At 40.9% G+C, this 130,479-nt stretch overlaps 1 protein-coding gene across 3 annotated transcripts; it reads right to left on the bottom strand.

The window, feature by feature from the left end:
* Positions 1-7,485: 7,485 nt before the first annotated feature.
* sema6a (sema domain, transmembrane domain (TM), and cytoplasmic domain, (semaphorin) 6A) lies at positions 7,486-115,817 on the bottom strand. Of its 3 annotated transcripts, XM_075467652.1 has the most exons (20): positions 115,439-115,817; positions 70,377-70,527; positions 69,479-69,596; positions 57,377-57,437; positions 56,159-56,221; positions 55,460-55,561; positions 47,373-47,463; positions 45,933-46,052; positions 45,334-45,422; positions 41,618-41,835; positions 40,022-40,153; positions 38,201-38,356; positions 35,788-35,961; positions 34,105-34,245; positions 33,918-33,995; positions 29,812-29,870; positions 28,979-28,999; positions 28,748-28,768; positions 22,701-22,880; positions 7,486-11,890 (listed from the first exon to the last, which is right to left on the bottom strand). In XM_075467652.1, exons 2-20 carry the CDS (start codon positions 70,474-70,476, stop codon positions 10,740-10,742), a joined length of 3,075 nt encoding a protein of 1,024 aa, XP_075323767.1. In that variant the 5' UTR covers positions 70,477-70,527; positions 115,439-115,817; the 3' UTR covers positions 7,486-10,739. The 3 variants fall into 3 exon arrangements, with proteins under 3 accessions (XP_075323767.1, XP_075323768.1, XP_075323769.1); XM_075467653.1 differs by lacking the exon at positions 28,748-28,768; XM_075467654.1 differs by lacking the exons at positions 22,701-22,880; positions 28,748-28,768.
* Between the last annotated feature and the right edge of the window lie 14,662 nt (positions 115,818-130,479).

The raw sequence follows: 130,479 nt of genomic DNA on the forward strand, positions 1-130,479 counted from the left end.
CTGTTGATCATTTCCTTCCAACTCCACATCACTTCCATCGCTGTCACAGTATGTCTCGTTAATCGCAGCCATTGTAGCCGAGCTGTCAAATTAGCTACAAACGCACTATTGCAGAACAGGCTAATCGAAAACACCCACCTCATGTGTATTTGAACCAATTATTGTGCATTACATGCTGCATGCGTCTTGAAAATATTGATAAATGAACAATGTTGCGCAACGCAACAACCGGCGTTAGGGGCAATGTTGCGCTACGCAACATCCGGCGTCAATGGGTTAACACAGACTGACACCTACCTAACACAATTGGCCAAATAGTTAATTTTCTTCTCAAAAACACATACTTTTAAATAAACACCAAGTATTCAATTCAAAATAGAGTACACCTTTCTCTGCACATACTAATGTTACCAAAACACTGGAAATATGACTCAAAATGAAACACTTCTGTCAGAGAATAACACTTGTTTTCACTTCACAAGGTATATGAAGTCAGTCAAAGTACACCAGGGCTCAAAATATTGAGTACTTTTCACATTTAATAACTACATAGACTTATGTTTCAATTTCACATTTATTTGCATGCAAAACATGCAATCCACTGGTTTACCCCAAATATCTTGGTTGTATTTTGACATGTAAAATTCACATTGAAAAGTAAAAAAATAAAAAGCAAAGAGTTTTACAAACAGTTTATTTTACTGTTGTAGGTATATTTGAAATACACAGAACACAAAGGTTTTACAGTTTGAAAAAAAAAAAACACAAAAGAGTAATGCTTCCCAATAAACAAAATACTGCAAAATACAGCAACAAAATACCCAGATAAAGAGGGGAAACCAACAACAACAACAAAAAAGTATATCTAATCTCTACGGGCATCTGGGTTTGGCCACATGTTTTCATCCACATCGCACCTTATGGCCTCCAAGGCAATGCACCTGGGGTAGAAGCGCTTTGAGTGGCGGATCCAGCCTTGACAATCTTCGACTGAAATGTCCCTACAGCCTGCTTCCATGGCATCTAGAAGGGTCATTTGATCGCGTGGCCGATGGTCAAACACCTTCCACCTCCATGCCGAAAAGAATTCCTCGATTGGATTCAGGAAGGGGCAATATGGTGGAAGGAAGAGGGGTAACAGTCTTGGGTGGTCCCTGAACCAGGCTGTCACCACCTGTGAGTGATGGAAAGCAACGTTGTCCCAAGTGATGACGAAGGTCCTCATGTTGCCATCCTCATCATCTTCTGGAACCAGGCGCTGGTGCAGGTCATTTAGGAATGCCAGGGGGCGCTCTGAGTTATAAGGCCCCACCTGACACCTCTGCAGGAGTACACCTGTATGTGCAATGGCTGCGCACATAGTGATGTTGGCCCCCCTCTGCCCTGGGACATCAACTGTAGCCCGTTTTCCAATGATGTTTCTACCACGGCGACGCTTTTTGGCCAAATTGAAGCCGACCTCGTCAACGAAAATGAATTCATGAGGAACCTGGTTGGTCTCCAATTCCATTACTCTCTGAAACAAAGTTCATGCAAATCAAATCATTACTGTATACCATACTGTATAGCAATCTACTGTATTGTTCACAAAGTGCTCAGCAAACAGAACTGGACATAGAAAAGAATATACTTCATACCTGCACATACTGCCTTCGCAGCTCCTTTACTCTATCAGTGTTCCTGTCAAATGGGACAGTATAGAGCTGCTTCATGCTCACTCTGTGTTTTGTCATTGTCCTGGTAATGGTGGTCAGGCTGATGCTGTTGATGTTCTGGAAAACGTCCTGGTCATCAACAATTCTGGCCTGAATTTCACGCAACCTAATTTCATTGTTGGCCACAACCATTGCCACAATGGCCAGCTCTTGCTCGTTGTTGAGGAGTTTTCCTCTTCCCCCAGAGCGAGGAAGGCGTTGCACCCTTTAGAGGGATAATAAAAAACACCAAATTACTATATGACATTACTGTATTTACCATTGAGAATAGAAGCAATCCATGTAAAATCACATGTAAATTCCTACCTGTTGGTTTGCTGGAATACACGAACAATGCTGGCGACTGTTGATTGTGGCAAATTGGGCTGCACCCTGTCACCTGCCTGCCTCAATGATAAACCATGGTTTATGACATGGTCAATTACAGTGGCACGGATTTCATCAGTCGCCACTGTTCTTGCAGCTCTTTGAATGCCTCCACGCATCCGTACGCCTCTACCATGCCCTCTCCTCTGACCTGCTCTTCTTCCTGGGCCTGCAACTCTTCCTGGGCCTGCACCTCTCCCTGGGCCCCTCACTCTCAGTCTTCCTCGTCCAGACATTCTCTTTCTACTTCCAAAAACTTCACTCCACAAAGGCCTCCTGTTGTAAGTGTCTAAATTTAAGCCATATGATCAGCTGTGGTTGGTCCCATTTACCCAATAGAAATCAGCTGTCAATTATTCAATTATTTGTCAATCAGCAGAGATGTATTGTTTTTGAAATTATACCATTGCTGAAGGAGGTGCATATATGCTGTATCTGTGGTTTGGCACATGGTTTTTGCTATTGTGGGATGTTGTGTGTTAACAATTGTAAATAATACAAAAATAATCTATAATTTTGTTAAAAGGCACATATTGTCTGTTATGAAAATGTAAGCATTGTGGAAATGTGTTTACTGACTGCAAATTGTGTGAAAATGTCATGAAATGTTTGAAGGGTATGGCCACAAAAGTGTGATGCATTGGCAATTGTGTGAAGAGTTTTGAAAATGTGTCAAATGGCCGGACGCACGCTTGTTAGCAACTGAAAAAAACTGTAATCATTATTGAGGAGCTTTTCTCTTCTCCCAGAGGGAGGAAGACGTTGTATTCTTTAGAGGGACAAAAAAATCAACATATGCATTACTGTATGCCCTTATTGACATGTCAAGTGGGAATAGAAACAATCCATGTAAAATGCAATACTTACCTGTTGGTTTGGATGCGTATAATGGACTGATATCACTGCAGAAGCAGAGGTTTTTATACTGTATCTAAGGTTTGGAATATTGTTTTTGTTATTGTGGGATGTTGTGTGTTAACATTCGTAAATAATACAAAAACAATCCATAATTTTGTTGGGGGGTATAGCTTGTCTGTTAAGGAAATATGTTTGACTGCATATTGTGTGGAAACGACATGAAATGTGTGAATGGTATGGCCACAAAATATCGATGCTGTGCTAATTGTGTTAAGAGTTTTGAAAATGTGACAACTGTTTGGACAGACGTTTGTTAGCGAATGAAAAAAAACTGTAACTTGTTCCATTTGTAACTGTTAATGTCTTCCTTTGTCAAATTCCTCATTCTGTTTCCCAATTTCCCTTCATCAGCAAACCAAATAGTAAATGTCCATGTCTGTATTTATCATGTACTGTATATGATACACCTGATACTTGCTGAGTATAGCCAGCTAAAAATATAGCCACAATGCAGTACATAATGTGTTTATATGAGACATCCATACTTGATTCTTTCTCATGGTTTTAGAATGTAAGAATGCATTGAGTTATTCCAATGCATTATTTTAGCCCCCGTGTTTATATTGCGTTAGCAGATATTGCATAGTAACATTATCATCTTGAGTCATGTTTCTACCCACTTAACTTATTTTATTGATTTCCTTAAATGTTTTATTATCTGAAAACAGAGCTCGTAAGAATATACTTGATAGTGTTTTCTGGTGATGTTATCGCCTGTTTTTTTAAATCCAGACACTTCCGCATACCTAAAAACCTGAAACAGTCAAGAGCAAATAACTCCCTAAACATACAGTGCACAGTGAAAATGAGTACACCCCTGTTGAAAAGTAACATTTTGAACAATATTTTAATACACACACAAGTTATTCCCAAAACGTGCATAGAGTAAGTTTAATACAACATCTGTTCAGCTTACAACAGAAAAGAAAGGTCAATAATATAACTTAAATGACATATTTGTCCGTTTTTTTTAAATTATGCTGGTGCAAAAGTGAGTACACCCCTATGTTAAACTCCCTGAGAATGGGCCGTGTTGGCCCGAAATGTCATGAAATGAAAAGGCATTAAAAGGGAGGTCATCGTTGTGCGTTTCATCCTTGCCTTACATTGAAATTTTACATTTTGAATCTGCACCAGGCTAAAAGAGACGTGTGTGAGATTTGACTGAAATCCTATGGAGAGTATCATGATCTGCTTCAGTAGTCACAGTACATGTTGACAAGCATGTTTCTTTTGGTGAAATTCAGCTTCCTACTGTTGATGGCATCCATACAGCCCCAAACCATGTCACTCCCACTACTATGCTTGACTTTAAGCATGGGGCACTTTTCTTTGTACAAATCACTTTTTACCACCACACAGGCTTGACACCATCTAAAGCAAATTTGTTCATCTTGGTGTCATCAGATCACAGGACATGGTTCCAGCAATCCATATCCTTAGTTTGTTTGTCTCTGATGAGACAATGATAAACAAATTTGCTTTCGATGGTGTCAAGCATGTGTGGTGGTAAAAAGTGATTTGTACAAAGAAAAGTGCCCCATGCTTAAAGTCAAGCATAGTAGTGGGAGTGACATGGTTTGGGGCTGTATGGATGCCATCAACAGTAGGAAGCTGAATTTCACCAAAAGAAACATGCTTGTCAACATGTACTGTGACTACTGAAGCAGATCATGATACTCTCCATAGGATTTCAGTCAAATCTCACACACGTCTCTTTTAGCCTGGTGCAGACTCAAAATGTAAAATTTCAATGTAAGGCAAGGATGAAACGCACAACGATGACCTCCCTTTTAATGCCTTTTCATTTCATGACATTTCGGGCCAACACGGCCCATTCTCAGGGAGTTTAACATAGGGGTGTACTCACTTTTGCACCAGCATAATTTCACAAAAATGGACAAATATGTCATTTAAGTTATATTATTGACCTTTCTTTTCTGTTGTAAGCTGAACAGATGTTGTATTAAACTTACTCTATGCACGTTTTGGGAATAACTTGTGTGTGTATTAAAATATTGTTCAAAATGTTACTTTTCAACAGGGGTGTACTCATTTTCACTGTGCACTGTATCAAGCGTTTTGTCTACGTATTTTATAACGTATTTGATGGTTTGCATATTTGAGGTTGTTTAAAACTACAGCAAAGATGGGAAATGGCAATGGTACTGGCCAGGCATTTTTTTAATAGAAAACTTCCAGGAAAGATCATGGTTTGATTCCAATCTACCTTTCCACAACCTTTAACCACCGTTGGACTGGTAAGGATAAGATATTTGCATTGATAACCACTCAGAAGTACTCTGTAAGAACAGACTGACTTAGAGTTTGGGGAGAACTCCAGTTTCTTATATCTTTTGTTTGTGAACTTTGACTGGTGATGTTGTGGTTACGGCCATTGCCTCCCACTATGATAAGGGCAACTGGACTTCTTCTTTTTGCAGTTATTGCAATGCTGGGTTCTCTCTGGGTACTTCCTCCCACATTTCAAAAACATGCATGCTAAGTTGACTGATTCCAAACTGACCTCAGGAGTGAGTGTGAGCGTGTTTGTCTCAGTATTGGTCCTGTGATGGACGGGTGACCTATTCAGGGTGTACCCTGCTTCTCATTTGATGGCGACTCAGAGTAACTCTGACCCCCCACAACCCTAAATAGGACAAAACGCGTATGGAGAATGAATGTTTTTACATGTTTTCTTCATATCTACAGTGATTTCTCCTCTCTAACGTTTTTATTAAGCTCTCTTTCTCATTTCCGCTGCTTTCATTTTTCTGTGACATTTACCTGAAGCAGCAACATTATGCAGCTGTTTCACTGCAGATGTCCATCTCTCTCCCGCCTGGATTCAGCTCTCACAAAAGAACTGATAAAACAAATTCCAATTTTTTTTCCACACCACACAAAAAAGGGTTGGGTGCCCTCTGTGAGTAAAAGGTAAACAATGTAAGTTAGATGATTGAGTGAAATGAAAATGGTACATCAGCTCATTTATATATGCTGTCTGCTTAAGGTATGATAAAGATATACAATCAAACTATTGCATTATGTTCAACTGTTGGATGATATTGTATTCCTATAGGGGTAGTTCATATGATATCATCATATGTCATATACCATAGGTGCTACAAAATGTACACATCATGAATATCTATTAGAACCTGATTCTGCATGGGTACTAGAGTCCTCATGGCTAGAGGGCCGCCGAGGTCTGAATGGGCTTATGTATCAAATTGTTCTCAGTAATGGAGATGTGCATTTCATGTCAGAAGGCAAACTTCCCACACCTTTACAACCTTCTCCTCCATTTCCTAAGTAACCAGAGAGGCGCGTCCCACCAACGGTGATGATACGCCTCATATCTGAAATAAAATGTAAACATTGGCCTTTTGCGACCCCCTTAAACATTTGAGCAGTACCGTCATCTTTCTCACGAGATCAGACTGAATGGGCCTCTTTTGATCTGCTCCGAAGAAAGATTTGGTTACTTGTAATCGATAACAATCCCTACACGTTATTATATTCTGCAGATGATTAAAAAAAGCACCTGCAAGGCTTTTGATAAACTTAAAGTTAAAAAAAATCATCACAGTTTTAATGAAACATTCCACTGCCTTGCAACTGCCCCAGAAAACTGTTGAGTTTATTTTATGGTCTATGTGACAACAGAAGTCCCACAGCAATTTGTGAAACTGTCAGTCTATTGATCTTTTTTTCATGTGTAAGATTGGTTAGTTGTAAACATTTAGTTCAGGTAAGGAAAATATCATGGTTTGCCTTACATTGGGCTCTCTCTCAGCCCTTTGTTCCGCCACATTTTAGAAATCTCAACTTTTTTAGGTTACCAAGGTGACAACTCTCCCCAATTCGAAAACCATGAATCAGGCAGGCACTAAAGAACCCCCAACTGACCTGTTCTACTTTAAAAATCAAACTGTGTCGTCAAAACAATGCTCAAATTATATCCATCTCTATGAATAAAATGACTCTCTTTTTGTGCTTTCACACAGGATTTACATTAAGACAAGAAAACTAATGACAACAGGTACCCGATGTGCAATATCTACTGTGGTGGAAGAGTCTCAAAGATGATTTTGAGGGTCTCCCGCACAAGATTTACAGAGATCTCCCAGGATGTCGTGTCTTTTTTGAGTGACACAAACAAGGGTAATAGCTTAATAGACTTCCATCCACACAAAACCTTTATTTTTTCGACTTGGGAAGAATTAATTTGGGTTTAAAATACTTTCATCCATATAGATGTGCTTTGTATTTGAGGTGCAATTTTAGTCCAGGAAACGTTAGTCAAATCTCAAGGACGGGGTGATAGTTTTGCAATTTATTTTCCTTTAAAGCTATTCTCAGTCAAAAGAGGCTTCAAATCCTTGGTTAAGACAGTGCTTAAACAACAAAAGTAGTTCATAGTGTAAAAATAACAGCCTTAGGTAAAGACAGTCGTCAAGAAGTCAAGGACATATCAAAAGGCTTCATGACAAGAATTTTATTTTCTTTTTTTTATTACATTTTGCATTAAATTAAAGAGTTTTTTTTCTTTACAACATACATTAAGCTGTGAATCAGATGTTAAGGAAGTGGAGAGAGAAGGGCAAAAAACTTTGTGACGTCACAATATCTTACAAGCTTACAAAGTTCAAAAGTTTGAGAAGTTGATAAGAGAGTTGAATTGCATCTAATAGCAGTGTATTATAACAAGGGTGAATAGACAAAAGGCACACACTAAAGAACCTCACTGTCCACAGCATTCTTCACAGTCAACCCTAATCCAGCGTTTAAAAAATCTTCAAACCTCACTCTGATATCAGGCCGCTTGATGCTGCTGAATCTTTAATGCACCCACAGCTTAATTTGCTCGTCTACACAGGATGTGAACATTTACTCATCTGACCGAGACAGGTTTTCATGTCCACATCCTGTGTGGATTTTCCCAGGCAAGACCCACCTGAACTAAATATTTCTGTCAAAGAAACATTTTGCTGGGGGTCAGCATTATTCCAGGCCTGGGGGGAGTTGAAGGCTCAACCACTAATTACACTGACGGTTGAAAACAGGGTGTTCTTGTGCTCAGTCACTATCTAGAGTGAACACACACCATCAAGCTAATCTTGGGCCACTTTGATTTTGAAGGTCAAACCTTTACATAATTACAGGGATAACTGTCTCAACTGCCCCCAGATCATGTTTTAAAACGAGCATCTTTGTCTTAGTCGGGCTTTGACCTGTTTTCCCCCTGACCCATCACTTGCACCGCACCTTGCAAATGTCTATGGACACATTTAAACAAGGTCACCGATCCTACATGTCACTCTTGCTTTAGCTGTGGATTGAGACATTGTTGGCTTTCCTCCATTGAGAAACACAAAATTGCTTGATATCAAGAGAAAACTTTGTCCTATCTACACGTAAAACACACAGGGAGTGCTCCACTCATTTAAGTGTTTAGGTGAGGGGTGGGGTGTTCAATAAAAATCCCCACGTAAGAAGGAAGTGAAAGCAAAAAGGTCAGATTAGTCAAACTCTCAGCCATTCCTAAGGCCTTGATAATGAGAGTTAGTGAAGCAAAGTAAAAAAAAAAGAAAAAAAAAGTCTCTAAACTTTCTCAAACTGTGTTTTTTCTTAGAAAAAGGGGGTTAAATAGAGCACAAATTTTAATCTGGTTTTAAAATGTCAACTTTCGTCACAGGAACCAGCCTGTTTATGCAACTGCCTAACAAATAAACATCAAGATGCACACAAGTAGCCTTGAACTGCACTGGTGCACAGGGGGCTTATGTGTATCTCATACTGTACATTTGCTATGATGCTGCCGTTGCATTATTATTGCAGTGCACCAAAAAGATGCACAAACATTGGCCTTCTCAACAAGACACAAATGTTAACTGTTCGGTTAATCAGTCAGTTGACCATCACTCCAAACAAACAGACAGCAAAAACAAGTAAAAACAAATACCAGGACTTTTAGCTTGTATAAAATAGAAAATCAAGAACACTCACAACGTCTTCATGGACACTGCCAGCACAACATAAAGGGTTGCTTTAAGCTCATTAATGGCACAATCAGAAATGAACCACAAAGATGAGTGTGTATGTGTGTGTGTGTGCATGTGTTTATCCATTAGAGGGAAAGAGTGAAAGAAGAAAGGGAATGCTCCTTCCCCTCTCCCTCCGGACAGTAAGTGTGTTATGTCTAGGGACCAGAATTACAACAATAACACCTACATTCTTTAATTGCATTTTTATCAAACCAGGGAAACATGACGTAAAAAAGAAAGAAAAAAAGAAAATACAACAAGGAGACAAACTTAACAGCTATTAAAGAAAACATTGTCACTACTTTAGGGTGTAAGGCACAAATTTACATGTGGAAAAAGAAGCAGGCAACACAGATGTTTTTTTCTTTTTTCGCCTGCGTGACACCGCTGGACGAGAAGATACGTTCCCAGTTGGGGTCATGGCTCCGTTTGCTTGGAGCCTCACCTACAGCTTCTTTTTGAATATGTGTGTATGTCTGCACTGCTGCTGCAGCTGCTTTTCTAATATTTGCAACATGCAACAGTGAGCTTTGATGGCACCAGTAATTCAGCAACCAATCAGGACAAATGTTTCTGACTCACAAAACCACAGTGCTGATTGGGGTGGGATGCTCATTGGAGGAGTGACAGAATGTGATTGAAGAAGTCTTTTTAATGATTGGTCTAAAACAATGGAAACTCTGGTCCGTAAAGGTGAAAGTCCTGGTCTGGCACAGTTTAAATAAATATCCCCTCCTTGTTGCAGAGGTCAGGTATACTGTATGTCGAGCTGTAGGTCCTACTGAGCACACAGTAAGACCTTGTGGACCTTTAGTCAACAAAAAAGTTCTACTGGCTCCAGTTTAATGACTTTAAATATTTTTTTTCTCACTTGATTAATTCATATTAAAACATTTCTTCTTTTTCCTCTCTCTGTCCAAGCCTAGAAAGTCAGTCCGTTTTTTGTTTTTTTTTCCAAAGCACTTGATAAAAATAAATACAACAGGCTATTAGTATTAACAGTCATGTGTTATTCAGTAACCAGTACAGTAGAAGATTGCTCTGGCCAGGCTTCGAGCAAAACCCTGGCAGGTCTTGATTGCTGTAACACTGAGAGGCTTTTCACAGTTTCCGACAGAACTCAGGCAGCTGTCTGTCCTTTCAGTCCGAACTCAATCTCTCTGAGTGCTTGTTCACTTAGATTCTCCAGTCCTCAAGGTACTGTACAAAGACTATTTTCCAACCCCTGCCTTCTGCGTGCTGTCTTCTTATGTGCTTTTATCAGCATGATAAAGTATCAAGTCAAGTCCCAGCGACCAAAGACATTACAAACAAGAGAGCCACTGTCTCGGATGCTACAGGGTGCCGATGAATGAAATATTCAGGACAGGTTTCATCTTCTTTTTCAGTAGCACATGTTGCCATTTGTGTTTACAGAGGAACTGAGAGCTGGCCAGAGCATGAGCTCAATGACGGCAACAACAGACAACAACCAGTATATTTACATATTTATATAAAAAGAAAGTGTTTTCTTAGAAAAAAAAAAGGATGTGTTGAATTTTCCACTGTACTGTACACCAAAAACAAACAAACAAACAAAGCACTAAAAGAAGATGCAAGTTGTTGCAGTTTTCCCTGTTTTTTTCTTCCTTTCAGAAAACACCTTTTCACTACTGTCTGTTCACATTAGACTGCTGAGTTAACAAGCTAACTATGTGCCAGAGTCACTGGACTTGACTTTTGTTGAGAGTGAGACTACGGAGGGTTTTGGAGGGACATCAGGTTTGAGGTGTTTGATGCCTGTTCGAGGCAGTGAACCATACGAGCTCATTCCAGGCTGCCGTGACAGCGATATCCCCTGTGCTGTCATTTGTATGGAGTCCACCCTCTGGGGTGCAGGTGGTGGGGTCTCCACACGGAAGCTGTGATGTCTTGCCAAATGGGAGGAGTTAGATGAGTTGGTGTTATGCTTCTTGAGGGCAGAAGATCCAGAAGCAGCAGATGCTGATCCTTTCCTGAGGCCGTAGACTGATGAGTGGACCTCCAAGCGTTTGCCCATCTGTGGGACAGCAGGAGGGATGGTAAGAGAGGCCTCTCGTTGGGGCACGCGAGGTGGCAGCATCCCATCTGGTTCCACAATGTTGAGGTTATGACATGGGCTCCTTATTGTCTTGTACTCTAGGGTGGCCCCTTGATCATCCATGACACTGTGGCTCATGGTCAGATCGCTATGATGGGGCTGCTCCACATACTCATGTTGGTAAGACTGCTGCAGATGAGGCTGAAGCTGGTGCTGATGCTGTGGCAAAGGCAACACTACCACACTGGGAATGTGGCCTGGTGAGGCCCTCAGGGGCAGGTCTGTGGAGATAACAGGTGAGCCAATAGGTGGCATGTCCTTGGTGCAAGCATTGATGAGGTTCTGATTTCTTTCCCATTCACGGCTTCCCCGGCTAGGCTTCCGACGCGGCTGCATGGGTGTGGATTCAGGTGTTGGCAGAGCAGTAAGGTCCAGGTGATGCTGCTCAGCTTTTATCAACATCTTTCCATTTGGTGTCAGTCGCCCATTGTGCATCAAAGGGGTGAGGATTGCCTCTGGGCGGCCATCTTTGGCCTGTGTTTCAAACAGGCCAGTCAGCTTGGTCACACTGTTCATTGATCCCCGGCGGGAGTGAAGGTGTAGGCTGTCCTTTTGCTTGCGGCCTGTCAGGTCCATATCTCGTCGACGGTGGTCACAGACACAGTAGACAATGAGGCCGGAGAAGATGGCACCCATGGCAAATGCCAAGATGACAGCTATGGCCAACAGGGTCACAGGTACCAGCTGGTCACGACCCTTCTGGTAGCTCTCACGTATCACACCTGGCAAAAGACATTCACAAAGAGACTTACTTACAATGAATAAAAGATATGTTCTGCGTAAAAAGATGAGCAAAAATAAATATTTCCCATCATAAGAAACTTCTATTCAAAATGGATACAACTGGTAACTTGAGGTAGAGGCATTCAATATTTCCCGAAAAATCCAATCTTGGACTGAAAATGTTTTGGAGGGGTGATTAGGATTCACATTTTAAATCCCAGATAAAACCCTCTGCTGAAATTAAAAAGATGAGTCGAGATAAAGGAGCTTGAAATACCCAAGCGCTTTCTTCTCTTAGATGCAAATGTGAGACTTTTCATAAAGCGTGGATCCAATCTCATGAATTCCAGAGAATACATTAAAAAGCCTCTGATTAGGCGCTAAATCCAATGAGCGAATTCATCACTGTCTTATGAAAGGGCCTTTTTCAAAGATGGGGAAAGACACACTGCGATATGGCAAAATAGAAGATAATTCAATAATAAGCAGCTGTACAGTATTTAAGTAGGGGGAGAGAGGGAGCAGCAGGTTGTGTGTAATGAAACAGGGTCAACAGTCTGCGTACGGTACACACAAATGAAGACAAATACTCACACACCCACGCTCAAAGACAATAACTTAAAGCCTGAAGATAATTGTAGTGGTCTAACATAGCAATCTCTTCTTTGGATTAAACACACCAGTCCACAGCAGAGATTTTTATTATGCATTCACACATGACCTGCGGCCAGCACAGATCATTTACCACAGACAGGGGATTAGGCAGGTGAACTAAACACTGGGCTTGACACGTGTGTCGAGCACTTCGCTTCTCATATTGTGGCATATGTTACTCACTAGAGAGTACAAGCACATGACAGATTTCTGAAATTCCAAAGTGCATGCGGTTTGTCTCCTAAAGAGATCATAAGTACCTGAAAAGCGTCAGGAAAGATGAAAGCTTTTGTTCAGTGTAGAGAGAATATCTAAGGAAGTTCAGAGCATTTCTGTATGCATGAATGGAATTTCACATATTACTTAATTACCCTGTGTGTTCCGAGAGGAGTTGCGTTTAAAGGGAATCTTTAGTTATGTAAGTGATAGATATTTTAATTTACCGAGTTTACCTAGAACTGGAAAAATGTACTTAAAATGATTCTAACATTTCATTTCTTTCTTTCACTTCTTTGGGATTATTTGCACTCGGTCGCATTAATGAATATTTTGGTTATTGTCACTTTAAAAAGTCAAATCAATCTTGAAATGTGACATAATGTACAAAAAGGTTTGTCATCCTGCAGATTCATTAACATAGTTTTTGTATTCATTCATTATTCCTTAAAATGCCCCATCTTAGCATGAGCCACAGACAGCTACATTGTGGTGCACTGTAAAAATAAGCTGTGTGGGTTGACTAAAATCTCAGTGGATTTTAATGGTAGCACAGAGGAACTGTAAGACGAGAAGAAAGCTTAATAAAAGCCAGAATTGCGTTCATTATTATGAAAAGAAGTAACCAACTTACATCTTGGGCCATGATGTAAGCATGCCATTAAAAAAAGAAGTGTCTGTGAGAAGTTTCCACTTTGATAAAGCCTTTTGAGAAGTGCTTGTATGCTGGTTGTTTTGCTATGTATTCATTTAACTCCTCAATTTATGTCTCAACTGCTCAAGCTGGGAGAACTCATATTCTAAAGTGACATTTGAATTTGATTTAACCAGAATGAACAAAAGAGATGTATCTGCATTGATCAAACTAGCGAGGATAAGTTGGTTCTTCTACATTCCTCTTTGATGTTTTTCACTGAATGTTTCCACAAATTGCTGCCTTTCTCTTTCCTGCATATGATCTGTGTTTTAATTGGCTATTTCAGTTTTTCATTAAAAGATGCTACAAAGTGAAATAATTGAGTAATCATGTTTGGCTTTTCAAGCTCGACTGTGTCACCGAGGATGCACTCGGAGAATATCTTCTTTCTCCATCCTCTCAGCGAGACATAACACAGACACAGAGACAAGCACGATGATCTGCTCTCATGGAACAGAAATTCAGTCTCTCTTAAACCAACATCTATAATCCTCACTCTCTGCAGTCACACTTCATTAATTCAACACATGACTTTAAAACCAATTTTCCAAGCTGAAATAAAGCACTGAGCAATACTTCAGTGTCTGTGTCGACTTTAAAGCTCAACCTAGAAAAAAAACCGAAGAGCTGTTACATTTTCTCTGATCTTTCCTTTTTTCATTGTAAAAACAAAACTGCTGACATCATGCAGCTTAGCTATACTTCATTTAGAGTTATACAAAGGGTTTAAAAACTTAATTTCTGTCCAGAATAGATTTTTACCATGGATCTGGCCAGCTGTGTGCATAGTGTGAGAAGAGATGAGTGTTATCTGCAGTGAGGCACTGGGGTTTGACAAGTGTTCTGCTGTGAACTTGTGTGACCAAAAAGTCTGCCTGTCTGACGAAGCATCTGCTTCCTTTCTCCAACATTAACATCTGACAGCGAGAAAGCTGCTTTTCTTTGCTGCTGTCTTTTTCTTCTTTGTTGACTTTACTCTCTTAGATCTATCTTTTCCCATTTCCTGCTACATCTGACTTTCCTCTCGTTTCAGAGTGTTTTCTCTCACACAGCTCAGCTTCCATATGGTAAGTGTTCTATTTGGTGGCAACTGGGAAGGCTGTAATTACAACCTTGTGCTCTTTGTAATGTGCGATTTACCATCCTTCAACAGAAGCGGCAGAAGTGACTTGTGTAGTTTAAGTGTTTGGTTAAGAGTTTCTGTGCACAAAATATAGGTGCAGGGAGGAACCTAAAGGGGAATATATAGTGTAAAAATCACTTTTTTTCTGAGCTTGAGAGCATAAGTTTGGGAGGTCACTACCAAACTACTCTTGAGGCATTTTGTTTTGGGCCCCTCGCATCTGAAAATGTGATATTCAGCGAGCCGTTTAGGATTGAGGGTAAACTTACGCCACTTTACAAGATTACCCAGCTCATTTTCTCATTATCTGTGCCTGGATTCAACTACAGATTATGCTGCATTTGCTGTACCTTCCAGTTCACTTACTTTAAACTTAAGCTTAAAATAATTGATCTAATAATGCTCCACCGGTATTTTGTTTAAATTTCTATCTCCCGATAAGGAAATCTGATTTGTAAAAAGAAAGCTTTTACTCTTTTTCACACTTTTTCTCCTCCTCCATCCATCACTCAAGTCTCTCACACACTGACACTTCCAGTGGATACTTAGCCCAAGTCCTTGGGTCAAACACTAAAAGAAGAAAAGAGGAACACTTTGAAGATTTCTATTTTTCTTGAGAGAAATTGCTTCTCTACCACCAAAGAAAATACAACTTTCTGTCTCTGTTGAATCACTGGACCTCAGGCTTTTGAATCTAAGTGGCAATACTCATTTTTCAATGCTAGTTTGTGATCTTGGCTAAAGTTTTCAAAACTTCCACAACTTGACCTTGAAGTATCAAAGTTTAGCTAAAACCCACAGATTTTCTGCTTTAGTTTCATCCTGTCGGGGTTCTGATTATACAGTGACTTATAATCTTCTAGTCTCTCTTGCCTCGCCCTTAGAAGACATCTCAAACATCCTGCAGATCGACGCCTCTCACAGCGGCAGAACTGGTTTTAATTCCGCTCTGCCGCAGGCCTCAACATTCAGATAAACACATATCTCAGATAGTCAGATATTTCTTGCTATCAAAACAGACTGCGTCGGCAGCACTTACTTAAAAATCAGAAATACTGTAATCTACTGTGACTGGAACGTGTGAATGCTCTTCCTCTATCTGTCCAACTCACACAGACACTCTTACACTCTTTTAATCTCTTCACAGGCACCATCTGACTTAAGCCCACAGAGTTCTTCTTTGTGGTGGTGTTAGGGAAACTTCAAAGGCAGTTAAACATCACAGAGGGGTTACAGAGAGGGCCCTAACCTTTGACTACCGGCCGTTACACAAAGACATAGTCTGAGAAATAGCAAATATCTTCATCATCAGACTTAACTGCGCTCACTGATGTATCTCTTGTTGAAAGATATAGCAGTCAACCTTAAATGGAGGAGGTGAAAGATGCAGAGGAAAATCCGGCTTATGCTGGTGTTGCCTTCTCTGCAGTGGGAGCGGAAGATAGAGTTTTCTGTTTAGGACAAACTTGTTGTTTACCAGAAAAGGACCTTGGTACTTAAACAATGGAAGTGATTCATTAAGTTCTATTTAATCCCCTGTTTGGATATCATCCCATTAAGTCTTGTGTATGTTTATGTCTAAGAGGCACTAATGGTATTATCACATAGTAAAGGCATCATCGGACAGTCCAGAGTCCCAGCACAGCATACTGATGAGCTAGTTAAGATTTAATTAAAGTCCTAATTATATCATTCTGCACCTTACGTGTTAACGTTGATGTTCTAATCTTGTAGCCAATTCCCTCCATGCAATCTGTAGTATTTAAAAGTGACACGGCATTACAGGGCAGTTAATTTAAACAGCCATGGGAACATTTTTAAGTGGTTGTTTGATGCCATAAACTTAAAATGACCACAACTGTAGGTGAATCATAGGCCTGATAGATCTTCTGCTTCACATGAGTGACGTCACTAAAAAAGCTAAACCTATTCTCTCTTAACTTCAACGTCACTTAACTTAACTTCACGTGTCGGCACATTTCTGAAAATCTGCATTCTGAAATCAAGTTGGGCTTTTTTTCAACAATCAGGAAGTTTTTTTTAATTAGTATTCAATCTCAATGAGTCACTTTACACAGATGGTGACCTACTCAAGTGTATTTTATCGTGCCATGTCTGCTGGAAATGTATGGCAAGTTTCTATCATCTGTGGATGTCTGAAGGGCTTTGTGTGTACTCACATCCACTGTTACTCACTGCCCCACAGAGTGCCCCCAAAGAACAATGACTTGGCTTGTATTTTCCTAATGAGTGGCTCAATCATGATCACCATTGACATGACACTTTGATTTCAGTTCAAAACAGAATAACGACGGCTGAATGTGGGTTGTCTTGAGATGAAATTCAGTCTCACAATGCCGAAAGACAAATCACAGCTTTTGTATGGACCAGCATTGGCAAGGGGCCTTACTTAAATGTTTAACCAAAACATGAAGAGAGTGAATGTGTGTTGGAAACAAAGGCGGTCTTAGAGAACAATAAGCTAATCAGTGGAGGAAATTATGGCTTGTGGCTTGACGTCAGTCAAAGAGGAGCGTAATACTGGGAAAACATCCAGTCCACTGTTTCTTTAATGACTCACAATGAGCTGGGAATAATTCAGCTGTTTCACAAAGGCCTATCACAATTTTTGGCCAGTAAGAAACATGAACGCAAAATCTGAACGCTGAAGGTGTTATATATTATATATTTTTTTCTCTCTACTACACTGTATTCTCCTTGCCTTAAAGGGATATTACCCCAACCTTTAACCTAAATCCTATCATCCCTTTTTACAGGATTAGCCTAAATCCAATCATTCAACTGCAAAGACATATAAAACTACTAACATTGAATTTCCCAATGCGCTCAGCCTCTTAGGCTCTTTAAAAACGTCACTTGTCAAATGCTAAGTCTGACATCAAGGCGAGTTCGTGGTAAACTAAAGCCTTCATTACTTCAAATCTTGTTGTCTCACCTCCAAAAGAGAGAACTTTGTGCTTCTTGGCACTGATTGGTTGTTTGAGTTCTATTTGCAGACCCTAATGTGTGGATTAATCAGTGGGTAAACTCACCCTTCCAAACTACAGCAGCTGATTTGTTTGTTTTTCTTTATCAAGTGCATGTTTTATTAGTTTATTTTCAAATACAAGCGTTTATGTATTTGATAACTCTTAATTTAGCTAATCGGAGCATGTTACTGGACATAATCAAGATGATACTAATTAAATTTATTACAGAATACTGAAATGTAAGATTGAAATCAGACTCCAACCCTGAAGTTTCTTTGCCAGACTCTTACTGAACCTATTTGACATATACCCCATAACTACATGTAACATTTAAGACATGCATTGCATTCGCAATAACACTGATTAAATGTTCCTTCAGCTGCTTACCAGAGAGCGAGATTAACTGCAATGCAAGGCATCTTGACATGAAAAAAAAATAAAATAGAGCTGAGTCCCTGTCTGAGCAAAGTCATTCTCTCTTTCTATCATACCAGCCTCACCTTGGCAAACAGGTGTCAGACAGCCAAAAATAACCCTTGCACAGCAGTTGTCATTTGATTGTGAAATCTTGCCATGAAGGGAAATCGTGTCTTTAAATGAATTTCAGTAGCAATTGTGTAATAGTAAAGTGTCATCAAAGTATCTTAAACTAATTATTGAGGGTTTCCACATTTAATTTGGTTGGTGCTTTTTCTATGAATCATAATTTTTTGGTATCATAGTCACAGCATGACAGGAACTTTAAAAGACGCCTGAATTATGTTCATAATATAAAGTACAACCGATTTATATTGTAAAAATAGCTTTATATACGACCAAACTATTCTCAAAGAAAAATGGGAAACAGTCAGATAATCATAATCTATTCATTTGTGTCCACTCATGCCCTTCACAAAATGTGCCGGACACTCAAACCAGATGGCCAGTTGAAGTACATTACTCTAACCTGTTCAGCCCGGAGAGTCTTTCTGGGATTCCTGCTTGAAAAGGACACGCCCAAAATCAATTGAGCATTTCTCTGCAATTACAAAATCTGTGTAAACCATCTTGGTATCCAAATAACGCTAACACTCATGAGATTTCATCAGAGCCGAATCAAACCGGATGTTCCCCTCCCACCCCCGGTACCGAGAATTGAAAAGGTTAAAAGCTGTTTTGGGTGTGGTGAAGTACAGCTTTGTTTTTATCAGCACGGGTACAGTTTCCCATTTCTTGACTATTTGACTTTTTGCCATGAGACTGGACTTACATGGCATAGTGTACACTCAGGCTGCTGTTAGCTTATCAGGTATCTAAAGCTAAAAGACCTGATTCAGATCTACCCATTTCACAGAAGTTATCAGTTGTTTTCTTCTATATATACAGCCAGGAGGTGTCTTTTCCAACTCTCAAGAGGCTCACCAAGCAGTTATTATAATTACATTAAAATATGACATATTTGTCATTACTTAAGGGCATTTTAAAAAGTGCATGTGTAAAAGTAAACAGAGCACACAAGAGATTCTGCAACAAGAAAATTTTCCGTTGACCTAGTGCTGGTGGGTGTGGAGGACCTGTTAGATAGTCCTCCTATTGAGGTTAAATTCCTTTTGCCCAAATTAACCTGACATTTGAAAATTTAGGGGAAAAAACACTGCTTTTAACACAATCACACACACATACACACACACACATATATACAGATTAGAATCACATCCTGAGCTGCAACACTGTTTCAGGAGCAAGAACAACAGCACCTTAAAAAAGTAAATGAATGTCAGTGTTAATCATAGAATGTCTAATATTCATAAAATGGAGTTTTCATTGTTAAATTTGCTGCTTATTTGTACCTACACCTTGTTCATAAGATAGATAGATAGATAGATAGATAGATAGATAGATAGATCCTTTTGCTCAAAATAAGTTTTCTGTGGAGAGTTGTGGTACATAAAAAATGCCACACCAGTTTTATTTTTTACCTTACAATTTCAAAGACTAATCAATATAAAGTATAGAGCATAAACAGTTCATGGATAAAATTGTGGCTCACTCCGTTCAGCTACAGTATCTCTTAACATCTTACATCCACTCGGACTCCCCTCTCCTCCATCTTGTTTTTTTCATATATCTCAGCCACTTTGTCTACCTTCCATCTCTTATCCTCCATATAACCTTCGCTGCTACATTATTGTTCTGTTTAATAAATCTTTATCATGTGGCCCTGTTTCTCCTCATCCCCAATGTGTCTTTCCCAGTAGTCTCTCTCCATTTCTCCTTTCCACCTCTCACTTCATTTTTCCTTGGATAGCTGCTGTAATGAACCCATAAATTGGAGCAACACAGCAGTGGCTACAGGTCGGGGTTGGGGGAGGGTGGATGTACTGAAGAAGGGGGTAGAGTTGAGCCGGACAGAGAAAGGGAGACAGGTAGAAACGAGGAAAACGGGGCAAAGGTACAGCAGGACAAGGATTCCTTCCTGTAGACAGGAGAAGAGATATGACTCCAGTTTGAGGAGAGACAGAATACAGGGGATAAACAGAGAAGGAGGTGCAGGGATGGTGGAGGAAAAGATGGTGGAGGCCAATAGGGGCAGGAGGCTCCATAAATTGCTTTAGGAATTAATTTGCACCAGGTAAGGTATAGCCTTGGAACATGACATCCTAGTCAGATGAGAGGTCCTGTGGAAGGGAGACTGATCACAATGGCAGCAGATGGTGGAAAGAGGCAGGACTGCTGGTGGCTTTGGGGGCAGGGTGAGCTATGGGAGGAATGGAGAAAGGTGTACTATAGAAGTAGTTGAAAATATAGCAAAGATAGATGAGGCCAGATAGACAAACACCAAGCTCAAATGTACTGTGAAACATAAGCAACCACCTGGTTACCCCACTGGAATGTCAAACAATGCTGTTGGGTACTGAATATCATCAGTGTGAGTGAAAACTCATCACTGTGCAGCAATTCTAATTACTCTGGTGATGTTGGCCTAATACACATTGGCAGCACTGTGACAGTCATTAGCAGATAATATTCTACTATATTTCAACTGCAAATGAAAAAGTTGGAGGGTGATTTTAATTTAATTTTTAAATCATGAACAAGCCTGCAAAGCCTGGATATGAGATAAAGTGTTTTTGCCCAAGCATAAGCTTGAGATTGATGGTTTGGTTAAAACGTTTGTCCCTGATTACTTCTGTTAAATCAGCTGCATGAATTAATCTATGCTACCAATCACTTAATCACTTTGTTACTCCATAATTGTTATCTTATATATACTTGTATTTTCCATTTTTCCTCCCACACACACAGTTTGCAAAGTTTTCACAGTACAGTTGACACCTGAAGCCAATAATAATGAGGGGTGACGGGAAGGAAGAGGAGGCAGGATGGGTGGAGCGGGAAATGAGTACTGTTGGCTGCGGTGCTCAATTTGCCATGCTAAAAAGCATTAAGCTGTATGGAGGCAAAACCGTGCTTAATACCATCAAAGCAATCAACACGGGAAAAGGACAAATATATAAATAGCAAAAAAAGTCTCAAAACCAAGCCATGCAAAATATCAGGAACTGCTCATAATAAAAGGAAAAAAGACATCTCATCAGAGCTGAATTTCACAGAAAAGGAAAAAGAAAACTGTAGAGCTGAAATTTAACTGATAGAAGCAGTGAAACAAGCTAAAAGGGTGTCCCATTAAAAAAAAAAAAAAAACATTAACAATAATGATCACACAGAAAAAAAACAGCAGGAAGCTTTATTTTGAAATGTGAAGCCTTGTTGCAGTTACCTGAGCATAAAAGACCCACAAAACCCCCTGAAAGGAGATAAATATTTGATGGAATGTTGTTTGAAGACAGGTTTTAGCTTCTGTTATAGTAGAGAATTCCTCACCATTTCTTGTGAGGCTCAAGAAATGGTACACCTGCTCAGGTAAAGGCAACTTGGGGGGGCGACAGCATGTTGTGATGCTGACTGTAGGCATGCTGTCTGAAGTCTCTGCCATCATTGTGCTTGGATCTACCCACTGTTGCCTTACTGCTTCCAGCTGACAATGCTGCAGTCACCGCTGTGCCTCTGTTTATTCCAGACAGGAAATGCGGAAATATGTATCGTGGAAGACTGAACCAACATAATGCTTTATTTTGACGTTTATAATTATATCGAGCCCGAGTTTATGTGAAAAACCTACAACTGATATGCATCACAAAGTGTTTATGAACTTGTTTGAATGCATTTTTTCAGCACAGGTAGAATCAACCTATCAGTCTTTTTTGTCAACACTTTTCTTCTTCAAAGACTCTTTGAGCCATGAGAGTAAAGAAATATTCTGTCTGTTCTTTTTCGAGTTGAACTCACTTCCCAGAAACAAGATAAATCCTTTTTTTTGTGAAACAGAGGCTTCAGTAACAAGTTTCTTTTAACTCTATATTGTAGCAAGGACATGCTGCACGTTGTTTTAATATGATGTTATAGGTCTGTCTGTTTTATTCTAATGAATTGGCAGCATTACAGAAGCGTTCATCCTCCCCCCTGCTCGATAAGTGTTGTGCCTCTCGTCTCCTCCCATTCTATCCTTTTCAGTCTGACTCATTTATCCAGTGAGCCGTCCTTGAGGCGGCACAGCATTAGGCAGGTTGTTAACACATGAGAAAAGGGCACTCAATGTCATGTCACTGTGTCGCAAAGCATGACAGAGCTGGGTACTCGGCTATCTTCTAGAGGAAATAAATACATCGCCATCTTCCTTTTCAGAGTGTAATGGTCTGAATATTATATCTCCTGTGGGACATTACAGTCCACGGATAATAAATCCATCCTCCAACATGTGTGTGTGTGTGTGTGTGTGTGTAAGTATTTGTGTGTGGTTACTGGCATCCTAATGAGCACTGAACGTGTATGTGCATGTGCCTACATGTGTATGTACCACGTAGTTGTATTTGCATATGTTTCTATGGAGGGCTTACTTGCACAGTGTGAAGCCATTTGTCCCCTAGAGAGAAAGTCATCCACCATTTCTACACCTTGTCAGCTGGAAGCAGCAAGGCAGCCGTAAATCTCAATTACCTAAACCCCTCCCTTCCACTTCACCCCCCTGCTCTCCTGCCACAGGTGACAATGGACCAAGCTGACTGTTGCCGTTGTGTTCCAAGGCTTACCATTGGCTCCGGGCTGAGTCTGAGATGGCACGGCCACGTAGGGGTCCTCCCCTTTGTCTGAACTCATTGGGGGGTCCTTCCGCTCCACCATGCGGCCCCGCCCTAGGGGGCCCTCCGCGGCCTCGGGCAGGGCTGAGGTGGGAAGTGAGAGGCTATGGTGATGGTGGTGGTGATGGTGGCCTGCCGGACACAACACAGGTTAACTTACGCTCACAGCAGACGGGGCAGGCTTCGGTGGATGCAAACAAGGGCCATCTGGGGTGCTCTTACTCATGAACATATATACTTATATTCCTCTATGGAAGGGAACACACAGACATAAACGCACACAAGGACAGCTGCTGGGCTGTGTGAGTCAACAGGGTGTTTCCTCGTGACTCTCTGCAACTCATTAGCAAATACGTGAGTGTGGCTGTTTCTCAGGATCGATGTGTCTTTTTTCTGTCATTCTCCGCATCACGATCTTTCTCACTCTACCTCCTCTTGTTCTGACTGACGTGTCAGATCTCTGCTGGGTCTGCCAGCATACAGTTGTATTTTTCTACAGTCACTACGGGGTGCCTTTCTTTCATATGTAGGACAAATGACAAACTTTCTCCCCATCGATCACGTTGAGAACTCTGCCTGTAATTTTTTTCAAACTACAAAATGCCTCTAACTCTGCTCATGTATTTCCTGCTATCTTTTGAGAGCTTTATTCAAATCAAATCTTTTTGTGAATTTTGTAGCAATGTTCTATTCACTGTGATGTACAGCAATAACTTCTTGCATTTTAAATCGTAAAGTTTGTTTTAAAGCGCAAGCAAAGTCATTAGAGTGAAAACGAATGATTCCATCTATTTTAATAAACAGTCAATAATTTAAGACATTTTCAAGCTGACATTCCAAATAATCTGTGGTTATAGCTTCTCTACAGTAAAAAAAAAATGCCGCTTTTTGGTCCGTCATGTGTTGTCTTTGCATCCGATCATTTGCTTCACAAAACATGCAAGTTTTTAATGATATTTTGTGCTCTGGGAAATTGTGTCACGCCCAGAGACTCATGTTTTTAGTTTTCATGTTTAGGTTATGTTTCTTTTCAGTCCATGTTTAGTTTTCCCTTCACTTCCCTCACTCAGGCCATTAGTTCATTCCCCTCACCTGTTCATTCCCCACCAGCTGCACCCACTCACTTAATCACTCACTCCCTATTTAGTTTCCTGCCTCCCCTTTCAGTTTGCCGGATCTTTGTTGATATTGATGTCACTGTTACTGTTGGTGTTAGTATCCACGCCACGTTTCCACGCCTCATTTTCGTCCAAGCTAAGTATTTATTCCATGCCATGTCCTTGTTCTTTTGTTTTGTTTATAGCTTCGTTTTTCTCCGGCTCTGCCGCGCTTTATGTTGTACTTTGTTTTTTGCTAATAAATCACCCTTTTCTTTATAAGTCCGCATCCGTGTCCTCCCCTTCTACACCACACGTGACAGAAAGACCCGGCCAAAAAATGGACGCGGCGGACGAAGACACCTTTTGGAAGCTGGTCGGGAGGTTCTGGGGCTGCTTGGCACGGGACGACACCGCCTGGCAGCAGCTGAACGTGGCTGATGACCTGGTGGACTTCTTTTTGAGGAAGCAGGTCCTCCAGCACTTGCCGGCTGTGGCAGACATCTGGGCGGAGGTCATGAGCGTGCAGCGCTCAGCTACCCAGGACATTTTTGGCTTGGAGCCATACGAGGTAACCATGCTGTACAGCTTCTCCTCAGCCACAGTCACCAGAGACTCAGCCGTCCCAGAGCTGGCCCCGGCCCCAGCCGTCCCAGAGCTGGCCCCGGCCCCAGCCGTCCCAGAGCTGGCCCCGGCCCCAGCCGTCCCAGAGCTGGCCCCGGCCCCAGCCGTCCCAGAGCTGGCCCCGGCCCCAGCCGTCCCAGAGCTGGCCCCGGCCCCAGCCGTCCCAGAGCTGGCCCCAGCCGTCCCAGAGCTGGCCCCAGCCGTCCCAGAGCTGGCCCCAGCCGTTCCAGAGCTGGCCCCAGCCGTTCCAGAGCTGGCCCCAGCCGTTCCAGAGCTGGCCCCAGCCGTTCCAGAGCTGGCCCCAGCTATAGAGGCCATAGGGCCTGACCACGAGGCCACAGGGCCTGACCACGAGGCCTTAGAGCCTGACCACGAGGCTTTAGGGCCTGACCAAGGGGCTTTAGGGCCTGACCACGAGGCTTTAGGGCCTGACCATGACCAAGAGGCCACAGGGCCTGACCATGACCAAGAGGCCACAGGGCCTGACCACGAGGCTTTAGGGCCTGACCACGAGGCTTTAGGGCCTGACCATGACCAAGAGGCCACAGGGCCTGACCACGAGGCTTCAGGGCCTGACCACGAGGCCTTAGAGCCTGACCACGAGGCTTTAGGGCCTGACCACGAGGCTTTAGGGCCTGACCACGAGGCTTTAGGGCCTGACCACGAGGTTTCAGGGCCTGACCACGAGGCCTTAGAGCCTGACCACGAGGCTTTAGAGCCTGACCACGAGGCTTTAGGGCCTGACCACGAGGCTTTAGGGCCTGACCATGACCAAGAGGCCACAGGGCCTGACCACGAGGCCACAGGGCCTGACCACGACCAAGAGGCCACAGGGCCTGACCAAGAGGCCACAGGGCCTGACCACGAGGTTTCAGGGCCTGACCACGAGGCCTTAGAGCCTGACCACGAGGCCTTAGAGCCTGACCACGAGGCTTTAGAGCCTGACCACGAGGCTTTAGAGCCTGACCACGAGGCTTTAGGGCCTGACCACGAGGCTTTAGGGCCTGACCATGACCAAGAGGCCACAGGGCCTGACCAAGAGGCCACAGGGCCTGACCAAGAGGCCACAGGGCCTGACCAAGAGGCCACAGGGTCTGACCACGACCAAGAGGCCTCCGGGCCTGACCATAAGGCGGCAGAGCCCGACATGGACTCACCGCTTCGAGCCCCTCCCTCCCACCCCCAGACTTTGGGGATGTCTGGGATCCATCCCTTAAAGGGGGGGCTCCCCCCCCGTCGGAGGTCCGTCCGACCGGGGGACGGTCTTCGTCTCCTGCTGCCACGCCACGGGATGTCTGGCCGCCCGCCAGACCACCGCTTCCTGCTGCCACGCCACGGGATGTCTGGCCGCCCACCAGACCACCGCTTCCTGCTGCCACGCCACGGGATGTCTGGCCGCCCGCCAGACCACCGCTTCCTGCTGCCACGCCACGGGATGTCTGGCCGCCCGCCAGACCACCGCTTCCTGCCGCCACGCCGACGGAAGTCTGGGCGTCCGCCAGACCACCGCCGTCTCCTGCCGCCACGCCGACGGAAGTCTGGGCGTCCGCCAGACCACCGCCGTCTCCTGCCGCCACGCCGACGGCGGTCTGGGCGTCCGCCAGACCACCGCCTGCTCCGGCTACGCCGTCTGCGGTCTGGGCGTCCGCCAGACCACCGCCTGCTCCGGCTACGCCGTCTGCGGTCTGGGCGTCCGCCAGACCACCGCCTGCTCCGGCTACGCCGTCGGCGGTCTGGGCGTCCGCCAGACCACCGCCTGCTCCGGCTACGCCGTCGGCGGTCTGGGCGTCCGCCAGACCACCGCCTGCTCCGGCTACGCCGTCGGCGGTCTGGGCGTCCGCCAGACCACTGCCTCCTGCTGCCCGAAGCCGGTACCACGCCCGTTTCTGGTTCCCCGACCGGCTTCGAGCCCCTCCCTCCCACCCTGGGACTTTTTTGGGATGTCTGGGATCCACCCCTTGAGGGGGGGGCTCTGTCACGCCCAGAGACTCATGTTTTTAGTTTTCATGTTTAGGTTATGTTTCTTTTCAGTCCATGTTTAGTTTTCCCTTCACTTCCCTCACTCAGGCCATTAGTTCATTCCCCTCACCTGTTCATTCCCCACCAGCTGCACCCACTCACTTAATCACTCACTCCCTATTTAGTTTCCTGCCTCCCCTTTCAGTTTGCCGGATCTTTGTTGATATTGATGTCACTGTTACTGTTGGTGTTAGTATCCACGCCACGTTTCCACGCCTCATTTTCGTCCAAGCTAAGTATTTATTCCATGCCATGTCCTTGTTCTTTTGTTTTGTTTATAGCTTCGTTTTTCTCCGGCTCTGCCGCGCTTTATGTTGTACTTTGTTTTTTGCTAATAAATCACCCTTTTCTTTATAAGTCCGCATCCGTGTCCTCCCCTTCTACACCACATCCTGACAAATTGTGCTTTTTTATATAATTTGCTAAGTAAATAATAATATAGATTTCTCAGTTCAATTAATGCATAACAGTTCTTTAATAGGTGGGTAATGGATCATACACATCCCTGTGTCTACCCCACTAAGTTTCCCATTTTCTTGCACAATTTGTGTTTGCATTTGTTTGGATGTTTATTTTCTTACCATGACAATCACATTATAGCCTCACATGCTTACTGTTAAGCCACCCTACACACTTTTGCTCTTGCTATGTATTGTATTTAATATAGTGTATTTAAGATACGTTTTCTTTTTTTTTTTTAAAAGAAGCATTCCCGAGATAGAGAGCGACATCACTTTTATCAAGAGCCTCTTGTGGAGCTCAGCACTCAGTTACCATTTTGACAAGCTGTCTCTATGGAGGAGGTGACAGCATGTAAGTGTGTGTTTGTTTGGGGATGGGCACGTTCCCATTCGATATGTGTTTATGCTTGTGTTTGAAGATGGGGATGCAACCCTGATAGACCACGCTCAATAGACACCCACGCACAACACCACCCAAAGCCTCCTCCTCTTCTGTGTGGCGTGGCAATCATTAAAATGATTTATTTAACTATTGGCCCAAGGCTGAGAGATTAGTGTGACAGGCCTATTTTATAATTCATTCCCCCACTGCCAGGGGAAGTGCAATTCAGGCAGATGACACATATACAGAGAGCTCTGAGCTTCAGTGCTCCTCCATGGATCAGAAGGGAAAAAAAGCCCTAAACTGCCAAAGGATGCACATCCCTCTCTTTCTACAGATTAAAAGAGAGGAGTGGATATCTAGTCTGGAGTGGAAGAGAAGGAAAATGGAGAGGAGGCAAATATTTATCACCAAATCCATATCAACCGCCAACAGATAGATAGACAGTCTGTGGCAATGGCTGAGACTTTGTGGGGTTGTGTTGAAAACTGGGTGTTGCCTGTGTGAGTCTGAATGTATGCCTGAAAACACACAGCCAAGCCTGTGGGAGCATATTCAGCACTACGGGGGGGCACACCAACACAGATGCTTTTTCGATGACCCTGGATATCCAAAAGGAGGAAAAATCACAGTGGGGGTACAGCCAAGGGGGGTGAGCGAGAGGGCTTTCTGGAGAGGCTTCAAAATATCTATTCTTGCCATTCTGTATGGATCTGACCGTTTTGATCTGGCAGCTGTGAGGCACTGCATGTGTGTGTGTGAGAGAAAAGAGATTCACTAAAAATAAAGCTAATGCACCCTCCGATTAGATAAAGGGGTGGATGCGAGTGTAGGTGTGTGCGCCATGGATACGAGTGACTTTGCTGCAGGCCAATCACATCTGTTTATCAATCTTTAAAGATATGCCATGAGAAAAACTCTTCCAACCACCCAGGGTGATTGTGATATCGTGTGAGATTAGGAGAGTAAATACATATCAGTGAGAAAAGCTGTGTGTGCATATATGTCTATGCATGTTTACAGTGGCCCTTCTGAGTGAGACATGTTTGAGTTTACATGGTTGGCAGAGACAGGCTCTAAACAGGCCAGTTTGTTATCTCACCCTCTCTATCGACACATGTCCTATTTAATGCGCACAGTGAGGAGATGCCTCACCATTAAGACTTTAAACCACCAACAACCAGATCCATCCAATTAACAAACCAAAGGTCATGACTAATTAATGATATTGCACAGAGGGTAAAGAGGAATGGAGGGTGAGAACAAGGAAAGAGAAAAGATCTAATAAGACTAACAGAATCAGTATCAAAGATTTTCAGTTCTGACTGGCTATCACTACGAGTCTACGACCTTTCTCTAAATCAGGAGAAACACTACGAAGCGATGAAAGTGACGGACTTTCATTATTTTCATTACCTTCGTAACCGGAAGGGATGTCTATCAAAAAGAAAGAATGAAATAAATTCAGTCAAAACCTTGTCTCATTGATAACTGGTCTTTACAGATGTGGGAGGAGTTTTAATTTCCTTGAGAGGGGATGATTGATTGAGCAGATGAAGAGGTGTGGCTGAAGTGAAAGATTAATGTAAAATGTGATGCAGCTTCTGTTTTTAATTAGAATGCATGTTGTAGATGTGGGATACTTACCATTCAGCGCCACAAATGTATCTGAAAGAAAGAGCAAAAGAACAAAGGGAACTTTGTTATTGCATGTATTAAAGGGATTTTATATGCTTTCACCTGATGAAAAGCCATGATGTTTAAACTAAGTAAAAATTGACTGGCTGCTTAATATTCTCCTCACTTTTAATCAGAGGGAATTTATATGGCCTCTAAAGCTGGAGAAGGTCCAACAGTCTGGGTTCACTTGACTAAACATACAGATGGAATTAAAGGAACATTACAGTCTTTATTTACTCTGATTAAGGGATTTAATGCCAAATAGTTTTGTTTCTTTGGAAAGTGAGAAAGTCAATCGAATATCAAGAGTGTATCGCATTTGCTATTCCAAACATTATTCCTAATACAAAAAGATAAATTAAATGGTCCCCAAAGAGTCCCCTTTAGACTTGAGGCAGACTTGGTTTGGTTTGTGTCCTGTTTTATGTTTCATAATGAGCCTTCTCACATAAAAAATCTCTCCCCTCTGTGCAGCTGTATGATTGTGTTTTTGAGGAGATTTGCAAGAAGGAACCCAGTCTTCGTCTTATCTGGACACAACACTCTATTGAATGATGGACCAGAGAAACGAGGGAAGAGGACAGAAGAGGACAAGAACTGAATGGGGCAGATGGAAGGAAGGAGCTGAAAGGGTGGATTGTAAGGGGGAACAGACGGAAGAGAAAAAGGTGATGGCAGTGACGAAAGAAACGAAAGGCTGAGAGGAGAAGGAGACAGAGTTAATAGAGAACAGAGGAGTGGTGGTGGTGGGGGGGTATGGAATAGAGGAGGAAAGATAAGAGTGAAGAGTGCCTGCTTACTTTGGCAGTCTCCCAAGCCATCTGTGTTACCATGCTCCACGTCCTGCTCAAAGGCTGATCTGTGGGGAACAGAGACATCATGGTCAGCAGTGGAAAACAGGCCAGGCCATGCAGGCTTGCCACACCTTGCAAACTAACAAAGCTATGGGAAAACTACTACAAAAACATCATGAAACACAGCTTATCTTAGCGCACAGTGTAAGCTGCAGAGAGTCCTATACTGGACGGAAATCAAGGAACACCTAGCAGGTGCCCTGGAGACCTAAGATCAGTGGTTATGCGAAATACAGGCAGTCAAGTAGATCCATTGATGCCGCAGGACTTGTTGCCAGAAGTGTTGATGAAAATAAATTTGTCTTTATTTCTTGCTTGAAAAATAGTTTGACAATCTGTTTTTATGATTATTTTTTCTTCACAGGAGTAAGCTGAAATGTATGCACTTGCAGTGAATGTAAAGCTACCCAGTTTGCTTTGCTTAGCAAAAGTAGCTACCCATAGCTCAGATTGTTGCTTCAAGCCAAATCAACAGTCAAGCACAAACTTTCTGTAAAACTACTTTCTACAATTTGTTTGTAAACCAAATTAAACATGATCTGTTTATTAGAGAGTAAGTAGGAAAATTGTTATTTTTCAAACATTTCAGGCCAAGCCTATCTGTCATCAAGATAGGTTAAGCTAGCCCTATAACTGTTGCTAATTCTTCTAGTTTCAAATTTATTCTACAAACATGGCAGGATCTTTTCATCTAACTCTTGGCTAGAACTTTTTTTTTTTTTGAAAAGCCTGATTCCAAATTTCTTTTCATTTGAACTTCACTGTGTGTATAATTTTCTCTTTGTACACACTATTTGACTTTATCAGGCATCAGTACAGATTTGAGAGTGAAGTTGTAATCACATGGGCCAAGGGCAGAGCAGTGGGGGTAACCATGCTTGAGGGCCATCATATGACACAGAGGGAGAGAGTTTTGGAGATGTTATTTTGTGATGCCGTCTGCACCGAGACCTGTTTTCTCCCTGAAAGACCACCAAGCAGGCTGTAAGGGGATCGGTGAAACAGAGCGGACCAACTGTCAACCAGGATCACAGTCACGCATGACAGCTTTTCACAGTCCTCCTCAGCTCACTCCTCAGTACACCTCCTTCTCTGCTTTTCCACTCGCCTCTCATCTTCCTCACCCTCCACTGGTCACAATTATAGCATGAAGAAGAATGATTTTCTAAAACTCTATCACCCAGCCTTTGTGCTCTGATCAGAGGGAAAATATGGACCTCACAAGCCCTTTTTTTTAATCAAGATAGGCTACATCTAGAATTCTGTTCTTTTCCATTTGTATCAGAAACAAAGTAAAAGTCACTTCTTCATGTATAGCATTCAATCACAAAATTCAAATTGTCATAATGATAGAGGATAATGACGATGGTCTTGACAACCAATTCTCCTTCAAAATCAAGTACAATAGCTACTTAACAAGAAGAACAGTATCCTTTTTCATATGTGGGGGTTCAGTTAATCAGCTTATCTGATTTGCTAATCACACACAGTCATAATCACAAAGCATACGCAAAGTTGCACAACTGAACCTTACAAAGCACAAATATAGTCAAAGCACACCTGGTATCTACCGAGTATTCCTTACAGATATAATCAACTCATCAAACCCAGAAATGTTTCTATGGTTTTCTGAAAAGACCAAGGCCACCTAGTCATCTTGGTTTCCATTGTAGGTTGATCATAACATTGCAGACCGTGGTGAGTTAAATATTACAAGGTTTAAATTCCCACTGGTCTTGAAATGAATTAACAATGAGTATTCACAGTACAGATGTAATGTCTGGGCTTTACTTGGCACATATGAAGAGTGAATGAACCGCAGTGTGAACCGTCAGATGAGGAGGTCAGTTCCATAGTGACTGCATTATAGAAACAGAAGCACAGTGTGTTTGAATGTGACACTACAAGCGGTCAAGCTCGAGGTTAAGATCCCACTGCAACCACAAAATGTATTTTTAAATCAGATTCAAGTTTCATCGTACATAACTGGAGGAAGCTAAGACCCCTATTTTATTTAATCTTGCATCAGATGTGATCATTATGTGAGATGTGAGGTTGCACTTCGGGGACTTTGTTGCTGAAATGCAGGTCAGGCATAATAGCATTAATTATTCATATTTGGAGTTAACTAGAAGGCAGTAGATGTACTGTACATACAGTATGAACCAAGTATGCAAATTTGCCTTCAAATTATTTTGATTCCTGGCTTTCATTTAAAAAGAAATGGGGGCTTTTCGGGTCATAAACAGCATATGGGCACATTTTAGCTGGGTATGCTCATCTGATATGCTGATTCCAGGCAACACAACTCTTTATCTATTTTGCAAAATAACAACCATTCAGAATCATGTGCAATTACATGGATGAACAGGGGGGTGACTGGAGACCATATTGCAGGAGACCAGAGTGCAAGCTGTTTATAGGCAGTAGGTATGAGAGGCATAACTCCACATGGGAAAGCTGGCACGCTAGCATCAAGGCCAGATGGAAGAAGAAAGGCGGGGAGGCTTGCAAGAGCGAAAGAGTATGTCAGAGGAAAGATGGAGGAAAAAGATGGATAAAAATAGATGTACAGGCAAGCTTGGACAAACACAGGTAAGAAGACGAGGAGAGAGGGTGAGAGGGGCCTGCTTAAATGAATAAACCTCTCTCCATCCTCATTTCACCTCTACTGTTCAGCCTTGCAAAAGTTTTGAACAGCGTACTACTGACCAACAGATCCTACCAGACCAAATCCCCAGTCTCTTCCACTTAAAAATATTGTACATTAAAGAGGCAAGGTCATCTGCCCTCATAATGCCTCTGCTGGCTCTTGCTCCAAAGTGGAAACTCAATCAGATCTGTCCATCGCATCAGCTTTGCAGAATAATAATAGGATGGGTAGCATCTGTGTTTTCGCTATGCAAGTTTTATGTGGTACATTGCCATGCCAGACCAATCACTTTGCAGCTGGGGAATCACACTCATTCATCGTCAAATAGCCAGTGGAGCAGTGGTCCTTTTGTTATGACTTCATCTATAAAATGTTTTTCCCACCACAAAACTCCATATGATGTTTGTTCAGAAAGAATATTCTGGTTCTCTGTCATAACTAAAGCCACAAAATTATAGTTACTGTGGCTATCAAACCCCAGCACCGCGTATCCAAGCCCAAGCCCGGGGCAAACAACGCTTTCCTTCCATTCATCCTTCCAACAGCCCCTTCAGCAGTAGGTAACTGCAATCATACACCATGAAAAATAGGAAGATTGAGTGGTGAATAGCACAGGTATTACAAAAAGAAAAAAGAAAAAAAGATTCAGAACTTTTTTCCACTGAAAATTTCAATTAATTGAACAAACCAAAAGATCAACACCACACATTTGGAAACAGCTTTCCTATGCATATTGCTGCTTGGTCTCTAGTATTACTGCTTGCACAGGACAGAATCATAGGTTTATTATGTGAGGAAGCAATACCATACTTTCTTGATGCTGTACTTCCTATTGTTTGTCCCAAATGTCAAGATTTGCTGTAAGGTATTTAAAAAAAAAACAAAAAAAACAAAGCAAAAATAAAAGAGTTATTAAATCCATAGACAAAGTTGCTATTAAGTGCGACTGACTGAAGTTTACAGCAGTGAGTCAGAGTGGATATCAGCCATGCAAGCTCAGAAAGAAACTGAACACCTAACCCTGTCCTACCTAACAAATATCTGAATAGTTGAATATTTGACTGTAATAGCTCTAGCACTGAAATGCCTTCTGTTACTTTCCAACACTAAGTTATGGTGAGAACCGGAATTATAGGTGAATAAGTCCAAAAGTAAGCCGGTCCAAATTGGATTCTATAAAGCAAATCATATTGCTTTCCAGCATCAGCAACAGTACTGTAGAAAAAGTGATAGAATGTCTTCCTCAAAAATACTACTTGGTAGTTCAGCCATCTTTGACTACTGTCAATTTTCTTTTTTTCCCTTTTGTTTTCACTTTTTTTTATTTTTTTTTATTTGCTTCCCACAAGACTTCCTCCCACTTTGCAGCCCTTGTGTGATTGCACCTGTCTTTACTTACTTGGTGTTGCCAACCACTTGTCTGCAGGCTCCTTCTGACACCCAACCACAATATGGGTCCCTGGAAGCTATACAGGACCTGAAAGATAATGACACACATCATCAAATATTGTACACTGAAATATGGCTTGAAATTAATAAAAAATCTGAGTAGGAATAATGATTTTATTGGCGAGCATCAGACTTACTTCTTGCATCGTCCATGCCTTTCACAGCGAGACAGCGGTACTTTCACCACACAGGAGGTGAAAGCCACCCACAGAGCTTGACTCTTGCTGTCTATCTGCATACCAATGATGCGCTTGTCCACCACTCCATCTATACTGCACCTAGAGGTGGTGGAGAAGAGGGTCAAACTTGAATAATGATATATTTTCATCAAGGATATTGTTGTTAAAAGGAAAAGCCAGTGCCACAAAATAAGGATCGAGACAGGAGTTAATTTTTCTTTCAAAAAAAGGTGGAGATTAAGATGGGCCAAACAGACATACTGAGGTCAGCAAGAACACAGATAAAGCTGGACGAGAGTACATGAGGTCAGGAACAGAGTGGGAGATAAAGAGAGATAAAGAAAGGGGTGATACAGATAAACAGACAGATGGGCACTGTGAGCAGTCAGCAGCACTTAACTGTAAAATCCACTAACTCAACCTCAGCCCCCCCCCCCACTCGACCACTCCCCCATCCCTGTTTGTTGTCTTTGTCTCCGGATCTCCACAGGAGCACGCTCTAATCCCTCTTGGGTGCGTCAAGCATCTTTCTATCCCTTCTCTCCCTACACTCCTCTCTCCACCCTGCCATCCAGCTCCTGGGATTTAATCTTCCCTTTACAGAGCTCTGGTTCTGCATTAACTCTCTCAATTAGGGCTTAACGTTCATCTACACTGGGTAATGCACAACAATCGGGCCTACGCTGATCCAGCCAGCCAGGCAGGGAAGCAAAGTCACTTACTGTACATGACCAAAGCCAGATGGCCGACAGCCGACAAATGCTCAGCCCCAGTCAACAGGAGAGAAGGGGAAACAGAGGGAGATGCAGGGAAGAGGCGGGAAGGAGGCACAGCAAGGGGAGAGGAGAGAAGAGAGGGCCCTGCCCTTCATCCCCTATAGACAGCTCAAAACATAGTCACGTCATGTTGGGTAGCAAACCTTGAAAGCCCTCCTGTCAAGTCCTCCCTTCGCTTCATTTGTCCCTCCCAGCTCCCCATCTCTCCTCTGTGGTCTTCACAACTGTTTCTCTCCCTCTTGTGTTTGTGCTGCCATTTGTTCCTCTTCATCTATTACCTCCCAACCAAGTATTTACTTTGGCAAGACTATACTCGGGCAGATTTTTCCTTATTCCTTATACTTCAAAGACATGACAGTGCTTATCTCAACACTCTGCACCAAGTCCATGGACACAAACTCATATATTATGGTACCAACAAACATGTAATGTGTTAGTAAAAAGTCCCAGGCTGGCTCTGAAGAATAAGACAGGACTTCGCGTTAGTGTGTGTTTTCTTTAATCACCCACATTTTGGAGGAGCTTAGCTTGGCTGTGGTTGGGAACCACACTGCTATGTTATACACAGCCTTAGTGTCTATGTCTTTAATTTAGTAGTTGGGCAAAGTGTAACCTGATAAAACTCTTTTAAATGATAGAGTAGCCATCTGGTATGCTGGCTTCACTACAGTGCTTGGGTCGGGGGAACTGGCTGGTAGTGATTGAGTTGGTGGGTTGGCTGAATTGATATATGGTTGAAACACAAAATTAAACACATTCTCTCCCAGTAACACACATATGTAGGCAAAATCTGGCCTTAGTTTGTTTGTAGCAACTGTATCCATGTGATTCTCTATCATGCACACATGTACCCAGAGCTACATACTTGTCAGGGTTGTAGACGTTGAGCTCCTCTAGAAACAGGCTGTCATTGAGCAAGCCATTGCTCATCTTGGCTAAGAATTTGAGGATGATGCCCTTTTCTGATCCCAGGAACACAACTGTGTGGTTCTTATGGGGACCTGCCTCATTGTCCACCACAATGCGAGTCAGACGATACCTGGAAGAAAGTATACCAAGTAAAACAAGTCAACCGATTGGTTAATTATTAGACAATTTGTCAACAGAGAAACATGTTAGTTCTTTAAAAAAGTAGTGTTTGGTGATCAGTCAATCAGTTAACATGCTTTACATCTTGGACAAATGTCAAATGTCAAAAGACGACTACAGAGCTGTTTTTCAATCCCCTGCACCCCATAAGCTCCTATTCTGGGACTGTCAGTATTTTTTACAAAAACCCACACAATTCTCAAAGTTTTGCAAACATGGCATATTCTATTATGACTAAAATGCATGTGGTGTTTGTTTGCTTCGTTTTTGGTAGAATTGTGGTTGAGAATTTTCAGAACCAGTTCTACAGCATCAATATTACTGACTAGGCTGGCATAAACTCTTAATAAATAAGTTAAGTTTGGTGATTTTTTTTTTCTTTTTAAAAAAAATAGAATTAATTAATTGTTTTTTTTCTCTGGCTGTTTGATAAGGATAAAGGCAACTACTGTATCTGAGAAATGTTCTAAATGCCTCTTATCCATAGAGCCTGAGGTTGTTCAGCCCTTAAAGTTGTGGAGCTGATACTGATTGGATTTGAGGATGTTTTCAGATGGAAGTTTCAAAATACAGCTTATGGCTTTAGGGGTTAATAGAACAAGATGGGATTTAAAGATTAGAGATGGGGGTTTATCCGGAGAGCTAGGAAGTCCGATATTACCCTCATTAATGTTAATTGTTGTGGGGGAAATTAGTTACAAGGTACTCACTAGTAAAATTGTTATTACTTTAAAGAGAGAATTTCTTTGGATGTGATGATAAATTCCACAGGTACCAGACTACAGAAAACTACACTTACAGCAACAGACTTAAAATTCAAAGGCCACACTTTTGCTCTTTGCTGCCTCTGTTGTCTTCAAATATATCCCTAAATTCTCTGTGACACTGGCTATATCCAGTTAACCCTGACAACAATGTCAAGGTCTAATAAGGTTTGATACGTTCACTCACAACAGGAGTTCCAAGGACTGCATCAGTGGGATTTGATCTCATCAGAATAATACAAACTCAACCAGTAAGACATCCACTATCTTTCGCAATGACATAAAATTCACAAGAGGGAGATTCTTCAATGTGTGTTCTCATCTTCAAGTGATTGATTGTGCCCAGCCAGCTGAGGTCCCTACTACAACACAGAAGTCTTGAGACCGAAAAGCTTTCTCATTTTGAGGAAAAAAGCTTGTGCTGTATGTTGGGGTGTCCTCTCAGGGGTGCAACAAGAATCAAACCCTATTACTGATTTCATTTCCAGTTGACTTTGGATAAAGAATAGTAATCCACATTGAAACCACAACAATATCCTCCTCCACCCCGCGTTGTGATGCTTTTTGAGGGGGAAGATTACTTTTAAAGACTGATTACTGACTGAGGTGAAATTTCACATAAAAACATAGTCGGATAGCTGACTAAGACAGAAACACGCACAATATAGTCTTAGCACACCAATGAACAATTGATGAGAAGCTGCACATATTCGGACTGGGATATCACTAAATGTAAGTCAGGCTTCAGGAAAGTAGCACTAAGATGTGATATGATCCAAATAAAATGAAGCTACTACCACTGAGGCTTGTCAAGGATATGGAAAGCCATTTCAACCCTGAGCCTGGTCCAAACCGAGAGGTACATTTTCAAAGTTTAATCATATGCACTCTCAGCTAGTTTGCTCCTGATAGAGATTGTGATATTTTGTCTCTTTCTCCGTAAAGGCTGGTTTAAATGTCTGGCCGTAGTGTAACTAAAAGCTAGATAGACTTTCACAATCAAATGACATCTGGCACAGTGCAGTGGTTTTTGGGATATGGGCTCAGTTGCAGAAACTGGGGAGAAGAGCTAACCACTCAACTAAAACGAAGAACATTTTGCTCCAGTATCCTCTTTTTGAAATATTCTAACAGTTTGAGATCAAGAGTTGTTTTCCATAAGCTTTATCTGTGTTTTGGGGGTTTTTTTGAGCATAATTGTTCACTCAGTCTTCATCACATCACCACATAATCAGTCAGTGAGAAAGATAGTATGGTGTGAATTTATGTTTCCTCCACTAAGACAAAAATAGGTCAGTTACTAGTTAGTAATATGGTACTACTGTCTTTTAATGAGTCTGACTCTCTGGGCAACACTTCAAATAACTACCATCCTGGGCCCACAGACCTCTGACGAGGACAGTTTTTGGAGTGTGAAATACTTACCGCACCATGGTTTTAAGAAACCACGGCCTGTTAGCAATGGATGGCACAGCCTCGTCCATCAGAGGATGCATCTTAATGAAGTTTAGAGTGTCGTCAGGGAACTCGTTGGATACCTTGTATCTCTCCATGGAGGGAGTGCCAGCACAGCTGCCAGGTCTGCAAATGGAGGGGAGGAAGAGGAAGGCAACGAGGAGGAGGAATTATGGGCAAGGGGAAAAAAAATGGGAGCAGATGGAGGAAAAAGTACAAATGAAAAAAAACACTTCATGACAAGAGGCCAATGGAGGACAGAAAGTCTAACTTTCTTAAAATCAATTAAAGTGAAGCTGTAAATGACTGAACTCTCATTCCAAGAGGCTTTGGTCAAATAGAGGAACACACAATGTCTTCTTTTCTCTAAATTCAGGGTTAGGCAATGAGACATTCTATCTATCTGATCCTTTTACAGGGAGCTGGAGTGCTCCTTGTAAAAGAGAAGCTGCTTTTGATAGCAAATCCCCTTTGCAGGCATGTCACCTCCAAGAGCTTGTAAAACCTTTTTAACAGCATGGTCTTTGATACCCTTTCACAGCCCATAATAGACACCAAGCCCCAGAAATATTAGCCATTTGACCACTTTGTGCCTGATGCTGTCAATATGTAAGGAGCAAACCCCTAAATTAAATATATGTACACGCTCTAGAAAAATGTATATTCCTTTTCTAGTGAAAACCCTTTATATAATTTTTTGACATAGTCATACATATTGGAAATTTAGTAGTGAACAGAAGCATATGCACATATCTTTACTGTAGTGATCCCATTGCGGAACTGGGAAATTGTGCGAGACAGTGTGAAGTTCTACTGGTAAACCTCTCGGTTTAAAAAAAACAAAAAACAAAACAGTTTATTCAACTATTTAGGTCACTTTTTTGCCATGAAATAAAGTATAGATGAGTATGAGTCAGCTCTTGCTAATGTAAAGTTAACCATCAAATTGTTACTGTTAATATACGGTTAATGTGTGCGCACATATGGTCAGCAGAACAGAAACAGACTTCTGTTAAGTAGGAAAATCTGCAAATGATTCTGTATGAGAGTCTAGCACATGCAGGACCAGACCTTGGTGGCATTGTTACAAGTCTCTGACTGCTTGCCTGTAGATAGGAAGGTCTGAGCATACCAGAGGAGGAAAATTAAACTGATCACATCAATTACTGCAGAAACAACAACGGTTAAACCTGCTCCTTAAAGCATCTGACCTTGTTGGACATAAACAAGTAATTACCTGCCAACTTTGGAAAGAAGGTAAACGTGATCTTACAGACTGATTCACACAATGCATGGAGATCAGTACTATGCAGGCTTTCTAATGGTAAAGAATACCATCCTTTGGCCATATGAGATAATGAACATACACACTACTAACAATTATCCTGGCCCAGATCTACAGTATGTAGTAAATGGTCTTTTTTTCCTTGAGGATAGAATAGCAGCTCTTAGCTCACTAATTAGTGAGCACTGCGTGGGAGATTGATCAGGTTGTGGAATGAGCCAGCCTTCTGTAAAATGATCTCATGCTTCATTTGTCGATCCTTAGGCAGCTGCATGTGGGGAACAGATGAGGTAATGGGAGTAACTTTGAAAAGAGGTGGCATTTAGATTAGCGTGATGGTGCAAACAGTATTTAGGTGAGACACAATGGGATATAGGATGTGTAATCACTGTCTAAAAAAAGTGGGGATGTGTTTATATAAGAGAGCTGTGAGTTAGAATAAAGACAGGAAGGGTTAAACTTCTGGTTTTAATGTGTTAGTGTGGGTCAGTGTGCTGCAGTTGTACCTAGGCTTGGGGACCCTGTCCTCAGGGAAAGGCGTCCAGGTGGAGTCTGGGGATTTCTGCTCTTTGAAACGCCCTGTGAATGTTTTGGCCACATCCGCCATGTCGTAGGCACACACTGCCGAACCTGGAATACTGACACGGCACAAACACACATAAAAAAAAACACTACATAAGCAATCCTGCTGACTTAACAATTCAAAGAAACACCTTGCCAATTCTGGACTATCACCAAGAGACAGACACATGTATTCACAATCCCCTTTCAAAGGGTTAAATCCCCCTAGGATGGCTTATTTTAGAAGTAACGCATTTTAAATTTAAATTTACTCCCCAATTTTTTTAACATAGTGTGAAATGGCAATTATTCTTAGACTTAATTCATTGCCATTTTATTGATTATACTGCAGTGTTATTGTACATAGTAATAGTGTATTTGTTACAGTGTTTGTGCCTGCTGAGCATCATGAGGACACACATTCCCTCCTTCACTTGGTTTCCCCAAAAGCCTCGTGGCATCAAAGTTCATCAAAAGTCCACTGTTGGGCTTCAAATATGGACAACAGATGATCTTGTTATTGACATTCATTTCAGTGGGAAAACACCCGTCTTGTGATTGCAGCAAGACCACTAACATCTTTCTCTGTGGGGAATCAATGCATAGCTGATTAATGAGTCACTCCTCCTTTTCTTAAGTATTTGCTTTCAAATGTAAAAAACTAAGAACTATTTTTTCTCTTTACTGGCAGGATTTTCTTGCTGTTCCATCATGGATTAAACTCCTCATGTCATTTGGGAGATAGAATACACAAGGGCAGTATTATGGAGAGCAAGGTCAGATCTGTTAATTCTTGACCCAGCTGCTAAAATTTCAGCAATTGTTGTCTGTTTCAAATATCTGCAGACAGTTAGACAGTCATATTTCTGTTTTGTACCAGGCTGCTAACAAGGCGGATAGATGGTGAGCAATCTGGCCAGTTAGGAAGTGGCTGGTTCATGCAGCAACCCTGCCATGTTTCCAGAAAGAAAATGAAACACCACAAACTCTGAGTGCTGCATGTGTTCCCTCTAATTTCCTCCCTTGACAATGAAATGGAAAATTAATGCTAGGATCGAAACGGGTGCTTATAGAATTTTTCAGAGGCACTGCCTCATTGGGTTTTGATGTCCATTAACCACGCTCAATTGAGTTGTCACAAGCAATTGTCTTATCTGCTAAAAAGAAGCTATAAAACAGTGGCAATTTTCAATTTAGATTTAAAAAAACTCCCGCGACCTGTGGGAACAGCTCTTGATATAAACAGCAAAAGGGGAAATTAAGATTAAACAGATTAAAAACCTACTTGTCAAAAGAGCAGCAAACTGTTTTGACAGATGATGTAAAAGTTGACCCTGTAATGCTCATAAATTACAGGTCGCTAAGAGGCCCAGCAGGAGAATACAGTGCCAACATTAACAAGGGTCAGACTGTCATAATGTTGATGAGCATTTCATAAAGTACTTCAAACTGAGAGAGATAATCAGGATAATATATGCAAAGTTTTATGTGATGAAAACAAATCATCAGATATAGTTTTAGCTTTCTGTCACTCAGGGTACCTGTTGTAAGGTGTTGAGAAAGTAGCCATCACTACATCCCTCCCGTTGATGTGAATAACATCTGTTACAGCCTGCAGGATGTTGAAGTAGAAGTGGGAGTCTCCGGGGATGGAGCAGTTCAGACGAGACTTCAGAAATGAGGTCCACTGTTTCTCCAGGACACGGGGCGATCCTCCTCGGTCATTCTTGCAAACCCTTGCCACGCGTGGGAACACCACCTAAGTGAGTCACAAAATTTAAAAGTCACATTTGAATGGCCCAATGTCTTAAATGAACGGTCACTTGTATCACATGTCACATTCTCAGTTTCTTGCTGTAAGGTATCTGTCAAAAAAGTACTCCACAGATTTAGCACTGAACCCCTGCAGTGCTGTCAGACTAATGATGGACAGTTTTACAAAGGAGGTCATAATTGATGCTGCAGAACATGAAATACATCTAACACCTCAAGAGGCTTTTTATTCAAATTCACATGGCCTCTTGAGTCAATCTACACAGACACTTCCAGACATGGAACACATGCACCGGTGATTAATTAACCGGTGATTCTAAAATGTTTGTAAGTATGAGTGCTATTGATGGACAATGTGCACCCCCCAATTACTTGCTGTGGGCCTAGTTCATATTTGCTCTGTATTCCAGCCAGCTTTATTTCCTGTTTCATTCCTTTAGCGCTTGTCTTTTTTAGTTACTTTAGTTAGTCTGCCATCCGGCTGCATTTCTGCATTTGGGTATGATTCTTCCCCTCATGACACAGTAATGCACTATAATTTGCATGGTATTCAAATCTGAATCTTTGTTTTGTGCTTTCACCACATTATGAATATTAGAAATGTAAAAAAAAAAATAGAGTGCATTAATTTGATGAGCTTTCGACCATGGTATGTTATTGTGTGATATGTTAGATTGTCCATAAAGCATCCATATATAGAAAATCTGCATTCTATAACAACAGAGATCGGAAGTAACAAAGTAAAAATACTTTGTCATTGTACTTAAGTAGAACTTTCATGTACTTGTACCTAACTTTTGGCTTATTTTGCAGACAACTTTTAACTTTTACCTGCTACATTTTAATGCGTTTCAGCTACAATAATAGCCTGTTACTGTTGTTTCCATGTATTTAATGGGAACTTATTGAAATATTTCTTATTTTACATCACTTTTGTTTTTTCCCAACAACAGGACCAAGTTCAATAGTAACATTCAGAGATTATGATCCTTTGGTGTACCCATAGGCACACGACTGATGTAACAAGACATAATCAGATAACCAGATAGAAGATGGAAAAATATTAACTGGGAAATTTGTAATTCCAACTTCTAAGAAATATGAGAAAACGGCACCAGAAGTTGAATTTTTCTGTCGAGAGCTTGAGCAAGGTTTGTCATCCTTTGAGATTTACATTTATCCCTGCAGGGATAAATGTAATCCCAGCTGGGAAGTGAACTTACCAAGTAAATGTAAAATCTTCATTTGTTATTCTTGACCCAATAAAACATTGGCCAAAGTACTTGAGCAGGATCATTAGCTAATTTCTTCCTTAAGTTAAGTGAACTATGCAACTGCTGATGAGAATTTATTGTCCATAGCAAGAGAGCAAACCATGTTTTATTTCCCATTTTGTACAATGATATGATTCTGAGATCCAATTTCTCACTCCCAAGGTACATCTAATGCGGCATAATTTTAACTAGCAACACAGATGAATGGGAAGCAGATGACACAGCAGATTCAGAGCAGCAAGTTTCTCCTCATCCATGGACTTAAGTCAAGTCTTTGAGGGTTTCAGCTCTAACAATGATTCCTTAGTGAATGAAGTCAGAGAGGTATTCATTAATTCATGTAAGGAGCATTTGGCTTTGTATTGACACAACTGGTAGATCTATACTTTAAATAATTACTTTTTAATCTTATACTTAAAATACATTTCATAGAATTCATTCATTTCATAGTAGTATTTTTTCATAGTAATCATAAAGTTTTGGAACCTCTGCGTAACAACTTAGCATAAGAACTGGGAAAACTCATGGGGAGACTGTTTTCTCATCTGTCCTATAAAAACATTGGTGGAACATATATGTTTAAGAATTTCTTGCTCTGCACAACTCCCCAAAGACCATTTCACTCACAAAAAAATTCTGGATGACACCACAAAGTCTTAATCCAGTATTTTATCACTTTATGGCAAATTAAAGACAGAGGAGTAAATTGATGTGTTGGTGTGCTGTTTTAGAGTCATCACCTGGCAACAGAGAGTTCAAACTATACAGCTTCAAGTAGGAGCCAGCGCTGTAATTACAACTCTGCTGTCAGATCTTGTAGCCAGTGTTGTAATTAGTTGTTGTCACACTATACTTAACAGCTATAACTCTAACCATGACCTAAAATTGACAGTGTGAATGGGAGCAAACGTGCATTTAAGACAGATCCCTATACACACACGCCCCACAGACAACTGAACACACACCCTCCTCCATGCAGAAACACCACACTCCTCCACTTCCCTGCTGACCCACTCACATTTATGAATCAGAAATTCAGAATCTAAGAAAAGCAGAATAAAACCTTCACAGGCCTGTTCAGTGTGGCATTATAGAAAAAGCACTGAGACTGACAATTTGAAGGTGGAATTATGCCAATTTTACATGCTACAGGTCAACGTGTTGCATCTTTCACACTGGAATATTTGTATGTTATTTGTGTACAAACAATAATATACAAACATATAAAGTAAATGGTACAAAATACAGAGATGATTTGCAACTAAAAAATAGCTTATCATAACTTTGGTAATATGCTCGTGTAAAGAGACATTTATCATTTTTTGTTTTTTACAGATAACTCAACATTCAAATTAAAACCAATCTGCCACAATGGATTTATCAGTTTGGCATAAAACACAGACAACTGTTTACATTGTCAGGGACGGCCATTCTGCTGTGCCGTAATGAAGAGATATCATTCACGAAATGTTAAATTGCTCTCTGCTCCATCAGTTCTCCTACCACATGCATAATTACACTGACACTGCTTTCAAAACATCCAGCAGATTGAGAAGCCTGATCTGTATTCATGCTTTGTATAACACATGGCTGTCACTTCTGGCAGTGAATCCCTTATTTCTGTGTTTCATGTTACCTCAGCTCTGTTCTTTTCTCTGTGTGTTTACCCTAATTCATTCTGCAAAGTACATATTCATTTCCATAGCGTTTATTCTTCTACCTGTTGCCTAATCAAACTTTCTCATTGCAGGATATAAAACTCAATCAAAGAGATTACTAGAAAAATTCCTGTCACACTGATGTAATACCTGAGGAAAGCTGGTTTCTACTTCAGCCTTTCTTTTCCCCCTCATTTCATTTCTCAGAGACACTTGGGTGGAGTTTCTCTTGGGAAACATTGAGACGATAGGTCAAACAGGAGCCCTGTGGGACGGATGCGGATGTGCAATTCTAGATGTATTTTTGGACTCCAAAATGGGATCTCCAGACATTCATAGATTTTGTTTTTGAATCTATTTTTGGTCATGTATCCTGCTCAGTGTTGCTCAAAATTGTTTTGGCCACCTAACAGCTCCTGAAAGCCTCCTTCCCATTATGTGATACGCCCATATCCTGTTAGCTTCCCCAGGCACTTCCTGATTCTCCCAGTAAAAGAAAGTCACCTCTGATTAGAGTTCAAACAATAGCAGAAGATTAGGACTTGTGCTTACCTTCCCCATTGTGTTGTACTCCATAGCAATTTCCCGAAAGAAGAAATAGATGAAGTCCCCGTAGTTAACTGCTTGGACAAAGTAGGGCTCTGAAGGAGAAAATTATATAAATATTTATACATGAGTCAAAGTGATGTTTTGCTGTGACAAAACAGGTTCTGACATTGTATTTCACAGTAAACTGCCAGAATATCTGTCATAATATGCAGATAAGCACATACTTTGAGGTCTGAGAGCCCCAATTTATCATCCACTACATCAGCAAAACGGTTTGCATGTGAGAAAAAGACAAATCTCTTTAGTGAGTTTTGAAAGACTAGACTTTTGTTTGTTTCACTCCAGGGCAGAGCAATTTCAGCTGGGGCAGGGTGGCAAAATGAATCTGCATCAAGCAGAATATGTGGCATTAGCATAAGTGGTTCTGCACTTACCTACCCTACCGTCATTCATACACAAAGGTGCAGACACACTTGCACATTCATCATAAATCACAAAACGCATGGTCAAGCATGTATGTCCAAATCCTGGTTTGTTTTCTGTTTTGTCTGTCAGCTTGGTGCTCTCCAACTATGGGGACTGTTTGCGTGCCCCCAACTCACCTTTGAGCCATTTGGAGTCATGTTTGACAGTACGCAGAGTCGGGCTGTCGCCAAGGCTACGATAGATGACCGCATCGATCGCGAGAAAGTCTGTTACTGTGGCCGAATACAGCTTGCCATCTGGAAAGGAAACACAAGAGACAGAAAGCGCAATGAGGAGGAGAGAAGAATGAGGAGAAAAAGACAGAGGGGTCCACAAAGAAAAGAAAAAAAGATGAAGAGAGTTAAAGAAACATTAGGGAAGAAGCACATAAAGCTACAAAGAGATTCCTGTTCTTTGTGGCTAGATACACAAATATGTTTCAGATGACTTAGACCTGGAAAATGAATAAATCACACAACCGAAAGGAAATCTCTGCTGGACAACAAACAGACTGTACACACACTCAAACATGTTGCACATTTGTAATTACCCAATTTCACAAACACTCTTCAAAAGCACAAACACTGAAGCTTGCGCTCACATCCAGTCTTAAAGCACCAAAGACAGCCACAGTCACATACTGCCATGCATATACATACACACGCACACACACACACACATGCTTCACAAACACAATGCACCACCAGAATGACCTCAGACTGCCTTGGCTATAACCACAGTGGAAACTCAAACAACATAATTGAAAGGATAGCAGTCAGAGGAACCCTCCTGATTACTCAGTGCTTCCAGCTCCTTCCAAGCATCTCTGCTGCACGCTAACTGCTCCAGCTTGGCATCTACTTTTTTTCATGTGCTTTAAACCAGCAGGGACAGCTCATCAATACTGCCATAAATCAGTTCACAGTGAATATGAACGGGGACTGGATGTCTTTAGCAGCCTGTGGATCGCACCCCGCCAACAGAGCACTGACTCACTCTGGTCCAATCCATTTGTGACTTGTCTTTAATCACATGCATATTGAAAGAAACGGAATAAGATATAAAGCTGAAAGAAAAGTGCAATAAAAGCTCAGGGGAAAATTATTTTTTTCTGTTACGACAGTTGTATTGATGCATTTTCAAGAGCTCTAATAAGGAGCCGCTTTCTGACACAAAGCAAATGTGGCCCAAAGTCTGATGATCTGTTTTTGTCTATGTAACACAGATTACTTTTTCTTTCTGACATGTTGTTGGAATAGAGTCATTAAAATAAACCACAGAGTATAAAGAAAAATATTGAATATGACCACAACTAATCCCTCACTCAAATACACTCAACTTTCCCATCTAGCTCTAAACTGTTCCCTTGTTTAATAAATGCAGAAGCAGAAAATTGGGTTTTAATGCTTTGCCTCATGGCTGTCAGTGAACAGGAACGAATATCAAACAAACTTAATCTACTTTCACCTCATGAAACTTGAATTGAATGGCAATGCAACAAAAAAATAAAGAAAATCTAAATAAAAGAAAGATAATAGTTTCTTTAAGTGTGACTTATACAGAAATGTTTAGCTTACCAGCAAAGAGGGCTACATTGGCGTGCTTAGCATCATAAGGACAGCGCGCCATCCCACTGATCTCTTCTCCCAAAGCCTCCATGGTGTCCATCTAGGGTCAAGAACGAGATGAGCGGTCAAGAGAAGGGCAAAACTACACCATGTGGAGTGTCAAACAAAGCAATGCACTTGAAATAAAGCTTGAAAAGTGTTGGCTCCCAGTTGTATGTAAAGATTAAAACAATGACTTTCTGTGAACAATAGATTAGAAATGTGTCTGAGTGGTGAAATATTGCAGGAAAGTGATAAAGAAGCCGGAAAAGCTGTTTTCTAGCCCAGGAGCCCCGTCTAAAATAATAACCCTTGGACTTTGGTGTCCTGTTGAGATCTGTCAAAGTTGCACATCTGGGTGTATCAGGGAGACTGTCGTGAAAAAAAGATAAAAACCAGCAACATTTTCCACAGCAACGCGTTTCACAGTATGGGTGGATGTGGTTTGTTTTCTCCTGCTATCTTTTATCCTTCAACTGCGCTGCTGGTAGAGAAGACTTTTAACAACCCTCCAGACAGATTTTCAACCCATTTACTGCACAGCTTTCCCTGCCCTGATTTCTTAAGTCTGAGCTTTAGCTGGAAAAATGAAAAAAATTACGTGCAAAGGGGAAATGGGTGAGCGCACAGCCCTGAGCGGGATATATGAGAAATTTTTTACCAAACCACAGAAGTTTTTAAATAGCAGATTATATGGTTGAGATTATTTTAGTCAAAATTTTCAGCCTTCACTCTGACTTGTGCTGAGAGTCCTTCCTGAGGGAAGAATTGTTCCCTCATTTAGTGTATTTCAGGAGAAATCTTCATTTTTCTTCTCTACCTAGCGAATTTAAAGGTTATCTTTTCTTAACATTTGGAATGTGGCTGATCCAATTTTGTTATCAAGTCACAAATTCAATATCTCTTACATAATCTTAGTGGGATGATCTCTATGGATTGGAATTCAGGCAAGTTTTTTTGTTCAGTTTAGTTGCAGTGCAATTGGCAGAGCACAGCAGATGATCAGAAGTGGGTGAAAGGTCACTATCATCCCACCGTGGGTAGGCTTGTTTCACCCAGCATGTCTCAGGACGCTCTCTCACCCTGGCTAAAGACCAGAGGCACTCACACACACACACACAAAGGCACATGAGATGAGGGGAAAAAAAAGCCATACAGCACTGACCAGACGTTGAGGTTAGAAAAGATTACCGCACACTTTGTCTCCAGAGTTCACAATACATGCTCATTTTTCCTTCACTATCTCAGTCTCTATCTGTCACACTCTCTATGTCCTCACTTTCTCACTTTCTCCCTTTCTTTTGACAGAGGGGAGCGTTGCTGGCCAAGGCTACAAACTGCTTACGCTTTCCTTTCTGGTCTCTAAACAGGTCATTTTGTTTTCTATTCCTGTCTCGGCGGAAACAGTTATCATCTGCCCACTAAAAAGGTCACAAACACACACATACACTCCGGCGCAATGCTGGAAAAGCTTGCCAGAGAAAATTGTTGAGGCTGATCTGGCAGAGAAAATTACAAGTGACCTTTACAACAAACACGGAACAACCAGCGGCAGTGCATCGCTCAATTTCTCATTCCTTCTGTTTCTCCAGAAATTATGCCGGGGTGATGTATACAGAGGCATGTCAGACATATAATGTTATTAAACAGGAGAGACTGTAATTATAGATTAGACAGAGTTAATCATAACAAACATGAGAAGCTTAAGGTCAGGTGCGCCCACTGAATCAAGAGGTATAGGTGTGCAGAATGACACGGGCACTTGGTTACGTTTTAAAACGTCAGCAGCTTCTGTGTCATCCACCTAAATCAAGAACTCCATCCTTCTCTGACACAATGCAAACATACGCTTACACATCTCACATAGTTAACCCCACCAATTCCATCTCCTCAGTTGGCTTCACTAAGATAGTGACCTCTGTTTGGTGGGCTTTGACGACTGTCATTAATCTGTTCCTGCAGTTTGAACAAAGGAAGACACTCCCAGCCTGCCACAGATATGCGCATGGCTCCAGACTCCTGTCGAGTCGGCATGTGCGGTGAAAAAACACCACGGGGCTCCTTTCTAAGCTATTAGCCTCATCAGATGCAATATTCAATATTCTGAAGGAGGACGGCAGAAATCTATAAATCTGCCACACTGTACCACAACACTTCTAAACATTAAGAGATGTGTTTTTAATTTACTGTTTGCAAGACAAACACTATTATGCTGCCAGCTCCATGAGCTGCAACAAATAAAGAAGTGCCCTCAACTTTGTAGAATCACATTTCAAAAATAATAGGATGGAAATGAGGCGTCGTCACTTGCTCTGTGGGGATCTACTGTATCTAAGCAGATTGAATATACAGTAACCTTGGCTTGGGGTAAAGTCTATCTAGATTAATTAATTACAACAAGGGCTCATTTGTGCTTTCCATAGGCTATATGCTAATTAATTAGACAAACACAATGTAGAGCCAAAACATGCCCATCAGGAGTGTTATAATTGGTTCAGAATTCAGGGTGAGGTTCTGCTTCCACGTCTCTGCTGTTTTCTGAGGATGCTGTTTTTATGCTTTATTCATCTGTGCTGAGGGATTTGTGAAATCTGACTGTGGACAAACATGGGAAAAAAATGAGCCAGCATCCCACTCACAAACTGTTTACTTGAAAATACTTCCTGTAAGTAAAGCAGAGCTTATTTATTGAGGTCTGTGCTTGTGCAAAACAGTTTGAGGACTTCACAATTTTATCCCAGTTGTTGGAGTCCAAAAGGGCAGAGGCTGACAAACACTGCTGTGCCAGGCATACAGATATTTTCTTAGTTTGGTGACCCACTGTTTGCAGCTGGGTTGAGTCCAAGCACATGTGTTTGTATGCAACCCATATTTCCATCTGAAACAATCCTTTCCATCCATAAAGGTCAAGTACACAAGTTCACACCTGGTCCAGTGGAGGTTGTGTAAATCCAAAAAAGGGAGATTAATAGTCTTGGCCCATTTCTCTGCAACTTGTTTCTGAGGACTGGAAAGATGAAAGCTTTCCTTGACCACCTTTTACACAAGAGCTGGAAACCGGAGTCCTTTCAGCTGTTGAAAGAAATCTGGTGTGTCGACCAACAAACATACCTTTCTTAATCTTTGAATATTGGATATAACAGAAATACTATGTATAGTCATGTAACTTTTGCCCTACATTGTCTAGTTATTCAAATTGTCTTAATCAAAATGCTTCTCAACAAGCTGCAGCAAAGACAGGAAAGTGCGGATCTATCCTGTACCTCATAAATTATAATAAATACCTCTGTGTGCGCAAATAATTTAGAATTCAAAGACTGCAAAGACTTCCAAGTCCACCATCATTAAGCCCCGCATCACCTGGGAGTTAGAGCCTCCAAGACTCTCCACTGATGCCTGCTGCTTCACCCGGCAACAGGCGATGAAACTGACTCCATTCATATATCAGCCCAGCTGGATGGGGTGTTTATTATTACAACACAGCAAGGGAGTGACAGAGGGAGAAAGCAACAGAGGGCAAGATGGCAGAGTGTGGGAGCAATGGAGGGGGAGAGGAATTAAGGCTGGCAGAAGAAGAAGGGAGAGGATAAGAGAGGTAGGAGGCATGAATATGAAAAAAGGAGTTGGGTGCTGTTTGGTGCTAAGGGAAAGGACTGCGTCACGCTGCAAAGGTGTCTGTCAGTGCTTTTTCTACATGCATTTGTGTGGCACGGTGTGTTGACACGAACAACACAACAACAACAGATAAAGAGAATATCGTAATGAAGAGACAGACTTGATAGGCTTGTAAAGAGAAGGAAAGACAGAAAATAAGAAATCCAAAGGGAAAAAATAAAGAGGCAGGGAATATCTCAGTGAAGAAAAAAACATGGGATATGGCTAGTTTTGACCGGTGTCCTTTCTTCCCCTTATGTCTCCCTCTGTGTCTCCTTCCACCTCTGCTACCCTTCCATGCCTCCCGTTCCCTCCCGCTTGCCCTCGCAGCCTTGTTGATTAATGTGGGATGAGGCTGGCCCTGAAACAGAAGCTCTTTTCAGTGCTGTCACACTGGGGAGATGGAGAGGCAAACTGTGGCCAAGGTGGATTTAACCACAAGCACACACACACAACACACACTTTTAACCAAGCAGCCTGGATGAGCCCAGCAGGCCATCAAAGGCCTGGTATCTGCCCAGAGAGTGTGCAAGCTTGCCAGCAGAGAAGTGTGTGTGTGTGTGCGGCTTTTGTGTTTAGTAACTTGCATGTTTGCAAAGTTGTATTTTTGGAGAGAAAACACTTTTTTTTTCCTGTGCATGTGTTTAGGCAATTCAGTGAATGTTTACATGTTGGTGTGCATTTGAACATTTTATTTTTACTCAAATGGATATTCCGTTCAAGTAAATTTTTATCTTTATAGAATAGCCCAGAAAATACTAACTGAAAAACATTGATGAGATTGATTATATTTTATCTTATTTTTACAGGCAGTTGTGCATCTTTTCTGAAAATTAAATGCACTGATTGTTGTATCACAGGTAAGCGTGCTTTTGTTTGCAGCCAAGGCCATTTCACCAAACGTCACAATGCTTTACAGCACTTTCTCTCATTTCCCCCTTAACACCGGCAGACTAGCTGCAATATCAGCGCAGTAACCGCTAAAACAAACGTTGAAACCATAACCAGAGGCGCTATAAAAGCTAACCACCCCTGATAAATGCGGAAACATAAATTCCACCTTCCCTGCAGGAGGAGTCGGTGAAATGAAAGACATCCACTCTGTGCGCTTAGCATGCTGAGCCACAAAAGCAACGGAGCGGAATATGTCTTGCTTTTCTGATAAACAGATCTAGTGGACCAAGGCAGGAGAGTGTTCCCCGTAGGCTACATAGATAACATCTCCGTGTGCTGTGGCTGGCGCATCACATCCAAACAAAGCAGACAATGACATTCGTCAGGACGGAACCGCTCCCTGTCTGCCTGTGCTTCTGCTGTTCTTACTACCTGTGCCTGTTCCTCTGTCCTTCTTACTCTTGTTTGCAAGATGTTTATATTTGATTTCTCTGGATCACAATGCCTACTTACAATCTATGTTTTTTTTATACATCATTTTGAAGTTAATCTTTGGTAATATGTATCTAGGCTAGGCCCAATATGACCATATTAGCTGACCACCATTTGAATGGCTACTTTTTTTCAAGGTAGAAAGCTTTGCTGTTCTAACAGTGAGTGAGCCAAGCTACTACTAAGGCAAAAAAGTTGTCTTGTGAATAAGCTATCCACACCACATCACTACATCCACCCTGTACTACTGTATTTTCAAGTAGAAAACAGAGCAAGGTTGGCTCTGTTGTTTCTCCTTTCTTTATGGGAGTTTTCATAGAGAAAAAAAAATCAAGTTTGTTTACTGAGCAGGAACCGAACATGCATGTGAGTCCAGATCAGCTGCCACAACACTGAACAGTGGAGATCAAATGAAAGCACGCACAGAGGGAGACTGACTGCCATCCCTGGGAAGAACACAAGTACAACGCTACATCTTGAAATAACTGATAGTTGTTCTGTTCTAAAAATAAAGTTTTAATACCTTGTATTAACTTTAAAGGATTACTAAAGAAGATACTTTTACAAGTGCTTCTAAGACATTTAATCCTAAAATCTCCAGCATTGCATTTTAGTCTGTAGATATAATGACTTCTGGTAACTATGGCATACTTCTTTCCCTTGGCCGTGGTTTCCTATGGTGATACATAATGGCCCTCATTTATCAAACTTGCGTAAGACGAAAAACGTGCGTAGGTCGTGTGTACGTTCTTTTCTGTGCAAAGGTTGGCATTTATCAAATCCATCGTGAGCGCAGGAAAGATGAAATCGCCACGACAGATCTGAGGGCGTGTACGCACTTTTCCATTTTGACTTGCGGTGACTGCAATAGCATACACAAACAGCAGCGTCACTAGTGCGTGCCTCATGAGTCGCAACAAATCCCTTGGTTAAAATTACAGACTTATCACTTCAAAGAAGGCCCATGTTTTATTTGACTTCAACATAAATGTAAACATAAACGCAAATTAAATAAATTAAACAAGTACAACTCCGTAATTGGAAGAGTGATGGCTCATTATTCAACCGCGCACCCTCACACCAAACAGGAGAGGCGCTTTAACACTGCGCACTGTGGAGAGGTTAGGGCACCTAAAGGGCAGGTGGATCTGTCTCTCGGCTGCGGGGGGAACCCTTCTATACGCCCGAAAAGGTATGCAATATTATTATTGCAAGCGGGGTTCTCCATAACATTGCCCAAAAAAATGGAGTGCCATTTCCAGATGTACATCCAGAGGACCCCATACCCAGAGATCCCTACCACCAGCCTGCACAGCCAAGAGCGCTCAGGAGGACAGAGGAACTTATTCAGCGATTCTGACTTTTGGTAAGCATTCTGTTATTCAAGGAAAAAAGACGTAGCTCAGGCCAGCCACCCTCTCCTCCAAGGCACTCAAATCCGAACCTGGATCGGAGCCCCCCCCCCATTTGTGACATGCTGCGTCGGAGAGCAGCGACCTTTTTTGTGGCCAATTTCATATCGGACCACTTCTTCCTGATCTTATTGGAGAAAAAGTAAAACATCGTTCAATTTTAGATTTCATTTAATCTGGAGTTTATCACATTTTATTGACCATCACAGTAGGGGAAAATACATAACTCGTCCGGTCTGCGATTTACATCGCCAACGCTGTTGACAGCCGTCCCAGCTGTCAACACTGTTGACAGCGTTTCTTTGCCGCCTTTCGTCTATCCATGTCGCAAATTCTAGAGGTGCGGCCTCTCAACCCCCTTTTGTAGAAGGCGTGATTAGGATAATTACGATGGATTTCAGCCGCCGGATTTATCAACAGCCGCTCGGTCTTACGATGGGATTGGTGTGGTACGCATGTTCTGTAAATCTCACTTGAGCCTCTGCGTACGACGAGTTCTCCGCTCATATCAACGATGCTTTCTACGACGGCTTGATAAATGAGGGCCATTGTCTCTGGTATACCCTAATGTGTTACCACATCTGCTTTGCCACAATTTAAAATATATGTTGTTTGCTGCCATGTCCACCTTTTATACTATGTGTTACTTTCAGAAATCGTTTCACGATATTATCATTTCAAACAGAGAAAGCTCTGATCTTGTGTCTCACCTTAGCTGTTTTTTGTTTATTTTGTACAACTATGCAGTCAAAACTCTACCACCTGTTTCCACAAGCATAATCGTGCCTGAAATATTGAAATTATTGACTTATTATTTGTTTTCAGGTGCATTTGCATGGACTGAGGATATTGCTCATCTGGATGGAGATCACTTTCAGTGACTAATTGAAATAGCAACTAATTTTTCACACAGTAGCATGAAAAAACTTCAGATGTATGTCACCAGGGAAGGCAAAAAAAAGTTACATTTTCAGCCCATCTGGTTTTTATGTTTGTCCATCTGCTTCCCTGTATGCTAAGTTTTCTCCTTCCTTCCTCGTCTCTTTTTATCGACATCTCTCTTTATCTTCACCAAATCAATCTACCTGCTCTCTTTTTTGACCCAAGGTCAATAAAATGCATCAGTCACTTTCATGTTTTTACTATTCTTGAAAGAATGCTGAAACTATTCCAGACATTCCCGTGTGAAAATGACCTGCAAGATGTTTGAAGGAAATGGTTGAATCAAATTTCAGGACTGTGCTCTCGCCTGCATATCACATTGTGTGTGAATGAAAGAATGCAGGTTGATGGGTTTCTGTGTTTCTAAATCGAGCGTGTCAACTTGGAGATAAGGATTTAGGAGGAGGCCTGCTGGGTTGTGAAAGTCATCCATCTACATCCAGAGCTCACCTTTTTCTAAACTCTCACATAGCTGGGGTAAAAAAAAAAAAGTTTAAAAAAAAAAGTTTAAAAAAAAAAACTCAAAGTGTTTGTGTTCCACAGAGGAAGAGAGACAGAGGAAAGAAGATTTTTGAAGGCAGAGAATGTGAGCAGTATCCATGTCAAATGCCAGTTATGTAGGAAAAAAATTAAACAAACGTGGAGATTTCTGTGATTTCCTACCTTGTAGGTTCGACAAGAGGGGTTGAAAGCATTTGTTCCGCAAACAAACAGGGTGTCATCATTTTGCTGCAGGAGCACTTTGATGAAATTATGACACTCATCCTTCACGGAGTGCAGGACAGGAAAGGGAAGAAGACACAAAGAGAAGAGACAAAGACCATCGTGACATTTGTGTCAATATACTTTGACACTAATAGCCCCATATGGCTTGTAGAACCAGATGCTTTTTCTCATATTTCTTTTGAAGCAAAGCATGTAGTGCAAGTAAGAGAGATGTGTAACAAACACTGAGCATAACATCTCGAAATGCAGCATTTCCTAAAGGCACAAACAATATGAGCCGAAGATTTGAATGTTTAATATAGTGGCTTTCTTAAGCAAAAAAGGTTAATTGTAAAATCCAGAGAAAATAAATTATATTGCTAATACATTTTACATGCACTGTAAATCAAGAGAGCAAAAGCTTATATAAACTACAAGCAGTGTATTATTGCACCATCAGGGTTATATGTCTGTTGTGTACGTGTGTATGAAAGAGACAGAATAACAAAGAAGCAATGATGCAGACTGTCAGTGATTAAATCTGTTGTCTGCATTGTAAAATGTGTGACTATTTTGGAAAGCTTAAGGTGATATTTGTTCCACAAATTAATGGAGTGTGTAATCTCAGAGTACAGCTGTTGGGTAAGTTATCTCTACCTTGTGCTTCCCTTTCATTCTGCATGTGTCCACATCTGCCTGTCTGGACTTCCATGTCATTTTCTGCGGGAAAAAAAGATGACGGTAAGAGAATAAGAGACTGAGTAAACAAGTTAAATGTTAAGGCAAAAGGAAAAAGCAGACTGTTCTATGCAGCTCAATAACTCATGTATTTAGTGATCAATAATCATCATCTTAGATTCCCCATCACTGATTCCCCTCCTAAGCCACCTGCTCTGAGGTGAACTTTACACTAAAGGCTGAGTGAAGCTAAGTTTTCCTCCTTGAAAATCTAATTCTCTGCCAGCAAGGAGGAAATACGATACTGACCCCGGAGCAGAGCAGAGCAGACTCTGTCCAAGGACAGATCCCAACCCATCTCCCACACACTTATCAATCACTGCCAAGCCACAAACATGCACACAGATTAACACACACACACACACAAATAACACAAACATGGTCCCTTCCCTATGAGGCCTGAGGGTCAGCACTGAGCCACAGGTTCAGACCACCGTGTACCCGTTGCTGTTGTACAACTTGTTTGGAGCTCAGCTACTGATTAAAGACCCTCAGTCATCAATCAATCAGTGAGTCTCCCACCAGCCTTTCATCTGCAGCCTGCCCTCATTAGGAACCACTCACCAGGCTTTGACATTGAAGTGGATGAGGTGGAGGGAGGGCGGGTGGTTGTATACACGAGAAAGGCCTTGTTTGAATGCTGTTTTCATGCATTATGTTAAGGGCAAGTGATGCCAGAGAGGAGTGGTTGGAATGAAGTGCGATTATTACAGCCTAGGGCTTCTGAAAATGTTAGATTTGTTTTCATACACAAATCATTTTCCTCTTCACATACATCTTACCTTTATCTATTTTGTCCCTTTTCCTTAGTCTTTTCCCTCCTTATTCCTATCTTTCCATTTCCTTTCTACTCCCTTCCTCTGTCTCTAAGCTTCTTTAAGACACCCTTTAGACCTTTCACTGTCCCACTGATGAGCGTGGATGACGCAGACACTATGATCACTGATTGATTGGATAATCTTCTTAACGGGGTCACCATGGCAAGCACAGCAGGCTTGCATCATTGAGCAGGTAGTTGACTAAGGGTGCTGACAGGCACATGCACACACAAACACTGAGCAAAATTATTAGGGCTTCCCTGTCAATCACAGCAAGATGAGAACAAAATTTCCTCAAAGAACCCGACATCTTACTCACCTTACTGAAAAAGATCTCGTCACTGTTGGCAGTGTCTGTATCCACCGTGTATATGTGATCCCTGCCGGTGATGGAGGGAGCGAGGAAGAGAATGACAGAAAACAGAGAGATGAGAAGAAAGGAGGTCAGACAGCAACAGACAGTCAAAAATTCAACAAACAAGAAACCAGTTTCTTTTGGTCCTTCTCTGTTTTCCGCCTGCAGCCAGCAAACAACATCAGAAAATGGGGCTTTGTATAAACTTTGTTCAAACTTTAAAAAATGACAATAAACAAAAGGAGGCCAGAGCTATTTGCACTGTCAGACAGAAACAGTCAACAAAGGTTTAAAACGCCGTGGCGCAGGCCAAGGGACAAAAGCCTCTTTGTCCCAGAGAATGGTCTTGATGGGGGTGCGGGAGGAGGGAAGGTTGAGAGTGCCAAGTCACTCAGAGCTGTTCAGGTCAATTAAGTCTAATGTTTGAGCCACAGGAAATCTATACTAACACTCATTATTGCTCAGACAAGAATACTTATGTGTGCTGGCCTGTAAAATATACAGGCTACCCCTGTATTACACAGTCCAGGCATAAAAGGCAGAAGGAAGCCATATGGAAGACATAAAACTCAAAAGGGTTAACTATGTCTCAGACAGACGGACCGGCTGGTTGACCAGACACCTACTCACCATGGAGAGTTATGGTGCATATGTGGAGATGTAGGGTGGAAGGTGTTGAAGGTGGTGTCAATAGAAATAGTTAAATTAAAGAGGGAGAGAAGCAAAGGTGACCATGCCAAACGATGTAACGGTTTTAATTTGGTGGAGATTAGCTGCTGAGTGTGTTTTTAATCAAAGTGTGCAACAGTGGCATCGTCAGACTTGCAGCTTAATTACGTTCCAGCTCCCAAACCTGCGCTCAGGCAGTCAGCATGCCTTGCTCTCTCATTAACTAAATCTAATAAAGTCTTTGGAGAAACAGGCACCTTGAAATGAATCCACTTATATCGCTTTCCTGGGGGCCACCGCTGTCTCCTCAAGGATAAAACCCAGTCTACTGTACATTATCAGCCACAGCATTCAAATTGAATAATTAATCTCGTGGAGAAGTTTAAATTAAGAAAACAGTTCTGCTTTCTTGGTGGGAGAGGACAGATTTCCAGTGAGGTTTGGAAGACATGTCACCACTCCCCTTTCTACATAATGTCTGTGCTGATATGATGCAACTATTGAGCAAAATATGGTTTTATGGTTGTTTTCAGGTAATGTTAAGGCAGCCAAAACATATATTTTATGTGATCCATTTTTTTTTATTTTTTTTTTACTTCGTGCCTCAATAACAAAACGATAAACATTGGGAATGTGTCAATTTGGTGGCCATCAAAAATAAAAACAAAGCAACATAACATCACATGTAAATCATATATGGAATAAAATACAGAGAGGAATCCTCAAAATGAAGATTAGAAAACGATGGATAATACAACTATAATGTGCTGAGAGGAAGTTACTCATGGAGAGTCGTTAATATATTCATTTAAAGAATTTAAACTTTATACTTAAAAAGACATAAATAAATCAAAAGCTATTAAATCAAGGGATTACTAGGCAGGTTTAGTGTAATCCCTTCGGTTATTTCACTGCCTGCCATTTTAAAACAGCTCATGAGTAATCTGTAATTGACTGCTCCATAATTTTCAACAGTAACCTTCCAAGCTGGTCGCCCTGTCCTGTGCCTCTCTCATACCGGTGCTGACAGCGTCCTCGAGGGCCACGGCCTTCCAGCCTTAGGGTTTTTGGTTCCAGCAGAGATTAGAGGGAGCCAAGCGATGAGGCGTCCCTCAAACATCCTGACTGGAGATGGAGGAGGACAATGGAGGGGCTGTCTCTGTGTCAACACCAGCTCTCAAAGCACACACATGTGCAAGGACTGCACCCCTGTTGTTTTACCCCAGCGAGATTACACAGACTCACACATGCACCCTTTCACCTCCTGAATACTGCACCTGAACTCATATTATGACATGTTCCCTTCCCCCTGCCCTCTATGAGTTACATCTGTATAACTTCACAGTGAAATAGAGAGACAAAAAAAAAGAGTTTTCAGGGACTACATTCATATCAGTGTGTGCTTTAGACCTCAGACTACTGTTTAAAATGAGTTCATCTGCAAAGCTTTTGAGTCAGAGTTATTAAAATTGAAGTTATTGGAAAATGACAACAAATAGTACTTCCATCACCGATTAAGCGAGACAGTATTTTCTCTGTTCACTTGATTTATCCCGCTAATAGACAGCAGCAAAGATCATCATCGCAGTTTCTCACGCCATCGTCACCTCTTGAGAAGTCTTTTTTGTCCAACACACCATTTTTAAAAGAGAAGCAGTGGATTCTCACATATTAGAAGCATCAACCAACAAATGTTATTATTGCCTAAAAAGAAATGTTTCAAACTGGAAATGGGCCATGAAAACTATCACTTGGAAACAAGAGAATTAGCTCACAAAGGTGTTAGAGAAACTGCCTATTCGGAAAAAACCTCAAGGATGAAACATAAAAAGAGAGTTTATTTTCAAACTGTGGCAAACTATATAGAAAGTTGTAGCTACTTAACGGTAAGATATCAATCTAAGACCCTTCGGTTTGTTTAAGAAAATGTCAAACAAGACGTTAAGCACAGTATACAATGAGATTTATAATCATTTCTCTGGTGTCTGCATGGTTCTTATAAGAGCACACATTTAACTTAGCTTTTTCTTTGATTTGATCTGAATTTTGTTTACACCTACGTAAATATTTTCACTGAATGAGTTGTTGCTATTTAAAAAGAACAGCATTTTACTGACCCAGTGTCTTCAAAATGAGTATGATTTCAAGACCGTTCCTGCCTGCAGTGCACAGTTTAGACTTAAATTTTGTCAGCAAACGCTGCAGTCCTGTTCAGGCAAAATAATTTGGGCAAACACTAGGCGTAATTATTTATTTTGTCACAGTTGTTTTCATTTGTTCAGTTCACTGAGATGACAAAGAATATGTGGTTCAGCAAGTGGATCTTTTCCTGGAGATAAATCTATTTACACTGAATTTGAGCTGTAGTGTTGAATTATTTTTTTCTTGCGAATGTGATCTTGCAAATCATGAGAATCAAGTTGCCCATGAAGGTCATAGCTGACTGTCACAACCTGGTTCGTTGGGCCAAAACATAAAAAGAGGAAGTAAAACCATACGTAGCTTTAGAGGTGGTTTCTTCAAAAACAGCTCATCAAAGTTAAAGGTTTAGGCAAAGCCACAACATGTATTCCTTATCCACACTTTCACAAATGAAGCCAGTGCATCACACAAAGTCTCTTGTGCTGCCACCACTAGGCCATTAAGGATGCAGAGGGGCGTAACATTGATTGATGTCAGAAAGAAATCTTCAACTCATTACACTCTTCAGCTTCAGTCTCCTCTTTGGAGTGATTAGATTCAGAGGTCTGGACTGAGCAAGATTTACAGACAACTACCATTACTTTGAAGAGGAAAATTAAGAAAGCCTAATGAATCCCATCTAAGTTCTGGAGTTGGTAGGGAGTATAATTTTTTTTTATAGGATTTCTCAAGGGGAATAGTGGCTGTTAAGCCATAATAGGTTTGAGGGATAATCACTTCCTCAGAAAAAGTAAGTCACATAATTTAGGTAGGCCATACCACAATAAGTCTTCCCTATTTCATACAGAAAACAGACATCCACCTGTTCAGCCTCACCTCTCTCCCTCTTCAACCCCCTGTGTAGATGATGCAGCTTGCATTTTTAAATCAATGCCACACACATTGCACAAGATGACTATTCAAAATTACCCTCAACTTCTTTAAGGTAATAGTGTAACACCATCTGATATCTGGCTGTCAAATCAGAAATGGAAACCATCTCAAATGCTGTTCGGCCTCTATCTAGCAACAAACGGCATGTTTACAAGGTGTAACTCTCAAGTCTTTTGTTCTTCATCAGCAGCTGCCATCTAGGAAAAGCCACACCGGTGTCGATTCTTGTTTTACGCCTTTATCCATCCCAAATTAGTTTAGCCTCTTTGTGGTTTGGTGCTTTTTGGTGCCTCCATTTCTCAAATGTGTAACCCCAAACTTCTCAAGACACTGCATGCACAACAACTGATTCCTTCATTTTTCTTCTTTGGTACCCTCTCAACGGTCCTCTACTTCAATGTGTCTTTTATGATGGAGGCGCACAAATCAATATAAATGGTTAATTCTAAGACATTCAAAATATAGCAACTTTTAGTCCAAACGCATTTTCAACACTAGCTTTAAGTCATGAGAGGAAGATAATCACATTTTCAGATAATGTAAGTCATATCATATAAGTAGGTCAAACTACTATACATCATCTTCTTTCAGCTAAGCCTCACTTCTCTGCCTTTGCTTCCTCCTTGGTAGGTACAACCTGCATTTTGAAATCTGTGTCTAATACCTCACCCAAAATCGACTGTGTTCAAATCAGTCTGAATTCATCCAACGTGTTCAGGCCTTTTCATGGACACAGTTTCATCAAATCAAAACCAGCTGCTAACCGCTGACATGGTGCCGTTACATAAAACATGAGATTATAGAGTGCTGATGATGAAATACGACACACAGTGCGATTCTGAAGAAAAGGAAGTAACAGTAAGCCTTTGACACTGGGTGAGTGCAGAACATCGGGTGTCAATGTGAATAACTTGGCGTGGGCTTCGCAGTTCCCAAAATTCTGTGACAAATATGAATGAGTAGGATGGAAGGTATGCAAATATTCTGTCAGGCACAAATATGGAGGCATTGTAAGAGGATGGGTACTCACAGGGAGAAAGGAGCTGAATGATCAAGTCAAGACAGTAGAACAACTGAGTGCGGGCAAGAGGGCAAGATTGAGTACAGCAGAGTGACATAGAGGGTCTCCATCAAACATGTAGCCATGAGTGACCATGAGAACACAGGGTCTTTGTGTGGAAGAATGTCGTTTTCATAACAGTGGATTTCTTCTAGGGTGTCTGCCGGCTAGCTTAGTCCATCTGTTGGGTCTTTGTGAAACTATCTCGCACTCCAGCACGAGAAAGGAGGAGAATGTGATTAGCATGCATCTCGCACCTTGGGCCACCACCCTGCTTTCTACAAACTAAATGCTTGCACATCCACCCTCCTCTCGCCTCCCACCCTTTCTCTCTCATCACCCTCTTCACCCATATTCCCCTCTCTTCATAACTGGATCATGGGTGGTGGAGGAAGGCCCATTGTACATTGTTTTTGGCTTTCACTAGTTCAAATCCTCTTCACCAAAGTGGATGGGGGGGACTGGGGAAGCCAGCAGGCACCTTTGGGCTGTGAAGGGAGTTGTTGAAGTTCTGAAAGAGCTGAGGGCATCGAGGGGCCCTCGGTGATGTGGTGGCATGAAATGCGACAAGCCAGGGTTCACCCACCCCCAAGCTGAGGCAGGTTGTTCTTTTTGAAGGTTGAAGTTCTCATTATGGGTCTTCACATTCTCCACACATTTCTCTTTTGTGTGCGTGTGTGTGCGTGTGTTTTAGTAGGGTGAGGGGTATTTTTTTGAGCATGCAATTAGGCAGGCAGGGAAAAAAATGACCGCATGAAAGATGTGTCTCTTTACATGTCGTCTCAGAGTACATGCCATTTTTCCACAAGAGACAACTGAGTCATAGTTTTCTTTATGTATCTTTGTACCAATTCACTTGTTTACTCATGAATTATCTGTGCACACCAACAATATGGGCATCAGCCACAGATGATAACATACTGCGTTAAATACTCGGGATCTATATTTGGAAAATATTTCTGTTCAAAGTCAAATCCAAATTGTATCAAACCTAATGTGATATGACGAGAATTAAAAGGCACGAATATCACACTTTGTGAGCCATGACCATTTAGATTTTTGCTGTTTAAACCATGTATCTTGTAACACACACACCTAACAATTTTAATTCATTCTAACCATTGCTGTTTACTTTTAGTGGCTAACTAACAATTCGTGGGTTAGAGTTCTATAGAAATGGAAGGAATTGTGAGAAAATAGAAACCAGAAAAGTTGTATGAATAACTTCAAATTATGGTACAAATTTGATAACATGACAGCTCTAGTTAGGGGTCACACCTCTTCTCCAATTTTTACGTTACCATGATTACGAATCCCGCAGTGGCGACGACACCAACAGAGAACATTCGATTATAGCCTTATTGTATCTTTATTGTATCTTTATTGTATCTTATTGTACTTTGATGGACTTTCAGTGAAGTTTGTCAAGACTACTGTCAGACAAACTGTTTAAATATGATTCCAGGAAGACCTGATCAAGCATTAATGTGTCACTAGCCAGGAGTAAAAACAGGATGAACTGAAAACAGATGATAGTGGCTAGTAATGTAGAAGTATTTTAACATCACAGCTTCTCTAGAAGTGTACACATATGCAGTAAATTAATCAAACTAGACCATCTAAAAAATTTGTATGAAGAGAAAAAGTGAGCAAAGCCTCTAACACCCTGGATGCTCTTCAATAACTGACAACAGTGGCCGCAACCACATGTACTGTAAGTTAATTGCCTGCTCTAATAACATTGTGACACAAACCACCGCAACCAGAGTCTGTATAGGTTTTGTTCAGTGAGCTGTTAGAAACTGTTTTTAATGAATTTCTGTTACAACTTTTTACATCAGGTGATGATGAAAATGATAACTGGAGCGGCAAGCTTTGTTTCAGTCTGGACATTGCTGGATGTCGTTGATGTTGCGAGAAGAGGGAGAGGACGCAACCGTGTAATCCCAGTCATTAGCGGGCTTTAACAGGATTTGGTGGAGTGACAATAATGGAAACTCTTGTGGCCTCCACTGCGAGACCCAAAGAGACCCAACAGGGAAGAACAGCATCCACAGAGGCACGACGATTCCAGTGGACTCAGCTGAGAGAAGGTAATCTGGATTTTTGAGTGTAAGTGTCTGTCTCTGTGTGACTGCAAATGGCAACCACAAATTTTGGTCCTTCAGCTCTCACTCTCACACTGATCACTCCATCTCGGTTTCTTTCCCACACACACACTCACATTCTCTCTCTGATTCCCATGCTTCCCAGCTTCATAGAGGGGTGTAAACAGAGTGTGGTTGGTGTTACCATGGTAAAGGCTGACTGCAGCCCAAGAATGGCGACTATGCCCTGCATGTGGAGAGACAGAGGACATGCATGCCAGGCAGCATTTACTGTAACACAGTCACACGTACTCACATGCACAAGCATGTATGCACTATCTGTCCTGTCTTGTCCTAAAAATATGTGCAGACCCTAAAAGAAAATTCCACTGTGTCACTTTCCCAAAGTTTTAGCCTTCATTCATTTTGGTAACTGTCATCATTATTGATTAATGAGCCCAATGAAACTAGCTAGGTTGCTGAAACAAACACCCTAATGAACTAAACGGAAAACAAAAGCAAAAGGTAAGATTATTGTTACCCAAACCGCCCACCAAAACACCTACTGCAATTTACAGACAATTTTTCAACTTGAGTTATTGCAATACTCTTGTTGTGTATACACCAAATTTTTGCTGAGCAGTGAGAGATAATAACAAATGTTGTGGGAGTGCTCACCTACGCAATAATGTCCAAATTACTTTTAGTAGTTTAGATAATGTGGCTACTTCGTTAGCTCAACAACAGCCTAATTGTCTTGTCTTGAAATGAAACTCTCCTCACATCGTATCAGTTTTAAAACTGATTAAACTAAATAAAAAAAATATATCATTCAAGCTTTAGAAACAGCTTAATCTAAACAAATATAATAGCTGTTTCAGTAAGGAATGTGTGATAGAAACCTGAGCTCATTTCATATCCACTCTCTTAAGGGTTTCAAAGATAAAATGAAAAAAGCAATTCTAACAAAGGTTCAAGAATACATTTAACAGAATTTAACATTCCGGGGTAAACAAAGTATTTAATATTGAGATTCAGGTTTGAAAATGTGTCTGACTTAAACGTAGCAACTGGCTTCAGTCAATTTATTGAAAAGAGCGCACACACTTTGGAGCCGTATCTTTGTGATGTTTTTCTTGCTGTGGTCACAGCTGTACACACACTACACCATATTCATGCCTACACCCTGACCCCCACACACTCTATTTTTCAGCAGAAAATGAAAAAGATAAATCTCCTTTTGCTCTGTGATATATTCCCTCTGAATGCTGTATACAGTGTTCCCTGTCCATAAAATATGGACCTTTGGGATAGGAATCCTACCACTTCCATCTATCACCAAACAGTTTATTGCTTTTATTAAATGTGCCTCTGCAGCTAAACAACTAATACACATGACAGCAGACACACATAAAACACTGAAGTTACACATGATGTATCTTTTATGTTTATTACCTCAACTTAATATACATCAAGTCTCAGTTTATCTTAGATAATGTATGACTGATGGCTGCAATCAAAACAGTATCAAACAACAGCTCAGTGCCAAGCTGGATCTCATGTTTATCACTCATTCCCCTTTCAGCACACACTGCTTTCCAATCAAATTCATGTTTCAGCTTCATGTCAGAATATCCCAACAAAGTGCACTCTCTCCAGGACCTGGTAACATTTGTGTATTATTGTTAATACAGCAAAAGTCTGAAACACATGCAGTTACATCAGTGACAGACACAAGTAGAGGTGGGTCCAAAGTCAGCAAGTGATCTGTGTTTTAGTGGAATGCTACAGATTGTGTCATTAGGTAAATGGTAAATGGTTTTCCCCGTCATTAAAAGGTGTAATAACTCAGAACGTTTCCACAGCAACTGAACCAAAAAAAAAAGAGCTAAGTTTAATGTTCTCCACCCAAGACCCTGAACTCAGGTGAAGTGAAAACTAATGTTTTTCTAGAGTCGATAATAACAGCAATAAATTCTTTGCAAGCTGCCAACACGAGTCCATTTTCAAATCCACTGTTCATTGAATTTCAACGTGTAGAAACGTGTATCTAACTTGGAGAACTATCCAATTTCACATGAATGGCACCCACTGGTGTAAAGTATGTCTAAATGAAGATTTGAGAAACATTAACGTAGAACCGAGCTTGTCTAAATGACAATCGATAAGGTCAATAAGCCATTAATGTTGCCTATATATCTGAAAACTACTTGTGACTTTACTAACACCTCTTGCTATAATTTGCTATACTCTATAACTATAACTGTATTGTTCTCCATTTAGACAATCTTTTTTGGCAGAAATTCTGCTTAGCATCTCTCCAGCTGAGGCCAAATATTTGAGGAAAAGTGAGAACTGCATTATACTTAGCCCAGTGTCAGTCGTATTAAAACTGAAAAAACAAGAGTGTTTTTTGAAAGCCTGCATATGAAAAGCATGTGGTCTGATATCTTATCAAGCCGTGGTGTCCCTCTGGATAAAACACTTGATGGAAGTTAAGCCATGGAATATGATTCAGAATATTAAAGAACTAAACTAGCCATGAACTGAATTCATAATCAACATTCAATATATACGAGTTTAAGAAGGCTAATGACATTTTGCAAATATTTCAAAAACCATTTGACCTCATCGGCAGAGGCCATTGTATTCATTACTTGTCCACATACACTGGCTGAAATAGGACTGTCTGACTTAACTGAAAAAATACATTTCATTCAAGGCTGAAATCTCAGGATAAATTATCAATCAGTGCATCTGTTGCTGCATTTCTCTCCTGCCAAAGACTCAACTCACTCCCTCTATGGAATAAGACACTTTTGTCTATTTACCATTTTATCAGTTGCTATGTTTGCATGTATTGCACAGCTTACAGCCTTAAAATCTGTTTTTTTTCTCTTTTTAAAATTTTTTTTTTTGCCAAAGCTTAAACAAGAGCCAAAGGGATTTTAATACAGTGAGCAGTCATTGAAAAAGCAGGCTGAAACAGTGCTGGGTTTTGGACTGTGTTCACAGAGGCCATCTGCAAGCTGCTGCGCACCAAGAACTGAGGCAAACCAGTCTAGAGGCATGATGGCAAAGCTGTGTGATGCTGGCCCCAGAATAAACAAGCCATTTAACTGGACAACCTTCATAAAAGCAACTATTGATGTTGCTCAGTTTCTTTCTGCCGCATTGTGTGTTGTTTCGTAGCTTGATTCCTGCTGCCCGTTGGCTCACTTTCACATTGATTTCTGAAGTAGTAATTGTCTCTGCTGTTTTCCTTACACTGTCATTTAACTTTTCCATGTCTTTATCGATATCCTGTTAGAGCCAATGGATGTTTGTGCCACAACTGTCATTTGTATGTCCATGTTATCGACTCTAACTTTCCTCTCTGTGTCAGGATCAATTCCAGTCACCCGACTCTGTCTAATCTGAGGCAGCCATTCTACTAATTCAGAGGTCACATACCACGACCATGTGTCAGAATTCCTGTCTGCCACAAACAAGTACGGAAGTTGGGGAACAGCACACTTTCACACACTAACAAATGCAAGAGTCAATGCAGACGAGACTCCCGGCTGCAGCTCCTCCACCCATATTCACCATCCCAAACATATAGCCATATGCACACATGTGGCTACAGACGTCACTTTTAAATCCACATGACAACTGGTCAGCACACTAAACTGGGCAACACACACCCTCGTGCTCTTATTCACATACACACACCTCCTATAAACCCTCTGTGTCTCATTTCCTTCCTCGACCCCTCAGGCCCCAACGACCCCATGTTGAGCAGGTGGGCAACAGGCAGACCAAAGCCTCTGACATCCCAACACACACACATATATACAAGCTCTCTCTTTTGCTCTGTTTCTTCTCTCTTTCCACACACCTTCTCTTAATGACCACCGATATGTTAAAAAGCTCTGCCACTTAAACCAGCAGCCCCCCCTTCTCCACTTAATTTGACATGCTTGAGAGGAAAACAAAGAAAGACCCCTATTGTGGCTTTCAACAGTCTCCAATCAAGCCTGTCACTCAATTAGCCATAAACGGGAAAGAATGAGCACATAAGGATCCATTTTCTTGAGACCTTTTCAGTGCTACTGTATTTTTACGTTATGCTGCACTTTCAGACGTTAGTTAAAGGTAAACCCGCTGGCTGATGCTTTAAGTATGACTGTTTTACAGCTTACTAGCCATGAGGTGGCAAAGTGAGCAATCTGTAGTGCTTCTAAAATGCTTTTGTCAAGAAAAAAGGCTAAATCAATATTATTTTTTTTTACATGGGTCATGATGGTGTAATTAAGCTCTATTCTCTCAAATGATTAGTCACATAAAGGTGAAAACACACAGACACAGAGACAGAAAGTAAGAAAGACAGGTGACAGATGGGAAAAAATACAACTCAAGAAAAAAGTATATCAGTTCTGTGTTACTGTTTATTGACACAGATTGTGCATTAAGACTGTTTGGATGGTGAAATGAGAACCTAAATGTGGAATATAGTCTTTTTTTTATTTGTACAAAAAACATAACAAGGAAACTATTTAATGTGAGAGTGTTTATATCAGCTTAGATGTCCAAAAAAAAGGAGGACAGAAATCTTGAGGGACATCTCACAGAGTAAATGGGGTTTCGGCAGACAGCGAGCTCAAAATAGAAAACAAGGAGGTAATGAAAGAAATAGTCCACACAGCAAGGCTTCAACATTTTTCTCTGATTGGTCCCAACTGATTCCCAAAATTTAAAAGAAGATCACCTCAGGGCTCAAAAGTTCAGTCTGAGGGCCCCACACACCAAAAAATGAAGGGGTAGGAATGATCCGTAAAAAGGTACAAAAGCAGCTTTGTTGCTTCAGCTGTACCCTAGAGGATACTAGCGCTGTACTTTAAAAAAAACAAAATCAAACAAAAACAAAGCATATTTACATGAAGACCATTTCTGTATCTTACAGGGAACTGAGCTTTCCCTATGGGTGCAGAAATCAAACCTCCATCTCACTGTGGTCTGGTTCACAGTTCTCAGCCATAACTAAGTTAAGTTCACAAAGTAACTGCTATATTAGAAGTGATGATGAAGAAATTCACTTTTTCAGTTGATTTTACTCTGCAATAAAAAGCAATAAAGGTTTTTTGTTTTGTTTAATGGCAGCAGTACTCAGATTAAACAGGGATTCTCACTCACCTGGCAGCGATGTATAATGTCCTGTTCATGATCATGACGAGCTGGATGTCCAGTTTGTGCCGCTGCGTGTTGTTCCTTCCAGGTTTGTGGCCCACAAAAGCTGGATATTGTTTTGTGTCTGTAAGAAGGGAGCAAAAATGGATCCCTGCAGTAATAGTAGCGATGACTTCAGGATATCAGGAATTTCACAGCTTTTCTCAAGTTTCTCATGGGTTAAATGCCAACACATGTGTCCTAGCTAGATGAGGAGACGCACCCAATGGTTTGAGATCGTCCTGCAACAATAAATATGCTGCACTGTACCATGCAATCTTTCTATTGTTAGTGGCTCTAGATGAAGCACTTGGTTTAAATAAACAGTGTGATAGAGGAACAAAGGTCCACGCGAGCCGGGCTGGCTTGTATTTCAGCTCTCCTGGCCAGAACATACAGCGTCAAAGACAGAAGTACAGGACAACAGAGGGTGAAACACAGAGATAAAACACAAGAAACAATGACCATTTCTTCGTAGCTTTCCACAGTCACTATCACAGACAGCATTAGGAGCCCGAAAGAAAAATAGAAGATTATCCTTTGATGTGGGGTGGGCTCTGTTTCAAGTGCTTTCTTAAGTCCTTAATTTTAGTGTGTGCAGAAGGGCTGTCTTTGGATGTCAATTTGCACGCCATAGCTTAAAAATGCATTCAGATTGGGGAAGGTGGGGGCTGAAGAGGAGGCAAGGGTTGAGAAGGAGGTAGAGGACTCGGCAAGTGAGACAGATACTGAGAAGGAAGATACGAAGAGAAGATGGAAAGGAGTGAAAGGAAAGTGACCACTTATACAAAGAGAAGAGTCACACAGGAGTAGTAATAAGGACCTGAAGAAAGGAAAGAAAAGCAAGGAAAAAATATTTACTTACAGTTGCCGTGTGAGATGCTAATAGGCTCACTGTCCTCGGGGAAACCTGCCCCGGCTATTTGCAGTAGCGTGAAGTAGAGTAACAAGGCCTCTGACCTCATGGTCGCACCAACACTGCTGCTGCTGGTCCTCTACAACAGATTTGGCTCAGTCTGTACAAAAAGAGACAGAAGTGGTAGATGAGGAGGAGATAGACAGGGAAAGAAAAAAGAAAAGTTTGTCAAATAGTGCTCACACCTGGCGATGTAATCAGTTGCTTTCCTTCTTTGGTTTCGGCATTCTTTGTGTTAGACAAAGAAATGCAGAACCCAGGGGTCAGGAACGCCAAACATTTTCAAGTCCACTTGAATTAGTGGTTTGTGCATTTTGCTCGGCCCTTTCAGTCTGTCAGAGATATATTTGCGTGCATTTTCGATGACTCAAGTAACCCACAGGACAAGTGAACCAGAATTAATTGGATTAGGGTGGTAATATGCGTCATAGATCGATGTCAGGCAGGGAATGATGCTTCTCTGTCCCTCTACCTCCCTGTGTGTGGCAGGACATACAGGAGTGCTCTCAGAGAAAATAGGATAGCATAGCAGGTACCTTATTTCCCAACTGCCAGACTTTAACAAGGGCAGCAATCTTATGTTCTAACTGAGATGACAGCCATCAGTTAAAACTGCTCATGGAACAAGAGGATAATATAATTTTACTGCAGAATGGTTATTGAATCTGTAACACTCAATTTTATCACCTGAAATCCTGTTTTTCTTTTTCCCATCTCTATTACATCTCTCATTGTGTCTGGTCTTTGTTTTGAATGACAGAATACCATGTTTGTTTTGTGATGATTTCTTCTTTTATATAGATTATTAGGAGCAATGCCACAAGTTCGGCATGTGTGAACCTACAACAAAAATCCAAACACTGGTGACAGCTAGATTAAAAATTATTTTGTTGCTCGTTGACACAAAGAATCAGAGGTTCCTATCAAAAATTATTGATGGTAAGATCAGAGAAAGGAAGAAAAAATTCTCCTTGCAAATCCAAAAATCTCAAAATTGCAGTACCTGTAATATTCTGCCAGCCTGCAAAATCCATAGACTCTGCCATCTAATTTTCTAATGGTACCGTACATGTTGAAGCAAGCTTTATAGAAAATGACCTACATTCCGCTGATGTAATGTTTTCATAGCACAAACCAAGGCAACTAAGCTTTTCTTACTGCAGTTTGTGGCAACCGATTACACCCATAAATCACCCAAGACAATTATTGCGTCTGTAATCTAATCAAGAGTAAAGCATTTAATTTGCATGAAGCTCCTTCTATTTTTTCAGATGAAGCTGTAGGAATGAGATGCAGCAGGGTAGACAGAGCAGGAGAAGGAGATGCTTCAGGGATGAAGAATTGAATAAAATAGCCGATTTCATTTGCTCCAGTCTGATAAAAGTTGTTTATCCCACGCTGTATTTTTTCACTCGCTATTGTATATCCAAGGGGAGAAGAAACAGAAGAGAGGAAGGAGGAGGAGGAGGGGTTACTTTCTCTTTTCTATGTTCATGTCCCTCTTGTCCCCCCTCTCTCTTTCTCTCTCCATGCTCCTGTGAATCTCATTCAGGAGAGGAATGAAAACACTATTCACTGGTAGATTCATTTTAACACTGAGGAGAATACCAATACTAAAGCCTGGATACGACCTTGATCTCAAAAGCTTCTCCGTTCCCCTCCCTCCTTTCTCACTCTTTGGCCCACTCCTTTTTTCCATACACAGTTTTTTTTTATCGACCACATTCTACTGTATGTTTTATGATGAGAAAATACAAAAAATTGATCCTTTCCCCCTCCCCTTAATCACACAGCAACAGTTCACTCAGCTGCACTCAGGACGCACATCTTAATGTTGTCCATTTTTTAAATGGAATTTGGATTTTTCCTATACAGTAGAGTAAATCTCTATGGAGGGCTAAAATGTGTGTCTTTTCTGAACCTTGACCTAGAAATCCTCCAGTAATTGACTGATTGATGAGCAGGAAGCAGCATGAGACAGAGAGGTTAGCCCTTAGGGAGAGAAAACAGTGAATGATGGATGGAGGCTGCACTGACCAACAAAACAAGATCTGGCTCATTCTGATAAGAGGGGATAAGTCGGTAATTGTGTTCTTAGACAGGACTTGATTATGCCAGAATCATACGAAATAACAATACGGTAATTGTGTCTTCCATATAGATATAGATGCCTCTTTTTGGAATTATTTTTGTGAAATTAATCACACTGCAAACTATTTTTCTTGTTATCAAAAGTGACTGAAGGCGAGGCAGATCCTTCATTTATATCAGTGGGTTTTAATTGGATGCTGACAACCCTCCAAGTTAAACCTTCGAAGCCCACCAGTGGCACTTTCATTACCAGCTGCAACATATGCATAAGAGAACGGAGCAAGACATAGTCTGTCTTTACCGAATTACACTCATTGCGTGGAAGAGCAAATTGCCTACTTGTGTGTAAGTGTGTTAAACTCTGATCTTAAATGCTACTTTTTTACAACACTGTTTAGACACTCACGCATACTCTGAACATCAAGCTGCAGAAATCAAGGCTTTAATTTGTGCCCACACTTCGGTAATGCCACATAGCACAGGTAGAAGTGTGTGGATTTTCCCTCCTGTAAGAGCAGTCTTTAACCAAAAAGAAGACAAAGTGGAACTGTGGATCCGTGTGCCCTCTTACTCAGACTTTTGATTGATAATAACATTTTGAGCAACTATTTACTTGCTATTTTTTTTATACATCCTGCACATTCTCAGTGATTAAGCAGCAGAGAAGTTGAAAAAGAAAAGATGGGACTTAATCAAGCTTAATACTGGCAGGGGGCACCAGCATGTAATAAAAACACAAGGACCCCCTAGAATCCCTCTACATACCACACCCTCTTATGAATGCATGCACGCACTCATTCACCTTCTACACACAACGCTCGGAGCAGAAAACTTGAAAAAACATGATTTCAAACTATAAACAACATTCAGACAACCTAAAGTAGACAAATAATCACAAACACATAGGACAGGCACACATGGAGCCACCCATGGGGGCAGCTGAGCCAAGCTGCATTTACTTTAACAATAAACACATTAGCCACCCTAATGATGTTATTACTGCTCTTGCATCAGCACGTTAGCTATGGGTGCTTAGAGCTTAAACATGCACACAAAATCTCACATTTATTATCACAAAAAGGTCAGTTGCATAGGGCTTCAGGTGAGTAAGAGGACGGAGATATTAGCCACCATTCAGTTTAACTTACGTTACGTCAAATGCACAAAAACACAGATGAAGTTTGGTTCTCATAAATACAAACACATGTCTACACACACGTAAAAACCCACATTCACACGATTAGTTATTCCTGTGAAGGTCCCAGCTGTTCATCTTTTGAGGCCCACTCTGTGCCAGACTAAGTGTGCAATGGAGTGAAACACTGCTGTTTGATTACATCTGAGTAGACCTGTTGATGATTGACTGCTGCTTCTGAATGAGGTTAGAAGCTGGTTTCCCATGAAAAATGACAACACTTTTATCTTAGATAAAAGCATCATATGTTTACAATCTAATGATGGTGGCCTTCTGGTGGCCCTCTGAAGGGAATGGTGTGATGCTGCATGAAGGGAGAGGTTTCTTTCAGGATAGATTGGTCAACAAAAACTACTATTAATGTAACCAAGAGAACAAAGGTTCTCGAAAAAACAAAATGAGAGGCTCGATTATTCTGGAGACCAAACCGAACTATTTTCGTACCAACGATTTAACAAAAAGTTTAAATATGGAAATTGTGCTTTACAATATGCTGACAGCTGATGTTGCCCTATGGCACTTGAGACCGTGTTAAGCATTCTGAATGAATGTATCCGTGGCTCTAATAACACAGCTATAGTTGCCCTATTTATATCATGTTCTGTCTGTATAACATCTCATGTGATGGAATTGAGAAAATGTCAGTTGTTTCAAGTATGCCATTGCCATTATTGAGAATCCCAGATTTGCTGTTGGGCTTGTGGTCATTATCAATCTGGCAGAAGCGCTCCATATGAAGATTTTAAAGCAGCAGCTTCTTGTAAATGCTGTCTGACAGTTTTGATACGAGTGCAGTCTGCTTGTGTTTATATCTGCCAGTCTGGGTAATGTCCGCAGATTTGTGCTGAAGGTTTTACAGATGACAGAATTGCAAGAGAGAAGAGGGGTAGCCTACTGAACATGTGCTCTCATGGCCAGTCACTAGATTTGGAGGACGCACTGCTATTTGAACTTTGGAATTTTGTAACATAAAGGCTTTAAAAAATTGCAATTAGTATTAAAATAGCTAGTTTAACCAAATAATGGGTATATTTTTATTCTATTTATCCATTAATAGGGACCATTTCTTTAGATGTAGTTCCACAGAATGCCATGCAGTCCCTTGAGATCTGAGTCACCTGCAATGTGTTCAGACGGAGGCAGAGAATTGAAAACTCAGCGAAGCATAGCTGAAAACCTAGACAAAATAGAGTTGCCTGTGTATGTACTACAAGGTAAACTGATCCTTCAGACATCAGTAAGTAGAAGAATTGATGTCTGAGGGAGAAGTTTGTGAGCTGCTTTTCATGGTTGCAGGAACTAAATAAAAGGTGGTTTAACATCTGAATGAATAGTGGAGTGATTCGAGCAACTTTAGAAAGTTGTGCTGTGTGACAATCTTGTATGTTATAGAGCGGAAACGCACAGGTGTGAACACAACCCCCCCCCCCCCCCCCCTCCAAAAAAAAAACAGACCACACCAAAAGAAGACACATATACAGCACAGCCACATAAATACCATATTGCTAAGAGTTTGCGACCACCTTAAGTTGTGACACCTGTTGACAGGCAAGCTGGAGAAAATTGTGTTTGGGTTTATATGTGAAAGTGGAACAGAATTCCACCAAGCAGGGAAGGTTGAAAAGACAGCAAGGTGAAAATAATGAACTGGATCCACCAAAAGGGGATAAAAAATGGGCTACAGCCAACCACCCAGAGCTCTCAAATGGGGAGGATGGCCTGGCAGGTGTTTACACTTGTCAGTCCTGGCCTGATAAATCAGAGAGAAAAAACAGGAGGTGCTGTCCGCCTAAGCCCAAGAGGCCATGATAAGAAGAGGGAATGGATAAGGTGCAAAGAGGAGGAACCTGCCTGTCTATTTGAGAGCAAAAACCAAACTAGCATCCAATATAAACAGACTCCTACAAAAACTCCATGAGCTATCAAAAAGCAAGCTAGTGTTTTCCCTTTCCTCTCCTGTTTTTCAGCCCTTACAAGCTGCTTTGAAATGAATATCTATATGCAGGCAATCCATCATGGTTTGATTATTAAAGGACAAGGAAGTGGACATGAATGAGGAACCCTGCTGCTGTAGACCAGTTATTGAAACAGAAGCCCAAATGCAAGAGGTGATGGATTGATTGTGGAAGTGAGCCAAAGACGACTCAAAAAAGAAGACAGGAAAAGAACTTGGAAAAGAAAGACAAAAAAGGAATAGAGGCAACGTGCCAACTTGGAACAATGGCAACCTAACAAAGACATTCAAAGACTGGCGATAAGCTGCTATCTTTATAATACTGCTTCTGTGATCTAAAAGCTATTAGGCCTGGACATGCCTCTTTGATTCTTAATCATTAAAAACAATTAAGTGCTGCAAAGCAATGGATATCCTTTTTCACAATGTAATGAGGAGATTCTTTGAAACAAATTACCATAGATATCGTAATTAGGAGAATAAAAAGTAAGACAGTGGAAAAGTACAATGTGGAAAGGAAAGGAATGGAAATCAGAGCAGGGAAGAGGAAAGGAAGACAAGGGGAGGGTAATGGGCGTTCGCTGAGAATGATCCAAAGTAAACTGACATCACACCAACCTCACTACCAGCAGAAATTTAACAGAGAAGAAGGTTGACAGGAGATAACTACCACTCACTGCATTGTTTCTAAAAGTAGGTCAAGACGAGTGATGAAGCAGGAATGAGCGCCCAAAGTTACTCTGAAAAAGCTCTAACATCTACAGGTTCAAGAAGGTGGCCTCAAACAATACAAAAACAAGAAAAATATGGTTGCTTGGCATAGAAAACAATAGGGGATATAGTCTGTATTTACTTAAACCTGCAAAATATTTCTGAGCTACAACCTAAAAATCTCTTATAAAACTAAACGGGCTGCAGTTCTAGGTATGATGACACCACTCACTTAGATACACTACTCTTGTCAAGATTGAGAAATATCAACATCATCCTAGTTCATGCTGCAATGGATATGTTCTAAAATGTAATCAAGCTGATTTGAATGCATCTGATTTGCTCATCATGACAACACAATAACCAATATTCTCCATTGTGCCTTTTTCTCTTTTTCAAGGCTCTACCAATCTGCGTATAAACTCAAATGTCCTCAGTTGGTTCACATCCATCTCCTATGATGTCTTTCCTCTTTCTGATTGCAGTAATTGCGGGAAGAGTACTGTGTTCCAGCGTGGGCTACCCATGCACTCATACACAGAGTTAAATTTAGTCAACTCCGTTTTTCAGGCTCCATTGTTTAACGCAGACCAAGACACGCAACCTGGTGGGCTTGAAACCTTGGCATCAAACAGCATGGTGGTTGTCTGATTGCAGAACGACATGCTGACAGCAGCACAGGTTTAATTCTATATGCAAAGCAAAATCAAACTTGAATGAGGTACACACATTATGTCTAAATTTGTACAGTTTTATTCTGTGTGTGTTCTTTTGTGTAGCTATTTCAGCTTAAACTGAAGCCAGTCTTGGCATTGAACATTTTACAGATCAAAGAGTCCAAGTCTTAGACCTGATTAGATTAAGATTGAATAAATGAAAGTACTTCATAGAGATAATTTGTAGTTACTTTAATGGTTAAGTGTGTGGGATTTAGTGACATATAGTGGCAAAATTGCAGACTGCAACCAAATGACTATGCCTCACCTCAACTCCTCCTAAAGTTTCGAGTATTTTTTGAGTACTTTTTTGGTTTGTCTGGGCTACTGTAGAAACATGGCAAACTCTGCAGAAGTGAGTCTCGGGACCTAGTTGTGTGGTTTTTTTTATTTTTATTTTTCCCAGTTGCTGTGTTGTTCCCCATGATCAACTGGCATAAGGTTTGAAACTGGAGTAAAAGATATAAGCTTGCCAGCCTCCATGCTGCTTTTCTAACTTTGTTTTCCAGCTTGTTTATAACATAACAAGTGACAATGAGATAAACTTGTCAACTAACAATGGGACAGGAGTCAAATTTTTTTACCTTCAAAAAAAGCTTCCACTTATACACTTTTTTTTTTAAAGGTAGTTAAAGTCTTTCTGTCTTTGTTTATGCCAATATCTGGCCTCCGTGTTCCCTCATTTGGTCTCACAGACCAAACAAAAACACTATTCCTCTTTATCTCCTCTCTTATTCATCTTCCTAATTATCTTTTGACATCTCTTCATCTCCTTAAGAATGGCTGCTTCAAGAAAAAAAAAGTGAGTGTGGTGGAAGCTGCTCCATTTGCTTTGTCTAAGAAAAGCATTCATGAACCATAAAAAGCCCCCAATATGTGACACACATTCAACCACATACACAAAAAGCAAAGCTCAACTAGCATCACGCGCTCACAACTGGTACTAAAGAGATTGACCCCAAAAAAAGGCTACACATTTGAATATAGAAACCTTTTTCAGGCCTGTCCATCTCCGCTTATGGCGATGCTAGCGAGCAACTTAATAAATCTGGATGCAGCTGATACAGAGCTGTATGGGCAAGGCAGAGAAAATTGTTACTGATAAGACCATGCTTGGTGGCACATGCATTTCTCAAACTCTCTTTTCATCCAATTATCTCTCTAGTCTGACACAATTCTGTCTGCCTTTTGATTCTTGTACAGCCCAATGTTTGTCCCTTTACTGCATATATACCTTGCATTATCAGGGCATACTTTATGTACTAGTTAGTCATTTAAAGTCAACCTGTCTGTAGTGTTGAACTTGACCCTTAAAAGTCCCAGAAGCACTTAAGAGATGCAAACTAAAAGTCTGTTTCTCCCAAGAAGAAGAAATAACATAAAAAAAAAAACTGTCAGTGTCACTGAGATAAACGCCACATTAACTCCACAGAGACAGATGCTGGCATGACTGAGGCAGTGCCCTGCAGAGCAGCAACGGGAGTGTTGAAACTGTCACACAGCATAATGCCCATTTTATTTGGAAACTCACTTTATGAAGTTCGACTGCAGGGTGCCTTCAGGCAGCACTGCGCAATTTCATGCTATGCTTAGTCATGATACAGACCTGGGAGCTCCAGTCTGTAAGGTTGGTGAGTCAAGTAATGCTTTAATTTAAGCTGCTGAGGTTGAAAAGATGCCAATATGTTTATGTGTAAGAGGAACGTGAATGCAACTTCAGCCCCTCATCTACAGCAAACATCAGCTAAACCATCAGCAGGGAGAGGTATATCAGACAAATCTATTTATGTGGCTTTCTACTTAAGAATTTTGAAAATGCATGAGCCCTATAATGGCTTTTTGTGTAAATCCTTGAAGAGAAAAAAAATTGTTCATTGGTTTGAAGAGGGAATGACTTAATAGAGATGCAGCAATCCATGCATAAGTTTTCTGAGTCAAGCCAGAAATAAGTGAAGAGCATGGGAGAAGTAGCTGAGGTATGCTGTGATCCTGAGGTAGTTTTTCCCACAAATAAAAGAGGATGGGCAATCAATAAAACATTAGCTGTAATTCTGAACCAAGAGCTGGTTGGTTACAAACCCTATTCCTCGGCAGGCCCTGGCTGTAAATGAGAAAAGTCTCAAAGTCAATACTCAACGGCGGCTCGCTAAGTGGTCTTTATGGATATAAACAGCTCAGGCAGATTTGAAAGAAAGAGATCGAGGGCTTTGGGGTTGTTGTTTTTGTTTTTTTTCTTGATGGACCTCAATAAAACAGAATAAGTTGTAATTACTGTGCCATGCATGTAAAAAGAAATCATAAGACTCGCATGCTTCAGTATCTAATAACCACTGGGCAGAAAAAGCCTGTGGAGTGTGCTCAATCTTGTGATACAACTACAGTGAAAATCTGACGGTAAAAAATGTTTCCAAGAATTTAGTTTGCACCAGCAAAACTAATTATACTTTTTTTCATGAGTGCTTTAACACTCAACTGCAGCTGTTCTTGTTGAGTTCTCTTCCTCTCCTTACAACTAAACTGGAAAAGCAGACACGGGATATAAACAGGTGGCCTACAGGGATGGAATAAGAGGTGTGATGGTTTTCTGTTGTTGCATCCATCTGGTGCAGTTTTCACATATCACAGCCTCCTGCTTCCTCATAATAGGTGTGCTTCTGAGTTTCACAAGGTGTGATAGAGTCTCTGTCTGTGTCTCATTGTGCATCTAATACAGCAATCGGTATGTTTCTGTTGAGCGTCCTTTGCAGCATTTTTTAAAATAAAAAATTCATAGACGTTTTCCGTCTGTGCTAAATTTGGTGAGTAAATGCTGCAAACAGAGAAAAGCATATACTTGAGTCAGTTATGTGTCCTTGTCAGCAATGACAGAAAAAAGCCATGTAAATGCCATGCTTCTTTGTAAATAATGCTGCTGTATATCACATCAGGAGCATCTGTTTCAATCATAAACTCTGCAAATGTACTACGATTTAATTTGCTGTTTTGCCGTCACAGAAAATCATTTAGGCTCTGTTAATGGAATCTTTCTTGTTGAGCTCCCAGCTCATTTGATGTAGCGTCCATTATAGTAAGTGACTGAGTCTGTGTTCTCGCTGATAACTGGCTAACTGGCCTTCTGTTCCTCAGCAACGGGCCTATCAGATCTGACTTAGCATGATGCTAATCTCCATTAAGGCAGCCATGGGTCGGGGAGAGAAGAGCACACACCACTAGCACACACTCTCTTAGCCTTCGCTCTGCTTCTTATTCACTTACAACAGACATTTTCAGTCCATACAGTACATTTTTCCTTCCGTCTCTCAGCTCCACTGCTCTCTCTGCATCTAAAAAAAACAAATAAATCTTTAAAAAAAGAATAAAACCTCATGCCGCAGACTCTCTTCATTTTCATCCATGACAGGAAACATATATTTATAATGGAGAATGGAATAAACTGAACGCAATTACACTCTTGTGTTAGCTCGTGATATTGTGATATTGATAACAGAGTATCTTGTTTTCTGTTGCATCAAATGTGCATCAAATCCAATTGCATTATGAATCATCTGTGATAAGCCAGGACATTCAATCCTGCTCCTGCTGCTGCATGAGGCCTCAGTCACTAACTGACAATGCATTGTACAATAGCATTTGCTATATTGTACAGAATGAATCTGTCTCAATGCTGTTATCTCTACGGAACATATTGGAGGCGTGATGCAGCTCACATACAGCTCTAAATGAATGAGTGAGATGACAGTGCTAAAACAAGCAGATCACTGAGATGTTCCATCAGTATGCGGGGCTAAATGCATTGAGAGAAAATGTATTACAAATGCAGGACAACAGCTTACAAATTACATGTTGTCAGTTTTTAGCAGAATGGTCATTGCCATTATATTATCATGTCGTAAGATGAGGTCACAAAGTGCAGTAATTTACACTGACATGGGAGACACTTTGGAAAGCTTTTTCTTCTTTGTGCTTTGGTTTAACCACAAATTAATCCCACAATGTGGAGAAATAATTGAGAGATAGCATTTTGAAAACAGTACCTTAAAAGGTACACAAGGGAAGTGATGAAAGGATCTAAGCCCTCAGGAAACCAGTGTCTCTGTCGCTAAACCTGATTAGAGGCAAGCCGATCAGTGCAATTGGTGTGTCACTATACAGTACCTGCTGTGATATGGAGTTGTATGTGCAGGCATTCTATCTGTAAGACATGTTTCATGACAACAAGAACACAAATAGTCCACAGTCAGGAACTATATACTATATCAAAACATCATATGTGTCTTTTCTTTGCTTATGAGGTAAAACATCTTAAATTCCCCTAAATATATCCCAATAACAAATATGGTACAAAAATGCTATCTTTAAGCATTGGGTTTAAGGTTTAAGGATAAAGTCATGTGGAAAGGATAATAAAATGATGCAAACTGCTAAACGTGTTAAGAATAACTACTTGGGCTGATTATTAATTCAATTAGCAATGACTCTGCAAACACAATTAGTACAAACCTTTTGGTTTGTAAATACAGTAAACAGGGGGCTGGATTATTGGTTAACCTCAGTTAAGGGGGTTAACTCAGTATGTGCTTTTGGCTGCTGTGCAATGCAACATTTGAGGTCTCATATTATGGGGGCTACAAAACAGAGTATTTGCGTGACAGGCCATGAAGTCAAAGTTAATAAACACTGAATGCCAGTGTTATATAATGAGCTGCGTAAATACTGGTGCCACAAGAGAGGTGCATTTTTTGCAAAGAAACCACATAATCAATACAGAGAATTTGAAGTTAATCTATGCAGCAGTATAAAGGAAAAGCCATGGGATTGAAAAGGGAATCATATCAAAAATGTCTTTTCATTAATACAGGTAAAAAAAATTACTTTTTGTCATGTTGCTATTGCCGGAGTTCTACTTTATTTAAGTCATGCAATGTTAATGCTTCTATAAATACATGCTGTAGCATATTTGGCAGTAATTTTGAGACAAATGAATCGACCCAGCATTGTCACCTTCTGGTCCCATGCTTGACAAGAAAAGAGGATTTACATAAAATGATACAATTCAGAGAGACAGAGATAAGACAACACCACAATATGGTATAAAAATAAGGATAATACAGCCTTGTGTTTGTTCTACAGCTGTTTGAATCAAGCCTCACTGTTTCTTTTATGCACTGTAATCATGCTGTAATTACAGTGTACTGCTGCAATGAACAAAGGCATATCTTTACTGACTTTAAAGTCATGTACTAACTGGTGGAAAACAGTATGAAATTACATCTGAATCCCAGCCTTTCAATTGACATTTGCCCAGGAAAATGTTTTACCTGCCACATAAGAGTTTACAAGGTACAACATCCCTCTCAGCATCTTATATATATGTGTGTTTATGTGTATACACATATATACACACAGATATATATATGTATGTACATAAATACATATATATCTGTGTGTGTGTGTGTAGTCTCCATCTTCACCTCCATCACAAATTTCAGCAAAGTGCAGATGACGGGTCTCTAATAAGCAATTTTCCATGCTATGTCACAGCGTCTTTGTGATCACTAACTTCTTATATCAGCTGTGTCAAGCAATTTTCTAATGGAAATGTTGCATTAATTCAGGGGCTGGGGTCATACATCATGGCTGTAAATTTTGCTAGCGGGTGGGGAGCTGAGCTGCACCAGGCCTGGCCAGGTTATCTGGTTTGTTTTTTTCTTTCAGGGAACACAAAAAAAGAAAAAAAAAGTTTAGGGTGTAAAAGGCTTTTCTTCTTTCCATGCCTATATCCAGAAATAACAAAAAGATACAAGGACAAAAAATAAAAACAATAATATTTTTTATTTTTTCCTCTCATTGCTATATGTTCTGGGAGCAGGAGTAATTCAAATTCATCCATCCATTTTCTATACCCGCTTAATCCATCTCAGGGTCGCGGGGGGGCTGGAGCCTATCCCAGCTGCCATTGGGCGAGAGGCAGGGTACACCCTGGACAGGTCACCAGACTATCACAGGGCCAAGGTAAAGAACAGATGCAACATAATCAGTTGAATATAATCTGACGAAGAAAACATTAGCAGCTTCATTTCTAGCAGTTTCCACACAATTGCTCTTTCTTCCTATTTGGTCTATTTTCTCTTTTTCACACCATAATAGTGTTGTTCCTCTCAAGTGCTAAAAACTGTTACCATTTCACACCCCCAGTTTTCTTTTTTATTCAAACTTAATTTAATTTGAGCCATTTGCTTGCACACAAAGAGTTTGAAATATAAGCCACACGTAAGGCTTCTTCTTAAAAAAAACTCAAACAATTACTTTGCCTTTATCTGTAACCTTTCAACTTCTTACATTACGATAGATGGACAGCATCTAAAGACCTGCATTTTAAGACCTCCTGACACTATCCCAGCAGAGGAGGGTGAAGTAAAAGCAATTGAGCTAGATTGACAGTGGCTAGCGCCTCAGCCTTGAACTATTGTTCTCACTTTGAGTGATAATTAAGGTTGGAGTGTAAAGAGACTGAGGAGCGAGACTGCAGCTATGGGCTGTTGTGAGCGTTTGTGCGATGTGGTTGTGCGCTTGCACTTGCTGGTGTTGCGTTTCAGTCTTTCGGTCAGATGGTGGGCATGTTCCTACCTGCAGCTCCCAGGCTTTTTCACCGTGGAAACACAGAGGGAAACCTGAGCTAGTCAAGCCCACTCACTGTGATGTTAAGCTAACGCCAAGATTACTTCCTCCTTTCAATCAAAACCTTGCCTGTATGATCACTTTGTCTGCTGTTCAGTCTGCTTGACTGACCTCCAGACAACAAAGTTATAAAGTGTCAAGTAGCTTTTCTTACTCACACATATGACATGAACAAATGTTTTAGCAAAAGTTCGGAGATGGTTGCTGAAGTGTTCTAGAGAAAGAGCGGATTTAAGTAGGGAGAAGAGAAGGAAAAGCAGACATGAACACTGACAATGTCAACGCACTTTACAGGGAAGTTTAATAAATCAAGTTTAGGAAGGCCTGGTTTTGTTTCAAACACTTTAGTATTTTAAAGTAGCAAAAGAGCAACTGTACTTTGTCAAGCCTGAATGATTGAGAGCCAGAAGAAATTGATTCATGCCTGCGTTTTGTTGCACTTTTTCTTCTAAATAATGACTGATGGCATGGTTTGTTTCAGCAAACAAAACAAAGTCGAAAGCCATTCTTGAAGCACATTCTGGCTGTTGTTACACACAGAGGTGCTTTAGTATGAATGCTATATTTGCATGACAATGCTAATGCCCTAACCTTCTAATATTCAACAGATTGCATGCAGGTGATTCAGCTGCAAATCTAAACACTGCTGTGTCATCACACTAAGTCAAATGAAGGTAATCATAGACTAAAATGTCATGATTTGACAGCCGATATGAGCTGATTAGCCCTGAACCAAGTGGAAAGCTTACCAATGCAAAGCTTACCATTTTAGCATCACCGAAAGATTCTGCTGCCAAATTCAATATTAATCCGAAAATGAAGCAGTGTTAAGCAACATGGTAAAATATGACACCAAATGTTTCTCACTGTGGGCGACTGCACATTTACCATCATTAAAAAGCAATATGTAAGAAAATAGAGTGAATCTAAAATGTTAGAATCTAAATCTTTACAGTTATTTGTGACAGACCATCCTGGCTTTAAAAATGTGATCCATGCTGTATTCTGTTTTCTGCATGAATGTGTAATCTAATAAGCAGCAGAAGCAAACACTATCCATACATAACACACCACAATGTGTACAAATGTCAGATGAGCAGTGTCATTTTATACATACGATTCATCCCTCAGAGAGGTAATATACAGTACACATAAAACAACAACCAGCAAATAAAACTTTAACATCCTTAGGGATTAGTTGCGTGGCTGTATATCTAAGCAAACATGAGCATTTTAGTGTCTGCCGGTTTGTGTGTGTTTCTGAGCTTTAACTAACCATTTCATTTCCAAATAGGAGGACTTGGTCTGGCTGCATCCATGTATCCGCTGGCACACTCACATTACCATTTCATCCTGATTGTCTCTGTCAAAGTAATTCATCATCATCAACTGAAAGACTGTGACTGAAACCTCCCCTGTCACCGCATCTCCCTCTTTCTATTTCTAGTTTGTCCATTCCCAATTTTCTGGCTGTCCTTCCTGGTCTTTACCTCTTTTTTTCCTCTCTCTGCAATTCTCACCCGTGTCCATCTGGCTCTTGAGATAAACACAGGTCTGGCACTCCTCACACAGACAATACAAGATGTGTGGAATTACAGTTAACTGCACCAGTTTGGCTGTTTAGTCCAATTGAATATAATCCATCTGTCTACCTCATTCCTCTTAACTTCAATTGTTTTTTTTTTCTTTTTTTGGCTGCCCCCCATTTACCCTCGCCTGGGTTCGAATTGACAAGCAGATTAAATCCAGGGGAAAATGTTATTAATGAGTTTGTCTGAGGAAAATTGACTAAATAGAATTGGAGGCCCAAATTAAAGAGTGAGGAGACAGATTAAGAGAGGAACGGGGTCGCTCAAGGATCAAATATTCACTCAGCTGAAAGGTAACAACAGCAAGCAGACCTCAGCTGCTGTCACACTGGACTTGAGGAGTAAAAAGGATGATAGGATGATTCAATTTCTTCAAGTTTCCCTCATTTTGTCTTCTTGTGATGACTCCCTGCCCCTCTCTCCCATCCACCCCTCCATCACATCCTCCTTTCATCCACCCAGATATGATCCTATCCAAACCATTACTACCAGCACCACCAGCATTTCTAATCCAAGGACAAGGCCTGTGGGATCTTACAACAAGCACACGCTTGCACGCTCACCTTCACGTGCATGCAATCACAAAGAGAGCCTGCAAGAAAGCACTTTACAGTCTCCTGGCTGCAACAATGAAATCTTTGCTTTACTGACAGAGTTAGGACCCCTAACGACATAAGAGGATCAAGTTGCTCATCCGGCAACTTAAACCATTTAACTGTTTGTGCATTTAATTCCAACTGAGTGTAATTTTTAAAGAGAAAAGAATGCATAGGAACTATCTTGTCAAGACAGTGCTCAGGTTTATCTTTGTGAAAGACGTTAACAATCTTAGCAATCATAAGGCTGCAGATTTGGTTTTTCATCATTATTAGTTTTTTTGTAAGATTTCAAAAGCTCCTTCTTTTCTCTGAAAGCAAAGCCCAGAGTGAGCCCAAGCAAATCTGTCTTTATGTTTGCATTGACAGATGTCTTAAATGGTTCATCGGTACGTATCTTCCGTTCAAGGAGGATTATCATTGTTGTCTTAAAACTCAGTGGTAGCTTAATCTCTAAACTAAGGATAATGCAGCCGTGGGATAATTGGCAATATTACTGATAGGTTTTTCTTTGACTTAACCCTACAAACCCCATGATTTCTTCATACATGTGTGCAAACTGACTTGGACTGCAGATGCAGTCAGGTTCATATTACCTTTTGGGTCAACAGCACCAAAACTTCCCAAGCATTGGCATGCAATCAGCATGCAATGCACTGTTGGGGTGTGGATAAAAGTGGCTATTCTACAAAGTTTCATCTCAAAGGGAGCCTGCTTGATCTCCTTGTCTTCTGTGTGTGGTATATATTTTTTTTCTTAACAGACTGATGCATGCAGTAGGCCACAGAGGGTTCCAATGGACCCTCGTGGACAGGTGCAGATGACAACATGTTCTTGTGGGTTCTTGTGGACGGAAACCATTATTTGCGTTTAAGGTGGAAATGAAAATCAACCTCAAAGTAAGTCACTTACAATGCAGTTGTCAGCGGGGAAGCCTTGTGTAATCGTGTTTTCTTGGATCATTCTTTAACATGTGTAAGCCACCCTCATGTTGTTGCAGACCAAGAACAATCCTTTCATTGGCAATGCAAAGCAATATTTCACACCATAAAATCTGCTGAAAAAACCCAACCAAGACTCTAATGTTGAATCGGCCAAATCTCAATCCATTTGTGTACATTTACGTACTGTGTCTAGTAATGCGCCACCTTTGTTTCTTTCTCAGCTCTGGTTGTTAATTGGTAGTCTCTTCAGTCCAGCAATTAGTAAAAGGAATCAATTCATGGCAGGAAACAAATAATTGATTGTAATTTCTCTTCTGAAAAGATAAGTCATCTGTGAAATTACTAAGTAGAGGTTCAAAACCACAGCTTAGAAGACACTTACTAGCTGATTTCGAGAATGTATTCAGATACAATGTATTCTGCACATGTAGATATTGTTTATCGACAGGTTTATTACTACATTTCAACGTAAACAGAAAAGCTAAATTCCATCTAATGCAGAAGAAAGTGAGAATGCTGAGGGGCCTGGAGTTCTTCTGGTTTTTTAAACAACATTCATAAAATAACAACTTCATGTTGAATCTAAGCCATTTTTTGTAGAATCAGTCAAGGCTACACAGGTATGCCAGCATCTGACATGTTTGCAGATGGACTCTGTCATCAGCTTTACCCTTTGACTCCTTTTCTACATCTGACAAAAGACTGATGCTGGCAACTGAACTGTTGTCAAAACTGCCACAGAGAAGTAAAATGGCCCTTCAGGATTGCTCAACAAGCCCACTGTTGCTTCGTCTGTGTCTGTTTGCTAGTTGGAAAAGTGGCTGGTGAACAAGACAATGGCCACAGAAACAGGAACAACTAATCCCCTCATGATGCAGCAGTGGAGCATGCAACGGGAATAAACAGCAGGCTAACTGAAGGAAGGCCGGATGAGGGGAAAGGTTATAGGTGACAGGTGTAAACTAAGTGAAGGTAGCAGAGATATTCACATAGCATTAAACAGTCATAATTCAGGAGCAATTATGTTACTCAGCCTGCCAGCTGTAAGCAAAGAATCCTGATCAATTCTCTGTGACTTCTGGGTAGTAAAGGCAGGTAATGCTTCCTAGGAAGAAACATGCCTTGGAACATAATCCAGTCTGCGATTACTTTGCTGGAGGAGACATACTGTACTTGGAAAACAAATTAGTGGTTCATAAACGTAATTTGTAAGTGAATAGGTCCTATGAGGGCCAATTAAGGACAGGACTATTTGGATGGTTCATGCATCATATGATGAGATCATTGAAATGTTTAAAGTGCATCATATTAATCCAAATGGATGGGATAGTCTGAAGGTTGGACAGATATCATTGCCAGATATCTCAATATTTAATTGAATTATTTTGAGTAACATCATAGTCTCTCTAAGAAGAAGTAAGCACAGTATACTGCAAAATGTTATATGACATGCATCATAATTCAAATAACCCCATTTGTTTTTCAATTTGCAGATGTGTTAGAGTGAAATAAGAACCCAGACTAGAACAAATACGGTCGTTAACAAAAATGTATTTAAAAAAAGTGTGGTTACTCTGAAACACTAGTTGTAGAAAAGTAATAAGACAGCATATGTTTGGCCAGTAGCCCATTTATTCTGTGTATCAGCACAATATGCGACATCAGATTACAAAATTATCACCCCCCTCTGTCCAAAGATAAGCATCTTACCCGTTACTGTACAACTGCTGTATTTGCATATAGCACCAATGCTATAGACCTGTAGAGATGCAACAACAACATAAGCTAATCCGAGCAATGTGCCTCAGAGGGGTTTAGCTGAGGGGGAGGGACTTAATAGAGAGCGGGGGAGAGGGACTTAAAGCAGTCATTGTCCCTCCAGGAGCAGATTAACTATTTTAAAAGTGGAGGTGACGTCTATCCTCGGCTCTCTGTAAAGGCCAGCCAACGCTCTGAAACTGTGTAAGATCACATTTCTCCGTCTAAGTGTTTATCTGTCCTTCTCTTGCCCTGTAATGCTCACTTCCTGGAGCAAATACATCTTTTGCTCAGTTTCTCTCTTAATCTTTCTCCCTCCTTATATGCCTTTAGTCTTTCTTTTCTTTGAATCAAATAGGAGACCAACACAGGTTCACGCAGGGCCGCTGCAGTAACAAACAGAATTGCCTATTAGGGTAGCAGAGCTAAGACCATGATAAAAAACACTGGACGCACTGGGAGGACTGCCGAGTGCTATTATGGTCCTGAAGCAATGAGTGAATGGGAGGTATAGGGTCGTAGAGTCTCTGTCCACAGGGAGCAGCACAAACAGGTGATGAAAGGAAAGCAAGTATGTGCAGGGATATACAGGTGATAATCGTATGTCAAAGAAGAGGGTGCAAAAGTGGAGCATACAGGATGTGAGAGTTGGGTGTAAATCTAAGGGGGTTCTTGTGAGTTTGTTGAGGAGAGCAAGTAGTCACATGAAAGTACACATGGAAGTAAAGCAGTCACAAATGTAAAAAATTGCCACGTTACATTTCTAGAATGATGAAGCCGTAGTTTTTGTGTCACCATTACCCATCTCTAATGCATCCCATGTGAGACCATTGATTTGTTTATTTCGTTTTCTTTCTCCATTGCTTTGTGGTTAGGCTTCGGTTCGTGTAAAGGTACTCAATCTGATGAGTTTATTTTTTATAGACAATCGTTATTTGGCACATGATCTGCCTTTCAGAGAAATCATAAAGATTGTATCATTATATATCCACTGTGATCTTTCAAAACGTAATGCAGCAAGTATCAGTCAAAAAAAATTTGATCCCAAATGAAAAATGTGACCTAACTTGAAGCCCTTAAACCAGCTCATACTGTGACGTGGGTCTTATCCCTCTCTTTGTAGGATGCTTTTTAGCAAATGAATGTAGTTTATTTTGTGGAGGAAAATCTGCAGAACTGCACAGCAGGGATTCACAGGAGGAGGGTGACTGTGCTCTCTGGTAAGAACATTGTTACATAGCTATGTCTTTAAAAAGGTTATCAAACAAAGAAGCTTTAAATAAATCATTAACAGCTCTGTTAAAACTGTGATTGGTTGTGATGCAAATAGGACACTCACTGAATGCACTATGCATCTGGGAGGCAACTAACAACAGAGAACAGCATAAGCATGGTGACAAACAATAACAGCATCCTGAAAAAGAAGATACCACCATTTCCAGTAAGAACTTCACAAATAAAATTAGAAGTGAAAACAGGATATAGAAATGGGTGGAAGCTGACTTGAGTTGAAGAGACAGGTTTTGCATCAAGGCGACAATGTGCACAACAAATCATGTTATCACACGTTCAACAAAATTGGGGAGAGTTATAATTCATGTGGTGGATTGTAGTTCTATCACAAAATATCTACAAATGATCTTTTGGCCTGATAATCCTCGCCTAAGTTTCTGCACCAAAAGTTTGTAAGGTTTAGGAAAAGACCATGGTATGATGTGTAATACAGCCTTTTAAAAACCTTGCTCAGTCCTCAGAAAGCAAGTACCAATAAAGGAGGGACACCGGCCTCTTTTGACTTAGAAACTTTAAGGTGACACTCATTGGTGTTCTCTAGAAACGCAAAATGGCTGTGTTTTAATGTGCTGTATAAAGAGATAAGCACAAGACTGGAAGGCTTTTGAAAGATGGGGTAAGAAAGGAGAAGCCAAAAAACGTGGGATGCACTTGTGTTTACCTAAAGGCAAAGAAAGACTGGCACAGAAATGCATGGCATGGAAATGCAAATAAATCCCTCTTTGTTTTTATTAACTCTAAGAAACAGCAAGAAAGATGGAAAGAGGCAAAAGAGAGGTTAAAAAAAGAAAAAACACTGTCTAATCATTACATTTCTCTTGCCTTTTCCTTATGACAGTGTAAGAATGTGTTGTGTGTATCATGATAATACAAAGTCATACTTTCATACTTTCCTTTCATAATTTCCTCTATCCCCTCACAGTGCAAACTAGTCATCTTGTGCAATCTGCATAATGCATGAGTTCTCAATGTATACTGTGAAGGGGAAAACGAGGCTTTGTTGCAACAATAGAAAGCAAGCACACTTTATGTATATGTGTGTAATATTAACTTCTAATGAATTATTACATAAGCCCCGCGGCACCTTTATAGAAACTACAGTTGAGTTGTGTTTCTTTGCAATATAAAGTATTGACAGAGAGGAAGCATGTTGATGAACACAGCAGTCAAGTAAACAGGAGCAACCCCTGAAAATGGCCACACACACACACACACACACACACACACACATACACAATGAATGAACATGCCACACATGGACACACATGAAGGCTTTCATGTCACTCAGCCTGCCACTCTTTCTCTCCTTCCTTTCCAGTTATTCAAATACACACACACACACACACACACACACACATATCCATACCGACACAATTCAGCTCCGTCATAATAAGGCCATCATGATGAGGAACACACAGAGTTGATAGACAGCCATTCATTCCACAGAGTCACGGAGTCTCCTCAACTCTGTCTGGCAGTGGTCCCAATGTGTGTCTGTGTTTGTATGTGCGTTTGTGTAGCTGCCAGGCAGGGTGGGCCCCAGAGGAGAGGCCTCCATGGCATGACCTCAGCCAGAGACGTTCCTCCTCCAGGCCCTGGCACTCACACACACAAAGACACACGTACACACACAACGTTCCCTGCGTTCCTGGCAGCACCAGTCAAACCAGATAGCTCCTCCGCATCTTACAGTTACTTTTTATTTTTTGCAGGTCTTGCCTTATCTCTTTTCTTTTTTTTCACGGATTTTTTGGAAGTCTGTGAGATATACATTGTCCAGCTATCTGATGAAGACACAGTGCCGTTAGAGCATGTTTGAGACATAACAACAAAAATCACAAAGCATTGTGATTGTTGCTTTTATTCAACAACAAAAAAGAAAAATGTGAATGGATTCAACAGCAGGCTACATCAGTTTCTCTTCGTGTCCTTATCATTCACATCTCGAATAGCCTTTTAGATTGTTCCTTTCCACAACAACTTTCATTTCAGCTGGTTCTCTCAGGTAAACCCCAATCTGTTCTGCTGCCATGTTTAAACCACACGGTGCAGCAACAAGCAAATCTGCAGTGCAAAATGTCAAGTTTTAGATGAGTGTTACATTGACTTTACTCAGATAATTTAAACTTTGTTTTTGAACAAGCTAAAATGTTGCTAAACTGAAATAAATTTTTTCCTCTGCTGTCGCTAAAACACCAGCAAAGCCGGCAGCTGTTTAACACAAAATAGTAACAACAAAGAAAGGAAGCCATGTCACCTAAGATGTATGAAATTGGCTTCCTCTATGCGGGGTCAAGAGTGGGATAGACCACCACGCTGTATCGGGTTTGTAAAAAGTTTACTGAAACTAAAAGTAGCAGCATGACAAACCTGTTGCAGAAATAAAAGCATGTAGTCAAATGGAGAATGTGTCTCCGCAGCTTCGTTTTCCCTGGTGTCACACCATATGAGAGGACAATCATTCCCAAGTGTAAGCCTTAAATTTGTCTGATGTATTTCAAGGTGTGCAGAATTGACTACTTTTTCTCAATGAAACAAATACACAAGAGTATTGGGGTGCACCTGTAGAGGGCTCTGATACACTCAACAACATTTCATTGTAATGTTTCTCCTGTCTAACAGTGGTGCTATATTTGATTGAAAATACTTTTTAATATCGAAAAGTAATGCCAGCCCAGTCTCACAAGAAAAATGTGTAATAAATATGTGTGTACACATGTCATAGCGTGTAGCAGTGTCAAAACTATGAGTTGAAAATCCTGAGATGGCAACTTATGTGTAGGCTGTTGTTTCGTGACGGGGAGTGTTCATGTGACATTCCTGTCATGGCGATGCATGAATTTTAAAAAGCATTAGCACTAACCATGTTTATCAATTCTAACCCTAACCGTGCACATCTGACTGCTACCTTTAATCAGTCACAGGTGAAAGCAGAGTAGAAAACACAACTCCAAAGCAAGCAAACAGGACTGAACCTACAGTATGTAAGCTGCATCCCCATACAGTCAAAACATACATTTTTAAAAAACTGCAAAACTGCGACATCTTGCACTGTGGACCAGTAAGCGATACGTTCTGTCTTGGGATTGGTATAGCAATGCACTTTTGTTAAAATATATTTTACAGTTATTTTACAAAAACTATTTTCAATTACTTTCTATGTTGTTCTCACATAGATAAAAAATATCCATTGAAATTGTTAAAAAACATATTTAGATTTACATTTTTGGCCATATTGCCCATGGCTGATGTCCAGATAATATATCTCTTTGCCATGGCAAGCTTTCCAAAACAAAAATCTAACACAGGGAAACTTTAACATTAATCACGAACAGAAATGGGACATATGCCACTTTATATCATGGTTGTGTAATAAAGTGCTGAGCTTTTTGAGGATACTGCTGCGGGTCGAGGAGCTGTTTTGCCATCCAAAAAAAATATGTTTTTCTTTCGTCTGTGCACAGTTTGTCATGAATAAATGCATTCTCCTCAACATCTTCTTTTACAAATACTATAAATAATTTCTTCTGTGCTTTTGCTGAAGGCAGAATCTCAGATTTGCATAACTATAGAAAGACGTAGAGTACCATTCTGTACATTGCTGCTGCATTATTCATCTGCACCACCAGATAACATCCAAGAAACTCAAATATTAGAACTTTGAAAACAAACATTCAGGTTAAATTTGAATGAGGTGATTTCATATGCAGTGGAAATGCTTAAAGATTTAAGGGATAAAAATAGATCTTTGTCTGAGGACAAAAAAACGTTCTTGTGCATGCTTGATGAAAAAGCTATCTCCTGTTCCAAGAGAAGTCATGTGCTATGATTTATGATTTCAAACTCGGTGCAAGATGCCAGCAAAATGACACCTGAATGTTGACTGAAAGTGGTAATTTTGCATGCATAGAAATGAAAACCTGCTGCCAAGGCTGTACAAGAAAAGAGAAGTTTTAGCTCAGATGAGATGTTAGGTTGTCATGCTAACAAACAGAATGAATTATAGATTGCCTGCATCGTCCTACCTAACCTCTATCTCTCCCTCTCTCTTTGTCAAAGAGTGATGAGCAAAGAAACTTAAGAAGCAGCTTCGGGTGTGAAACTGTATCCTTCTCTGGGGGTTTCAGCCATTTTGTTGAATTTGCATCTTAACAACCTTTCTGAGTAATTGAAAAAGTGGTGTCAGAACCCTGAGTCTTGATCTCTGATATGGTAATTACCTTCCATTTATGCCAGAGATTTTCAGGGACTCCTGAGATTCAGACGCTGCAGCTGTCTTTGAGGAAAAGCGTAATGACCTGCATATGTCTCCCTCTTTTTGGAAGCTATCAAAATGCATTTGGTCGGGCATTTTCATTTGTGGTTCACATCTGATTACATGATCCAGTAAAGTCGTCTAATCTTCTAACAGAAGCAAAGGGATGAAAAAATGGAGTGAAGGGTGTATGGATTGAAGAAAAGGGGTAAACCTTTTATGTGGTTTTACTCCACTCTAAAATGGGTTCCAGAAGCGAGCGTAGCGCATACACACAGCACTTAAGACCGATGACATGCTACTGGTTTTGTGTGTGTGTGTCTGTGTGTGAGTGTGGGTGTGTGTGGGGGGAGGAGGGGTAAGTTTGCTTGGAAATTCAGAGTTAGTTAGCACCAAGAAACCCTTTGTTTTGTTTTATTTTTAAATAAAATTTGGTGATAATCTGCGAGAAGGTAGAAAATACAAGTGGAGACTAAAATAAGAACTTTAATGAAACAACATGAGAGTGTCTCCCCCAGACTAAACAGCACACAAAAAGCTTTTAAATCAGTGTTCCATGGATGCAGTTTAGCATTGCCATAGCCTTAATAGTCTAACAAGAACAAGTGATTAATCTTCGCAGAAATAGAAAAAAGATGACAGATGACATATATCAACTGGACTGCTGTTGGAACTGGCAGCTTTTATAGTTTGATTAAACAACATCTTTCCACTGTACATGCGGAAGTCAGTGCTGTGAAATGTCAGATGAATTGCTCAGCACACCTAATTTATGAGAGCGACACATTCATTTGTTTTGTCTCAGGGATTATTATTAAGTAGACTTGGATGTATGTGTCTGAGTTGGCAAGCATATATGTATATTTCATGTTCATAAAGTTATATGAAGTTTCACAAAAGAACGTCTTTTCAAATTAAAATGTGTACGATCAGGCCAGAATAAATAAAAATGAACTATTCCTTCCAACACATGCATTAGAAAAAATACATTTGTAATTTTTAATTGCATGTGCTTGGCCTGCTCCACTGCATGTGAGGCAACACGTTTTCTCAGTCATCATCACCACAATCACTTGATTGGCTTCAAAGTAATTTGTCAATTAAATTGCTCTCTTTGAGAGCCAGTCCATCTAGCCTGGGAATTCCCATGCTGCTTTGCGCTCGATTTCATTCTCACTGCAAAGTCAGCCTGGAAACCACCGCCCTTATTTTTGCCAGAGTTTGGGAACCAATCACAGAACGGGGGGGGGGGGGGGGGGGCGGCGGCAGCAAGACGATGACGACGTCTATGCGCTACACCGAAGCTTGTAGAGTGTTAATTCAACATGACAGCGGACACAACGTTACCGTTCAATGCAGCCTTAGAAAGTGTTTCGGAGTAGATTCACCCTAGGGTCATTTGAACCGTGACATCCAGCCAAGTAGCCCACCCGAAGTTTTTCCGATCTTGGCTGAACATCAGCTGAGTTACTGAGTTATCCCGAATAGCTTAGTACAAGCGCTAACGGACCCTGGCAGTATCTCCAAAATTACCACACTAAAATCACATGTCATGAAACCAAACTTCTACAGTAGTACAAATATGGTCTGTACTCACAAAACGATGCATTTGGAAGTTTGTACATAGTCCAGGAGTTTATTATTATCATCAACACAAGCCTGATAGCTTTTCTGCTGCTAAAGCTACGTCGACGTCACTTCTGGGAGCTGGGAGCTTCAAAGTAAGATGAGGGTTGAGCTACTACTGTAGACAACAAAGCAAGGCTGCTCAATTTCTCCATTATTAAAATAAATTCACAACTCTACAACATAAAAATTCATGTAGAATATAGCATGTAGGCCTACTTTGTTGTCAATTTAAGTAGCTTAGAGCGCAAGTTTACTTTTATTTTCCATTTTTTTCTTCTTCCTCGTCGAATTTCTGTCGTCATCTGGTATAAGTGATACAATTGGCTATGAATCGCGCGCAAAGCAGCATGGGAAATACCTGACGTCATTTGATAGACGTTCGTAGTGCCCAATAAACGGCTCTAGGCATTCGTAAACCACGCCTCAAATACGAGAAAATGCACACCTAGTTCCCAGACCACCATCTCATCGAGATTGTGGACGCGTCAGCCAGGCTACAGTCCATCCACTAATCATGGTAAAATAGAAAGAGAGAGAGAAACAGTGTGAGCCAGAGGAGAATTGGAAAAAATTAAATGATCCATGACACATTTGTAGCTCCCATACTCTGATTTATGCTCTTTTTGCCTTTATGATAAACTATTACTTTTAGCTTATTCAGCTGTTCTTAGTTGCTTGAAATGCCTGAATCTGGACTGAATATTGGCTAGGTCAAATAGGCTAAAAGGCTCATAAAACTGCTGGGAGAGAAATTACCACATTGAGCTTTTACTTTAGAAAAAGAAGAGCATGATTCTTATCGGAGCTGATAGTTTCCCCTAGTTAGTCCAGCTCTTGTGCCCTGTGCAATGTCACTGTCGGAGCCATGGTGCTAATTACATTCAGGACATTATCCCTTGGTATACATGTAAGTTGTCCTCTGAGTCCAAATCAATACAGAGTTTGTTAAAGAGCCACTAATGTCCATGGCTCCACGTTTTGCAGACATTAATGACTTCGCTCTGGATCCAGCAACGACAGCTGAAGACACCCAGCACACACTGCAATCAATACTTTCTTATACTGGCTCAGTCTTTTGCCTGCTGTCTGTCTTACTGCCTCTATCCTTTTATCGCTAAGGCCAATCTTCTCCTTCCCTTTCACTTCCATCATCTCAACTTCTTATCTCTTCCACTTCTGTTACCAACAATGCAATCTCTCTGTGTTTTTTACCTTGAACACTTTCCTTACCCTGTATCTCTCCATCTGTACCTCTCATACTGTGCCTTCCCCTCTCAATCATTCATTCTGTCAATCTCAATCTATGTCTCTCTGTCTCTTCTTCTTTTTCTCTTCTACCCATCTCCCTCTCCTCCCTCTCTCTCTCCAAGCCCAGCCAACAGCTTCATTGTCCTCGGGTCGGGGTGAACAATGTCGTCCCACATGGGGCCCCAGTGCAGTCCCAGCCGAGAAGGCAGGGAGCACCAGAGAACACCCATAACTCAACGATTCAACTGGGCTGCAGGATAAAGGGAAGCCTCACACATGGCTGACTATATGGGTCAGCCTTGGATCATTTGTAGAGGAGGCCAACAACTGGCACCAGAATCCCCTACTGAGTGTGTATATGTGGGATTGCATGAATGCGTGAGTGGGTGAGTGAATGAGTGTGTCGTGTTCCGCTGCATCCTAGTGGCAAGGCCCCCCTCAAGTTCATCGTGACCAAATATTCTATGGGAAACCTGCTCGTCCCGACTGCTGCGTCCCTCCTCCCCCAACCTCTACAAGACCGCACCCTGATGCCTTTGTGCACGGTGGGGACAAAACAGGGGGCTCTGTGGGGCCACCAATTAGTCCTCCCCCATGGGGTGACATGGTCGATGAATAGAGGGACCCCCAAACCGTCCACGCATATAATCTCAGCCTTCCCTTTTGGAGTCATACCCACACAGATTCAACCTTGTTTTCAGAAAGGCCTTCTTGATTTAAAGGCACGGCCCACTGGTCCAAAAAACGAGCATCCGGATACCAGTGAGTCACTTTGTCCGAAGAATAGGATGGGACTTGTTCCTCGCAATGTGTGTTCAAGGATGGCTTCGGGAGGGGAAATGAGGCGGGTTAAGAGAAGGTGAGTTTTTTCCATCAATCACCAAGTGACATAAGCAACAATAGCAACTTGGAATCCATTACCAAAATAAACAAAGACATAGCAGGAGAGTCTGCTGCAGGACCTTAAGACGGAGGGGCAGACAATGTAAACTAAAGTGGCGATTGAGTAGACGCAGGGGGAACTACTGAACGAACAGTCTGATTGCTGGTGAACCGAAACACATGTCACAGTGACGAGATGTCTCAATAGTTGCATTAACGCTTCAACGAGCCCCTCCCCTACACTGTTGATTGGTACTGGATTAGGAATGAGCTTTTCAAAGCAATGTGAAGATATTCATTTCAATACCTGAAATAAAGGCTAATTTGTCTCTGCATGTAGTTTGCTTTCATGAGTGAAAATTATTCATCGTCATTACAACTTGACTCAGACTCAAGAGGATTTTATATGAATTTCTTAGCCTTGACCTTTTAACAATTCAAACATCTTTTTAAATCTCCTTGCCTCATGGAAAAACCGTTAGATTCTATTGACTTTTACATGAGGGATTTGGCGCCCAACCTGCTCACAGACAGTCTGGCACTAACTCTCACTAAGCACTCTAATTAACACTCACACAGAGATGTGTAGCCATGACTTCAGAGGACATTACATTAACTTCCACTAATTTAGCCGGAACCGTTACATCTTCTTGCTAAACCCTAAACTTATACTTACATTCACTTTAAAATGTAAAGATTAAAGTCATGTGTGCCTTCTTTTTCTGTCCGAAAAGATGACTCATCCCCATCATGACAAACATTTGGGTCCTCACAATATGAGTAACATGGACCACACACATACTGTGAGATTAAATTTGCCATTTACCTTCTCTACATTGACCATTGACAGACAGCTTACAGACCATAACGGGAGACAGGAAAGAAACAGCAAGAGATTGAGTTCAGACTGAGAAGAAGATGAATGTGACATGTTTGTGGGCATGAGTTTTCCTCCTGTTGCTCTTCCTCTTGTCTTTAGAAGCATACAAGATAAACCATTGTCAAGCATTAGTGTGACAATCATGAGACCAGATCTTTCCTAGAACTTACAACACTTTTGCTGCAGATCCTCCACAGAAACAACCTAAAATCACAAGTGCAGTAGAGGTAAATGTAATATAATGCTTCTACCATGTCACGCTTCAGTTAAAAACACATTCCAAAAAGTAATTTTATTCTAAAAAGCAGGCTACGTCTCTCATCTGAAGCAACATAGCAAAATAGAAGCAAAAAAAATATCTACTCTGCAAGAGAGGCACATAGGCTCTTTGTTCATCATCATCAACAATAGTGCTCCACCAGGCTATTTAATGCTTGGCTGGAGACTCAGGTGGCATTTTGTCTTTGTTTCAGTCTATATACCTGAGGAATACTTTTTTTATTATTATTCCTGAACGCTACAAAAGGGCAAGGGTGTGTAAATCATGGACTACAATTCACAGTCTCTCTGTACCAAACACAAAGTATAAACTTCTGCTCAGGGTCAATGCGTTGTCATGTAAGGCTGATGGTGTTACTAAAAGCATTTTTAACTGATCTGTTGTGGGGTTTTTTACCTCGCAACATAGATGGTATGCTATCTGAAGGTGAAAGCTGCAGGGCAAAGATGTTTTGTGGGTTCCCACTGATGTGGGGTGGGGGTGCTGCTAGGCAATAGATCAATGACTGTGAGTTTCCCACTGAGGGATATAGAAAGTACAGGGGAAGCGGCAGCTGGGGCCTTAAAATAGCTCCACCGATTGCTGCACAGCTTTAACCCAAATAATGGTGAGTCTGACCAAGGTCTGCAGAGGTCTTATCATTTTGGATTAGCTCATAACCTCCGGACAGAGTGGAAACGGAAGAAAGAATTTGAAACTAAAAGATGGAAAAGTTCCTGTCTCCGTCCGCAGCCTTACCAGTTTGCTTTGAACTGGTGCTGTAGATCAGAGTGTAAGATGGTACTGGAGCCCACGCACAAACCAATGTTTGTGTATTGCAAAAGCATGCGTGTGAGGTGCGTCTGTGTAATCCATCGCAAATGTCAGATTAGAACTAACGAGTTATGGCTTCAGGTGAATGTCACCTGAAAACCTCCAACTACCCCACCACAAAGACACACACACACACACACACACACACACACAATACCCACCTCTGCCCACTTAACACTCTGTGAGACAGAAACAGCTTTGAGTTGATTATGAAAACTCTCACATATACATAATTAATAAAGAATTGTCTTTCAAAGGGACAAATACTACAGCTCAAGCTGAGTAAATAAATGTATATCAATTAATTATAATGATCTTAGTGGATATACCATGAGAAAAAAAACTCTTGACAGATAAAGTCAAATAAAATCCCACCAAAATATATATACTTAGTTCCTCAGTTGGAATAAAGACGATATTATTTATTCATTTGCGTGCATAAGCAGCCCAGCTTTACTGGACGAACGTGTGATAATTACATGTCCAAAATGGGGTAGATTAAAATCTATGACTGTAAATTATTGTAATGACAACCTATCCCAAGGCTTTATTTTCTATCAGACAGTGTTCACATGAGATGATGGGAACAGGCCCTGTGAATATAACTGTATAACCATGTATATTTGTAACTTCTAACCATGTACATTCATTCTAACCCTAACCTTTTAACTCCTAACCCTCAGCATTTACAGGTGAGAGAGAAGGAGAAAAGAAAGGAATTTGTGAGTGGGAGGGAAGAAGACATTAGAAATGACTGTGAAAAACATTCTGCAAAACAAGACTCGAACTTACAGTCTTGTATGAAGCTCCAGCTTTGGACCATGTCTTCCTTCCACTGTAGAGCAATAATGACCACATGAACACTACCAAGTGTTAAGGCGTATTTGTTCAGGTGTATACTCAACAATATACTAAGATATGTTGCTCAACATGTGCTCATCTGGGTGTTGGTAAAGCTAACCCTTGGCTAAAAAAATGTTTCATCTGTTTACATGGACATTACAATGTTTTAACTAAACTGATTGTGTTTAACAAATGTTTCTTCTTGTGTGAAAGAGGAAACTATTTTTGGTCAGAATGTTATCATCAAGGATGCAGATAACTGTATGCAGGATTTATTTTTTTCAAACTTGTGTTTATCAAAGTGTCCTGCGATCACCAAAACATATGTTCTGCATTTACTGTTGTTTCTATTAATTGCTGTATTTTCTATATTTGTGATTAGAGATTGCTCACCCTGTGCCATGTTTCCCCTTGAGGACACAGGAGGTTCTTTTTGCCTTGCTATACATAGAACTTTCATATCTGGGAGCTGAAAAGAAAAATCTCTATTTTGCAAAAAACAAATTATTTTTCTCTGCAGTCACAACATCTTTTTGAACGTTATCTCAATGTAGCTTAATGAGAAATGACAAGACTCAGCTTTTCCCTGACCCAGAAAATAAAACAGCAGATCAGCACATAATAAGCAGGCAAACCATAAATGCAGAAGTAAATAGAAATGAAGTAAATAATTAGAAAGTTGATTATTCTGGACAAGCTGGCTCATTAGTATCAGGGACTCCAGAGGAATCTCAATCTCGCTGTGTGGCGCATTCAACTTTAAGACTTTTCTTGCCGACAAAACAGAATCCAGCGAAGAGCTGCTTCTGCCAAAACAAAGCATCCTCCCTTTTCTTTCTCTCCTTCTGTCTCTATCAATTTCTCTTTTCTAGTTTTGCCCCCCAACTCCTCCTTTCCTTTTCCTCTGCTCCTTTCTGCACTACCTCTCCCCCCGCCCTCCTCTGCCACCGCTCAGCTTTCTCAGGGTCAATTAAGCTACAGTAACTAAACAGCAGTGCACCCTGTCACATTCCATCCAGGCGCCCTCAGTGAGTGACTACAACTTTCACGGAAACAAACGGGCTTTGAAGGAACCCGCTTCAGCAGCTATTACCATATGAACAACTCACTTCCTAAAGCACAATGAACTACCTTGACAGAGCTTCTTTGGCCTCAGGCTGTCCTTCGTGGAACTGTGTTATTAATGGGGTATAAAGAAGGGTCTGTGTGCAGGTTGTCTGCCCTGGTTTTCCTCCGCTGCCCTGGCCTGGTCTACCTGCCTATACTTTCCCATCATTGCAAGATTCACCTCATGAGAGGTCAACAGAGCAGCACAGACACTCACTTGCACACCAGCACACAGCAGGGGTGGACATAGTACAGAGAATGTTAAACATGAAGCAAAAACTTTGATCAAACCACTCTTGCACAGATTTAAAAAAAAAAAAAAAAAAAAAAAAACATGCACGCAGTTTCAAGTACAAAAGCGCCATGCTGTTTACTTAAAAGGCCAACCATCAAAGGCACAGCTACAGTATTTCTCCTGTTCACATCCAATTCGTTCTCACAGAAACCTTACAGTATGCTAAGAAAAAGGAAAACAGATACTTCATCTTCTTTTCTTTGTGTTCTTAAAGTTTTTTTAGACATTTTCATGTCATTTTTTGTGGGTGTTTTTTTTTATTTGTTTTGCTACTCTCACTCATCTCTTAAAACAAAATTCTAACTCTGACTCTTACTCGTGTAATTGCTGCTGTAAGTTATGGCTAGAAAACTGTAGAGCCAATCTTGTATTGTCTTATGCACACAAAATAACTGTGGACAAGGACTAGCTGTACATGTGAGTGATCGTTTTTAGTATACAGTACCTGCAGGCAGGTAGATCAGCTTTTTTTGTGAGTTGATACTTTCTTCTGCATCTCAAAATCTTATAGAGTGACAGAACAACCCTGCTGCCGTATTGACTGAAATACAGAAGGGGGAAATATCACATGAATGGGTTGTGCACTCAACTTGAGTTTGTTTGTCTTATCTTTGAATTTGATCTGTTTAGAGGATCACTGGTTGAATGGCTCTTTGTGAGCGGCCTCTATAGCTTATAGCTTATAGCTTACATCCTCGGCCTGCAGTGTGGGTGGGCAAAAACACAATCAGATTTGGCTAATTACTCAACAACGCTCAATGGAACAAACCAGATCTATAGCATATTTCAATACAGGAAATACAGAGAACACCCAGCAAACAGATCTACCTGCATCAATGAAACGTCTTTTCTCCACATTACAAAAGGGAGAATGTAACACTCACCATACTGCCAAAATCTATAATTGAGGAACTAGTCATGCTGATAGAAACTGTGACTCAGTGTTCTTAGCTTGGCTGCACTCTGATGTTCACTTCCATGAACATATTGCAGTTGAAAGAAACAACAGATGGTGTGACAAAGTGTTATATTATGCAGCAGTAGTGTAACATACCTTGTTTTAGTGCTCCCAGTTGAATTGTAGGGGCCGAAGATGCCAAAAACAGTCAAGCCAAAGACATCCTGCATTTATAATAATGTATATAGTGGTTGTTTACCTAGGTTTCATCATATGCTGCAAATCATAGTTGGGAAATTCTGCACATTTGATTTATTGTTTATATAATGGATACAATTATCAGTTTGTTTTTGGCTAAGAAAATACCAACCTATAGTCCTAGAGTCCAGGGGGATGACTTTTTCAGTGCCTATGTGGTATTTATATTAACATACTAATGGTGCAAAACTCTAAAGTGTTTAGATCATCATCAAATATAACAAAGAACAGATAACAGAGATGCTCTAACTGGCAATAATTGCTTGACTGAAAGGTCTGAAATGATTCTATCATCATGATTCAAGTTGCCAATTAAATTCTAGTGGGTCTCAAAACATATTAATCCGTTAATTGCTTCAGTCCTAGTCTGTATATCCCAGCTGACCTCTTATTAAACTGCACTCTCCAGCAGGCATCTGATGCCAGCAAAACAAAGAAAACCTGAGTCAGAGAATCCAGCTTCTCATGGATCAGATCTTCATCTAACCACAAAGTCATTTGACTCCCAGCACATGTCCGACTCACCGATACTTGATACATCGACTTTAGCCCCAAACCCTGATAGTAGACACCAAAGAGGGACACGTACACAATCCAACCTATAAAATAGCATGACTATAACCTGAGGCAATGTGTGCTTCTGAGAGGTTTTATCTAAAACACATGATGGTGCGTTTACATTTACCAGCAAAATCGTGTGCAGAATTAAATTAGGCCACCGGAATTTATAACCAGTCATTTTGCTGTAAATATCTGCCAAAATCTTGTTATCTCTCACACATATTTGTTCATTATACTCCACCATAAACCCTCTCAGAGGTAGATAAAGTTCCATCAACTGCAAGGTAATAAAATCCACCATTTGTTCTCTTATACAAATGACTGCAATACAGGTGCGCCTCTCTTTCTGTCTGTTTGAGAGATAGCTATCAGTTAAAAGGGTAACCAAAACCTTTTCGCTAATAGGGTTCCCTCTTTTTTCTCAGCATTCAGCTTTTCATTATATCCCACTGTGAATAAAATCTCCCTTTAGTTCTTTCAGTATACTTGAAGCATATGGCAGCCCCACTATAGTCAGCAAGCTGTTCCTATGACTAACCTTTCCACTGTGGTTTTGTTGCTGCGCTCTTATGACCACATCATATGATGACGATATTTAAGCAGATCTTAACCATGGGATGAACTCATGATAGGAGCGGTTTTGTTTAAAAGAGGAACGCAGCGGTCATCCGTGAAAAGAGGGGAAAAAAACAGGGGGGAAAAATATTAATGGTTCTATTGATTAGAATCTCGCCATCCGCTTCTACGCCCTCCTTAGATGTAACACGATGCATCCCAGGGAATGAATAACCATTGCTAATGGCTATAAAAAGCTCCTGAGAATCGGCTAACATTCTAGCCACTAAAATCAATATCTCCACCAACCACAATCTTTATTTAATCTCAATATGGTGGCACAAGGAATTAAGGATGAAAAACAGATGAGAAACTACTCTGTTGGATAAGAATAGAAGATTGCTCCATATGGATTTTCCCAAATCAAGTAAAGCACTGTCACTACACTTTATTCAAATGTTGCACACTACAACTGTTTGTAATTAAAACTAATTCATTCATACTAAATATCCCCTCCACTGTTATCCAGTCAGGTTCTTTGGATGAAAATAGGGCCTTGCTTTCTGTTGTGTCACATTAACTTCCAAATAACTATTAATTAATTAAAAGCATCTCCGGTGTGCTCATCCTTTCCACTCAGCTGATGCTGTTGTCACAGCCAAGGCAGTATTTACTATAGTAATTAGCCGAGAGTTACAAGCGTGGAAATGACCGTGATGAGGGAGTAACTATCTGACTGCCTCCAGGGTGGGACAGGCAAGGAGAACACTGAAACAGAAAGTCACGCCTTATTATGCAAGGGCTGGGGGTAGGAAATAAGCCCTCCTTAGATGACTGAGGCCATGTGGGCTGCTTCGTACAATCATCCTGAATGAGACTGAGAGGCAGGTGTAAAGTGGAAGTGAAAATAACTGAATCCCTGCTATCTGTAATCATACCTTTCAAAGCTTAATAAAAATATGGGGAAATATGAGCAAGTGTCTCCATAAAAGCCCTCGATAAAATCTAAATACTTTGCTTGTACATGGAGCAAAAATGGATAGCTCAACTGCACCATATTGTATTGTAAACATGTGCAACAGGTAGCATGCAGTACTGTAGTCATAAACAGGTGAGTATGTATTTCTAACCTGTCTTTGAATTGCTCAGCTGTGACTAATTTGTTAGTTTTAGCCTTGATTTACTGAGTTCCAATGTTTGCATCTTGCTTGTGTGCCTGCATGTGTATTTGAGGACCTGTGTGCACATGTAAGAAGGGTTTAGACAAGTGTGTGTATACCCTAATGTAAATAAAGAGGCCAATTACTGCAAACCACATCCTCATTTTTCACAGTGTTGTAATGACACCAAATGTCTTTCTCTGAGCTGTTTGTTTTATCTGTGACTGTTCATTTACCAAAGTCTGAGTGACCCGGAGTTAACACGAAGCGCACATGCACAGACAAACACTCTCATAAGCACACACTAGGTCCTTCACCTGTTAAGGTGTGAAACAAATGACTGTTGCAACGGCGCCAATGTGAACACGCCATCATGTCTCATCTTATCAGCTGGCTGCATGAAAAGCTGTTTGTTCTGGATAGAGTCTGCAACAATCAACCCAGTCTCCTAGAGGGGAATTCAGCGATCCCAGGATAACTACCTTCACAGGACTGAACAGAAAAGAAAATTTAGCGCCACACACGGGGAGGATGAAGATCAAAGTCAGGTACTGGTTGAATGACAACAATAGGCCGACACCACATCATCAGCTTAATGCTCCAAACTCCCAGTCTTATCTAGGTCAGAGCTGCACCTCCAAAGACTCATCCCATCTCCTTTCCTTGATGTCTTTGTTGTTGTGTGCAGTGATGTAATGCACTGTAATTTTGCAGTGCAAACTCAAGATGGAGACCAGGTTGTTACTTCTAGCCCCATAACTTCCTTTGAAAACTAAGTCTCAGAACAACCAACAAGAAATTATTATTGCCACCGTAATTACCCTTTAAACCAGCTGAAAATGTCACGATATGATATGCATTTAAATTGAAAACAACAGAGAGAGCATCTCTCTATAAGCTCAAATTAGCCAGGCAAAGTAAGACTCGGGCACTACATGTAAATGATTAACGGTAAGGGCCAGTAGATAGCTTCACCTGCCACACAGTGTTCCTATCTAGTTACCAGGCTAGCATTACTAGACTAGCTAGCATTACTAGATCTCATGCATGCAGAGTGGGCTACAGTATGAAACAAAGCCTCACAGACGGCAAGGCAAGGTGGGGACAGAAACTGAGGAGGGTGACTAATAGATTGGCTGTCCTCTGTTTTTCCTACCTGTGGGACGGCTGACTGCAGCAGTTCAAAGCCTTTATGCAAACACGATATGATGCTGAGAGAACACACACATTCTAATAATCTTCCAAAAACAGGGCTAAGTTACTGTGATGATATCTAACCAGTTTTCACTCATCAAACTCTCCTCAGAGCCATACCTCCTCTCTCATATTCCAAATTCAATTAATTAATCAAGTGTTCAATTGCTGTGTGTTACCACAGTCAATAAACAGAAGATTTGCTGGTTATTTGGGTGAAATAAAATAGATCACGCAAGAGACAACTACAGTAAACGTATCAGTAAAACAGATGAGATGATCCCAGATAAGTTTAGGATGAGACACGGTGCATTGAAGCTGCAGCACAGCCCAATCAAAGTAAACCATTTTCAGACCTCAACAGGTTTCATCACAGAATTTGCATTCTTTGCGCACACCATTTTAAGCAAGGGTGTACACCAACAAAACTTCAGCTCGACTACATGTACGTAACCTCACACACCTTCCCAAACCCACCTCCTTAATAATCCAGTCAGCAAACCTTGACAGGTTTAGAAAAGCAGCAAGGCTTTTTAACAAATAACGGAGAAAAAAAAAGGCCCCAGTAGAATGTCATGAATGAATCAACCCAACCATGCTGTGAACATTATCAGAGTGGGGGATGAATGAATACATTATCATGCGGGGCACAACTTCTCTCTTCCTGCCTCACAGCTTGTCTGTCTTTCTGCCTATCAACCTGCCTGCCTGATTACCTGCCCACATACAGAGCACCTTTTGTCCATATTAAGGGGGTATGGATGGGGCGAGTTGGAAAATTATTTCTTTTCACAAGAATTCATTTTGAAAAGGAGATGTGTTGAGTTTCTTTGCTCTGTGACTCATACGCTCTCTGCCTGCCTCCTTCGCTAGCTGTCCAGGGTTTTTTCTATTAACCTCTTTGACAGACTGTCTGGCTCTCTACTTGTCTTTTTAAATATCCCAGTTACCTCTGTGAGACAGCATTTTTCTGTGCCTATAAACTACTGGAGGTCTGCATGGCTGTCAGGCTGTAACTGTGGGACGTTTTCAGTTGTCTCTTTCCAAGCATTTGGAAATGCTCTTGTTTTCAAACAATTACGTTTCTATGCAAATTGGACACATGTTTTATGAGAAACATGTTTTATGAGAAACTTCCTGATCGATGAGCTGCATTAACATTGAAGGGAAATAAGGAATTAAAGCATGCATTTTGGAAAAGTCTGATCTTTTGATAAATGCACTTCTTCATTTTAACAACTAACAAAAAGAGATTGAATAAAGACTGAAAAGATAGTAAATCCGATAGCAACTCTGAAAGCTCACATGTTATTTCTTGTTTGTTTAACCTGGATAAGTGTTTGCTTCTTAAGAGACAATCCGACACGTAAAATGATCTAATATCTATTTTTCAATTTTTTTCAACTGAAAAAAAGATAAGCTCTGTTATTTTTGGATAGAGCTAGTCTGGCTATATATTTTCCGGGTTTTTTAATGTTCCAAGAGAAGCAAAGCCACTGGGTGTATCTTCATTTTCACTGCACACAGAACTTGTCAAGGAGGCAAAAAGGCATTTCTAAAATAATCTCACTGATAGTTTAATATTTTCATGAACAAACTAGACAGTAGACAAACTTGGACTTGGCTAAGGCTAAAAGAATCTTGCCTAAACATATATACATGCACATATATATTAAGTTTTCCTTATAACCTGTCTGTCTGCCTGCTATTGTCCTCATTTGGCTATCAGCTTTTCTCCTCCCAGTGTCAGCGCAGACTGTTGTCACACCAGACATTATATCAGTCCAGCAGCCCTGACTACCTCAAGCAGTCCTCCGTGTGCTGACTGGACTGTGTGCATGTATATGTGTGTGTGTGATGTGAGTGGACCTTTGTGAGGCCCCCACTCAGCAGAGTGATGATAAGTACTCCCAGCCCAGCGCTCTGCATGAGCTGATGGACAGACAGACCAAGAACACTGGGGGCCTTGTGGTTGAGCATGTGTGTGTGTATATGTGTGCATTGTGGCAAGAAGAGGGAAGGCGGTGGCTGGGGACTGGAGTGCACGTGGGTGTGGGTGTGGGTGTGTGTGTGCGTGTAGCATTTGAGTCTGTGTGCGTTTCTCTTTTCAACAGCCACACCACCAGACCATGCCACATGGCTACAATTTGTTCATTAACTATGTAATAAATGTACACACACACACAGAGGTAATATTGTTCGGAGTTCTGCTTGATTGGATTGTGAAATAGAGGACCCTCCGGGGAATCACTTGTAGTCTGCCAGCCACTGTGACCGGGAGAATTTTTTAACAAGGTTTGAGACAAACTGAGAAGACGAACATGTAGTCTATTTTTTTGGTATTTGCCATGAGAAACACTGAATATAAACTAACATAACTGTTTGTATGGTTTGGGTTTTTAATGGCATTTTTCTCCCATATGGCTGAATATCAAAGTCTTTCCTTATTGAATTTTGATCTTATGTGCAAGAAGAACTGCAGGTCATCGTAAGGACTTACCAACCACCTGGAAATAATCAATATTCAACTATAGGGCTAATTACATGAATGATCATCATGAGTGTCAAATGATCTGAGGATGGCTGCTCCAATAATAACCGGCTGTCTTGGGTATCAGTTTGCAGTTGTTCGAGCTGAGCTTGTCCCACCAGGTTTAAGGCTATCTCATAAATGTTTGCACCACATTGTTGTAAGCAATATTAGATTGTGTGATCCTATATCCCCAATGAGACATCATTTAAACAGAATTGTTTCTGTAGAGCTAATCCAGAAAAATGGATGATAAACTAAATCTGTCTAGTCGTGTTTGGCCCGCACATGGAAACCAGCAGCGGGGCTTCTGAGAAGAAGCTGCTTCTTCCAAATTCAGCGAGGCTCGTAGCCTCTGGGAGAGTATGACTGCTGCTCTGCCATGAGCATACAGATCACCTTACACACTGGCTTTCCTCTGCTTTGATGACGGATGGATACTCACATCCTCACATGCATGCCTGCTTCCACAGAAACACTAAAGAGCATTACAGATTTGCCCACACACACACACACACCTTTAACCCCATCCTCCACCTGGATTTTTTCACCTGCTGCACCTGAGAATGCGGCCGCTATGATGTCACCTGCAATCCCCTCACTTCAAAGGCACAAAAGCACTTCAGTGCCATCAGCACAGAGAGCAAACGCACCCTCTCACTTCTCCCTTTGTCCCCCTGTCTCCAAATGGTAATTCCCCTGCAGAAAGTCCATACATGGTGAGGGGAGAATTACACAGTGTCCTCCAAAATCAGGTATTCTTGGGTTTCTGCCCACCGGCACCCATCGCATGCTCCACTGTAAAAATGACAAGCTTTCTTTATTTCTTTTCAATCTCACTGACATGAAAGAAAATGCCCTAGTGCCTGAATTTGAGTGCACTTAAATGTGTCTTCTGTGTGTTTATTTGTGTCAACGCTTTTGAGTTAAAGGTGGTTGTATGTAGTGAGAATCCCATAATTACAGTGCTGCCAGTTTCCTACTAAAGCTCCCGCTAGAAATACTCACAAGCGGGGTATGATGTGAGGAGACAAGGCGATAATACAAGCACCACATTAGTGCATGGTTAGCCATTAAAAGACCCAAATGAGATTATGAGGTCATATGGGAGGTACAAAGCCTACAGAAAAAAAACAAGGGCCACTTCTGTGAAAGTAACAGCGCATGTTCAGTATTCCATCTGCGCTGAGGGGAGAAAATGTGAATATGGAGAGAAAGAAAACAGGCCAGGATAATAAGGAGGAAAAACATTAAGACGGTGACAAAAAGCTTAATAGCAAGGGGTACTCCTTGCCTTGGAAATTTCCATAGTGGTTTATTTTTGTAATCCATCATTGACTAACACAATGATAACACACAATTCAGCATGATTTACCATCAAAACATCCAACTGAGCATGAAACAGGAGGCCCAAGCCCATCTTCCATCTCAGCTCAGTGGAAAGCATTTCCATTGTAAAGTAAGGTGAAATAACAGCAACTCAATGTTCTGTGACTCACCAAGAAGCACCAACCCCATGAGCGTGCCGTTCACAAGCTGATGCCTGCTGTGAAAATATTCTTCTGCTCTCTTTAGGAAGGAAAGAGCAGAGATGTGGCAACAGATTTTTTTTTGTATGTGTATGTGAGAGAGAGATTGGAGAGATGCTCACACAGGAGGAGATAGAGGATTTACTGCTGAGATAAAAATGGAATCCATTTTGGTTCTTGAAGCACTCACATCCACAGGGTGAGGACCTGCTCTGTGTGTTAGCCTGTCATTGCTCTGTCAGTCACTTCCCCTCTTTCCTACTCTGCTCTGCTTTAACTGTTCTGCCTTCCCAGTGCTTCTTCATCTCCTTCTTCCCTCTACAGTCACACCTCCGTCCTTCCTCTCCTTTCCTTCCGTCCTCTCTCCCCCTCTTCTTCCTCTCACTTTTACTCTCTCTAGGCAGCCAGGCACCCCAACACTGTCTCAGGTCCTGAAACTATGGCAACGGAATGAGAGAGCAAGTGCTCTCTATGATTAATAGATGAGAGATGCAGTGCCAATCGCTGGGGCCTGGGGAGGAGGGACAGATGCACTCAAACAACGCCACGCAAACATGCACACATACTACCAGAGAGTACACACAGTGAGCACACTCAACCCCCCCCACCATTAGCCACCCTCCAATGCTTTGTGGTACTATACACATAGAAATTGGACGAAGTCTAACGTGCACACTACACACAGACACACACATGCATGCATTGTCAGCTGTCTTAGGGCTTTAGAAGCAAATGAAGAGGCAACAGAGTTTTTCAGTGCTTAACATCCACATGACATACATTTCATCACTGGCTACCAGCAAACAAACTAGCCACAGACACAACCACAGCCACAGTAGCGGATGTGGTCCTAATGAGTCCACACAGACTGTGGCTGTCCCCATGACTCACAGCTTGTATCTCCACCTGTAAAAGCACCGCAACAGCAGGACGGGAACAAGAACATCATATTCTAACACTTTGTACCATGATTTACATCATCTGAACTGTGGTGCAAGAATGGGCTCCTTTTAAGGACAGTCATTCATCCATCACCCAGGCACTCTCACAAAGCCCTGCTGCGTTTGGATTATCCCTTCAAAATGCATTTGCTTTTTACTCCATTTGAGTAATGACAGGCAACCAAACTCAGCTGTGACAAAGGTATTACCACATATTAATGCTTCGGGGAAAAAAAATCATGATGCTATAATCTGATTCTAAATGTGGTTTCATTTAGCATGCAATTTTACAACAGTAGTACTGGTGGGCTGGCTATCACTTTCTAACAACAAAGCTTTGCCAAGTACCAACAGCCAACAGCAGACACTCGCTTGCCTGGTCCTTCATGCCTCAGGCTTTTTTGGCACACAGTGCAAAACACGCTCAATCAATTATGCTAATGTATTGAAAATGAAGAGTGCTGGACACATGAATGGTTGACTCAGAAGACGTACTATGAGTCTTTCCATAGACTCATAGGGGTTATGACTAAGTGGGAGAAAGCAGCCAGTTGGATCACTATGATGAAACTTGGGAACTGTAGCGCCATCCATCCATACAGGTGTTCGGTTGGGTGAAAGACAGAAAGAACAGGAACAACAAGCCAAAGCAAGTGATTAGAGAGTAATTACATTCTCAATGAGCCATGGTGTGGACCGGGCATACTGGACTGCAATGTACAGATATATCATGAACAGAGAGCAAACATTTCCAGCTTAGCAAGAAAGGATTGGGCAGTGAGAAAATAAAGTTACGGCCGTAATGAAAACCTACCAGTTTATCATCTCCTCTCAACCTCCTGATACTCTCAGTACATTTTCTTTGTCAAAATGAAAGGTATTCATGAAATAATGAATTCATCTTCATAGGTTCAGAGAAATCACAGCCAACTTAAATAAAAGTGGCAGGGCAACAAAAGGTTAAGTAGAACATGTTTATACAAGTGGTGGTATCAAGTAGGTGAAAATAGGTTAGAATATCTTTCTGTTTCTATTTTCTCCCTCCAATTCAAACCACTGATTCTGAAAGAAAAGGCTGACTGGAATACAACTTAAGTCAGCAAATGAGCCTTGTACCATTGAAATACAAGCATTTTTCATCACGCCGACCTGTAGTTTGAAAACAAAATGTGTCAAATTGCGGATACAAACTCGTGATTATCTTTACTTTTTTCTTTTTTTTGCCAGTCGAAGAGATTTGTCATTTTGCATTTAAAGAAGTGTTATTAAAGCAGCAGCAATTTAGAGAGATGTGGAAACTGGAAAATGGGTTAAGCATCAATAAATCACATTAAAATGAGTGAGGTGGGTTTGATGCTTTCTTGTACTGTAATTGTTTTGTTTTTTTAAAAACAGCCCACACACCGAGGCTGTGCATCAATAAAACATGGCTTTGATAAAATATGCATAAATACACACACTATTGAATGCTGGGTATTGACACTGACTGAATGAGGACCAGTGCTTAACAGCAGTTGACTGGTCTCATTGTTTATGAGAGAGGGCCAATTCATTCGAACAGGAGCAAAGCCATTTATCAATTATTCAGACCCACTGCATTCAGGCCGCATATGAACATCTATTTAACTGGCAAAGGTAAATACAAACTCCCTCTCACACACATACAGTGTGACAAATTCACATCCGTCACACACAATGCCGTCCCCATTGCTATTGTTAGGGGATCGGCAGATCAAACGTTCCGCAGAGCATTGCTCCAAATACAACCATCAACTCGGGTTGCTCTGCTGTGTCCTGCGTCTCCAAGAGGACAACAGGCAGGCTGCTGTCACAAAGGTAATCATGCTGTAATTAATCTATCAGCATAAAAACATGTCAGTGCATACTAAGTGTTAATAGCAGGATTACCGCTCATGGTGTGTGGTGTTTTTAACCTTAAATGAAACAGTGGGATTGACTGCTTGTGAAACATTTTTTAAAATCTGCCTCCAGGACATTTGAATGCCTTGAGGCTGATGTGGTAGGAGGAGTAGCTACAAACTGTTATAACATATAACTTTTTCATGTTTAAAATATGTCACCACAGCCAATTGACGTTCACAAAAAAATTATTACATTTATTCTTATAATATTTTCAGGAGTTTTCAGGTGGGGGTATTAATTGCAATGCTCCAAGAGCAGTTGGAGTAAAAATTCTCATTCATACTTTAATCTGAACTAGAATGTCTTTCCAAAACATAATTTGCTGCTTCCAAAATTCAGATCCATATTTTGCTGTGTGCATTCAATATAGTTTGGATTGGCCAATTTCTATAATTTTCTTTGAAACTTCAAAATCTAAAACCTAGAGTTGTCAAATCCTTTTTCCTCAGCTTTTTCCAGTGCCTCTGGGGGGATCCTTCATACTGGGGAGAGGAGGAAAGGAGAGGAGAAAAGGAGAGAAGAGGGGCAACCATATAGAATAAATTAGCAGTTGGGTTGCTGGATGTGTTTTCTTTATATGTATAGCAGCACTTCATCTAATGGCAAATCCACTTCTGACACCAGTGCTCCTGGTCAGAATTACAAACATTCAATTGATCTTTCTAGACATGAGTTATTGTGACCAGTCCACCGCCTGGTTGCTTGAGATCCCTGAACACACCCTAACCAGTGTATGTGTGTGTGTGTGTGTGTGTGTGTGTGTGTGTGTGTGTGTGTGTGTGTGTGTGTGTGTGTGTGTGCATGCATTTGTGTATATGTATGTGGATGTATATGTGAAACAGAAAGAGAACAATTGTGAGCTGACAGAGACCCTTAACTCCCTTAAATTTGATTGCAAAATGAAGAATTAATTCCAATCACATCGCTCTGATTTGAGTTTAATGAAACAGAATGACAAAAGCAAACCAAGCTGCATTATCAACCTTCCATTAGAGGTTTCATTCTAAATTTCCAGTCATGTAAACATAAATGGCAAATGAAAATCCCGTCATGCACTTGACTGTTTTGCGTTTTCAAAACAAATCAGGCAATAATTTGTTAATAGGCTCATTTAATTTGGTCGATTTTATATCGTTATGTGATATCTTTTCATTTTTTTTACAAAAATCTTTTTTTTTTCTCCCTCTCTCTTTTGGCTGTAACTTTCTGAAATATTCGAAATTAAAGAAGCAAATTGAAAAGAAAAAAAATATTAGTAGAACAACAGTATTAAAAGTTCCAACAAGCAATTTTTTTTGTGTGTGTGTGTGTAACAGCTACCCAGAATGATTGTTTTGCTTGTGTTCAGCCTTAGTGTGATCCAAAATAGGTCCTCAGAGACTAGCACTTCTTTATTCCATATGAGTAAACAGCAGAAAAGGGATTACGCACGAAATTCTAGTCTTGTTTGCATCGGCAGAATGTATTCCTGATGTAGGAAACCACCGTAGTTTAAACGTCTCGTTAGAACTGACAATTTTAGAATTCTAAGTTTTAAAATGCTTTTAACGTAAAATAGCATTAAGTAAATAAAGTAACCCCCAGTGAAGCCAATGCACTTGTCGTCCGGCAGCCTGGCTGTACAGAATCACAAGCCGCCGGGGCTGGAGAAACACTGATACAGGCTATGAGCGCATAAAGTTTGAAATAAACACAGAAATCTTACCTTCAGCTCATGAATGAAGGTGCCTCAGAGTGGTTCTACAGCTCTCCCTTTTTAGTAATCCATTAGATTTGTCTCTTTGGCAGTTCAGATGGTGCTCTCTTCAGAATAACAATACGAGCGCTACTTTATTCTTGCGCTTCTTTTTGTTACATGCCGCGCTCAAATCACACCTCTTCAAATCGGAATATCCATCAGAAATCCACACTAAAGAGACAGAGAAAAGCGATGTGTTAGTTCTTAGATTCCCCTCAGGTAAACTGGATGGAACCAACCGAGTGTCCCAGAACTAGCTACGTAGCTGTGCGCAGTCCCTTCCACAAAAGCCGACGGTCATCCTATTTGGAGATGAAGCTTCTTACCAGACTGGAGCGGAGCGCAGAGAGCCCAGCTGTCACCCACCCGCTACGCACACACACGCTCTCTCTCATACATATAGGGAGGAGCTACGTCTATGGAACAGGAGCTATTGTGTCAATGGGTGCTAGTTATAGACAACTGTATTTCTATTTTTACGCAGCGGCATTTCCGAAGAATGCGCTACGGAGAGAGGGAGAAAGCTCAGGCGCTATTAACAATGTTGACACAGGAAAACAAAAGGAAAATTGTTGAGATGTTATTGAATAAGAATGCTCTGCTGGCTCTCTGTTGTGAGAATTGTCACTCGCACATTCTAAGACGCAACAAAGTCTTTCATTGAATCACCCACATTTACTTACTCTGTGCCAATGTGAACGCGACCAGGTTCAAAGCCTGTCGTGTCTCTTCTCTCCAGTTTCAGGACCGCCCTTCCCTCCCTGGTGGTCCCTCCTGGTGCCGGGTTGGCACGCCCGAACGCACACACACTGGAACACGTGCTTTGCACTTACTGAGATTTTACAAATGAGCCTTTTCTTGGCCTCGTTTTCATCAGAGGGGCCATCGGGTAAAATCTGAACACTCCAGCAAAGTTAAAAAAGTTGCTGCTTATATTCATGGCACATTTACAATCTGATGCCAGCAATGCATGCTTCACATGCTCTGTATTTAAAAACGCATGTAAATAGTTAAACCAAGCCAAAATCAACATCACTTTTCCAGACTGAATGCCGCAATCCTTCCGTAGAGCATAAACTGCTTGCACATGCCCTCAGATACACAACCAAACAGCAGGCTATCACAGTGCGCATACCTGTGTAGACATCTAGATCATATATAAGCTCTGAAGGGAGGAAGCTGATATGTATAAGGGGCTAATCATTAAATAATAAGCGACCAGTAAAAGAAGCACGTATGCATATGTGTGTGATTGACTTATTTTGCTCCTGAGTAGAGGGCTGTCAAGTTCCTTTGTTTTTTTTTAGTACTTGAATAGAAGAGTACAATAAGATGAATGCGCAATCCTAGTCTTTAACGTAAACTAATGTAACGTAAACTTCTTTGATATCTCATCATTTAATTCAACAACAAAACTTTATCATTCAGATTTTCTTCCAGTGTTGGAAATAATCTGGCGTTAACTTTACTTACTGCCAAGAATGTATACACACTGTGTCATACATCTCAGATTATGGTATGATGTGTTTGTTGGAATTATTACAGACACAAAATTAGATGAGAAATATGTTTTTTAGTATTTTTAGTATAAATTCTGCAAGCCTCTAACCAAATCAAACTACATGCAACTCTACTAGTTCTCTCACAATTTGTCTTTAGATTATTTAATCATCTCTATCTCTCTCACACACGCACACACACACACACACACACACACACACACACACACACACATACCACTCACTTTGAAGTGGATGTGTTTCAAAGTGTGGGTGGGCAGGCAGGGTATAATTCCAGCTCAATAATGTCAAGATGCACACCAGTTAGTTTGAACTCTGGAAATATGCTCGTGTCAGAGCTTATCTCACTTATCTTGCTAAAGTTGTCCCTGGCGCATTAAGACTCTGTGTGTTGAGGAGAGGCAGCTGAAATGGAGCAGCCATCACACCTCAGACTGGGACAAGCAGCAGGAACACAGCAGCAATTCCTTAGAGATTCAGGTCAACTCACATCCAGGCTTTTTTCCTGACTAAATGACCATACCTCATATACCCTCCTGCCTTCTTTCCAGCCTCCGGAACTTTATGTAAAACTTCACTTTCTCTCTGTCACAGAATTCTTCTGTTCTCTTCACTGGTTCCCTGTTTTGTCTTACAACTTTTTCTCACCCATATACTGGCCTTAAAAGACCCTTAAAAGATTGCAACCACCTTCCTCCAGTGTGTGACATAAAACTTTTATAACAGCTTGCAATTTCCTGTGCCTGTGACATTTCACCCCTCTTCTCCTGTTTTCCTCCCGTTGATGAAAACAGTAAAGTGGAAATAGTACCAAGACATGAATCTAAAAAAGCTAACACCAGTAAAGGTCCTATTTTGAAAATTCTTTCAAATCCGGAAACTCTGGTTTTGTTAGAAACCTTTAAACACTGTTGTAGCAACATCTTACGGTAGAATTTGGACAACATAGGGCCGGTTCATGTTGCTTTACTGATAACTTAGCAACTGTGGTTTCCCAGCCAGTCTGGCTCTCTCCATCGGGTCACAAGTTAGACCTCAGGGGTCATGAGGAGATTTGTAAGGATTGAAAGGGAGAAAAACAAAGCCCTAATGTGCACTCTAGTGTTACTTTTTTATATATCCAACATATTTTGGCATAAAACATTTTTTTTATACTATCCAAGCTTAAGGCGGCTGCACAGTGGTGTGGTGGTTAGCACCATCACCTCACAGCAAGAGGGTTCCAGGTTCAACTCCTAGCTGGGACTTTTCTCTGTGGAGTTTGCATGTTCTCCCCATGTAGGCATGGGTTCTCTCCAGGTACTCTGGCTTCCTCCCACTGTCCAAAAACAGGCATGTTAGCTTATGTGGTGTATCTAAACAAAATTGTTCTTAGGAGTGAGTGTGGTTGTTTGTCTCTGGTCTCTGGAAAAGTAACTATGGAAGCTAAGTAGAACTAATATATCATATAATAATCACTCTGTGTTGGAAGTTTTTTTCTTTGAGGCTTGTCTAAGTTTTGAACTCCGGGCACTAGGAGTTTAGTTGTGCCTTGTTGTCACAATATGGTGTTGGTGATAGGATGTCTATGGAGCCTGCTGAGCTGGGTGTTTTATAGCTGCATCATTGTAGTTGCATCAGTTATAAAGTTATCACTCCTGCTGGCTGAGTTAAAATGGTTTCTGCTCACCCGTGGATCATATAGACAGCTGAGACAGAAACAGAGCCTATTTACTGTGGCAACTGAAGTACTGCTGGTCAATCACTGAATCTGTCTGCGGCCCCTTTCCTATTAGCACTTTAAGGGGCACTGCAGCCTTTTTGTTTTCCCCAAATGGTGTGAGGTGGAAAACAGTACATATGTGGTTCCATCTAACCGCTGATTACAAACCTTTTCCATATGGGACTTTTGGAGCATATCTGCATTCAAAGAACAGCCTGTGTTCAGCTGTTTCCGTCACTGTATAATTGATATGCACTTGTGGGTCAAGCTGGAAACAGACAGGAAAGTGGGGATTATAAGGATCTAGTCTAAATCTGGTAAACAGCTACAGGCTTGAAAGTGATACTGTTGGTTTTCTGGAAACAGTGAGCTTTCGTACACTCCAAGATGAGTCTTCAGCACTTCCAGGAGCAAAAGCAACCACATTTCTCTGATAATAATAACAGTTTCTATGCTAGACATTTAAATATTTACTTTATGATATTTCATTTGAATTAATGGATGAGTTCAATACAATTTAAAATCTATATACATATGTTTGTGTGTGTGTGTATTTAATTTAATGTATGTCTGCATTTAGCTGTAAAATTTCATTCATTTCACCACATTTAATGAATTTTACAATCAGTATATCAAAAATATTAATTCTGTGATAATCTCTGTATTCACTGTTTTGTTAATTTGATATGAGACACTGACATTTTTCTTTAAATGTTATTTGGAAGAACTGAGAAATTGCTAACTAAAAGTATTGTTTGTGAAATGTAAAGCTGCAGAGTATATTGAACGCATACAATAAAGTTATGTACTTTCTAAGTCACTTTGGACAAATGCATAATCATAATCATAAACATAAACATCAATATTTACTCATACACAATCTCACACAGTGGTTGTTCTTGTGTATGTTCCAGTGTATGTTTTGAAAACGGAGGAATAAAATAACTGCTAACTGAGGCATAAGAAATCAAGAACAAACTCAGACATTTTGATCAATGGTCTGTTTATGCAGGTGTTAAATGTAATTTCACACTTTGGCTTGATAGGGGTAATTATTTAGCTTTTGTCCCTTTATTTTCTCACTGTAAAAGCAGGGAGTCTGTTTCTGGCTGTGGTTCATCAAACAATATTAAAAACTGAAGCCTGCTCTGGAAAATAAACAGTTTTACTTTGCGTGTGTGAACAGTAGTAATTGAGATAATCAAGTGTGTTTTAACAGGACGTGTGGTATTTAACAATTAACACCTGGACCACAAGTCAGAAGGACTGTTTATTGTATTACAGTAATAAAGTCAAATCAGATCTAATTTTCTACATCAAATGGAAGCTATTATCCTTTTCAGAATAGAGTCACGAGCAGGTCGTAGCAGAGCATTATAACTATTTGAATTGCTTGACCTAGATGAACACTGTGTAAACATACCACATGCAGACTGCTGCATCATTTGAAAGCTGAACTGGGCCACCAGGTGACCCTGTGCTTCTATATCCCCATAGAGGATGACTATCTGTGTTTCCATCCATCCATCCATCCATTATCTTCCGCTGGTCCGGGGATCGGGTCGCGGGGGCAGCAGCTTGAGCAAAGAGACCTAGACGTCCCTGTCCCCGGCCACTTCCTCCAGCCCGGAACACCTCACCAGGGAGGCGTCCAGGAGGCATTCTCACTAGATGCCCGAGCCACCTCATCTGACTCCTCTCGATGCGGAGGAGCAGCGGTTCTACTCCGAGCCCCTCCCGGATGACCGAGCTTCTCACCCTATCTCTAAGGGAGAGCCCAGACACCCTGCGGAGGAAACTCATTTCGGCCGCTTGTATTTGCGATCTCGTTCTTTCGGTCACTACCCACAGCTCGTGACCATAGGTGAGGGTAGGAACATAGACTGACCGGTAAATCGAGAGCTTCGCCTTTTGGCTCAGCTCCTTCTTCACCACGACAGGCCGGTGCAGAGCCCGCATCACTGCAGACGCCGCACCGATCCGCCTGTCAATCTCCTGCTCCATTCGTCCCTAACTCGTGAACAAGACCCCGAGATACTTGAACTCCTCCACTTGGGGAAGGATCTCATTCCCGACCCGGAGAGAGCATTCCACCCTTTTCCGGCTGAGGACCATGGTCTCAGATTTGGAGGTGCTGATTCTCATCCCAGCCGCTTCACACTCGGCTGCGAACCGCTCCAGTGAGAGCTGAAGGTCAGCTCTCACTATCTGCTTTTCCACAATTCTCAAATGTAGGCCATGACAGCATATGAAAAATATAGGCCTTTTATGTCTGAATGTTCACGAAGGTCTCAAAAGGTTAGTTAGTTGAGTGTGTTGCTAAATGTGTTGGTGATGTCTGTTTACACATTTGTGGAAACAGAAAATGTCCATAAAGCAATAAAAGTTAGACAATGAATGTCTTTGGATGCATTATCTTTTGACATATCTGAACAGAATTGAACACATGCAATATCTAAAGTTTATCAGTTTGAGTTGCATTTGAATGCAGACTTGTGGGAATAAACAAGTTGATTGATATTGCATCTTCTAAAACATACAGATTGATGACTTTTTGAAAATTTCAGCTCTCTTGGATGTACAAAGATTTTCTTATGATTCTTTTTAAAGTTTGTAAAATGAATAGTCTATAGAGTCTATAAGTTGACTTATTCTAGAAAGTCACGCCTGCTTATTTATCCTGACATGACAACTAAACCATTCAAACTAAATTTCTTATCAATTTGCGTAGGCCGAGCTGTTTTTTTAAAAGCTAAGCTTGAAAATCACAGTGACACCTTTAGTTGCAGTGGCACCAGATTTGTGGTCCGAGTAGTGGCTGGTGTTTAGGACGATGTTCTGACCTGAAATCATTTAAGGTCTTTTGGTTTTTGTGCATTTACATGTAGGAGTTTAAAATCAAATAGAAAAACCACCTCATTACCAAAGTGATGCTTTGTTGTAATGCGGCAGACAAATTTACACCATCCACACCATTCTTCATCTTCTATATTAATGCCACAAGACGTGTTACTGAATGAAAATCCTTAAACTGACCTCCGTAAAAAAAAACGCCAAGTATCGTTTGTATGTAATAAGAGTGTCTATGAGTACATTTCTGCTCTTTTTGTGTTTAAAGTGCAGTCGCAGGTACATCCTAGATTCAATTTCCCCCTTGTCAGATGACTGCCAAATACCTCAGATTGGGTTCTTCAGTCAGCACATGAGGGATGGCTGCTGTTATGATGACAAACATGCAGAAGATGAGAACCAGAGACTGTTTTGCTATGCGATCACATCAGTTATAATATGCATCAACATGCTAACGTCCAAACCCATGAATGAACATTACTCCTTACGACATAATGAGATGAGAATTCAGTGGCTGAACCATCCCTGATTTCAGCCTTCATGTTGACCTTAAAGTTTCTTCTATCTGTGTCTTGTGCAGCTGCTATATTATTGTGTTGATACGATCTGCACACAGACAGACATATAAACACCTACCAAAGTACTCAAACCTGCCTTTGTGATATAGTTCCCAGTACAGGTGTCTCCAGAATTTTGCCATGATTACTCACACAGAGAGACTCACAGGATGAAAACAGAACGAGCTACGGCATCGAGACTGCTAATAAGCTGTCCCCGAGAAGCAGAATGAGGATCTTCACATAGTTGAAATTTAGAGAGATGTCACTTCCACGTGCATTCCCAGGAAGTGTACATGTGCACTTACACACATTAACAGATGTGCATTTGCATTCCTTACCAGAAATAAAGCACCTGTGAGTATAACAGGAAATACAGTAAGCATCACAGGAAGAGCATTGATATCTTTAACGCCATCCACCTGGCAGGTAACACTGACACAGCTTTAATTGGTCTCTTAGAAATTTCAAGCGGGTTTTATCTCCCGTGACCTCTGCGTTTTTCTCTCTATAAAGCAGCACAACAAAAAAGTTTTGGAAAACTGATTTGTATTCTGAGAAGGCTTTGCTGCTAAAACCTCATGCAGCAACCTGAAAACCGTCTACTTAACACTGTTTTCACCTGTTAGATTGAACAGAAAGTGACAAGCAGGGAATAATGCTTGTAGTGCGAGCATGTGCGAATTACTTTATCAGTTTACATATTTAGCAAATTTGATCATCATTAATTACAGTTACCCTGTTGGCATGGGTTTTATGCTGCTGTTTTTGCATGTTGGCCACTAACAGTGCTGCTCTCTTTGACTATCTGGGCATTATCTATGAGCCATGCTCTTAGCTACTATCAGCGAATATGCTTTCATATAAAATATGATGATGTAATAAAGGATGTAATAAATTCTTTCTTACTGACTTAACTTGACAGAATTTCTGTCCTGTAGTCGATATCAAGTCAGTAGCTGCCAAAAATATTAAAAGCCGTTTTAGAAATTAACTCGAAAACGGCACCTGTGTCAGCATATATATCCCGAATGTGTGTTTCTGTGACTGTGTTGGTGTGTCTGACCCGTAATGGCAAAGCTGAGTAAGGTACAGTAATAATGTACTGAAAGACATGCATACACAGACACACACAGCAGCTCAACCAGCTTCAGTTTCCTCTGTGCATCCAGGTTTGCATGAAAGCCATGAATAAGTCAGCATTTCTGCATGATAGGTCTATAACTAGGAGTGACAGTTAGAGAGCATAGTCTTTAGAATCTCAGATGGGTTTCAGTGTGTGTGCGTGTGTTTGTGGATGGGTATGGGGCTGAGAGCGCGTGCATGTGTGTCTGTGTGCTCCACACTCCCCCATCCACCCCACAAACGGACGTCATGCTGCTGATGAGGCCTGAAAGTGAGGCTGTTGACGTCAGCTGGAAATGGAGCTGTGAGGCGAGGAACCACTGAGGGTTTAGGCAAATGAAATGGGTCATCACAGAACCAATAATCAGTAATGATGAATATGTTTTTCTATTGAACTGTGATGAAATACTGTAAATGGTACATTTCTAAAGGGATTTGTTACTCACTTCAGTCCATCATGCCTTGAAGTTTAAAGTGAAAATACCCTGATTAAACTGATTAATCAATCTTGAATCTTAACCTTTAGCTTTCTAAAATTGACATCCATCCATCCATTTTTTATACCAATTCAGGGTCGCGAGTGTGTGCATATGTGTGTGTGTGTGTGAGGTCTAGCCCATTTTTCTTCAGTTTATTTCTATGTTTTTAAGAGCTCTTTATTTTATCCTTGTGTGGAAACATTTGCAATATATATATATATTCTTTGCAGAATTCATTGATGCTTTGAAGATGTGTATTATAGCAATCCATTCGAAAAACTCAATTGTTGAATAGCTGTTTTAACTGGCTTACTAATTTCTTGGCCCTGCTCCTAAAGGCTCTGTTGCCACAATCAGGCCCAGCCCCGTGACAGCACTAAACAAGACAAACTGCAGAAAGAACAGGCCAAACAAGCCCTCGCTATTACCAGTCTGTGAATCTAGTTTCCTCTGTGGCCGGTAAGTTGCTCTTTTCCTACATTGCAATTCTTATCACACTATGAGCGTATTATCTCAGTAAAGATACAGCAGGTTTTTCTGGCTAGAAAACAAAAAAACACAGAGTAAACGTTGATTTTACCACAGTGATATTGAAAAAGGTTAATCGTTTTGTATGAGTATCTATGCATACGAAGCTATACCAAAACATTATGATCTGACCTATCGTAGTTGCTGCTGGTCCTTCATGTGTATCTAAACAGCTTTAGAACATTAGGGCTTGAACCAAGACCTCTGCAGGGGCCCTGTGGTAGCAAGCACCAAGATCTTGGCAGCAGATTCTTCATTGGTCAGATATGATCTGGCACATCCTGCAAGCCCTCATAGAAATTTTGGCCAGGTCCTTGCACCTGTGCATGTCTCCAACATCCAGGATGTTGATTACAAGAACAAACTGTACACATAACATCTGATATATTCCAGGTTTTGATACGATACACTGTTGTGAGATAATCAATATTAATTTCCTTATCTATTGAAGCTCATTTTGTTTTTGCAAGAAGCAGAGCTGACCTTTGTCTCCCTGCTCTGTCTACATAAGCAAGCAAAGTATTTGTGTACAGCATAATGTACCTTGTTGCACCTGCAAAACAATATCAGGTGTTGAATGAATTGATTTTATGAAGAAATAATGCTGTCACACGCAGCTTTGCTCTGAAGAACTACAACGACTTACAAAGCAGAAGCAGATGCTCCCCTGACACTATATATTGTTATTTCTATCTTCAGTCCAGCCCGTTGAGCCATATCCAGATCCAGATTTAAATCGAATGTCTCATTTTTGTCCCTGAGCCGCAACCTGAACTTCACCTCTAGTATGGCAGCTGATTTAATGACATGTGCACACAGCCCCTAATGAATAAGTCATCCAGCCTCTGCTTACACACCCATCGACCTCATCCATTTTTCAGTCCAGGGGTTTTTTTTGTTTCAAAGTCTCACTGCCTCCTTTTTTAGGCGTTAAAAATATTTTTTTGAACAAAATCTGGTTTCATCACTCTTGGTGTCATTCTTTTATCCTGTGAAGTCCTAATGGATTTCTTCTATTGAATTGTTATTGTTTGTGGCTGCTTGGGGTAAAGCGGGTTGGATCCATGTAACAGTAGGAGGTAAAAGAATGGAAATTGGACTTTGTCTTTGGAAACCACAGGAAGTGAATTTACTGCAGACCTTGGTAACAGCTGGATAACTCCCCTAATTATTGTTGACTGTAAAAACCGTTTAGTTTGCGTTTATCAACTCTTGATGCATCAAAGCTTGACATTTTATCCACAGCAGTGCACCAAAAGCATGCACAGACACAAATCTTTGACAATTTTTTACAGTGTCATCTGAGAATTGAAGTCCCTATGATCAAACCCTCCGAGTTCCTCCACAGACAGGCTTTTGCTTTGAACTGCTAAATGATTGATGTGTGAGATGAAAGTGAATGTAGGTCACTGTGGGTGAGGGTCGACAGAAGCAGCATAAATCAGACAGCGATAATAAGCAGATATCATGGAGGATAATGGCCTAACCAGAGTGGCTACAGGTAAAGTCAACAGCTATACCTCAACAATTTGCCTTAGCCACTAAATACTGGATTGCACATTTTATTACTGCTGTAACAGATCATTTGATGTTGACTTTAGTGGTTTTAAACTTGGGATGATTTCTGAATTGAGGTCAGTAGGAATGAAATCGGTTTAACAAATAGCAGTTGCAAGTTCAATATCCACCTGAATTATGGACCGCTTAAGTGAAGATGACAGAAAATGCTTTGAAACAGTTTCACATGTAATGATATTGGACACCAGTTGTTATCCCATACTGTTGAGCGAGATGCGCTCTGGACGCATGCTTGATGAGTTCTGCTTAAATTAAGTGAAAATACTCCTGTCTCCTTATCACACAAGTTCACTCTACATTTCCTCAGACAGGATGAGGCTGACAGAAAAAGAATGAAGCTAAAGTATCAAATAATGAAGAGACTTGAGCTCAAAGAAAGTCAGAACACATCTATGCAAATGCAGCTTAAATACACAGAGGGGCTGAGTGAAATCTACCGTTTAAAGATGTGTACAACTTTGTGACCCTCAATCTTAAAAGTAAGCAGCAGTTTCATGTCTTGGCAGGGATACCAACACATACAGCTTTTGCCATGGTATTGATCCTACTTGCTATGATACTAAAGTGTTGTTAAAAAGCGAATTGAGTTAATGATGCTCATTCTTTTTCGAGGCAGAATGTCTTTTTCTGAGAAGGAGAAAAAGATTTCACTTCAAAACTGCATGACACAGAAAAGGAAGACATCAAACTATCACCTCTGTTTCTCATTTTAGTCAATACCCATACATTATTCTGTGACAGTGCATTGTTGTGTATCATGAAATATTCATCATGACATAACATCTATATTGCATTACCACTTGCCCCAGATTTCGGCTGCATTTTTGACACACTTTAGGCTGCATTGGGCTCTCCGTACATGTCCTCTCTTGGTAAAAACTTGGCTGAGATTCTCCTCCGACAGAATTTGATTCAGTTTGATGTCTGTCTCTGAAAGTACTGGGTATCTCTGATGCAATCTGGAGATCAGCAGCAGACTCAACAAAAAGTCACAGCAGGAGGGACCTCTCAGCTCTCTGTACATGTGGGAGAAAATGAGAGAAGGAAATTGAGGCTGATGCAGGACTATTAAAAGAGCAAGAAGACACAAATAAAAGGCGAAGACAGGGAAGAATTGGGGAACAGATGGAGGGGGAAAAGATGGGAAAATAATAGAGGCAGACAAGAAGAAAAGGGGAAGAGAGGGCCTTAAAGAGCTAAAGCTGGTGTCAAGAGTGAAGTGTGAAGAGAGCACGAGAAAGTTCTGTTGTCAGCGCAGAGACGACGGCAGGTGATGGAAGGATAATGACAGAGGGAGGAGCTTGTCTGACCCTTGCTGACCTTCTCCTGGATTCCAGCTGCTGGGAAGAGTTGAGGGAAACGGGTGCAGCAGCACTCCTAATGTGATGGGATATCCTGCCTCCTGCCTGCTAACCCCTCTTCCTCTGACGGTAATGTCTGTTCCCATCGTTTCACAGTCACCTCTGCAGGATGACTGCACTCAAGAGCCGCACAAACACGCGGGAGATACTCTCATCGACACCTCATGTAATGACGCACGCACGCACGCACACACCCGCAGATGGAAAGACCGCACACTGATATACGCGGGCCTTCACACATGCTGACTGCCAAAAACACAAACACACACACTCACATAAACACACCTCCAGTTGACTCAATATTCACAGCCAAGGACGCCTTCACTCAGGTCACTGCATTACGCAGAAATGAAGGACAGTGTTGAAATTGTAGAAGAGGGGACATGAGCCCAACACAGAAAGTCTGGCAGCGATGGCACAAACAGAAACAATATTATCAAGCCGTGCAGTGCTGTTGAGTTTACTGAGAACAAACAAAGTGCATCATCCATTTCACTGCAGTCTTTTGCACAAGTGAATCCAAATGAGAGTTTGTTCATTTAAGAGGTTTTAATGGAGAATCACTGAGCTTAGAATATTTATTATTATTATTATTATTATTATTAATATTAATACTGAATTCAAATGCTAAAAGCCAAGTGCCCTCAAAAGTGTAAATGTTTTATTTGCAATTACGCTTCATTGTGGTTGGTTTGTCATGTCCCTGTCAGCCAGCGAAGTTCAGCAACTTGTTGATATTTTCTCCCTTGGAAAAACTGCCTTGCTTCACGATCTCAAACACCACCACCCCACCCCACCCCCCATTCTTGAAACATCAAAGCACGGCCACACTGAAAATTCAAGCCCATCTTGGCATTGCCCTCTTACCTCTAGATCCAGTAATTACAGCTCGTACAAGACATCAACAATATAACCCATCAAACCACAGTATAATAATACCACAGAGCACTTCAAAGAGACAACTCACATTTCAAGGGAGAAATAAAAACTCATGGATTATGCATTCGGAAGGACTGATTCAACCTTTCAGAGAAGCTGAGGCTCAGTTGATGTTTACTGGAGCAAGACCCAAAACTTGATAATCAAGATTTCTGTTGGTGTAATTGGAAGAAAAAAAATGTCCACGTTTGTTAAGACTGAGCAGGCCACTGGTTTGGAGTGTTTTCGCAAGCCTGTATTTTGCATTTAAAGTGAGGTGCCTACTTCTGTTGTATCAGTGGGATTATGGGGCAGTCAAGTGTGACTTTAGACAGTGAGGTTAAATTGCACTCCCTTAACAGTTTGCAGTGTGGTACCAAAAGAGAACCAAAAGGCACATTTTTTATGTGTTTCAATACTGCCCTCTTGTGTCTTGTATTTTATTTACATTTATTTCTTCCTTCCTCAGTTTAATCGAGCAGCACTCCCAAAGTCAAGTAGTTTGAGCAAATGAAGATGAATGTGATTCTTTTTCAGCTTTGCATCTTAAAGAGAAAAAACATAAATTTTATCACATCTAAGCAGCATGGCATGCAACAAGTAAAAAAACTCAAATATTTTATGTTTTACAATGGTATTGACAAAAAGACACAATGCAAAGTCCAAAATAAATTGTTCATATAAACAGGTTATAGGAATTACAAGAAGAAACTGAACTAATGGAGTTGAGTTTTGATTGAAGTTATGTAGTTAAATCTTTGACTGTTGGCAGCTTGAAGAATAGCTTACACATCCACAGCAACAAAAGCCCTGTAAATGCAAATGATTTGATGTTGCTACTGTTTGTGGTGGGCAGCAGAGATCATAAAAATGGGTCCACTGAAGGCAAACCATAACAATTATATAAAGTGTTAGGTAGATTCATCGTTGACAATGGTACTTTTTAACCGTAATTACAAAATCACTTTGCATTGTCATTTTTTACAGATCAACCATCTTTTGGACTTTGAGGGACGCTACCAAATGGCAACTATGAGACATCTTTAAGACTTCTGCTAGCTTGAAGCTTGCTGTCCGTACCACCGAATTAACCAACATGTACATGATGGTCACTCTAACTAAGACTTCTATACACAAAACTATACCTTTAGTCAGTAATTCAGTGTAAGCGTCATGTTGTGGCTTTAACGTAGAACCAATCAAAACTAATCTTCATCATTTCCAGTTTCAAAGAGAAGGCTGTAGAACACACTGCGCTCTTTTCTTTTTTAGGTGTCTGCCTAAAGAAATTGCACCTGGCAAAGAATCACGCTGTCATAAACCAAACAGCAATATCCATCGGACAATGTGTCTATAAAAGAAGTGTCGTCTATTTTCTGTCAAACCTGCCCAGTTCTCTAAGAAGAGAACTTAGATGGATAGACAAGATAGGACGACATTGTTACAACAAGACTGATAGTGTGTGTGTCTGTGCACATGTGTGCTGTTGCGTTTAAGTCTTTGGACAAAAATATATCAGTTTTTACACTTCTATCAAACAAACAGCCCATTTAACTGGTATTGATACAACGATAATCCACAAGATTTAAGAGCAATTTAAGATTTAGCACAGTTATGCTGTTCTGCTACATCTTTTATAATGCCATGACCTACTTCCTGATGGATCACTAAATGTCACAAACATTCCCCAATTGTCACTAACATGTCAGCCATTTTAAATTAGTCATGAAGACGTCTGTCCTATTTATCTCAGCATGCCTTAATCAAACTTGAAGCCTTCAACCCCTCATTCATCTCCTCCTTCAACAGTCAGCAGTGTTTTTACCATCACAGCTCAAGCAGAATGCGTGTAAATACAAAGAGCAGTTATATATGTGACTATATCAAAAAATGACCTCGAGGCTTGTTTGTTTCAGCTACCTTTAAAGCGTTGTCTCAGAGCCCTTTTTCTCATCAATCTAACAATATTATTCATCTTGTTGTTTTTTTGACAGGAATTGTACTGTTCTAAAATATTCATCTTTATCACTTCAGTGCTGTAATTTGGACAAATTAAACTGAAATGTGGCACAGTGAACAACAGTGACACCCTGTGGTTAAGTGTGACAAATGTGAAGACTTTGAACACATCTCATCCCACACCTCAGCAGAAATGCAGGAAATCTAAAATACATTCGGGACATAAATTAGGATTGTCCACCAAGTTATTGTTGTCCACAGAAAACAAAAATAAATCAAATAAAATAAAAAATAAATCAATTTGTAGTGTGATTACCCTTTGTCCTTAAAACATAGCATAGATTCCCCTTGGTGCACAGTTTTTCTGGGTATTACAGACAGATCATCTGCAGATTTAGCTGTCTCTGAGCCATCTCTCTCTGTGTAATCTC

The sequence above is a fragment of the Odontesthes bonariensis genome, chromosome 6, assembly GCF_027942865.1.
Source record: "Odontesthes bonariensis isolate fOdoBon6 chromosome 6, fOdoBon6.hap1, whole genome shotgun sequence".
NCBI lineage: Eukaryota > Metazoa > Chordata > Actinopteri > Atheriniformes > Atherinopsidae > Odontesthes > Odontesthes bonariensis.

Bases quoted from the DNA above. Each gene is read 5' to 3' on its own strand.
- sema6a (XM_075467652.1), bottom strand. From the start codon at position 70,476: ATGAGGTCAGAGGCCTTGTTACTCTACTTCACGCTACTGCAAATAGCC. The intron at 47,464-55,459 runs GTAGGAAATCAC...TCTTGACCCTAG, and splicing joins CCTCTTGTCGAACCTACAAG to ATGGACACCATGGAGGCTTT. The intron at 29,000-29,811 runs GTAAGCAGGCAC...TCTTTCTTTCAG, and splicing joins TGGCTTGGGAGACTGCCAAA to ATACATTTGTGGCGCTGAAT.